This window comes from Enhydra lutris, unplaced genomic scaffold, assembly GCF_002288905.1.
Source record: "Enhydra lutris kenyoni isolate GAN:26980312 unplaced genomic scaffold, ASM228890v2 scaffoldscaffold46, whole genome shotgun sequence".
NCBI classification, from domain to species: domain Eukaryota; kingdom Metazoa; phylum Chordata; class Mammalia; order Carnivora; family Mustelidae; genus Enhydra; species Enhydra lutris.
Window position 1 is genome coordinate 4,551,350 of NW_019154130.1, and position 140,447 is coordinate 4,691,796.

At 46.1% G+C, this 140,447-nt stretch overlaps 6 protein-coding genes and 1 pseudogene across 16 annotated transcripts; 1 reads left to right on the top strand and 6 right to left on the bottom strand.

Annotated features, from left to right (window-relative positions):
- Positions 1-312: 312 nt before the first annotated feature.
- Positions 313-35,946, bottom strand: LOC111156406 (ATPase H+ transporting V0 subunit a2). Of its 2 annotated transcripts, XR_002641202.1 has the most exons (21): positions 35,684-35,946; positions 30,448-30,526; positions 28,323-28,420; positions 26,774-26,911; positions 26,020-26,108; positions 24,259-24,385; positions 19,662-19,744; positions 18,117-18,210; positions 17,202-17,414; positions 13,595-13,745; positions 13,228-13,364; positions 12,847-13,034; positions 12,649-12,739; positions 10,238-10,356; positions 8,955-9,165; positions 7,627-7,746; positions 6,000-6,119; positions 3,964-4,081; positions 3,344-3,515; positions 1,082-2,693; positions 313-957 (listed from the first exon to the last, which is right to left on the bottom strand). XR_002641202.1 is itself a non-coding variant. In XM_022517274.1 (20 exons), the coding sequence occupies exons 1-20, from the start codon at positions 35,798-35,800 to the stop codon at positions 2,594-2,596; spliced, it is 2,565 nt and encodes an 854-aa protein (XP_022372982.1). In that variant the 5' UTR covers positions 35,801-35,946; the 3' UTR covers positions 313-2,593. The 2 variants fall into 2 exon arrangements, 1 of the variants encoding a protein (XP_022372982.1); XM_022517274.1 differs by having other exon boundaries at positions 313-2,693.
- Positions 35,947-38,598: 2,652 nt separating this feature from the next.
- LOC111156539 (tectonic family member 2) lies at positions 38,599-64,380 on the bottom strand. 6 transcript variants are annotated; one of them, XM_022517501.1, is made up of 18 exons: positions 64,218-64,380; positions 63,982-64,089; positions 63,430-63,503; positions 62,386-62,581; positions 59,316-59,416; positions 56,514-56,710; positions 55,884-56,010; positions 54,753-54,897; positions 52,792-52,857; positions 51,490-51,624; positions 51,162-51,239; positions 47,565-47,645; positions 46,633-46,744; positions 43,537-43,643; positions 40,584-40,737; positions 39,303-39,428; positions 39,063-39,151; positions 38,599-38,823 (listed from the first exon to the last, which is right to left on the bottom strand). In XM_022517501.1, the coding sequence occupies exons 1-18, from the start codon at positions 64,297-64,299 to the stop codon at positions 38,720-38,722; spliced, it is 2,082 nt and encodes a 693-aa protein (XP_022373209.1). In that variant the 5' UTR covers positions 64,300-64,380; the 3' UTR covers positions 38,599-38,719. The 6 variants fall into 6 exon arrangements, with proteins under 6 accessions (XP_022373209.1, XP_022373208.1, XP_022373211.1 ...); XM_022517500.1 differs by having other exon boundaries at positions 63,427-63,503; XM_022517502.1 differs by having other exon boundaries at positions 38,612-38,763; positions 63,427-63,503.
- Positions 64,381-68,313: 3,933 nt separating this feature from the next.
- LOC111156484 (general transcription factor IIH subunit 3) lies at positions 68,314-93,477 on the bottom strand. Of its 3 annotated transcripts, XM_022517413.1 has the most exons (13): positions 93,422-93,477; positions 90,619-90,698; positions 83,003-83,109; positions 81,196-81,362; positions 78,362-78,424; positions 77,441-77,470; positions 77,272-77,300; positions 75,080-75,154; positions 73,957-74,010; positions 70,818-70,886; positions 70,077-70,212; positions 69,921-69,957; positions 68,314-69,828 (listed from the first exon to the last, which is right to left on the bottom strand). In XM_022517413.1, the coding sequence occupies exons 1-13, from the start codon at positions 93,432-93,434 to the stop codon at positions 69,759-69,761; spliced, it is 930 nt and encodes a 309-aa protein (XP_022373121.1). In that variant the 5' UTR covers positions 93,435-93,477; the 3' UTR covers positions 68,314-69,758. The 3 variants fall into 3 exon arrangements, with proteins under 3 accessions (XP_022373121.1, XP_022373122.1, XP_022373123.1); XM_022517414.1 differs by lacking the exons at positions 90,619-90,698; positions 93,422-93,477 and adding an exon at positions 86,317-86,347; XM_022517415.1 differs by lacking the exons at positions 73,957-74,010; positions 75,080-75,154 and having other exon boundaries at positions 69,498-69,828.
- Positions 93,478-93,581: 104 nt separating this feature from the next.
- Positions 93,582-102,360, top strand: LOC111156356 (eukaryotic translation initiation factor 2B subunit alpha). The gene is made up of 9 exons (XM_022517149.1): positions 93,582-93,713; positions 94,763-94,864; positions 96,051-96,187; positions 96,281-96,397; positions 98,170-98,286; positions 98,800-98,864; positions 100,058-100,133; positions 101,193-101,318; positions 102,086-102,360. Exons 1-9 carry the CDS (start codon positions 93,701-93,703, stop codon positions 102,248-102,250), a joined length of 918 nt encoding a protein of 305 aa, XP_022372857.1. The 5' UTR covers positions 93,582-93,700; the 3' UTR covers positions 102,251-102,360.
- A 916-nt stretch (positions 102,361-103,276) lies between these two features.
- LOC111156355 (DEAD-box helicase 55) lies at positions 103,277-118,235 on the bottom strand. 2 transcript variants are annotated; one of them, XM_022517147.1, is made up of 15 exons: positions 118,099-118,235; positions 115,341-115,391; positions 115,161-115,247; positions 114,222-114,313; positions 114,081-114,143; positions 111,317-111,466; positions 110,497-110,686; positions 108,952-109,034; positions 108,521-108,529; positions 108,069-108,200; positions 107,071-107,163; positions 105,891-106,005; positions 105,261-105,429; positions 104,242-104,534; positions 103,277-104,024 (listed from the first exon to the last, which is right to left on the bottom strand). In XM_022517147.1, the coding sequence occupies exons 1-15, from the start codon at positions 118,204-118,206 to the stop codon at positions 103,848-103,850; spliced, it is 1,812 nt and encodes a 603-aa protein (XP_022372855.1). In that variant the 5' UTR covers positions 118,207-118,235; the 3' UTR covers positions 103,277-103,847. The 2 variants fall into 2 exon arrangements, with proteins under 2 accessions (XP_022372855.1, XP_022372856.1); XM_022517148.1 differs by lacking the exon at positions 108,521-108,529.
- Positions 118,236-119,855: 1,620 nt separating this feature from the next.
- Positions 119,856-130,116, bottom strand: LOC111156526 (transmembrane p24 trafficking protein 2). Of its 2 annotated transcripts, XM_022517479.1 has the most exons (5): positions 129,845-130,113; positions 127,825-128,017; positions 127,392-127,412; positions 124,889-124,996; positions 119,856-121,377 (listed from the first exon to the last, which is right to left on the bottom strand). In XM_022517479.1, the coding sequence occupies exons 1-5, from the start codon at positions 130,022-130,024 to the stop codon at positions 121,253-121,255; spliced, it is 627 nt and encodes a 208-aa protein (XP_022373187.1). In that variant the 5' UTR covers positions 130,025-130,113; the 3' UTR covers positions 119,856-121,252. The 2 variants fall into 2 exon arrangements, with proteins under 2 accessions (XP_022373187.1, XP_022373188.1); XM_022517480.1 differs by lacking the exon at positions 127,392-127,412 and having other exon boundaries at positions 120,794-121,377; positions 129,845-130,116.
- A 3,921-nt stretch (positions 130,117-134,037) lies between these two features.
- On the bottom strand, positions 134,038-134,852 carry LOC111156512 (annotated as a pseudogene).
- Between the last annotated feature and the right edge of the window lie 5,595 nt (positions 134,853-140,447).

Consider the following 140,447-nt stretch of genomic DNA (forward strand, 5'->3'; position numbering starts at 1 on the left):
CTATTTCTAGAGACTTCTCTCACAGAAGTTATACTACTGTGTTTTTTCATAGAATAAGGTAGCTTACATTAACTACTACATAGGTTTCAACTTAAATGACTCTGCCGGGGCGCCTGGGTGGCTCAGTGGTTTAGAGCCCCTGCCTTTGGCTCAGATCATGATCCCGGAATCCTGGGATCGAGCCCCGCATCGGGCTCTCTGCTCAGCGGGGAGCCTGCTTCCTCCTCTCTCTCTGCCTGCCTCTCTGCCTGCTCGTGATCTCTGCCTGTCAAATAAATAAATTAAAATTTAAAAATAAAAAAGAAATGACTCTGCCCTCTCTGTTCTATATCCCAATAAGAGCTGTTCCTTAAGAATGACCAACTGGCCCCTAACAAGTTACCAGAGGGGGCCCTAAAAGATTCCAGCAGACGCCGCATGTCCCTTGTTTACAGATCAGTTAATGGCGCCCTGAAATCGGGGGTTTCCCAGGGATGAATTAGTTACCATTTTCTTACCACAGTTCCTTGGAGTAAGGAGTAATCAAGATGCCAGCTGGGAGGGACAAGTCTGCGACCTGAGCAGCGTTACTGAGATTTTGCGTCCCCCCCACGCCCAAAGAAGCGTCCAACCAACATTACCCCTTGCCGGGGAAACTGAACTCTGGGAGCAGAACCAATTCCCAGAGCCTCATCAGCACCGTTTTAGGTCTGACACTGTGACAGGAAGGACAAAACGCAGCCCTTCCAAACCGGCTTTGGGAAACCGCTCGCTTAGAAGCAGCCCGGCGCGTTTCATGGCGGAGTCACAGGTCAGCGCGCTCAGTCCGTGCCTCTCAGCAAACCGGTCTTGACGTTCCCTGATAAGATACGCTTAGACTCCGGGTTCCCGGAAGCTCGGCTCGGGATGAAAATTCCAAGCTCCGCCACCAGCCAGGGGAAGCAGCGCGGTGACAAACCCGCCTTCTCGTGCGCCTTCCTAAGAACGTGATGGAAGTGAGAACGCTGCAGATTTCTTTTTGAAAATAATTATCTAAAATCAACTACAGTAAAATACGAAAAATGAACATAATTTACAAGAAAATAAATCTTCCTTGACTTACGATGGGGTCTCAGCATAAGTTGAAAATCTGCTAAGTTGAAAACGCATCCAGCACAGCCAACCTCCAGCCCACCTTCCGCGCGCGCAGGGCACGACACGAGCCTCCCGCTGCACAAAATCACCCACCACGAAGCCTGTTCTATAAGGAAGTGTCGACTCCCTCGTGTCATTTCTTGACTCCCGCGCTGACAGCAACAGACGGCTCCGCCGTGAGGGTGTGGGGGCGTCTGGGACCCTCGTGATCGCAGGGCTGACGAGGAGCAGTGGCCGTGACCCCGCATCACAAGAGAGCACAGGACCGTGGATCGTGAGCCCGCGACAAGGTCTAGATTCGAAATTCCAAGAATGCGTATGGCTTTCGCACCATCATTCAATCAAAATTCACTGAATCGAACGATTGTTAAGTCAGGGACTGTCTGGACAGGTTAAAATGTTCAGTAGGACTGACCCACATTCGTTCAAAACTGAATGTCACGTGAACAGACGAATTTAAACTGCAGATAGTAAGAATTCATTTTCAATTGATCCCAACAGTGTTTGAAAGTTTAAATTAACTCTAAATTCCTTTATCAGACCTTTATTTAGAATTAGTCTGAAAGTAAAAAATTATAATCATACTGTTCTCGAGGTGCAATCTCTTCATGGTAAAATATCTTAATTTATATTTTGTTATAAAAATATACAAAACACTACTTTTTGCTCTTCCCTTCACTCATTATAAACCCCTTTTGGTTCAGTAACATCAGTAACATCAGCTAAGCTGGTCTCTAAGTTCAAATCACATCCACATTGTATCTTCTACAGTCACGCTGGGTTTTAAGGCTCAGGATACAGTTTTATCTTTCAAACATACAATTATCATAATTGGCTTTACATAAGGATAAGAGGATTAGAATATTTTTAAAAATATACAAGTGGGATAACCATCTGTTGTTTGTTATTTTATCCCATTTTCCCCAATTATTAAAACAGGACAAAATTGTAGAAACAGTCCCCTACTTGCAGGCCTAGACAGCATACAGTAAAAAAATGTTTACATACTTGTAATCAGGCAGAACGTGAATCTTTTGATTATCCGTCATTAAATTTTTTTAAAAAACTATACTTAACCTCAGCTGTTGGAAAATATTATCTGACAACGTCAAGCAACAGAATGACTTTTTTTTTTTTAATAGGGTGAAAAGGAATTGAGTATCTAAAACCATTTTCAATGAGCCGTTCAAAACTGCTTCTCTCCCCCAAGCCTGTATTTTTAAAAATAACTTAAACGTAACTTTGGGCCTTGACTTATATTTGCTCATTGTAAAAACTGAAAGAAATTTAGAGATCTGAAGTTGATAAACTTTACAAAATATTTAACAGAGGAAGAGGTATATCTTACAGAATTATTTGGCTATATCATAAGGCAATCAATGAAGACGGAATTTTTCCTATCGTAAATCTGACGTAAATGAAATTCTGTAACATGATAATTCTCCATAAATCTGACAGCTTGTTAGGTACGGCAACGCGATCATGCCACGTCGTCACTGAATTTCGACGAAAGCAGTCTGAATGAGAAAGGAACAAATTTGGTGCCTGCACCAACGTAGAACTTGTTCTGAAATTCTACCCTAAAAAAAAAAAAAAAAAAATTCAGCGTATCAATGAAAGATTGTGAATAACACTTCCAACATCTCTTAAAACAACATGTGTAAGTTAAAAAACAAATAAAAACAAAAAAACAAATTTCCTGTGCTGAAGCTGCTTCCCTTCTGTATGTGCTCTCATGGCACAAATGTTTTGACTTAAATAAAATACACACACACACAATGTTGCATGTGCCCCATGTTGCCTTTCTCCGTGTGTAAACCCATCACGCCACCTCATGCACTCCACACAGACGCGCCTCTCTCTGCACTCTGGTACTTTCACACACACAAGTAAGCCTATGTATGCTAGAAACCGTTAAGAAATACGTAAGAATTTTTACTTTATTTTACAATAAGATAAAGGAATTTTTCAGACCCCCCAAATGAATTAAAAGCATTAAACACACAGAGGTATTCAGCAAGCATAAACTTGCTTTTAGTTGTCAGTGATAATCTTTCAGAAACAAAATATCATTTTAACTCACGGGATCTGAATCCAGATCACAGGGTCGGGAAGGCAAGCACCAGCCTCCATGAAGTGGCCAGATCTGTGCGGGGTTATGTATATCTACAGGCGGGGAGGGGGTTCCTTTTTTTTAAATAACAGTCTCAAAGCTAAATTTCGAACTCACCAGTGGAGGCGTATGGCGTGAAGAAATGCAGAAAGGCCTTCCATGATCAAAAGGATGAAAATTGTCAAAACTGCAAAGAGCGCGATAACCGGAAGCAGCAGCAGGACTCCGTACGTGGTGTCCACTCGGAGGCCCACGCGCACCAGCATGGTCCACAGGACGTCAGACAACTCTGCGGGGGGAGGGAGTTGGCAGAGCTCACTTCCGTTCACACGTGCCGAGGCACCGCCATTAGCTCATGGGACCAGGTTTCCTTCTGACAATTTTGACTCATTACCCACAAAATAATACACACACACCCACTCCAGATGTGATCTGCTTCTCGTGTCAAAGTGAACCAGCCCCTGAGGCTAACCAGCCCCTGATCATCTCAAACCCTGAGGAAGACGGGGCATGCCAGAAAAATCCGAGGCCTCCCTCCCAGAGAGAGGACTTGACCCAGACTGGAGTCGGGCTGGCTCTGTCCCCACACAACACTAGTTCACACAGCATCTGAAAGATGGGACTGTGCTTCCTTGGATACGTGAGATGGCCCACGGCGCCTCCCTGGGGGTTCCCTGGGGCATGGTGGGGTGTCTCAGCACAGAGTTTGGGAACCACGGGTCTGAGCGAAGACTTACGTGCGTGAGCCAAACTGAGAGCCCAGAGCCTCAGGTAGGAAGCGGTGTTGGAGATGCATCCCAGGCAGTACTCGATGGAATGAATCACTTGGGTCATTAATATTTCTCCAAAATTAAACTGGGAGAGATCACACATGTGTTAGGTCCAGTGTACTGCCCGCGCGCTCCCACAAGTCACCCTGTGTTCCACTTCCGCCCCCTCGCTCTCGGTGACAGAAGTGGCGTCTGCAATGTTGGGGACAACACCCAGAGCATGAGGAACAGTGAAGCAAAGATCCGAGCTCCACTCACAGCTCTACCACAGACCACTCTGTGACCTACACAGCGGCTCTCCCGGCCTCAGTTTCCCCTATGGCACCCTCACAGCCCAGCGTGACTCAGGAGCTAGACTCTGGCTACCGTGCATGTCTGAGAGGTAAACGCAAGCCTCACAAATAGAAACTGTGAAGAGGGGCCCCAGACGGTGAAAAGGCTGCGTGACCCTGGGAAGGAGGCCCCCGACACTCTCCCGGCTCTGCTTCTTGGTCTTTTTTATGATCTTGTGAATCATTAATTGTCCCAAATCAAAACACTGAATTACGTAATAATTATAAAATGTTGATTATAAGAAATTTTGTTCAGTCTTTATCGATGACCAAAGGAAGCTTCCACGAACATGGAGTAGCAAAACGGCTTAGCTGTGTGTGGCCAGGACTGTGCCTCCCTTCTCTGGGGGAATCTGCTTCTCCCATCACTGATTCCAAACCCCCAGCCCCAGCTCTTCACGGGCTGAGCTGTGTCCCCCTCCAAATTCCTGTGTTACAGCCCTGATCCCCATTGTGACTGTGTCTCGTGACAAGGCCTTGAAGGGGGTCATTAAGATGAAGAGAGATCGGGGTGCCTGGGTGGCTCAGTGGGTTGGGCCTCTGTCTTCAGCTCGGGTCATGATCTCGGGGTCCTGGGATCGAGCCCCACATCGGGCTCTTTGCTCAGTGGGGAGCCTGCTTCCCACCCCCCTCTGCCTGCCTCTCTGGCTACTTGTGATCTCTCTGTGTGTCAAATAAATAAATAAAATCTTTAAAGAAAAAAAAAAAAGATGAAGAGAGATCATAAGGGTGAGTGTCCTTACAAGAAGAGACACATGCCCATGGAGGACAACGCCCCATGAGGACACACTGGGAAGGCAGCCGTCCACAAGCCAAGGAAGAGAAACCAGCGCCGCCAACATCTTGAACCTGGACTTCTGGCAGTCGGTTTCTGTGCTACAGCGGCCCGTGCAGACTACCCGAGCAGCTGTTGGTCTGGGGATGGCGAGGGGCCCCAGACAGATCGTCACAGTACGTCCTGGGGATTCTTCCTAATGTAACAATCAGCCAAGAGCGCTTTTCTCTCCTACTGAAAGACTGAAGAAAATCAGTCAGCACCAGCTGTGGCCAAGGTTCCAGAATCGTGGGGCCAAGTGGCTTCAGAACGGAAAACAAACTTGCAAAGAAGCAAGAAGTTCCCAGACTTCTTGGAGTTGGAGACCCAGAAACCAGTAAGCCTGGAGCTCACACGGCTGCTGTGCCGACGGGAGCCGGTCAGCAGGCTGCGCTGAAAGCTGCCGTCAAGCAGGCCTCCTCCTCCTCGCAACTAGGACAAAGCTCTGAGACAAGAATCTTCCAAAAGCAGTGCTCGGGACACCTGAAGTCGCTTCACATGACAGCACGTGATAGTAACACTACAAATCCCACCGCAAAGTTGAAAAAGCAAAATGAGAAGAACCCTTCTGACGAACGGATGACCAAAGCAGCGTCTGGGAAGCTTGTGTGACAGTGTCTCGAGTTCATTCTCTCTTTGTTTTTTAAGATGATTTTTATCATCATTCTCATGTGATTACCTCCATGAAAGCTTAGTTGCTTTTTCTTCTCTCTCACTCGCTCTTTTTTTTTTTTATGCAAACTCTATGCCAACGTGGGGCTCGAACTCACCACCCTGAGATCGACCGACTGAGCCAGCCAGGCACCGGAGAGCTTGGCTTCCAGTGTAGTGTTTTCGACAGTAACGGAGAAGATTACCTCTTCGCATGTCATTTCTCTGCATCCATCTTCCATCTGGTTATTTCCTTCTTCTATGTCTTGGCTTCCCAGCAGAGAAACCTCCTCCTCGCTGTCTTTTCTTATAAGCGTGTAACCACTCTGACAACAACCAAAAGAAGGCGGAGTCATTGCCTTTGAAATCGTAAGGACGGGACAAATCCAACATCAGAGGCCCTTCCTTTCTCTTAAGGACTCAGTTCTTTGAGAATAAAAAAGTCGTTAAGAGAGGCTTAACGACAAAGAACAAACCGAGGACAAACCAACGGTTGGTAGGGGACGGGCCTGAAGGGGGGCATTTGTTGCGGGGAGCGCTGGGTGTTGTGTGTACGTGAGGAATCACTCAATTCTACTCCTGAAACCAACTGTACCGTATGTGTTAACTAACCAGAACTTACATAAAAACTTGCAATCAGAAAGATTAAATTAAATTAAATTAAAAAGTTGTTTGCAAGGCCACGAGCACTGCCGCCCCCATGAAGATGGCTGTTATTCAAAGACCAGTAAGTCTCCATGCGGCGCGGAGGAACCGGCTCTCCGCTCCCCGCCGGCAGGAATGAGAAGCGCGCACCCGCCGTGGAGAACAGCGATGGGGCCTCGGAAAATTAAAGCCCCTCTACGCAATCCCACAGCTCCGTTTCCGGATACGTACCCAAGAGCACCGACGGCAAGGGCTGGAACAGTTTCACGCGCCCGCGCCCCCAGCAGCATTAGCCACAAACGCTAAATGGCAGCAACAGCACAAGCAGCCGCCGACGGACGGACAGACCGACAAGCAGAATGAGGTCCCCCACGCAACGGAACGTGACTGAGCCTTAGAAGGGGTGGGGTTGTGACACCCGCTGTGACATGGGTAAAGCTGGAGCCATGGTGCTCAGTGACACAGGCAGGCACAGAAGGACAGACGCGGTGTGGTCCCCGCACACAGGGAGGACTCGAACCCCAGCAACAGCAGGCAGAAGGGCCGGGGAGGAGAGTGGGGAGTCGGCATCCCGGGGCCAGGGTCCCCACTGGGGAGGATGACAGAGCTCTGGAGTCGGGCGGGGGCAGAGGCCGCACAGCCCTGGGAACGTGCTTGGTGCCACGGGCTGCACACTCACAGAAAGTTACAATGGAAACGTCTGTTGTGTCTGTTCTATCACAGTAGATTTTAAAGAAGTAAAATGAGAAAGCAGACACACAGGAAAACAGTCTAGAAAGAAATCTAGCGAAAGGGTGACCCTGGCTATAACGGAGGGACAAAAGAGGGCCCCGCTTTCTCTACGTTCCATGTTTTCTATAATTTAGTTACATTATTTACATTAAAACAAAAACCACTTTAAAGGAAAAAAAAAATCAAGAATCCAGATCAAGGCACAGAAGCGCTTTAACGACAGTAACCGAGCTGAAGGACTTGGCTCCAACTCCCCACAGGCCCGCTGCTCGCTGGGGCGGGGGCAATGCGCTGCAGAAGCTTCCAGAGCACGGGCCACAGCAGGCCAAAGGAACGAGGCTCTGGCCCGAAGTCAGGACTCTGAGACCCTCCGAAAGGGTCCCTTGGGCTCCTCCTCATGCACCTGAAAGCGGACTCGGCTCACCGCCCGCGCACACGCTCCCGACTCGCGCTTACCCTGCTCACTCCAAAGCAGCTGCGCCCATTGTGCAACCACAACAAGAAGAGCGGTTTTCCCAGGAAGAGGACGGGGACAGACAGCGCGGTGACGGCCAGCAGCAGTCTCTGCACGTGCTCCTGCGGGCGCGGAAGGGGAGGAAGCCCATTAGGATGCAAGGACGGTGCGAACCTGGTCCCCGCTCCACCTGGTGAGCGAAGACCAAGGATGGCGTCTCCTTCTTCGCAGTAACAAGGAACAGAGGGTAAACACAAGCCAAATCCTGTCTGCAGCTTCATCTCTTCTAGACTCCTGGCTGAATTCTAGAACCGAAGAGTAACACTGCCGACAGAGTGGGACAGTATCATTCTGTTCCGATCCATAAGGAATGAGTAAGAAAATTCTAGACAGATTCAAACTCCAGCTAATTAATTTTCTGAAAATACCATAAGAGGGCGAATACCAACATAAGCTGTTCATTTCTTTATATTCCTATTGTGGATTTTTTCATTATCATTCCAAAGAGGACGTGAGGAACATGAGCACATCATAAGCTGATGAAACATGAGAAAAATACTTTTACATGAGAAAAATACTAAAAGAGGATTCAGAACAAAACTAACTTTTTTCTTTAAAAAGTAGGGATACTGGGGCACCTGGGTGGCTCAGTGGGTTGGGCCTCTGCCTTCGGCTCGGGTCGTGATCTCGGGATCCTGGGATCGAGCCCCACATCGGGGCTCTCTGCTCAGCAGGGAGCCTGCTTCCCTCTCTCTCTCTGCCTGCATCTCTGCCTACTTGTGATCTCTCTCTGTCAAATAAATAAATAAAATCTATTAAAAAAAAAAAAAAGTAGGGATATTGGGCGCCTGGGTGGCTCTGCGGGTTGGGGCCTCTGCCTTTGGCTCAGGTTGTGATCCTGGGGTCCTGGGATTGAGACCAGCATCAGGCTCCCTGCTAGGCAGGGAACTTCCTTCCTCCTCTCTCTCTGCCTACTTGTGATCTCTGTCAAATAAATAAATAAAAATCTTTAAAAAAATAAAAAAATAAAGTAACTAGAAAAACAGGGGGATTCGCCAGCACTCAGAAACCCTCCAGAAATACACTTTCTTCCCAGTCCTTCAGACGGCTACGAGTGGCAGCGAGTTCACACGACACTGCTCTACCAGATCCCCCAGCCCAGCATCCAGGGCAGGGTGGCAGCTCATGTGATCACGTCCAGAGAAATAGAAAGCCCCTACGTGCCCAGGAAGCCTGTGGAAAGCACCTTCCATCACCCACTAATCGACACAAAAAGGCTCTCGGGAGGATTTCCTTTAAGTTCCTAAGAGTGGAAAAGAGCATTACCTACCTGCCCTGCGTACAGGCCGTTTGTTTCACTAGCCGGGAATAAAAACATGTTGATAAATTCAATCAGAATGCTCGGGGCAACTCTGGAGGTTTCGGCCGAGTACACCAGCCACTTATAGACGATCATGAAGATGAGGTACCCGAAGATGCAGAGCATGAAGAGAAGTTCCGGGACGGAAACCAAATAAATATTGAACTTCTTCCGGAAATGCCTAGGGAAAAAGGAATCAATCAAACCCTGAGCCAGTCTGGACTGAGATAGAGAATAAAGAGTAAAGTATCTTCCATTCCCTGTGACAAGGCCTAGCTCGGTGGAACATCTTTTGTCTTCTGACAACTCGTACAGGATTCAGGTACGTCCATGAAGAAAACAAGTTTAAGCACAGTGAAAATGCTGGTGTTTCATCGTAAGACCCAGTTAGAGTCAGAAAATACAGAGGCGCCTGAGTGGCTCAGTGGGTTAAGCCTCTGCCTTCAGCTCAGGTCATGATCTCAGGGTCCTGGGATCGAGCCCCGCATCAGGCTCTCTGCTTAGCAGGGAGCCTGCTTCCCCCTCTCTCTGCCTAACTCTCTGCCTACTTGTGATCTCTCTCTGTGTCAAATAAATAAATCAAATCTAAAAAAAAAATTAAATTAAGGGGCCCCTGGGTGGCTCAGAGGGTTAAAGTCTCTGCCTTCGGCTCAGGTCATGATCCCAGGGTCCTGGGATCGAGCTGCGCATCGGGGTCTCTCCTTGGCGGGGAGCCTGCTTCCTCCTCTCTCTCTCTGCCTGCCTCTCTGCCTACTTGTGATCTCTGTTGAAAAAATGAATAAAATTTAAAAAAAATTTAATTTAATTAAAAAAAAATACAACATCTTCCTCTTTACACACTAGTGCTGATAAACAAACAGTTTGCTAATTTATAAAATGAAAAAAGAACATAACAAAAATCAGTTCCAGAAATAAATCGGAACGTATGTGTTGCATGCCTCCCTCCCTCGAATGTCGGACTCCATGGGGGCAAAGCCTGTATTCTCTGTCTTCAGCACCACTCGATGCGCAGAGCGTAGACCAGTACCCTACGCAGTATAGTGCCCCCGTGTGCTATACACTCAATACATAGCTGCTAAATAAACCCATCACTGAACAAACACCTGTATTGTCACCACCGAATGACAGAAACAACACACCACCGCACCAGCCGCCTTTAACACCCGGACAGTCTACCCTCAAGAAGCAAAGTTTAAGAAATACCAAGCTTGGCTTATAAATACTGCTTAAAAAGAAAAAAAATCTGTACTTACAAGTGGTTAAATATTCCCAGAATGACTCCAAAAGTCATGTGAATAATTCCTAAAATCACAGACATTTTCATTTTGAAAGAGTTTAGAAAAGTGAGACGGTTTGTGGCCAAGTTCCAAATCTGAAGACAAAACAAAACAAGACAAGACATCTTTAACTTCCTTCAACTGCTTGAGGGCACACAGGTGACACTGGGCAAATTTTCCTACCTTAAATCAAAAAGCAGCTAGAGATTTAAAAAGAAGGCAATATTCAGACTTTCTTCTTGACGCCTCTGAGCTGAGAACCGCTGATTTTCTTAAACCAGGGCCACAGACTATTACAAACAATTCTATCTTTAACATAAAGTTCAAAGGACACCAAATGAAACAATACTGTGTTTAGGGATCCATGCCTCGGCGGCGATACTAAAAGGCAGTGCAAGAGAAAGAGTAACACAGAGTCCGGGGCGGGTGGGAAGTTCCCTCTGGGGACAGCTGGGGAGAGCGGGGTCTGTTCCAGGTCCCCGGGTCCCTTACCCTGGGCCATACATATATGCATGTTGTAACTTTACATACATGTTTTATACATTCTGTGTATGTGCATTTTATAATAAAGTTTAACAGAAAACAAGGAAGCGGGGAGAGGGGGAGAGAGAGAGAAGAGGAGGGGGAGGGAGAGAGGAAGGAAGGAAGCAGAAGCGCAGAACAGCCAAACCACGCTGCTGATAAGGGAGCTCCAGCGGGACTCCCCGCAGCTCCCTGTCCCAGCCCCTTCAGAGCCCACTGTGACTGCTTCTCTCACTCTCTGAAAAAATCATTCTGAGAGTCCCTCACTTGAGGGGATTAGGAAAAGGGAAATAGGACCTCTTAGGACAGAAAGACTTGTTCTTTTTAAGTGCAAGTAAGACTTTACAAAGAGGACTTTCGGCTGACTTCAGCCTGACTCTTTGGACCCGTGGGAAGAGCCTGCTGCCAGCGGCCACTGTGAGACCCAGAGGGCTGGAGGGGGCAGGACAGCAGGAAAACTAGCAACAGTGCGACACAGCAACGGCGACATGAAGTCTCTGTCCGACGACTAAGCTAAACGCAACTGGGCACAGAACGATCTTTCAGGCAAAGAAGGGGGGAGAGAAAGGTGCATCTGTATGTTCACAAAGACACCTGCGAGGAAACACGAGAGACTAACCCCAGCGGTTTCCGTGCTGGAGGTGGGGGGCTGAGGGGATAAGGACGGGGTGGGGGAGACCTTTCAGGAAAGCTGGACCTTGTACATACATGAGGTACACACAAGGCTCTATTTTTGAACTGTATCAGAGTAATGTTGATTTTTAAAATTAAACCAAAGCAAAAGGAAGCAGTACCATGCCTCGGTCTCCTCCTCCCCCTCAAAACACCCACTTGAACTTTCTTTCTTGGGGCCTTTATTCAGAAACGTTTCTTTCCTTCAAGTTAGGCCACACGTTATTAGGACTTTGCCTCCAAAACCAAAGGGAATTATAATAAAAGTTTTTTCACGCTTCCAATTATATGAAGACAGAAGGCAAAAACGCTGAATTATACAAATTATGTGTAGAGGTGAGAATGAACAGAACAATTCGGAGGCTTAGACAGCTCGGATGAAGGCAGGCTGGACCTGTGTCATTCTGTTTCCTCATTCCTGTATGCAGTTACAGCAGGTGCCCCCAGACCAATTTTGAGCTGGTCTCTAAGCTCCCCTTTCCAGGGTGAGATTCCTCCAGAAGATGCCCAATAGTCCCGGAAAACAGTGCCTCAGCCTGGAGGAGGCCTGGTAGGAGCCTGATGAAGGCCTGGTGGTTGCAGTGGGGGGGTGGGAACTGGCTCACTGAGTGCTATTGGTGTGGCGGGGCGGGGGGCGGGGGGACAACCTTGCGGGGGACAGCAGTCCTTCCTGGCCCCCTGCAGCTACATCTTCCTTTCCAACACTTCCCATTTCAAAAACTACTTCCACAAGCACCCTGAGAACGCTGAGCTCCCTTTCAGGCTCTAAAACTCCATATTATTTCTTTCTAGAGCAAAGGATAAAAAATAATAATAATCCCCACATACAAAGAAGAAACATAGGGAGCAGCCTGCATTGAATGGCTCCCGAAGGGCTGGCTCTCCCTAGAGTAAAAACAGGTCAGGAACCATGACAGAGTGTAGCTCCCCCTCTGCACTGACCCGCTTTCCCAAAGGGACAGCTCAGCTTCATCTCTAAACCGAGTTCATTGGCACATGGTTCACTGGCACATAAACCAAGTTCATGACGCACATGGGCCACCGCCGCCAACGCAGAAAGCCCCCAGGGCATCTTCCCCACCGTGAGCAACGGCGTGAGCCGTGCCCAAGAGCCCGAGGGAGCCCCGTGACGATGACAACCAGGCGGCGCCCCAGAGGAAGCCGCGATCATGACGAGGAAAAAGTACACTCACGGGATCGATGCCAAGAGGATAAGGGCCTTGGAACACTCCAGGAACACTCGGGTCCAACTGCAAAACCCTGCTGCGCCTGACGACGGAGTCACTGTAACAGAGAGCGGAGTGAGCGGCCGCGCGGCCGGGGGGACGGAGCAGCCTCGGGGAAACGCTCTCCCCCGAACACCGCGCAGGTGACCCGGGCCGCGCGCTTACTTCCAGAGCACCATCCTCCTGCGCTCCGCCGGGGCGTGGCTGGAGCTGTACATGGCGGACACGTTCCAGCCGGAGCCGAACAGGTTGACCGACTTGGAGAAGCAGTCGTTGTAGATGAGGCCCGTGTACACCGAGAACAGCCCCATCAGCAGCAGGATGTAGCGGCCGTTGAAAAACATGCGCATGATCTGCGGGCAAAGCGGGTGCCGTGAGTAGAGGACGCCCAGCGCTGCCCACAGGCCCACGCCCCCTCCAGCCCAGTCAGGGACGCTTACTGCCAAACACCCACGTTTGAGAAACGTCCCCTGTTTAGTCAAAAAGAGGGGAAGGACTACTAATCACCCACCCAAGTATAACAAGCGGGAGTGTCTATGCTCTTACCTCCTGTGACTGCTTTAGTCTGGGATGGTTTTCATTCAACACCAGCAAGAGGGCAAATAAGAACATCACAAAGCCATGTCCAAAGTCTCCGAACATCACGGCGAACAAGAAGGGGAAAGTGATGATGGTGAAGAGAGCTGCAGGGAGAGCAAAGCAAGAGACTCGGTTCGCCAGAGGCAGAAAATTCTAGTTAATGCCAACACTCGACCTTCTCCAGAACTCCCGAAAGAGAATGGACAGGCGGACACGAGTGCTCTACGCGAAGCAAGACAACACGACGGGAGCCCTGAGCCTGCTTTCGCAAGCGCCAGCCGCATCCTTGCAGGCAGATGCGGCGGATCAGACAAAAACTCCTCAGGCTTCCGACCTGGGTTCACTTCTCTGTAGCTCCCAACTCCGTAGGCGTCCACGATGTTCTGAAACCCCTCGGTGAACTTGTTGGTGCGGATGAGAGTTGGGGGTGTTTCTTTTGTTGGGATTGTGTTCATAAATGAGGGGATCGTAGCACCACTCTCTCTCTTTCACATAAAAAGAAAGAAAGAAAAAATTACCATCCAAGAGTTCATTCAGCAAACAATGGCTCCGTGCCAGCCCAGACAGGTAAGGCTCTGCGTGGCCCACGGGGACGTGCGAACCACCACTGGGGCGGCGGGGCTGAGTCAAGGGCAGCTGAGTGGCCACAGGAGTCAGGAAGTCTTGGGGGGCAGGACTTGGGGGTTCGATCTTACAGAAGGAAGCATGTAGCCAGGCTGCAAGGGCGGGAAGCAGACAGCAGGGCCGGGAATGACAGGGAATATACATAAGGCAGTCTCAGAATCACTAACGTAAAACTGAAATTTAATCTTTTATCTCTAAAAATGTTCAAGAGGAATCTGGAGACAACTATACAATATTAGCTAATAAAACCAAAAAATAGATGAGGATGAATCAAAATGTCAACATTAGTACAGCAAAGTCCTGTACATAGCTTGTTCCTTCAGTGTTCACAATTCTTCAGAAATGTGTTTATTTATAATGGGAGGGAAAACCTTTTTATTTTATTTTATTTTTTTAAAGATTTTATTTATTTATTTGACAGACAAGAGATCACAAGTAGGCAGAGAGGCAGGCAGAGAGAGAGGAGGAAGCAGGCTCCCCGCTGAGCAGAGAGCCCGATGTGGTACTTGATCCCAGGACCCTGAGATCATGACCTGAGCCGAAGGCAGAGGTTTAACCCACTAAGCCACCCAGGAGCCCTGGTAAAACCTTTTTAAATAAAGTAAAACAGGTTATTAGAAGAGGAGTCGATTTTCCAGTCAAATTCTATTTAAGATACTTGCTGGTAAGGGGATTCTGGGGAATCCCAGAATCCCAGATTGGGGGATTCCCAAATGGCACATAGTTCTGAACCTCCCCGAATCCCTTCAAGAGCAGACAGGGCAACCAGAGAGCAAAACCAAAATCCCACAGACAACACTTCTCACAAAAGCATGTCCCCACAAGCCACCACACGCAAATGGGGACAGACTGCTCAACACAACGACACCTGCACGGTAAGAGTCTCCAGACCAGAGGAAGCGAGGGAAGCAATGTGGCATTAGAGAGACCCAAGGAAGAAACATCCCAAGAGAGTCAAAGGCATTCCCTGGAAAGCACAGAAGGCTGACCCAAGAAAAGCAGCTGGAACTGGGAAGGGTTCTGTCTACTTCCAGAGCATATGAGTGCAAGGGGTCCATGGGAAGTGAGGTCTGCGGGGACACAGCAGTCCAGCCCCCCAAACTCACAGAACACCGGCCGGGACATCCTCCCGCCACAGGGGCGCCCCACAGATGAGAGACCCAGGAATGAAACTGAAACTGAGCAGGACAGGAACAAAAGAGATAAGGAAAGAGAAGGCCCAGGTAAAAGAGGGAGAGAGGAAGCCTCAGGTCCAGGGGCTTACAGATTTTTGATCCCTGCTCAGAAGTAGTAAAGAAAATTCTGTGAAGTTAGGAAAGTGATCCTGAAGTACCTTTAAAAGTTCCTTAAGTACTTTGAACATGTTCCATAAAGCCAAGATAAAAACAGACGATGTATTTAAATTATATGTAATGCATGGTTCCCTTTGGTATCTTAAAAATATTTTCAAATGCATAAATATATATTATGTCTAATACAGAATTTCCTTGAGTTTTAAACATGCTTTCAGAAAACTCATTACATTTTAGAGTGATCAAACGAAGGATGGAGGTCAAAACTTACATAAAGTTATAGTAAAAGAAGACTGAGCAGAACAATATCCTTCTGGACAAGGAAACCACGCCAGAAGGACATGTCCACAAAATAGACAAAAATTTACCTTACTCATTTCAAGATGAGCAAAAAAAATTACGAAAATAATGCATGATATGAAAAAGCACTAGGAAACAGAATTAGGTATTAGAAATACCTATTAGATAGGTATTTATTTATTAGATAAATACCATTATAAATGAGGTTAGAACTCAGAAAGCAATCAGAAATAAAAGAAAAAATATTCAGCAACGAGACAACACTAGATGGAACTCCCAAGGTGAAGAAACCTTCCTGGTTAACAAAGCCATAAGAGAAATAGGCAAAAGAATGGCAATTTTTAAAAAATCAAAAAGAAGTAAAGAAAGATAAAAAGGACTCAAGAGGGGGGAAAAAAAAGACTCAAGAAAAAGTGACAAACACTGAAGAAAAACAAAGAAGGTTCAACTGAAACCTGACAGCGGGTCCTGAAGGAGGAAACCAGAGCAAGAGAACAGAACCAATACCAAAAAGCATAATTCGGGAGAACTCTTCTGAAACTTGCTTTAAACTATGTATTAAAAGAATCACTGACCTCTAAACTAACAATACATTATATGTTAATTAACTCAATTTAAATTAAAAATTTTTAATTAAAAAATGAAACTATAGGGGCATCTGGGTGGTTCAGTCATTAAGCATCTGCCTTTGGCTCAGGTCATGATCCTGGGGTTCTGGGATCGAGCCCCACACCGGGCTCCCTGCTCTGCGGGAAGCCTGTTCTCCCTGTCCCACTGCCCCTGCTTGGGTTCCTTCTCTTGTTGTCTCTCTGTCAAATAAATAAAAATCTTAAAAAAAAAAAAAAAAAAAAAAAGGAATATTCAAGTGGCTCCTGAACAGAAAAGATTTTCAACTTCACTCAGAATAAGAGCAGGGCAGCGGCTGGTATCATCAAACCGACGCAGCCAGGCAGTATCTGGGACTTTCTCCTGCAGACGGGTCAGGTGTTAGTCACTGCGGTGGCATTCGAGACACCACAGACCACCTGAACAAGCAGGGGACCCATGCAACTAGCAATAGTACATCTGCACAGTGGAATATTACATAGTTATAGAAAGTAGGAAAGTCTGATTAAGTGAAAAGAACAGTATGAATGAATAGCAGGCACGTCTTTGCGAAGAAAACTATCATTGGGGCGCCTGGGTGGTTCAGTGGGTTAAGCCTCTGCTTTTGGCTCAGGTCATGATCTCAGGGTCCTGGGATGGAGCCCCACAACAGGCTCTCTGCTCAGCAGGGAACCTGCTCCGCCCCCCACCGCCCTGCCCGTCTCTTTGCCTACTTGTGATCTCTCTCTCTCTCTCTGTCAAATAAATAAATAAAATCTTTTAAAAAAAGAAAGAAAACCACCCATTCATACCTGCTTACCTACGACTACGAAACTCAAAGAGGTTAACACGGAGCAACAGTTATCTCTGAGACAACAGGGGTAGGAGGAGGCCACTCCACTGTGTCCTTTACTTTATATACATCTTACTTTCAGCCACGAGACCCTATTCCGTACTCCAAGCACAAACGACACATGCACGGCACAGCTCTGGCTCTCCAGACACCAGCCCGCTCAGCAGCCTCTCACCACTCAGGACTGTCCCGCTTCCCCTGTGCGGGGCAGTCGGCTCCCCCGCGCCCCCAGAGCAGCCCCATCCCGGCGTCTGGTCCCGGCGGGGGCGGGCCCCAGGCCGCCTTACCGAGCCGTCCTCGAGCGCCCGGCGCAGGTCGTGCAGGTCGGCCTCGGGACACCAGACCTCGGCGATGAGGCACTTGTTGGTCACGTCGAAGCTGCACATGTTCAGCATGTGGTAAATGGCCTTCATCTTCTTCACCTGGATGACGTGGCTGTAGACGGATTCGGCGGCTTTACACAGCACTTGCCTTAAATAGTCCTCAGTTTTGTGAAGCACCTGGGTGGGAACAAACACAGGCTTCCAGCACTGGGGACACTTGTCGGTCTCCATCCGTCAGGCACCTGCCTCTCCTGGGGGCAGGCACGGGAGCGGCTCGTTCCTCCTCGTCCTGACCCCAGCACCACTGGGAAGCGGGCGGAAACCTAAGCCCAGGCGACCTGAGGCTCCCTCTAGGGAGCTGCCCCTCCAGGACACCACCCCAAGGGGACAGGAAACGGTTAGATGTCACCATCTGGGTGGCAACGCATTGGCCGGGCTGGGCCCATGGAGCTCCCCACTCTTGCCACTCCCAGCCTCAGCTCAGCAACCTGTCAACCCTGACAGCCACTACCTCCACCCCACATGTGGCCTGAAACCCCTTTTGCTGGAGTGGGTCAGAGTCTACTTCTTGCCCCAAGAGCTCTCACCGGTATTAGCAGAAACATCAGTTAACGTGGTGAAAGCAAATAACGGGCACCACTTTAAACACACTGATGACCAGAGCATCTTCTCCAAAGTCCCTTCGACACCACCTGGGTCTCTAACAGGCCGCTAAAAGAAAACTTGCATGAAGAGGAGGGAGGTAAGTAACGGCCCAATCTCCCTGAAACACTTTGATTTGTCTGCACCAAAATTTTCCGTATCAAAAAAGAAAGCAAACGGATTTATAAATGTTTTACACGCCTCAGAGAAGGAGGCGACCATTTCCCGTTCACTCACAGTGTAAAGATCCTGAATCCGGGTGTTCAGTCCCTCCTGGATCTCCTTCCGCTCCTCAGCAGTGTTCGGGTAGGGGTAAACGTGACAGTGGTAACTAGAAGACAGAATTTAATAGTCGCGCATCCGTCGGGACCAGGAGAGGCTACACCAAACACCAGAACTAAATTCAGTGTTCCAGGCGAGCACATCTCCCTCCAAATGGGATAAAAGCAGCCCCTTGGGAGAAAAAGGCGCAGACACGCACCGGCCCACAGTGCGCAGACCCGCACAGAGACACTCAACAAATGTGCACAGGAAGGAGGAACAAATCGAGCAAACTCTCTCGGTTCCATGTTCCATTCCTGCCCTCAATCATCCCCGGAGAGCTCGCTCCCAATTCCTACTTTCTGAAATTCACCACCATCCTTGGGCTGGGAATCATTAAACAAGTTTGAAACACAAAAGCAAGAACACACAACAGTGATTACCTTAAAAGAAAGAGAAAATAAAGGGCGATGGGAGGGAAAAAAAGCTCTGGTTTCCTAGCAACTGCCTTGGACACGTGGTGCAGTAAACCTCTCCCTCATCTCCCAGGGCCCATCTCCTGGGGGCCACACAGCACCCCAACACATGGGGAGAGGAGGCTGTCCCTCCCCGCCTGCGATCTCCCATCCACCTTGACATTTTTATGCCACACTTAACATTTTAAGTTGTGACTATTAAAATTACTTAACTCTAGCCTTATCCCAAGCAACAATATCTATGAAATCATGAGTTTGCGTGCTGGTTAGTTTTTCTACTGTATGTTAAAATAAATATATATTTATAAGAGTAACACCAGATTTGTCCATATAAAACCTGAAATGGCTTTCCAGGCCACCCGTGACTGAGAATCAGCCTCTAGGAAACACTTTGCAAAGGAAATACCCAAGCCCATCCTCACTCCCAAAGAAACAAGACCATCTAAAAACAAAGGGCGTTCTTTGACATTTTTGTTTGGCTTTTGCTTATTTTTCCACTGTTGACGAGAATATACGTCACAGTGAGATTCTCGCTGAGGCACTCCTCGCCTGTGTCGCCTCAGTCCCAAAGCCCAATGAGGCCTGGCCATGGGGGCTCGCCGAGCTCACCCAGCGAGTGGGTGGCAACGCCAGGCTCCGGACCCGGGCCTCCTCCCCCGCGGCGCACAGAGAAACCTGCCGAATGTTCGGCCTAAAATGAACCAGATGCTCCCTGATGACAGACAGGCCTCTGTGGAGCTCAGCGCAACAGGGAGGCACAAAATAATTCAAATTTGGTTCCTTCTCCAATTATTCTTAAGCCCTGATGCCCAGGGAGGAAATAAAACCTGAGAATGTTATTAAAAACAGTCTCTACTTCTAAAGCATCTTATGTACAACGCTGGCAAGAGAGAGGGCTAATTAAGCGTTAAAAACAAAGACACAGAACTAAGCACAGCAATCTTTGCACCCACTGCATTTCCCCTCGAACACAGGGCTATTTAGGAAGAACCAGAAGCCACTGTATATGAGCACAGAGATGAAATGAAACATTTCTTGTTCTTACCAATCACATATCTTCTTAACTTTGTGGCCAATCTGCTCTCCCCAAAAGGATATTAAAAACACATACCATTTTATAACTTCTCCCTAAAAGAAGAAATCAGGGTCATTGTTACTCCTGTGTCCAGAATGAGGACTCTGGCAGCTCAAATTCTGTCACAAGTTGGCCCCTTCACACCCTCAACAGATGCAGACGCCCTCGGGCCCCCAGGCTCCGTAACCGCACCTCGCCCACCCTGGCCACATGTTCTTCCCCCTAACATCAGCCCTGGCAGTGGCGTGGGGTCATTTACAGACATGCAGAGTGGCCCAAAGTCCGAGTCCCCGGATGTGCCTAGTCCAGTGGAGGTCACACAGGGCGGTTCTCTGCCTTCTGGGTCCATCTCAAACGGTAAAGGAGCCTTGTCACGGTTTAGTTATGTTTTTCACACTTCTGGGCTCTTTGTTGGTGGTTTCACTATTTAAAATGGTCCTCGGGCGTAATGCTGAAGTGCTAGCTAGTGTTCCTGGGCCCAAGAAGGCAGAGATGCGCCTCACACACAACATGCCATGTGTCAGATAAGCTTCCTGCAGGCGTGAGTCATAGCGCTATTGGCAAGAGTTCCGTGTTAATGAATCCACAATACATATTAAATAGAAACACACATAAAACAAGGTTAGTATTGATCGGTGGACAAAAATGTGAGCAGAGGCTCACAGAAACTAACCCTGTGTTTCCCTAGGACAGTGAGTGGTTCAGTATCAATAATTCACGTGTCCATGGAGGCCCTACAGAACTACCATAAATATTGAGAAATACTCTCTAAATAAAACTGAGTACGTTTTTAGCCTATTTGCCAGGCCCTGTTCTAGGTGCTAGGAATACGGAACTGAACAAAAGAGACAAAAATCCCTGACCTGGAAGGGGTGGGGAGGTATCCAATTTCCCAGCAAGAGACACAAAGAAAACACAGAGTCCACCACATGGGGAGAAGTGGTAACTGCTCCAAAGGAAACAGAGCTGGAGGAGGTGAAGGGGGGCATGGGGTTGGGGGCTGTGACTTTAAATAGGGTGACCAGAGAAGGCCTCTCTGAGAAGGGGACATCGGAGCTTAAAGCCTAAAGGAAGGAAGGGAGCCATGTGGCCACTGCGGGAAGGGCCTTCTGAGCCACAGAGAGCTCGTGAGGAAGCAGGTACAGGGACAGCAAGGAAGCCACACACTGATGGGGGGTGGACAGGGCAGATGTGTGTTGAAGCCACAAGAGGGGACGCTATAAGGCTCTGGGCGTTTTGCCAAGTGAGACAGGAAGCCCGTGGTGGGTTTTAAGAGGGGAAGTGAAGTGAAGGCTTACAGGGATGGTTCTCGATGCTGGGAGGACAGAGCACGGTAGGGCAGCGGCCGGGGCAGGAACTGAGGACAGAGGCTGCTGCAGAAGGGAAGAACTTGAGGTGTGGCCGCTCGTGTCCTGGATCAGGGGGCGGGACCAGGAGACCAGAGTCTCTTCCTAGTTAGAACACATCTCCAGTCACCCTGCCATAGGATTAACACAAGGTCTGAGAGAAAAGAGAAGAATCAGGAGGACCCCCAGGATGTAGGACCTGAGCAGTCAAAAGGACAGAGCTGCCACTTACCGAGCCGGACAAGCGGGGCAGGGCAGGTTTGCTAGGAAAGATCCGGAGTCCAGCTTTAGGCATCGGGTAGAAATGTCTTCCAAGGATTTAAAAGAAGACCTAGAGTAGCCAGTTACATACAAAAGTCTGCTTTTGTGGGGAGAGATCCAAGCTAAGCAGTTGGGAGGCAGTATTTAAAGCTGTGAAATTATATAGGATCCCTGAGGGCACACAGAAGAGAGAGGCGGTCCAAGAATCCAGCTCCAGACCACAAAAGATGGGGAACAGGTCAGGGAGCCTCAAGGAAGCACAGGCAGGTGGGTCCCCACAGCAAGGACAAAGGGCAGCGGGGGCAGAGGAGATGGCCTATGTGGCTGGGAGATTGGTCACGTTGAATAAGTGAGTACACTGACCACACAATTCATGAAACGTACTGAGGATAACGGGAGCCAGATTTCTCACTGGCAGGAAAGAGATTGCCAACACAGGGAAAAAGGTTCCACCTAGAAAGAACCAGTCAGGATTTTGAGTTATAGTTTTAGCACATGGTTTCATAATCTCGAAGCGCAGGGAGCCACAGAAGTGCATACGGCTGCGTGTGAGTGCACGCACGTGTGTGTACACATACGCTCCGACTGCTCAGAGGGCCCAGGGGCAGCGGCACTCTGGGACCCAGATCTTTGAGAACATCGTCCTCTGCTAAAAGGCACCAGCGGTCCTTGGAGAAATGGCCAATTTCAGGCTGAGGCAGGGAAAGCACAGGACGAAGCTGGGGCATCTTACTGTGCCACAAAGGAAGGGAAGGCTCGGCGGAAGCTGCCAGAGGCCAAAGGACACAGGACCATGAGGGAAGGGACCCTCAGCAGCCAAATCATCAGGGACAATTTGAGTGTCCAAATAAATACGGACTGTAACAGATTACGAGTCATCGAACACAATGGAAATGCACGAGTCCACAGATGCGAGGCGGGGAAGCCGGCCTTCTGTGCGATCACTCGTAAGCAGAGCAGGAATGAGGACCGCATGGCAACCATGACCGAGGGGACCGGTTCACGAGAGTCGTCCACGGATGCTAGTGTGGTGGACGGGCTGGTGAGAAAAGGGACATGAGCACAGCTTGGAAATTACTAAACCACCACAAAGGGCAACGTGGTAATGAGACGGTGGAGAAACCCGGCAGACACCGACGTGACCAGGTGACATCACGTGTCACGTGGTGGGTGCTGAGGTGGCCAGAGAGACTTCCAAGGTTGTCCCTGCCTAGAACGTGGCCCGAGTCTGGCTGTGAAGAAATCTCAGGGGGCCCGAGGGAGGGGTCGGCCCACAGGATGGGGTGCATGTTCCCGACGCCACTGCAGGCCCAGGGAGGGAGCTGGAGCCAGGAAGGAAGGAGAACCGCTGGGAGGCGGGAATGGCATGTTTGACTGGACAAAAGTGCTGCACCTGCACTGGTTTCTCTCATGGGGGGCAGGTGGTTTGGAAGAGCATCCTTGCCTGGGGGCACACACACGGGAGTAACTCCGGGGTGATGGAGCCATATCTGCGGCCTCCTCTCCCCAGGCATGCAAAGAACCTAGTGAAAATGGGGACAGAGTCGCCGAGAGAGCACGTGACTGATGGAGCAAATGTGGGAATGTGGGAACAACTGGGAAATCCGGGTGAAGGGATACAAGTCTCTGTTCTCTCCTGGCAAGTTTTCTAGAAACTGAAATTATTCCAAAATAAGTTACAGAAGAAACTAAACTGGGGGGAAGAAAGAAAACAGCATTTATAGCAAACCTGAGTTTGAAGATGCCCCAATTTTAAAACTACTACTGGGTCAAGGAGAGTAACCACCTCGGGTTGGAAGATGGGACAGGGACAGCACACAACACAGAATATAGGTCATCGAACCAAGGGAAATCACCAGAGTCTAGCTCCGACACAGAGTGGTCAGCACCTAGAAACAAGACCGACAGAGGGGAAATAGCTAGAAATACGCTCTGGTGTCTGCAACGACGTGAAGGGATGAGATGGTCAACCCAAAAGGCCCTAAACCTGACACAATAACCAGATCCTCGACCCCGAGCGCCAGCTGTCAAATCAAACACCCCATCTCCTACAGAACAAACACCAGAAGAATGCACACTGAAAGCCAGCACGGGCTCTCCCTAAGCAGGATCGTGAAGATTAATTTTCTCGTTCATCTTTCCCATTTTGTTCCCAATTTCCTGCCACAAGCACGTATTTCCTTTGTAACTACAGGGGAGTTGTCTTTTCAGGATAATACATCTCTGCAGTCCACTTCTCTGTATGTCTCCCCACCTCTAATCCCACCGCTCACACTTTAGGAAGGAAGGGAGGGAGGGGAGGAGGGAGGATGGAAAAGGAAATCTGATAAGGAATGACGTAGTTACATAGTTACAGTTTCAAAGCGTGTCCCCCGAAACATGTATTAATTACAAAGGAAAAAGATGACTTCGTACTGGAGAAGCCTAAGCATCACCACCTCGACCAAGCGATCAAAGTAAACGTTACCAGCCACGGGACAAGCCAAATCACGCGCTCGGTGGGACGCAGTGAGGAGGACATAGCATCACTTCTGCCAAAGACCCATGCCCCGGATCTAATCATGAGGAAAGATCAGACAAACCCAAATGCAGGGACATTCTACCTAAGAATTTTCAAATATCAAGGTTCTGTAAGTCCAGGAAAGACTGAGAAATTGTCCCAGAATGAAGAAGACCAAAGAGATGGGACAGTTAGATCCAAACTGATTCTGCACTAGACCTTCGCTACAAAAGGTGGTACCGGTTGGGGTCTGAGGCCTGGAGGGCAGCGACGTGTCTCCCTTCATTTCTGGGAGGCATTTCAAGAAAGAGCCCTTGACTTTAAGAGCCACACCCGAATGCCCTGGGGGATGATAAGGCCTCAGGTGAACAACTCACTCTCAAGGGGCTCCGTGCGCACCGTGCATCCAACGCCACTGTCAGTCTGTCATCAATAAAAGGTGATCGTGACGTTGACTCACCGTTTCAGGGTCCTCGAGGGGCTCATCCAGCTCTGCATAGGTCACAATGGTGTACCCTTTGCAGACCCTCCACAGCATTTTCTCAAATGCTTCCACTTTTCCTTGGTTAATTAGGCCAGATACAAATCTATGAGACAACAGAGACAAGTTGAAAGCAAGGAATTCTCTGATTGCATGAAAAGGAGAAATGAATCATTTCAGGCAAAATGGTGAAGATGTTCTAAAAGCCCTCCAAATGCAAAATATCTAAAATGCTAGATAAAAAATTGGGGGGGGGGGCATCTGGGTGGCTCTGTTAGTGGCCCATCCAAGTCCTGATTTGGCTCAGGTAGTGATCGCAGAGTTGTGGGATCGAGCCATGGGTCAGGCTCCACACTCAGCTGGGAGTCTGCCTGAAGGTGCTCTCTCCCTCTGCCCCTCCCCCTCCTCACACACACACATACTCTCCCACTCTCTCTATGAGTAAATAAATCTTTTACAAAAACTTATTTTTGAAACATCCCTTCAAGGGTATAGCTGCGCCCATAATTAAGAGAAATTCTTGGGATCCAAAAATAAACCAGGATCTCAGCTACCTTGATGTATTCCACTAACCCAGTATCTTAAAGCCTTCAGTTTCAAGGTCAGCACGGGAGACAGGAGACAGGCACTAGGTCTATGTAAGCTAAGAAGATGAAACTGAATCTTTCCCAATGCCTGCTAAGGTTGGGACTCCCACCCCCCTCACCCCCAAAGACCTACACCCTTAGTGAATGGGTGGACTAGAAAAAAAAAACTTCATCTTACAAATGAACCCTCAAATAAACTTATTTATCTCAGTTTGGGTTCTAGATAGAAGAGGGAAAGTCTTCCTTGAGAATTTATTTATTTATTTATTTTTTGAAGATTTTTATTTATTTATTTGAGAGAGAGAGGGAGAGGGAGAGAGCACTAGTGGGGTGAGGGGCAGAGAGAGAGGGGGAAGCAGACTCCCCACTGAGCAGAGCCCAACTCAGGCCTCGATCCCAGGACCCTGAGATCATGACCTGAGTCAAAGGCAGACGCTTCACCAGCTGAGCCACCCAGGCACCCCTGCCTTGAGAATTTATAACCACAGGTTAGAATGCACTCAATTTCGTGGCTGAAATTCACATTACTTGCATAGCAAGAAAAGGAAAAACAAAAAAATCCAAGCTGAGAAATTAATGTAAAATGATTCCAGGCTGGTGGAATGCTCCCCATTATCTGACAGATGTAAAAACAAATTCTCGTTGAAGGAATACATCCTCAAACTAAATCGTCATCGGATTCCTACAGACAAGGAACAGAGGAACAGATGTTCGTAATAAAAAGAACTCACAAATCACATGAGGAAACAAGTTACCATTGGCTGGAGTAAACAGAAAGGATTAATAGCAGAAAAAGATCCTTAAAATACAATTAATGAGTTAACCAACTCAGTTTAGCCCCTATGTTTCCACCAAACAAAACAGGAGCTGACGCTTCACTGAGCAATTATCTTAGCCTTACTGGAATGGCACTGAATGGCATAAACGTTCCTTCTTTCCAGCTCATTATACCAAGAGAAGAAGTTCCCATGGTATTTATCTAAAAAGTCAATACAGCTGAATAACTCCTCTCGGCAAACACAGAAGTACAGTGTTTTCTCAAACAGATATTCACTTTCTCTCACTCCACCACAGGCTTTCGAATGGTCGCATTCATCCCCCTGCGGACGACAAGGACAGCGGGACGCCCAGCCCCCCGGCGGTTGTCACCTACCCCAGTTTTGCTCCCAGCCTCTGCATACAGCTGTAGTCCAACAAGGAATCATTCTCTAAGGGAGGGAATTCTTCATAAGTGGGTTCAAACTACAAAGAAATATGAAACCAAGCGTGTCTCATTACAAGTGACACTTTATTTCCCAAGTCACGTTTCCGAACGAGTTTACGGAGCATCCTAACCGGCTGCCCGACCTGGTACTGACGCCCCAGGGTAACTCGGATGTGGAACACAGCTCTGGTAAATTAAAAAGATCCCATCCCTTGTGTAAAGAACTCCTCGAAGTCAGGTTGCTAGAGATAAGGGTGTTGTAACTTATGTCACTGCCTCACTAGGAGGCAGAGCGCTCGGTCAGACACAGCCACCGAGTGAGACAGCGACCTTGTCCCCTCTGCATCCCGCTGTGGGCGGGGCTATTACACAGACTCCACTCATGAACTAGACACTCGTTGTGAATTCCTTTATTCTTAGCAATTTGGCAGGAAAAGAAGAAACAATTTTGGAGTTCAAACTCCACTTTCCCATTTCTTTCATTTTTCGGCTACAAACTGAAGCAATTTTATGGATAGGAAGTATCGTTATTGCTAAAACCAACCAATGCAGGATAAGGCTTGACTCTTTAATGTCCTATAACCTGACTGAAAAATAAAGGTCAGATCAAGATCTCTGAGAACAGATAACCCAACCGGAAGCCTTGCAGGAGCGAGATTCGTACAAAAGGAATGTGTCTCGGCGCAGGGGCGGCGGTCAGTACCTCCACATTCCGTTTAACGAAGGTTTTTGTCACCCTGAGCATGTGAGTGTACTCGATCAGCTCCAGCAAGTTTTTCCTCAGCTTCTCCTTGTTCTTGGTGACTTCTCTCAGCTCAACCTCCAGCTTCTGCAGCTGCTCCTAAGACAAGAGGGCGGTTGGTTACTTAAGAGGACAGGTCTGCTCTGAGTCTGGCCACCCCCATTTCCTTACAACACGTTACTGTCCAGGGAGGGCTTACAAGCCCAAATCCGACAGAGATGTTCAAGGTCCACCGTTCATGGTCTCCCATGGACTCGGGGAACTCCCACACAGCTCATGCTGCCCACAACAGATGTTCTGGAAGGTGAGTCGAGGCACCGCAGGTGGCCCTGGCCCAACCCCGCTCCCCCACTGTTCCGGGCTTCCCTCCGTCCACTTCTCCACTGTCGCACAGCAAAGAGTCTTCCTCTTTCGAGGCTACACTGCCTTTTATTTGCAACGCAGAAAATACTTGGGTAATCTTTGCTAAGCATGTACACCCGAGCCTCTAGCTTAAGAGTCTGCTTACGGTTGCGCGTACACTATTAACTGGGCTGAAGAATGCTTGAGGTCAAGTCTTCCTTAATAAGCAGTTGGACAGCGAGCGCCTTTAACAATACTAAAGTACAACACAGCAGCGACGGAGGTGTGTCAAACACACCACTGACTCCACGAAAACCTGTATGCAAGCAGGTCCCCTGACACTTCACCTGCGCTCCACCTCATAAAAGCCACACACGCCCAGTCACCCCTGAAGTCGTCATTACATCACCACCAACCCGAACAGGCCAAACCAGATGGCCGCGTTCTGCCCATCGGATGCCACAACTTCTTCTGGAGTCCACTCACACGGTAAATGTTAAGTGGCTTCCTCCCCGATAAACCCCCAGAGCGGCCGGCCACGGAACGGTGCTGGCTACACACCGCGGGCTGCGTCAGTGGTCAGGAGCGCCGGTCTATTTCCCAGGGCAGTGCATGAGCCAAGGATCAGACCCAAACCTCAGCGGATCATTCGCAGGGGCGGTAACGAGCAAGACAAGCCGGGGTCCTCACAGCAGGGACGTCGTATCCCCAACACACCAGATGCTGAAATCGGGGACAAGGAACTGCATTTGCTACCCACCTACAACACCCTACGGCCTTCCCACTAGCTCTTCAGCATCAGAGCGGAGGCCAGTGGGTCTGGGAGAATGCGAAAGGCACTGGCCTGCAGCCTCCCTTACTTGCACCAGGAGAGGCATATGCTAAGGCATGGATAAGTCCAGAAAGAACGATCAGAATACTACATGACAAAGCACCAGATTTCCCAAACTGATTTTCATTAGCCTCAGTTCACCACCACTTAGAAAAGGAACATTCATCTTACATCACAGATAATCTGTTACTGAAGGCTGGCGATCGCATTGTTCTTCAACTGTCATTGCGGGGCTTTGAGAAGAAAACCCGACAAGCCCTAGACAACATGAAGTCAGTCAACAAGCAGCATCTGAGCTCAGGGACAGCTTTGACGGCTTCGTCAGAAACAAGTTACCTGCATCTCCAGCACTTGTTTAAGAGGTGGTGCAGGAGGACTGGTCTCTCCCTCCGGAAGGGGAATGTCAGCTCTATTAATTTCCTGCACCAAATACGCTGTGGGAATAAAAGGTAAACCAATTAGATGCAAAAACTCACTCTAGGACATCTCTGTCGGAACATTTTCCATCCCAACCATCCCTGGGTCGCCTAAAAATTAATGTCTGAATGCACAAAAGTCTTGCGTTCCAATCAACTTAGAAAAAGCCTTTTGCAACCTCGTTTCCAAAGATCTGCAAAGTAGCTGCACCTAAGAGAGAGGCCGGCATGCAGTGACCCTATAAACAACAACTGATGAACGCTTTCTGGAATTCCCCGAGTGTGCGGTGTTTCTGAAACACTCGTGACGGAACTGTGGAGTCACAGGTGTCTCCGCACCTGTAAGTGAATCAGGTAAAGGACACATTTGCAAATGCAGGAATAACCCAACGACAGACCATCTCCACCAAAGACGGCAGCGTGACTTCCTTGCAGATGCCCTTATGAGGAAGGAGAAGTACTACCTCTATCAGCCCATGGAGCCCAGAGAGATCGAGGGCAGAGAGCCAGGCTCTCCTGAGCGGTCCCAGTCAGCCAGGCTGTTCGGACTTCCAACAACCAGATCTCACGTCCTAGACCAGGTTCAGAAAACTGGTAACGAGCCAGGCCAGATGAACTCCATTTCTTTCATTTACATTTTCAATGCCATGAAGCACCCTTGTCCTTAGGATGAAACTCACAATGAATGGTAAACTCATTACTAGATACCACATTCTGGAGAAGTGTTCCCAGTTATTTTATTAAGAAAGAAAAAGAAAGAGAAAAGTGAGGATGTCTTAGCAACAGGATAGCAAAGGAAGCACGGTGCTAAAGAGGTTTCTGGAAATGGGATAAAATCGTTTCACCAATGAAACCTCATTTACTTAGGAGTTTGGTTTTTTTTTTTTAAGTCTGTATGCCTTTTGAAACAGTCTAAGCTACAGGAAGTCCTGTACCTGTCTGAAGTGTTGTCACTGAATTTAAAAACCTCATTCCTGATACATGACATGCTCGATGACTCACTACGTTACAAAGACAGGAATATGATGTCACTCTATTACACGCTGTCCACACTAGTAACTGGGACTTCAAACAATATGCGAAGGAACAGATGATTAAAAGGGTTCTTTTGTCTTAAAAATCTCTGGGGCACCTGGGTGGCTCAGTGGGTTAATGCCTCTGCCTTCAGCTCAGGTCGTGATCTCAGGGTCCTGGGATCAAACCCCACATTGGGCTCTCTGCTCAGCGGGGAGCCTGCTTCCCCCCTCTCTGCCTGCCTCTCTGTGTACTTGTGATCTCTGTATGTCAAATAAATAAATAAAATCTTTTAAAAAAAAAATCTCCAACTAAAAATGTAAAATCCACAATAAATCTTAGCTATTAGAAATCATTCCCAAAGTCCTATTCTGGCCCCCACTTGACACTCTCATGCCCATGTTTCTCCGTTCATCCTAAATTCTGTACTTCAGTCAGTCCTCTGAGATCCACCCCCCTCTCCCCTATTTTGGTCAGAACTTCCAGGCTTGAAGTGAAAATGGTGACTATCCCAAGCTAAAGAAGTTGAAGATTTTACAGATAAAGGAAGTAGCCTAGAGCTACTGAGTTTTGAAGGTAAACAAGTGATCTGAGAACAAAGCCAATCTATCTTCCATTTCCTACCTTCCTCTTCTTAGAGATAATCTGAAGTAACATTAACATGTACATAATGTGTTTAAGTCACGATAAACTACAAGGGATTAGTTAAGTAAATTATAGCACTTTTATTTCATGAAATACTAGGCAGCCATTAAAAATGACCCCAGGTGCACCTGTTTATTGACGTGAGACAATGTTGCAGAAAATACCAAAGTGAGAAACAGAGCTGACAACGGAATAACATGGTCGCTATGTAGGGGAATCCTTACTTTTATAGAGGACTAGGAAAAAATAAGGAATGGTGAGTTCTTTTTTTTCTCTTTTCTAATTTTTCTAAAGCAAACAAGGTTTGCTTATATAAAAATCTGTTACTGAATTAAACTTATCCCCCCACAAACTAGCAAAACAAAACAAAATAAAACAAAACTTACCTAATATCCGTTCTAGTTCTTCACACCTCTTCACCTCACCGACAAATTTTCTTTGGAAGGAACTTACATTCTGGTTGAGCTGAGAAAAGGATGAAAAATTCGTTTTTGAAATTTCTGAAATTTAAATGTAAACATGATTTAAAAAATAAAAATATTATTGGCAAGGGTTTAGGGAAAGCACACCCTCACACACTACTGGATGGGAAAAAAACTGACAAAACTTTTCTGGAGAGCAACGTGGCAGCTGTTATCAAAAAAGCCTGAAAAATATCCTTTGGCCCAGAACTAACCCAGGAAGAAACTTAACCTAGGGAAAAAACTGGATACAGACAAAAACCTACCCAGAAGAACATCAACCTCGGGGACAGAGGAAAAAGTGATCGACAGTGGGAAACCGGTTTAAGAACAGTCTCCATCCATACTACAGAACACCCCCCAGCAATACAGAACAAATTCCTGACCCACTCAACACCACTGTGACTCTGAGAAACACCATTCAAGCGTTGTCTTTCAAGAAGATAAAAAAGGCCGCATACTGTGTGATTCCATTACCATGAAATGCCCAGAAAAGGAGAATCTAGGGGAAGGAAGTAGCGATTGCCTGGAGCTGGAGGCAGGTAAGGGGATGAACCGGAAGGGTAAGGGATCTTACTAGGGGGATATGATGTTCTAATACTGCACTGTGGGGATGGACGCGTCACTCAGTAAGTTTTCTAAAAATCAATGAACTGTACACTTGAAATGGGTGCATTTTACGATACAGATCAATGAAGTTGTATAAAAATTACGGTTCAGGGCGCCTGGGTGGCTCAGCGGGTTGAAGCCTCTGCCTTCGGCTCGGGTCGTGGTCCCGGAGTCCTGGGATCGAGGCCCGCATTGGGCTCTCTGCTCAGCAGGGAGCCTGCTTCCTCCTCTCTCTCTGACTGCCTCTCTGCCTACTTGTGATCTATCTCTCTGTCAAATAAATAAATAAAATCTTTAAAAAAAAAATTACGGTTCAGTCATTTAACTGATTATGTCCTTAGTAAAAATTATGTTTTAAATGACTAAGGTACTGGATTCTATTAAGAAGTTGTCATTAAAAATTTTAGGTATGACAATGATATTGTGGTTATGATTTTTTTTTTTAAAGATTTTATTTATTTATTTGACAGAGAGCACAAGCAGGCAGAGAGGCAGGCAGAAAGAGAGGAGGAAGCAGGCTCCCCGCTGAGCAGAGAGCCCGATGCGGGGCTCGATCCCAGGACCCTGATATCACCACCCGAGCCGAAGGCAGCGGCTTAACCCACTGAGCCACCCAGGCGCCCCTGTGGTTATGATTTTTGAGCATTCTTCTTTTTAGAGATACTTGTTGAAATATTTATGGACACAATTAGATATCTGGAATTTGTTTCAGAATCATCTTGTCCGAGAGAGGAGAGGGACAGATTTTGTCTGGAGGTGGAAGGCTGTAATGAGGGGCCACGAATTTATATTATGGGTACACGGGAGTTCACTGTTCCCATATACTCCTCTCTCTACTTAACTTCTAATACAAAGCTTAAAACAATAAAAAAATTATAAAAGAACATTTAATAAAATGAGGAAATGAGTTAAGATTTCTGTCTGGGGGCGCCTGGGTGGCTCAGTGGGTTAAAGCCTCTGCCTTAGGCTCAGGTCATGATCCCAGAGTCCTGGGATCGAGCCCCGCATCGGGCTCTCTGGTCAGCAGGGAGCCTGCTTCCTCCTCTCTCTCTGCCTGCCTCTCTGCCTACTTGTAATCTCTGTCTGTCAAATAAATAAAATAAAATCTTTAAAAAAAAAAAAAAAAGATTTCTCTCTGGAAAAAATTAAAGATACTTTCAGTGTCGTTCCAATTATATGAAAATACACATATATGTACATTTTAAAACATTATTAGGAAAAAAATGTTAGAACAATATTAACCAAGAAATTAGAGCCTTTATTTCTAGGTAAAGGGATCCTAGAAGTTTTAATCTTATTCTTACATTTTACAATTTCCCCACAATGGACATATATTATAACAAAAAAAGATTACAGTAATCACTCGTGTTGAAAGGCATTTAAGGCAAGACTGTTATCTTTCCTCCAGCCCATCAACCCTCCGGGGCGCTCTCAGAAACGCGATTAGGATAGGCAGCTTTGCATGAAACCGCTGGGTCAGAAGCATCCACCCCAAGGGCTCATTTCTTGTTCAGTTTTTCTAACATTTTTAAAAGGATTAACCAGGAAGAAGACAAAAATTCAAATTTCACTTTTGTTTGTCACATTTGCATTCATTTCTGAGATCAAACTAATCTCAAGTAATCACTTTCAAGTTCTCAAGGAGTCAGGCACGATGCACAGAACTAAGAGCGAGAAGGAAGCGAGGCGGCACCAGCAGTGCACAAACCACACTCCTGCCCGTTGCACGGTCCATTCAACACTCAGCACTGCTGAGCGCACCATGGACAGGAGGGTTCTCCCTGCGGCAGGGGCTTTATGAAGACGCCCATTTCGGCGGCCGGGATACAAACGTACTTGGGTTGACCCTATCCACCATCGCTGCCTCACAGCTATTAGCTGCTTTTTTCTGTTATGTGGTTTCTTTTACAAAGTTTTGTTTCTGTTTTCTTTCTCGGGAGGCTAGGTCACCCGATTTCTTGGCTGATGATAGGAAAACACAGTCGTAGTGCCCCCTGGCCCCAGTTTCAGGCACCCGCGGTCCACCGAGGTCAGGAAGCAGACAAGCCGTGTCTTCTGGCACGGCCCCAGGTCAAACAGTGCCTATGTCATCCTCACTTCATCCCACATCAACCAGAGAGGAAGGGTGAGTAGAGGACAATACGATACATTGAGACTAGGAACCCACATATACCCTCCCAAACACATTCATGTAATTTTTATTAGAGTATCTCGTTATAGTTATTGCATTGTTGTTCATCTCTTAATGTGCCTAACTTGTCGACGACACGCTACCGCAGGGGCACCCGTACAGGAAAGCGTGTCATACCTACAGGGTTCAGTACTCTCCAGGGCACCCAGCATCGACTGAGGGTCTCCGAACGCATACCCACAGATACGGGGCGACCACACTGCATTTTATTGCAAACTCATTTTAACACTAACCTTGAACCAAGAAAAGCCAGCAGAGGCTCCGTGGTGCTGGCTTTACTGATACCCAAACCAGCCATCCTCCCACTAGAGCCGCCGAAGGGAGAACGGTGAAATTGTTCTTAGACTGCAGACCATCTCAACAGTGAGATGAACCTGCCCTTCTCTGAGCCCCACCGGTTAGGTTAGCTGAACGACCTTCTCTTCTATGTCTTCTCCTTGGCTGTCACTACAGAAACCCTGGGTCTGCCTGCTTCCCCTCAGGAGGAGGACTAAAAGGGAGAAATCACCCAGCGTATGCAAGCCGGAAAAGACTAATGTTAGTAAGCCCAGCCAGTGAATGCAAAGTCAGTGAGAACTCCAGAAAAAAGTGTTGGGTGCTGCGAAGCTTTCTGCACTAGCACACTGGCTGCTTGAGTGTCAACCCAAACACACACACACACACACACACACACACACACACACACACACACGGACAGGCACAGCTGAGATCTTTATCTGCACTTTCTTTTTCTTTCACTGGTTTTCAGCCTAGAAGGATCCCAAGTATTCTCCACTACCTCCTGTAATGGCAGTCAGGGAAACGGGAATGTGGTCATCAGGGTCTTTGTTCAAACCTCCACAGCTGAAGCTTGTTAAGTCTCTCGGCTTGAACACTAACAGGATGATCAAATCCACCAGTTACAAAGAAGGGAGGCTGTTTCTCTCCTGCTTCCTGAACCTTTCGGGTGCCCCCCACAGCTGATCACAGCACCTACCAGGGAACTGGGACCAGGAGCTGAAGCCCAAGTGACTGCAGGAAACAGGAAGGGAGCTGGGCCTTCTCTGCAGCCTTGGCTGTCGCTCAGGAGTTACTCCCTGACCTTGCAATCCCTTTGGAGTCAACCCAAGGGTCACGGACATCAGATCTTGGGGAGGGGTGTTCCCTTTTGAAATTAAGGGCCCCTCAGAGAGATGAAGGGAAATAACCAGGAGATCAAAGTTGGGGCCCAGGAGGAAATAAAATGTTCCCTTGAAGTAACTTTCAGTTCAGTCACTCAGTATCAGATCCTGCTTAACACTCCCCTCTCCCCTTCTACACTTTGTTCTCTCCCTTTACTGCACTTCACAATTTCACAGAGCGTGTCTGTCTCCTTCCAGCTGTAAGCAGCAAGAACCTAAGGACCTTGTCCACCCAGCTTACCACTGAGGCGCCAGCACTAAAAACACGATCTGGAACAGAGCAGGCGCTCAATAAAGGCTTGTTCCTTCATTCAACAAACGCCTGCTACTGCCCACAAACGCCAGGGACAGGCTAAGTCTTGGGGAATCAGGAGTGAGTAAGTCAGAAAGGGCCCCTTGCCCTCGGGGCTGACACCCCATGGTGTGAACAAATAATAAACAAGTATGCAGATACATAAACAAGTGTTTATCCTTACTTGTTGGGAAGACCGTTCCCCTTCCTTACCAGGCAGTGGTATGCACCTCATACATCAGTGAACAAAACCGACGAAAACCCCTTCCCCTCAAGGCGCTTACACCGAGCTCATTCCCAATTCAGGTTCTGGGCTCCTTCTGTTCCCTCCATCCGGGACCCTGTCCCCCCCCCCCCCCATCAGATCTTCCAGGGCCACCTCTTTCCCATTCAGGCCTCATCGGAGCTCAAACGTCACCTCCTCAGGAGGGCCTTCCTTGACCACCCCGACTCGAGTCACCATCCCATCACCCCGCTTCATTACCCTCACAGCAAACATTATGATTACGCATTTACGTGCTTGGTATTTGTCCCCGCCACCCCCATAAGTCCCAAAGGGTCTCCAAATGGGCCTCATCAGACTCGTTCTCCCCACCGCTAGCCCAGTGCCCGGCATGGAGCCGGCGCTCCGGAGCATCTGATGGCACTCCCCTAAGTTGATGAAGACAACACAGAGCGTTCCTAACTAACCCTGCCAAAGCCGCCGCCGACCAGACGCCCGGCGAACCGGGGCTCGGGCCCCGCTCTGCGGAAGCTCTGGCCGGTAAGCCGGGCCCCAGTTTCCCTGCCTGCGAAATGGGGACAGCGGCGCGCCCCTGCCCAGGAGCCCGCGGAAGGGAGGCCCGAGCGAAACGCGGGATGCGGCGCTGGGCGGGCAGGTGCGGCCCGCGTCTCCCGGGCGACACTCACGTCTCGGAACTGGACCAGGCCCTTCTCGCCCAAGGCGCTGAGGCACTCGTAGGCCGTGCCGGACTGCAGGAACAGCTGCGCCAGGCACATGGTCTCGCTCCGGAATAGGGACCCCATGGCGGGCCAGCCCGCGCCCCAGCGGGGCCGGACGGATGGCGGCGGCTCCGGGCCGCTCGGGTCCGCGCGGTCAGCCTGGGAGGCCGGGGCCTCGGGCTCCTCCTGCGGCCTGGCCGCCGCCGCGCACCATGGGGGGTCCGGGCTGCAGCGGCCGCCCCCGGTCCTGCCACCGCTGGCCCCCTCCAGCCGCTGCCGCCACAGCGCGCGCGAGACCCCGCCCCCCCGGCTACAGCCGGTTCCGGTTCCGCCCCCCCGCGTGTGCCCGCCCGCCCCGCGCCGGCCGACCAATGGGCGCCCAGAGTTGCGGCCGGCCGCAGCGCCTGCGCCGGCGAGGCCAACCGGCACAAACCCGGTGGACGAAGGCTGAGGCTCCCGGCGGGAGACAGCCGCTCGCTCGGCTCTTTAGACATTTTGGAAAATGAATTTTATTGAGGTTGTGCCATAAAGTTCACCCGTTTAGGGTACACAATTCTGTGATTTTTAGTAAAGGTACGGAGTGGTTGTGCGGCCGACATCACGATCCACTTTTAGAAAATTTCCGTGAACCCGAAAACGATTCCACCTGCTCAGCGCCGTCAGTCTCCAGCTCCGCGCAACCACGAACAACTTCGTCCCGTAGATCTGCCTATCAGAACGTTTCACAGCGACAGCATGACACCGCATCATGCGTTTGCGGCTGACTCCTGCCGCTGGCTCTTCTCTCGGGTCCTGCCCCGGTGCAGACCAGACGGGCACTGTCGCCCCGCTGGCCACGTCTGCCTCTGCAGATCCTCCGCCCAGCAGCTACCGTCATCTCCGACGCAGGACGAAAATCTCACGTAGCCCACTTTAAATCCTCTGGTTTCTCCCACTGCTTTCTCAATAAAATCCAAACTTCTTACCACGGCCCGCAGGACCCCACAGGACCCCACAGGACCTGACCCCCTTCTTCCCCCAAGCCCTCAACATCTCCATCGCCTGCTTTGGACTCCTTTGCTCCAGCCACACCTGCCTACTTTATCTTCCCTGGCCCGTGCGCTTGAACTTGGCGATTCCTCCCTCTGCCCAGTACACCCCTCTCCTAGACCTTCTCAAAGCTGGCTCCTTTGGTCCTCAGCTCCAATGTGCCTGCCTCTAAGGCTGTCCCAGACCCCTAGCTAAAGTAATCTCCCATCCCACCCGTTTTATTTTCATCACACCTACCGATGACTGAAATTATCTTGTCTGTATTTATTGCCCATTTCCCCCCACTAGAATGTAAGCTCCACTAAACAAACGACATTGACTTGGTTATCGCCAGGGCCTGGCATGCAGAAACCACTCAATAAATATTTCTCAAATGCATACATGAATGTATAAACTTACAAAAGTTAAAACCACATGGCAGGTCCCTCGGATCCCATTCTTCTGCCAAAGTGAGCTTTTCCCCTCTTAACTGCAAAAGGCATCCTAACAAAGCCCACCAAATCAGGCTCAATTACCTGTCACTTGAAAATTTCAAACTAATTTTCCAGAGCTAGTTATATTAACTGTCATAGAAAAACTTTCTGAATCACTACAATTAATTGACCAGTGGATATTTCCTTTTCTTTGACAAAAGACAATTTCTTTTACTCTTTCTACAGGGTGTAATCACTTCCACCACAGAGATCCAGATCAAAGAAAAAGAGAAGCAGAAGGGGAGGAATCGGTATTTCTCAGTGCAGTACACAGAGTGGTACTTGAGGGAGAAAACTTCTTTATGTCATTAGTTACATGTTTAATAGGAATCAGTAAAAAACAGAACTAGGCTTACAGATTACACTGGAAAATGCAACAACATATCTGATGTGTCCGGGAAGTCAGAAGGCACCACGAATTCCATCAGAGTGCAAAAGGGAAGACAGTCACATCTCAAAATTAGGTTTACTGACCCTGTACAAAGTCCATCTGATACATGACTAAAATTTGTCTAGTCCACAAAGAAGATGCAGAGATTTGCCATGTGGCCCTGTGGGCTGTGGTTGAAGACATCCATCCCCCCACCCCCACCCTACATCATGCTGTCTGTCCCCTCGTAGGGAGCCACAGGAGGAATTTCTCTCAAGCATCAACTAGGAAAAACTATCCTTCACTGAAAACCAGCTTATTTTACATGGGTCTATGATTCCTGTACCTGATCATACTTGTGCTGACCTCTCCTCCTGGTTTTGTTTTACTCTCCTCCCAATATTACTTTCCCTCCTTCAGCCTCCACATCTTCCCTCCTCAATTTATTTGTGTATATTTACAAAATAATACATACATTTTATGGTACATACATTTTTAAGGCTTTATGAATTTTTAATTCTTTCTTTGAAATAGAGGAAATTAACCAACCAATTCATTGGAAATATATAAGAATTTGAAGAAAATACTTTCTAAAGTAAGAAGAACATGTGGACCAAAAAAAACTCCCGTGACTGTGGGAACTTGTGATATACACAAAAGCGTCTGATAACATTTATTTACACAGTTGACCCTCTTATGCATTTTGCTTGGTCTGGTCCAGCAATGAGAGTGTCTGCTCTGCATCACTCCGCACACCTGGATAGTTACGTATGTGAATTAAATCCGCAGTGCACTTAACTTTTAAAAAATCTCAAAAATAAAGCACTGCGGGGTGCCTGGGTGGCTCAGTGGGTTAAATCCTCTGCCTTCGGCTCAGGCCATGTTCCCAGGGTCCTGGGATCGAGCCCCGCATTGGGCTCTCTGCTCAGCAGGAAGCCTGCTTCCCCTTCTCTCTCTGCCTGCCTCTCTGCCTACTTGTGATCTCTGTCTGTCAAACAAATAATAAAATCTTTAAAAAAATAAATAAATAAAGCACTACATTTATTACAACTTTACAAAGGCACAGAGGAGTACGACAAGTCACTGAAGCAAAAGTCTGTGGTCTGTAAGAAGTCAGGTGGTAGTTGCATTTCAAGCTTTGCATGTTCTGGTCCAGGGGTTACTGAGGAACGCAGCTAATACGAAGAAGGATAACAAGAGTAAGCCCTTGGCTACGCACTGTGAATAAGGTTCCCCTGCAAGAAAATGAACCAAATGAAGCACAATTCTTATTTCTTAACTTTTTTGGGGAATTACTTAGTAGAAATAAACCAAAACAATAATAGTGATCATTTCTAAGTGGAAACCTTATCAGTAAATTGTTTAAAACTCTATGTGTTTTTTTAAGTTTTCTGTGATACATACATATTTTTTAAAAATATTTTAATTGGCAAAACATTAGTGATAACCCTTCCAGAAACCTGCTTTACCCTACCTTGATAATAACGGGTCAGTGGATATAGAAGTTGTGGCCAACACACCTCATTTCTGTTACAGTCATACTCTGTAAAATTGATCTGGAACCTAGGAAACATTTTAGAAGATTACAATGGGCACAAAAAAGCACACTTCTGATGAAATATATCTAAACTTGAATAAAGAAAGAAACTTCTTATTTTTAAGTATATATTTTTCTGCTTCCTAATAATGTCAGCTAGGTCGTGAACTGGATTACCTTGTCAGTGGCCGGGGTAACTGGGCAGGTATCTTAATGAACTGGACAGAGGCACTGACAGGGAAAAGGTCGGCCTTATCCTCACAGGTAAGCCCACACTGGAACTGCCAGTTCACTGTAGAGAGCCTGGAAGGAAAAGATCACGCAGGTAACACACCCACCACTCGCTTCTGATCTGTTAAGAGTATCAGGGAACCGATACTCTTAACAATATAAATTGGGATTCTCCTAAAGAAGGTTCAAATTCGGGCACCTGGGTGGCTCATTTGGTTAAGCAACTGTCTTCAGCTCAGGTCACAGTCCCGGAGTCCCGGGATCAAGTCCCACATCGGGCTCCCAGCTCCATGGGAAGTCTGCTTCTCCCTCTGACCTTCTCGCCTCTCATGCTCTCTCTCACTGTCTCTCTCTCAAATAAATAAAATCTTTTTTTTTAAGATTTTATTTATTTATTTGACAGACAGAGATCACAAGTAGGCAGAGAAGCAGGCAGAGAGAGAGAGGGAAGCAGGCTTCCTGCTGAGCAGAGAGCCCAATGCGGGGCTCGATCCCAGGACCCTGGGATCATGACCTGAGCCGAAGGCAGAGGCTTTAACCCACTGAGCCACCCAGGTGCCCCAATAAATAAAATCTTTAAAAAAAAAAAAAAGAAGAAGAAGAAGAAGAAGAAGGTTCAAATTCTACTAGTGCTTTTCCCCCCATTGGACGATGTAAACGTTCCAACATATGCGCAATGAGAGAGATCAGTGCAGCGAACCACCCAGCTACAATAATAAACAATTTAATACAAACAACGACAGCAGCTAGTCATCTTGGAGGGGTGTCCAGGTGCTGGGAGGAGTACGAAGGTGTTTTCTACACACCACGTACACGCACAGCACATCACTCTTAGAAGACTGCTACCAGCTGTGTTTGGTGGTTAACATCTGTCGGTTCTGCCCATCCGACATCCCATCCCCTTCCTTCTGGCGGCTGCCCCCCAGCATCCCCTTGGGGAGACCCCCTCCCCACAGTATTCCCTACTCAGTATGCACGGATTATTATATTCCCGGATCTCCCATTTGTGCCCCCTGAGAGAGCGCACAGAATCCCTTACACACAGCTTTATAAACACCTGGGAGAACAAGTTACCATTACACACGCAGATGATAACATGTTTCATTTATACACATAATCACGTCCCGAATAATTGCAATTCATAAATAAACACTCCGACTGCAGGTTAGCATTTCCCAGCTCTGGAGCACCTGCCATTTTACTGACTTATCCAAGATGCGATCACACCTTGTCTCTACGCCAACGATCTCGTGCTGAGTCATCCCTTCTACTGCGCCAGCATCTGAGACGAGGATGCGGATGTGCAGCCGGGCGGGAACGTCGGCGCAGAGGCCCCGGACGCTGACCGGCGGGGCTGCACCTGGGTCGGCGGCATCTGCGCCTGGAGCAAAATATCAAGTTGTGCGTTTTGGAAAGAATAACCATGGTTTTTGTACAGTGCCATGATACGGAGGCAAAATTGGGAAACGTTATGGGATAGGAATCACATTTACGCATCTCTCATCTCTAACAGGCTCTTGGTATCGTCACTCTGTGACCAGGCGAGCCCTTGTGTTCAAAACGTTTCCTCGTCTGTTAAGTCAGTCACCAGAACTTTTAAAATCCCAGACCCACGTGATAAAAGCAGACATCCGGATCCAGGTCCCAAGCTCAAGCTCCCCAGAGCTTTAGCAGAAATACCATCTAGTTGCAGTAAAACATCGTGAGACTGACACTGGCCAGGCTGACACTGTTCCCACACAAGGCGTCTGAGACATTTACAATCCATGCTAACAACTCCAGTTAGTAGGGATTAAAGAGTGAAGAAGCAATTTCCTATTGTGTTGCCATAGAGTAACACAATGAAGAGAATGAAACCGACTGAGAAGTTAGTAACTGCGGGAGGCGGGTAGCAAATCATGAGGGGACACTGGGGGGACTTGAAAGTCATGACAATTTATGACTTCCAACTTCCTCCTCCTCGATGTGTGTGTTCAACATCTCTCTTTTTTTTTTTTTTTTAAGATTTATTTATTTATTTATTTGACAGATCACAAGCAGGCAGAGAGGCAGGCAGAGATAGAAAGAGAAACAGGCTCCCTGCTGAGCGGAGAGCCCAATGTGGGGCTCGATCCCAGGACCCTGGGATCACAACCTGAGCTGAAGGCAGAGGCTTAACCCACTGAGCCCCCCAGGTGCCCCTCGCCATCTCTTCTGTTTATCAACCAGGATCAGGGCTGATTTGGGCTTAGACAGCCATAGAAACCAACAGCTTTCACCCTGAAGGCAACGAAATGTCACCACCTCAGTCCTTCTTATGTAACCTTGGGGCTACTCTATCTCGAAACCTCCCAGTCTTTCTACTTCTCAGGTGCTTTACCAACTCCTTCCCTTCATCCCTCGGGCATGTCACAGCCCACCCAGCTGGTCTCAGCGGCAAACCCCAGGGGCTGACAAGCCCCAACCTCTGGATTCTGTTTCCAAATGAGGTTCTAACCCTGGGCCTAGTGACTCAAGCACAAGGCACAGAAGGATCGGTGCGTCACAGCCTGTGTACCCCATGGCCCCCAGGACCCGTCCCAAAGTCAGAGAGTGATTTGGGGCACTTCTGGCCCACAGACATATTACATGATCCCTCGCTGGCACAAAGAGGGCAGGGGACCCGGGATCCTAATGATCCAAACGAAATCACAAGGGGTGAGGAGAACGCAGGCACGAGTCTGGATGGGCCACTGTGTGAATTCCAGGCTGCTGAGCGGAGGCGACCTAAGGGGGCACAGAGAACAGGAGCCAAAAAGCTGCTTACCACCATCCAGGCCAAGGGAAGGGACACAGCAGAATCCTCAGTGACAGGAGGGGACTTAGGACAGCAGATGATGCACAGCCAATTTCCTCTTTCTGGCCCCAAAAGGCAATGCCATTAATTAGAGCACTAGAAGAAGCCTTCCTTCTGTGGACATTTCCATATTCAAGACTCCCCCGACTTGCCCACCGGGAAGCCAGCAAAGAGGCTGGAAGCCTGGGTCTGGGGTCCAGCTCCGCCATGACCAGCTGAGCCCTCCAGCTTCTGCCCTGACAAGCTGAGTGAGCGGCAGCTCAGGGGCGGCTCAGGGGCGGCCGTTTTAGATCGGAAGGTGAAGGTGAACCCCGCTACTGCCTGGGCCACACGCACTCCGCCTCCTGGCGCTCTGTCCTCAGCGGGCCAGACGCTGCAAATTCTTCTGCCCAAAGGCACAGGACTGCAGCCTTTCCACGGAGCCTGGGTGGGGCCTACTCTCTTACCCACTACGCCTTCACTTCTTTCCGCTGTAACAGCTGTCCTGCGAGACATTTCACACCAGACAGTTCACCCAGTTAAATGTATGATTCAGAGGTTTCTGGTATATTCACAGAGTTCTGCAGCCATCACCAAATTCCATTTTTATTGCCCCAGAAAGAAACCCTGTATCCATTAGCAGTCCCTCCTCACTCGCTCCCATCCGCGCCAGCCCCCAGCGACCAGCTGCTCTCTGTGGCGGCAGATCGGCCCATTCTGGGCATCTCGTACACATGGCACCGAAAGGTTCAGGGTCACGTCTGTCTGGCTTCTTTCACTCAGCATCATCATTTCAATCACCTTGTTTTAAATTAGCAACATTGCTTGTATAAACTGTAACGTCTGCTCTCAACTGCCCATATTCCTGGCAGTCGAAAATACAATGCAAACTGAAATGGACTGAAAATCTTCAATCTTCATTTAGACTTTCTTTTACGAAGGCCGTTAGCTCATAAAACAACGGGGCACTGAACTTCATGCGGATTTCCTCTTAATAGCGGGGGGGCGCAACTGGGTTGCTCAGTTGTTAAGCATCTACCTTCAGCTCAGGTCATGATCTCGGGGTCCTAGGATCGAGCCCCGCATCGAGCTCCCTACTCAGCAGGAAGCTTGCTTCTCCCTCTCCCACTCCCCCGGCTGTGTTCCTGCTCTTGCTCTCTGTCAAATAAACAAATGAAATATTAAAAAAAAAAAAAAAAAGTCCTCATGGGTAAGAGGTAAAGAATGTGAAAAGCCTGATACCCGGACAGCTAACCTCTAAACAGACCTCAGCCAAGCTACAGTGCAGGCAGAAGACTCATCCCACAGGCTCCCCCGCACAGCCCACATGACGCACTCCTAGCGACAAGCTACCCGCCGCCGCACATCTCTGCAGCTCTGACTTACGGATTATTTCCAGCCAGTCGTCACTAGGATCGTTGTAATCGGAGTTGCCTCTCATTGCAACATGAGTTGCTCGTACTAACGAGTCAAGTAGTTCGGCAGCATTCTCCCTGCAAGAGAGGAAGACATTTCTCAGCGCACGGCCAGTGGGGCTCATCCTGAGGTCCTTTCCAGGGAGTGTCCAGGTTGTGCTTGCTGGGGGCCCAAATAAAAACTTGCCAGAGGAAGTGGCATTAAAAGCTGGCTGGGCGTCTGCATTCTCTTCGATGGCCTGCCCAGGAGGGACCTAAGCCACTAGGGGAAGACATGCAGAAGCAACCGTTTACTCTGGGTTTTAAATGTTGGTGACTCATGTTGCTATCATGTAGTTTACAGACTCCGCTGAGTGTCATAAAACTTGGGAGGTACGCAGAGATCACGTACCAAGTTACCAGGCTAAATTTACAGGCCAGAGGGATCCGAGAGCAAAAGGAACCTAAATATTTAGCTAGAACTTTGAGCCATAAGATTAAGTAAAGATTAACAACTGGAACTTAGGGGGGCCGCCAGGGTGGCTCAGTTGGTTAAGCACCTGAGTCTTGATTTTGGCTCAGGTCATGATCTCAGAGTTGTGGGATCAAGCCCTCCATTGTGCCCCACGCTAGGCATGGAGTCTGCTTGGAATTCTCTCTCTCCTTCTCTCTTTTAAAAAAACAGAAAAAGAAGAAGAAGAAAAGGAATTGGAATTTCACATCCCTCCTTTCCAGTGATGTCACTGGCAGGTACAAACCTTATGAACAGCAAGGCAGAGACCGCCGACTCCAGCCTTACTCCCCACGGTCAAGAGCCTTGCCGGAAACTCAGACCTCCTGTCTACTTCCCTGCTTAGTGCCTCCCCATCTTCTCCCAGCTCCCCAGAGAACATGCTACTCAGGATATGTTGCAGATGAAATGGGGTTAGAATGCACGCACTTATAAACTCCAACGAGATACTCCTTTACACCTACTGGGACGACAACTATCAAAACAACAGAAATTAACCAGTGTTGGGAGGATGTGGACAAACTGGAACCATCTCACATTCCTGGTAGGAACATAAAATAGTGCAGCCACTGAAAGCGATGCGGTGGTTCCTCCAAAAATTAAGCATCTAATTCCTGTATGACCCAGCAATTCCTCTCCTGGGTATACACCCACGATCACTAAAGGCAGGGACTCCAATCAAAACTGGTGCATGAACCTTCACAGCAGCACTGTTCAACAGCCAAAGGCGGAAACAACTCAGGTGCCCATGGACGGATGAGAAGATAAACGAGCTGGAGTAGAGCCAGGCGTGGAACAGGATTGGGATTCAGCCACCAAAGGGAACAGAGCCCTGACACCTGCCACAGAGTGAATAAACCTCGAAAACTTGAAGCTGAGTGGAAGGGGCCAGACATGAAAAGCCACCAACTGTAGGATTCCATTTATGGGAAAGGTCTGGAACAGGTCAGTCCCTAGAGACAGAACACAGATCAGTGGTTGTCGGGGCTGAGGGAGGGGAGAACAGGGGTGGATAGTTAATCGGTACAGGTTTTCTTCTGCAGAGATGGAACAAAATAAGGATAGTGATTGTACAACATCATGAATGCACTCAATGTCACCGAACTATTTACTTTTTTTTTTTAATATTTTATTTTATTTATTTGAGAGAGAGAGAGAGAGCACGAGAGGAGAGAGGTCAGTGGGAGAAGCAGACACCCTGCCGAACAGGGAGCCCTATGTGGGACTCAATCCCGGGACTCCAGGATCATGACCAGAGCCGAAGGCAGTTCTCCAGCCAACTGAGCCACCCAGGTGCCCCCGAACTATTTACTTTAAAATGATTAATTGGGGCGCCTGGGTGGCTCAGTGGGTTAAAGCCTCTGCCTTCAGCTCAGGTCATGATCCTGGGGTCCTGGGATGGAGCCCCGCATCGGGCTCTCTGCTCAGCAGGGAGCCTGCTTCCCTTCCTCTCTCTCTGCCTGCCTCTGCCTACTTGTGATCTCTGTCTGTCAAATAAATAAATAAAATCTTTAAAAAAAAATAAAAATAAAAATAAAAAATAAAATGATTAATTATGGGGCACCTGGGTGGCTCAGTCGTTAAGCATCTGCCTTTGGCTCAGATCATCATCTCAGGATCCTAGGATCAAGCCCCGCATCGGGCTCCCTGCTCAGCGGGAAGCCTGTTTCCTCCACTCTCTCTCTCTGCCTGCCTCTCTGCCTCTCTGTGATCTCTGTCAAATAAATAAATAAATAATCTTTAAAAAAAAATAAAAAATAAAATGATTATGTTTCATGAATTTTACCTCAATTTAAAAAAAAAAAAGAATGCATAAGCGTATCCATAAACACACCTTCCAAATGCCACCCAAATAAGTACAAAGTTCCTTATATACCATGTAACAAGGCTTATGTATTCTTTTTTTTTTAAGATTATAGTCATTAATTTAAGAGAGAGAAATCCAAGAGCACGAGCAGGGGAAGGGGTAGAGAGAGAAGCAGACTCCTGGCTGAGCAGGGAGCCTGACACAGGACTGGATTCCAGAACCCCGAGATCATGACCCGAGCAGATGGCAGATGCTTAACCGACTGAGCCACCCAGGTGCCCCAAGGCTTATGTATTCTTTCAGTGTTAATCACACCAATTACATCTGCCCCCTGTCCTTTTAATGCTTCGAGGAGTGCTGGGTTCCAACAATGGACAGACTTTAGCAGAGCAACTGCATAAATATGGATGAAAGGGTTCTAGTGCCAACAAAGAACTCCATTTTCCCTTTTACCAATGTTCCAATCAATTCTCTTTTTTTTTTTTTTTTTGGAAGTAGGGCTCCACACCCAGTATGGACCCCAATGCTGGGCTCGAACTTACCACCTCAAGATGAACAGCTGAGCTGAGATCAAGGGTCTGACGCTTAACCAACTGAGCCACCCAGGGGCCCCGAATCAGTTCTAAAGAAACTACTATCTACTCCTACTTTCCACAAGTGTGTTCTACAGACTGCAATTTTTCACATTCATGTTGTCTGCCATCTCATGGAGTGAATTCATTTTAAGCAAACCACTCAAAAGGCAGGTAGATTCACCATGACACACTCACCTGAGCCGAGTACAGTTTTCATGGATCCCGACTTCTAGAAGACATCCAGACAGTGTATCTTCTCCAAACAAAACGGGTTTGAAAGTTGCTGATGTACACAAACCCCTTCCAGCTAGAAAATAAAAAGATGATCCTCTGACTATTTTTGCTAAAACAAAAATAAAGATTTACTTCAAAGTTTTTCTTGGAAAACCGAAAGCCATCAGCAGAAATAAAGTTTCCAAGTTCCTCAAGAACTGAAGTCATGGTTACTCTAAACTTTTCAAAGCTGAACAAAGGGGCCTTTCTGTATCTGAATACTTGGCCCAGGATCAATGGTCTATTCTGAACATGAAAGTTAATGCCTCTGGCACCAACGCAAAGATTTCCCATTGTTTGGAACAAAGTTATGATCATATCTCCAATTACCACCATCTGGGGCTACAGGCAACAATGACGAGAGACTCTCCAGCCAGGCCCATATTTAAAGATTTTATTTATTTATTTGTTTATTTATTTGAGAGAGAGAGAGAGAGAGAGAGCATGTACTATGAGCAAGAGGAGGGCACAGAGAGAGGGAGAGAATCTCCAGCAGACACCCTGCTGATCACGGAGCTGGACTCAGGGCTCCATCTCATGACCCTGAGATATGACCTTGAGATTATGACCTAAGCTGAAATCAAGAGTCTGTCACTCAGTCAAGCTACCTAGACACCCCAGCCAACCCCCATTTAAATCTCCCTTATGAATAACCAGTATTTCAGGAGCAAACAAAGTTAAATTTAAAACCAAACAAAAGAAAGCTATAGAAGCCTGATCTCCTCCACCCTCCCCATGAGCTAAATAAACCAACAGGAATTTAAAGTGATTAACTACTTGATTAGATTCAAAATAAGGCCCTATTTCCAATTCTAGTTTGTCAAAGAGCAAATCAGATTACCAAACCAGATTACCCGATTGCCAAAGGTGTAAGGTCGTCTCATTATTCATCCTGTTGATATCCAGAGCTCGAACTGGCTTGCCAAGTTGGTAACCTAGACAAACGCGATAATGGGAAGTAGCTAAAGTTAACCCAACACAGCAAACCCTCATCAAATAGTATAAAAGAGGAATAACACAGCGAAAGGAAACCTACAGGCAAAGTTTGATCAGAATACACTTGAGAAAAGAAACGATCTTCACACATTTTCTTTTGGGTTTTTTTTTTCTTTAACAAAGATATTTGTGTGACTTTTTTTTTTTTTAAGATTTTATTTATTTATTTGACAGAGAGAGAGAGACATCACAAGTAGGCAGAGAGGCAGGCAGAGAGAGGGGGAAGCAGGCTCCCCGCCAAGCTGAGAGCCTGATGCGGGGCTCGATCCCAGGACCCTGAGACTGATGAGGGAGCAGGAAGCTGGCTGAGGACAAAGCAAAAGCTGGCACCTGGCACCCCCTCTCCACCCGCTCCCCTCATAATATGTGTGACATTCCTCAGGCAACTCTGGCTGCCCTAAAAGAAAAACAGATAGTTAACTTGCAGAGATCACAGTCCTGCAAGACAGGAGTCTCCCTTGGTTTACCAATGTCCTAGAGATTTACAACAAAGAAGCTATCTAACAATAGCACAATTTCCAGAGGCAAATAACTCAGTTCCTCAAGCCCTAAATAAAGTTAAATTTCTTCTAAACCCAAATCTCACTAACAAGGACACTTGATAGGAGAAATGTGACACTTTATCTCTAGATCTCCAAGACAGTGTCGAGAATCCTTCCCAAGCATATGGCCCAGTGATATACATCTAAAGGGTCTCACAAGAAGATTTTTACTACTAGTAATGAATAACCTTTCTCCCAACAATAGCTAGCCCCTCAAGGTCCTGGAGACCTTGCTTCCAAAATTCCTTAGAGACTAACATCACCCCCTTTGTCCTTACCTACCCAACTCCTGTGTATATAATCAGCCACTCTTCAGGATAACTGCACAGCATCTCCGTCTGCCCACGGGTCCTGTCCCCGTGTTCTAATAAACCATCTTTTTGCACCAAAGACGTCTTAAGAATTCTTTCTTAGCCGTGGGCTCCAAACTTCACCCCACCGAACCTCACCTAGGTTCAAGAACTTCATCAAGACCATGACGTGAGCTGAAGGCAGCAGCTTAACCCTCTGAGCCATCCAGGCACCCCTGTATGACTTTTTAAATAAATTTTAAAAATAAAATCTGAGGGACGCCTGAGTGGCTCCATCGGTTGAGCCACTGCCTTCTGCTCAGGTCAAGATCCCAGGGTCCTGGTATCGAGTCCCACATCCAGCTCCTTGCTGATCCTGCTTCTTCCTCTACCTCTGCCTGCCACTCCCCTGCTTGTGCTCTCTTTAACAAGTAAATAAATAAAATCTTAAAAATAAAAAAAATAATAAAATCAAATCTGAAAAGGCACGAGCAGGCAAGAGTCAGTCCCTGCCCCGTCACACCTGAGTACTTGTGGAGTGGTCACTACTGCTGGTCCCAGGCGCTTTATAAGGAGTCTTAAACCAAAGCAGCCTTTCCATGGAACTCTCCGGTAAATCAACCCCACCCCCAGTGATTCAGGTCCTATTCCCAGTCTCTCCTATTAGCCCGCCTTACTGCTTCTGCTTTTTTATTATGAAACGTTCACATGCACACAGAAATGAAGGGAATACCACCCAAAATCAACAACCATGGATAATTAGCCAGCCTGGTCTTCTTGGGATTACATGAGTGCACACATAGATTATTTCTGGCAAGACCTTTTGAAAGTACGCTGTAGACTTAACACTTCACCTCTAAGAGCTCTAACATACATCTCCCAGAATGAAGGATATTCTTCTACATAACCATGATACCAATATTCCTCCTGAGAAAATTAATAATTTCTAATAATCAAAATGTATCATACTTCTACTTCCTCGTATGTCCCCAAAAACATGTTTTAGAGCTGTTTTTACAAACCGAGACGCAGTCAGGGTTCACACCTAGTGCGTGTTTCCCACCTTACCTCTGAGCATTCCTGAACCAGCAAGAATTGAACCCAGGTTCCTTCCCGAGCCCTGGGGCCACTGGTCGGTCCCTGCCCATCTCCACCTCCCAGTGGTCCCGTTGCTGCCTCCCTGGCAGCCCCTGGGTTATTCCTGTCCCCAACCCACACTATCTCCTCTCCCAGGTACAATCTCCTCCACACAGCCCAGAATAGAAACTTGCCAGAGTGCAGAACTCTGACTCACTCTGCTTTTCTTCCAGCACTGAGATCAGAACCTCCACAAACTAGATACTTGACACAGGTCCTTTGTGATGGGCAGTGGAGGTGGACGGTCAACATTCCACTGCTCTCAAGTTCTAGGCCTATCCGTGAATCCAGCCCACATGTATTAATTATCTTCTATTGTTCTCTGTTGTGTCTACGACCTGGTGCCATCTTTCCAAGTAAGAGAGTTAATTCCTTGAGAATCGGACCCGTGTAGTGTACTCCTCCCAAAACTGTTCCTGCCTCAGAAAGTGCTAGAGAATGAATGGCCATCCGTACGCAACCTATCTCACAGACTGACTGGTTTTGGGTCACAATCAATTAATTCTTTTTTAACAAGAGTGTCAACACTTTTCACATATTCTAATGGTGTTTCTCAGAAATCCTGTTAAATTAGATCATTAACTGAAAACCCTTAAATTTCAGAAGCCTGCTTTGAAATCCAACTATAAAGTCCAAAACTCCACATTAACAAGTACACTAAAATCTCATTTAAAACAAAGTAAAATTGGGGCACCTGGGTGGCTCAGTGGGTTAAAGCCTCTGCCTTCCGCTCAGGTCATGATCCCAGGGTCCCGGGATCGAGCCCCGAATCAGGCTCTCTCCTCAGCAGGAAGCCTGCTTCCCACTCCCCCACCTGCCTCTCTGTCTACTTGTGATCTCTCTGTCAAATGAATAAATAAAATCTTTTAAAAAAAAGGGGGGGGGGGAAGTGCCTGGATGGCTCAGCGGGTTAAGCCTCTGCCTTCAGCTCAGGTCATGATCTCAAGGTCCTGGGATCAAGCCCCACATCAGGCTCTCTGCTCAGCGGGGAGCCTGCTTCTCCCTCTTTCCCTGCCTGCCTCTCTGCCTACTTGTGATCCCTCTCTCTGTCAAATAAATAAATAAAATCTTTAAAAAATTTTTTTAATTAAATTAATTAATTAAATAAAGTAAAATCAGGTGATGCTATATTTGTACATAATCACAAAATGCACAACGTGACCGGAAGTTCCCAGTCCCCGTAATATATAGCTTCTTAGTTCTATAAAAGCTAATTTTACCAACGTTATTGGGCATTATCTTTTTTTCAAAAGACTAGTAGCTAAAGAGACAAAATGTTTTGCATTTACAACAACTTGTTACTATCTAGGACACTTCACGTAAAAAAAAAAGTTGTTATCAGAAAAAGAATACAGTGTCACAAAAGAGAAGAGAAAGGTTAGAGTCACAAACTAAAATTGGAGAGAGTGCCTTACAATTATTGTAGTATAAGAGTACCAAATTAAAATATGTTTGTAGGGTCAGCAGTTGACATACACTGTCTTACCTGGATTTCCAGAAAATTCCTTTTCATCACCACTATTATAGCTTAAAAATTTTACTGTAAATCTCTGTGTCATGATCCCTAGAAATAAAACAAAATGAAAATACAACATGCACCATTTCACTAGGAAAAGGAATTATCCCCCATAGTGTTTTTTTCTTTACCTTATAATTACATTTTGCCATACAAAAGAAAAGTTTTCTGTTAAATCACAAATACAAGTAAGAAACAAGCCTGACTTAATTTTACATGTAATAATTATAAGAATCTTAAAGAAAGAAAAATAAATGTTTTACACTGAAAACATTCTCACTGCCCTCAACAAACTTACCTTTCTGGTGGGCATTAATTTCTGCCCGGATAATTTTGACATTTATTTCACTGATTGTATTATTATTCCATCTGAAAATGTAATGTTCTTCCACATTCACGTTTCTGGAGGCTGATTCATTGCTTAAAAGTGTTCCTGCGAATAAAAAATACTTTCATAAATCAACGAACCTCCTGGGGGCTCAGGTCGATCACTGGCCCCACCGAGTCAGCACGGGACCCTCCCCTACAGCATTACAGTGTCCGGGGGGAGGTCTGCCCTTCCGCTCCATTGCCAGACCCCCAGAATGCGGCTCATGGCTCAACACACACACACCCGCTCCAGTGTTTGGCAAGGACGAAGGACAGAATGTCAGCCCCCTGGGAGCCGAGGCCTGCCGTCTAGCTCACTACCGTATTATAGGTACTTTGCTAAGATCTGAGAAATGAATAAAGTTGAGAATTTCGAGACATTGTAAGGAAACACAAATATCCTTCGTGAACAACAAAAATCCTGGTGCTATTAGCAGAATTCTGAATGTCTTGTTTGGCTGCATCAAGACGGCAAAGTTTAGTCATTTTAAAAAAACAAAAAAAAAGGGGCGCCTGGGTGGCTCAGTGGGTTAAGCCGCTGCCTTCGGCTCAGGTCATGATCTCAGAGTCCTGGGATCGAGCCCCGCATCGGGCTCTCTGCTCGGCGGGGAGCCTGCTTCCTCTTCTCTCTCTGCCTGCCTCTCTGCCTACTTGTGATCTCTCTGTCAAATAAATAAATAAAATCTTTAAAATAAAAATATAAAAAAAAAAAAAAAAAAAGGAGAAGAGAGAGGAAGAAGCCTACATACAGGCTCCCTGAAGACCAGCAGGGTCCCTGGCGCCCACAGAGCTCAGGGCTGTGAGGAATGGCTCCGGGCGGCGGACAGTGCCATGCAGCGAGGCAAGACGGAGTCGGGAACAAACCAAATGTGGGCCAGACAAACTTCTAACTGTGAGGAAGCTCCTTAAATTCTTTGTAAAAATTGGGGCACCTGGGTGGCTCAGTGGGTTAAGCCTCTGCCTTTGTCAGGTCATGATCCCAGGGTCCTGGGATAGAGCCCTGCACGGGGCTCTCTGCTCAGCAGGGAGCCTGCTTCCCCCGCCCTCCGCCCTGCCTCTCTGCCTACTTGTGATCTCTCTCTCTCTGTTAAATAAATAAAATCTTAAAAAAAAAAAAAAAACTTAAAAAGAATTCTTTGTAAAAATCTATTTCCCTCCAGGACTACGTATCCCTTCTCAGAAAGGACCTACATGTCTCTGCAGAGGTGACAGGGAGCATGAATTCAAATACCTGTCCTGGTGATGAATGCGTCTGGGTCGGCGGCTTCCTCATAGGTTACTCTCGGTGTAACGACGCCTGAGAAGATACCGGGGTCCGTTAGCCTCCCCAGCACGACATGGCCCAGTACCAGCATGCTGACCTGGTCAAGGGCAAGCTTACCAGGCAACTATGGTGACCTCGCCTGACCTGTTTGCCAGCTGCTAACCCTCCCCCAGCTCCCCAGACGCCGCCCGGGGGATCCCAATGGCCTTGGCATCTGGTGATAACTGGGGAGGAGACTGGCAGTCAGGGACAGTGTGACCTGAGAGCTTCTCCCCTGCAGGAGTGAACACGCAGGCCGCTGCCAGGGCGAGCAGAAGATGGTGCACTTGCTCTAGAAGCAGTTTGGCGCTGCCTCAGAAAGTCAAATCATGGGACACCTGGGTGGCTCGGTTAAGCATCTGCCATGGGCTCAGATCATGATCCCAGAGTCCTGGGATCGAGTCCCACGTCAGGCTCCTTGCTCAGCCAGGAGCCTGCTTCTCCCTCTGCCTGCTACTACCCCCTGCTTGAGCTCTCTCGTTCTCTGACAAATAAATAAAATCTTAAAAAGAAAAAGAAGGGGGAGCCTGGCTGGCTCAGTGGGTTAAAGCCTCTGCCTTCGGCTCAGGTCAGGATCTCAGGGTCCTGGGATCAAGCCCCGCATTGGGCTCTCTGCTCAGCGGGGAGCCTGCTTCCCTTCCTCTCTCTCTGTCAGCCTCTCTCTGCCTACTTGTGTCTCTGTCTGTCAAATAAATAAATAAAATCTTAAAAAAAAAAAAAAAAAGAAGAAGAGTTGGTATTTTAAAAAAGAAAGAAAGAAAGAAGGGCGCCTGAATGGCTCAGTGGGTTAAGCATCTGCCTTCGGCTCAGGTCATGATCTCAGGGTCCTGGGATCGAGTCCCGCATCAGGCTCTCTGCTCAGCGGGGAGCCTGCTCCTCCCTCTCTCTCTGCCTGCCTCCCTGCCTACTTGTGATCTCTCTGTGTCAAATAAATAAAATCTTTAAAAAAAAGAAAGAAAGAAAGTCAAATCACAATGTGACTTGGCCATCCCGCAACTGGGTGCAGGGCCAGAGAGACGCGAACGTGTGCCCACACAGACAGTCTCACACAAGCGTTCCCAGCAGCAGGACCACAGCTGCCAACAATGTGCCGAACAACCCAAACCCCCAAAGGATGAGCGGGTAACATATGTGGCTCGATCATTCGTGGGCTGGAACAGAACACGGCCACAAAAAGGAGTGGAGCTCTGGTCGGTGCGGCGGCCGGGGAGCCCTGCGAACATGAAGCTAAGTGGAAGCAGCCGGACACGGAGACCACTCCCGCAGGATCCCTCGTGTATGGGAAGTGCGGACCACGCAGATCCACAAGGACAGAAAGGGGAGGAGTGGTCGCTAGGGGTCAGGGTATAGTGTCTCCTTTGGGGGCAGGAAAATGTTCTGGAACTAAACGGAGGGGGTGGTGGCACAGCTCTGTGAAAGAACGAAATGTCCCCGAACGGTACACCTCGACACAGTTAATTCTCCGTTATATGAGTTCTACCTCCATTTGTAGAGAAGAACGAATACGGGACGTGCTGCCCTATGGAACTGGGCTTTCTCTGAGGAAAACCTTTCCTTCAGTTGGCAGTTGAAGTATTTTAAGTTGATCCAGTGGAAGTGATTTACATCCTCATGGGATGGCAGTTTATGTAGACACTCAGGTCTGTGTTCTTTTCTTTTTTTTTTTCTTAAGATTTGTTTATTCATTTGAGAGAGAGAGAGCACACGCAGGAAGGGGCAGAGGGAGAGGCTGAGAAGCAGACTCCCCCACTGGGCGCACAGCCTGACGACACAGGGCTCGAACCCACGACCCTGAGATCACGACCTGAGCCGAAATCAAGAGTTGGGTTGCTTCTCCGAATGAGCCACCCAGGAGCCCCACGATCTTTTCTCAGACCAACATGACATACCTCCCACCGCACCATTCTTGATCTTCATGTGGATGACGCCACCATCTTGCTCTTGGTAGGCTTCCAAATTAGTAGCGCACCGAACATCAAAATTGTGAAGGAACGCCACGGGTGCGTTCTGCATGCACTGCCCAGCCAGGGACACCTGAGGGTAAGGGAAATCCCAACAAGGCTATGAGCTCTGTCAAATCAAAACACACAGGTCAGTGGCCCATACAGGCATTCTTCCCGCAGCCTGTGCCTACTGCTGGGCTAGTCTTCAAATAATGTCAAGTTCACTGACTAGATGAGCCCCAAATCAACTCTCCAGTTCATTCGCTGATCACATGTGGAAGCAGCTGGTTGAGGAGTAGAAGTACGTAACATAAAATAAGAAAACTCCTGGGCACCTGGGTGGCTCAGTGGGTTAAGCTGTTGCCTTCGGCTCAGGTCAGGATCTCAGGGTCCTGGGATCGAGCCCCACATCGGGCTCTCTGCTCAGCAGGGAGCCTGCTTCCCCCTATCTCTCTGCCTGCCTCTCTGCCTACTTGTGATCTCTGTCAAATAAATAAATAAAATCCTTAAAAAAAGGAAAAAAGAAAACTCCTTGCTGTATTTGCTTTGCAGAGACATGATTATATTCAACTTAATTTTCTCTCCCTCAGGACAAAGAGATTTTTGTTAAAACCATTAAAATGGATTCCTTGAACAGCGAAGAGAGATGGTTTAGACTCCACGTTTTCTTCCCACAAATATCTTTTCCTCATGATTTTGGACTTAAAAAAAAAATAAAGGTTTTACATAAAACTCTACAGCCTTGAGATGTTTTTCAAAGTTCTGGACTATTACATTAAACTGCCTACTGTCTACTTATAGCTTATTAGAAATTGGCTGTTAAACTAACAGAAGCTCAGAATGGTAGTTAGTTCCATGGAAATTGAGGGAATGTCTTTTGGTTGGGAAGTTCACTCTGACATTTAGCAAAAACAGTGGCTAATTTAAGAGGGACTATTAAAATCCACACCATAAAGAGCTGCACACCTGGGAAGTCCACAGGAGAAAAGTAACTTAGGATAAGATTTTTTTTAAGTTAAATTAACAAGATGGCAAAAATGTTAAAGGCCCCAAGCACATGGCAATTAAAATTCTTACCTGCGGAATGGTGAAATATGTCTTGTCTACAGTCATGATCGGATCTCCTTGCTTGTAACCGAAGTCTGAGAGGTCTCTTAGATCAGCACGCAGAGGCACTCCAAAGGAAGCACGCCGCTGAGAGGAGCTGTAGATCAATGACAAGGATGACCACTATTCCTCGCGGCTATATCTCCTTTAAATTTTTGTTTTACTTTTTTAATTACAAAAATAACACATGGACTAAAAGCCAGAGAGGTGCACATTTGAAAGTGGTTAGTGGCTAATTTTATGTTATGAGAATTCTAGAAGGAGGAAGGGGAGGGGGAGGAGGAGGAAAGAGAGGAGTGGGGGGGGGAGGGGGAGGAGGGGGAGGAAGAAGAAGGAGGAGGAGGAGAAGAAGAAAAAGAAGAAAGCTGTCAAATTTCAACATCAGGAAAAGGTTCAAGAAAGAAACTCAAGCCCCCAGGGAGCCCAGCCCTCCTTCCCCAAACCCAGATCATCACTGTTAACTGTTTGCGGCATCAACAATTTCTCTCCGATGAGGCCCAATTCTTTCAAAACCTTGGTGCAAAATAAACTTTCTAACAGAAGTCTAGAACCGATTGGCGACTAGAGGCGGTGAGGTCGGGGCCGCGAGAGGACACGCACACGGAGCCATGGTAGAAGTAGCCCAGGAAGGGCGAGTTGGCCGGCGAGGACTGCACACACAGGAATGGGAACCAGCCGGGCACCCCGCGGCTCTCCTGCACAGAGCACAGGTGGTCAGAGTCGGGACTGACGTCGCCTCCGAAAATGCCGGTGAAACAGGCCTCTCTGAACAGCTCCGTTAGATTGGACGAGCATTCCTGGACAGGAAACAGAGGGGCAGTGAGCAGACAGAAGCTGCCATGGGGCGCCCCCCTCTCCAACCCCCAGACACTCTCAGGTGAGCAGGACGCTGCTGAGGAAGCCTGGAACGGAGTCTCCTGTCCAGGCTCCTGTGCTCTGAGCTCACAGGAAGTAAAATCCTGCTGGAATTCCTCTCATCAATTCCCTAATAAGCCTCTAGGTCAGGAATTTCAAACCGTTCAGGGAATCCCGTCCTTACTGGGGACGTGAGATGTGCCCACAAAGAAAGAGAGAGAGAGAGAGAGAGAGAGAAACCAGTATGAAGAGAAGATAATACGGATTAGACTCCAAATGGGGAATAAAACAGAGTAAACGTCTTTCTTTTTAATCGCCATCACCATCCAAATCCCGAGCCCGGAGAAACCTAAGACATTTAGAGTCAGGGCAAACAGTCCGAACTCCTAAGAATCCTTACGGTCCGCACGAGAACACGACCCAGTTAATGTCATCAAGAAGTGACTTCATTCCTGTATTCGGCCATTCGTCCATTTTCTTCCCTGATTCACAGAGCGTTGAGAGCTCAAAGTTATGTCCTGAATGCCTTGTTTACTGACAGTAGAAGAATGCACTTTAAACAAGAACAGTTCAAATTAAAGAACAGATCATGACTAAAGTGGTGAGTAGCAGCTCCCAGAAGACATCATTGACCCAGAAGGCCAGTGGCTGGCACTGCATACATCGATACCAAGTATGACAAACACAAAAGTCAGAAACCGGAAAAAAAAAAAAAAAAAAGTCAGGAACCGGGCACAGGACTGCAGTCTGGAAGACAGAAGACAGAGGACAAGAATACCATCTTGACACTTCCACTGATACTGATTTACGATGTGTTGTATTTTTTGATTAAATATAATTGTTATTGTAAGTACAATTGTTAGCGTGAGATCTACCCTAAACTTCCCTTTTCTGCTTTTCCCTTTTCTGTTTTGTGAAACCAACCACAACATAATTGTGCTCAACCACAATCAGGAATGACTGGGGTCCCAGGAAATGTGCCACATCCCTAATTCCTCTTAAATCGCAAAGAAGGATTATAAATACGGATGGTACCTGGATCCAGCAACAGATTCCTAACTATGATGCCAAAGCACATGCAAAAAAAGAAAAAACTGATGAACCAGACTTCAAATTACGAAACTTTTGGGCCTCAAATGATACCTACAAGAAAGTAGACGACCTACACAATGGGGACACTTGTTACAAATCACATACCTGATTTGAGACTAGTCTCCAGAAGGGTATAATAAACTCTTATAGTTTAACAACAATAAAATAAATAAAAACAATAAAAATATGGGCAAAGGGCCTAGGAAGACATGTCTTCAAAGATACACAAATGTCCAGTAAACGCATGAAAAGATGTTCAACATCATTTGCTACTACAGAAATGCAAATGAAAATCAGAGCAGGGGCGCCTGGGTGGCTCAGTGGGTTAAGCCTCTGCCTTGGGCTCAGGTCATGGTCTCAGGGTTCTGGATCGAGCCCCGCATCGGGCTCTCTGCTCAGCGGGGAGCCTGCTTCCTCCTCTATCTCTGCCTGCCTCTCTGCCTACTTGTGATCTCTGTCTGTCAAATAAATAAATAAAAGTATTAAAAAAAAAAAAAGAAAATCAGAGCAAACTACCACTTCACACCCACGAGGACGGCTAAAATCCAAGAGATCACTGTAACAAGTGTAGGTGAGGACAAGGGGAAAATCGCCACCCTTCCCCGCCGATGGGAATGTAAAACGGTGCGGCCACTTTGGAAAACAGTTCCTCCGAAGGTTAAACCTACAGTTGCCAATAAGCCAGAGCAGTTCCGCTCCTAGGTACTCTACCCAAGAGAATCGGAAACCAACATCCAAACAAACACTTGCCTACAAATGTTCACAGAAGCTTTATTCATCACAGCCAAAAAGCAAAAGTAACCCCAATGTCCATCATCTGATAAACGGATTGGCAATCTGTGGTTTATCCCTGCACCGGAACGTGACTTGGCCATAAAAAGGAACGCAGCACCTGACACCTGCCACAACGTGGAACCCTTGAAAGCAAGATGCCGAGCGAGAGAAGCCAGACATAGAAGGCCACAGGCTGTCGGAATCCGCTTACACGCAACGTCCAGAACAGGCCAATCCAGAGAGCCAGAGCACAGAGAAGAGGGGCCCGGGATGGGCAATGGGCAGGGGATAGAGTGCAAAGGGGCACAAAGGTTTCTTTTTGGGGTGACGAAAACGTTCTCAAGTGGGGTCATTGTGAGGGTTGTGTACCTCTATCCATTTACCAAAAAAATTACCTTTCCGTAGAGGTTTCTCAGTAAGATAGTAACACCATCCCCTCAGTATAATCATCTGAATCCTGACTTTATTGGAAGAGATCCATTTTTTTTCTTCCCTAAACTAGACCGACCAACAGAACTAAACAAGAAAATACTCAATTTGAAAACAAGTTGCAACACAAAACTCAATCTTGGTTTTCAAAGCCCGTCCCTCAAAAAGCTGTCGATGGGGACTGGCTGGTCTTCCTCACGTGCCCTCAGGCGGCAGAACCTCTGCACCTGGAAACGGAAAGGACGTACCCACCTGGTCACAGCAGCAGCGAACATCGCAGGCCCCGGCTGTCAGATTGCAGGGACAAGGACCCAGGGGCTGATACACCTGATTGGGAATAACAGTCACATTCTCTGAAAAGTACAAAGAACAGAGAAGTCCAGCTATGAAACACGCAGACAAAGCACTGCCACGGTTTTTTGGACGCTCCAAAGAAAGCTGCACGATTGTTTTACAAATCACCAGGACCAAATAGGACACGTTAAGGAATCCCTGAGCTGTGCGTAAACCCTCCCCCCAGGCCTGTTATCTACCACGCCTACAAAACCCCAAATATAGGAAAATGTGTGAGTCATAATAAACTGAAACTTGTGGTTGATCTTAAAAATAATCGAGGGACTAAAATTGACAAGCTGGGATAACTGTAAGGCACTGATTCTATTTTTCTATACGCTGAACAATGCCTTTCATAACACAGGCTCACATTAAGCACTGACTCCTTCCATTTCATTACCTCCTCCAGCAGATAAAACCAAAACCACCGTGACAGTTCAGATGGCTTATCTGGCGCCTATCTGGCTGCAAGATTCTATCTAATGATGCTACCTGCTCAACCTCATATCCTATCACACTGCAGACCCAACTCGTCACATCCTGATTCTGGTTCCACGGTGAAAGTGGGCGGGGAAATGAATAGTTTTTACATGGACTGGAAAAGGAATATGTTGTAGGAATATGGTGTATTACATTTCAACCTCCTAACTCAGAATCCAGACAGCAGTGTTCTCAGTTTCTCTGCAATAATTTATTGGGTAAAACTTTCAGTCTGCTGAATTTTACTTTTTTTTTTTTTTTTTTTTTTAAAGTAGGTTTGATACCCAGCATGGAGCCTGACGCAGGGCTCAAACTCATGACTGTGAGATCAAGACCTGAGCCAAGATCAAGACTCGGACGCTTAGCCAACTGAGCCACCCAAGCGCCCCCTGAATTTTACCTTTGCCCTAGGATTTGGTACCTCTTGAAAAACTAGGTAACGAGGATTTCTTTAAACTCTATGTAACATTTAATTTCAAGGACACGACAGCTGCAGCATGTGAAGCACCGCTAATTACGTAGTCTACGCTATCATATAGTAGAACCCCAGTATGTCAATGGCATCAGGAATGAATGAGGAGAAGGTCTGAGTAACAGACTATGTCACTCAGACCAGACAAGGTTCTGACGATCAGTATAATTAAACCTGTCGGACGGAAGCAAGGCATTTTAGAATAGGGTTTTACTATACAATATATAGATAGATGTTTGTGTATCTATCTATACGTCTCCTCTGCTGTTTGCTAGCTTCATTGTTACTAGGCATACCACGTACCTCCTGTCTGTCCTTCCATCCTTTTTCTTGTTCTGAGCTCTGTCTGACTGGGTGCAAAATGTTTCATACCTTCATGGGGTCAGACTGGACATCGCATAATTATCAATATACAGACACTCTAATTTTTCAAAGTTTGGCTAATTGCACAAAGATGCTTTGAAATATTACCTAAATGGAGTCAATATCTTTTAAAAGAAATTTTATTTATTTTTATTTATTTATTTATTTATTTTTATTTTATTTATATATTTATTACCTAAATGTAGTCAAGTCAAGATTTTTTAAAAGGAAAAAGCTACTACTTTAAATGTTACAGCTACCATTCATCCCTCTGGTAGTTTTTTTGAGCACACCCCAGATATTATTTTGTTGGTTTGTTTCCAATTTTAAACATTAGAGAATGTTTTTTCTTCTAAAAACAAAACTTGAAACCTTTAAATAGGTCACTGCTTCACGTGTTCAAAGAACTCACAAGGATCTAAGAAAAAGGTTCACAGTGAAGTCTTCATAGCCCGCCCCTTCCTGTTCCCACATCACTCCTCCAAAGGGTCCCCCATGGTCAGCGTCTCAGACAGCCTTCCAGAACTTCTTTGTGCAAACATAAATATATATTCTCATTCCGTGCTGTAGGCACCCAGCTGCATCTGCTTTCCGCAGCTGGAGATCTGTCTTGGAGAACCTTCCATGCCAGCACGCTGAGGGCAGAGGGGCCCGCTGAACGGCCCTATCTTCGCTTATCCAATCCCCTCCACTTCCGAAATCACATGGAGGATCACAGTGGGGGAAAGTGATGAGGGAAGTGATGCTGTGGAGTCTCAAAGTGACAGACCTTTGCTACAAAGGAGCAACGTGGCTCCCTTCATCCCAGATGATCATAAAGGCAAGAGATGCTGGAGGTGGTTGCGGGAGGCGGGGCACGTGGCAGTGGCACCTATCAAACCGGACCCCTCACCACAGGCACACCTACATTCTCTCGTCTGAGAACACTGCCGTGGGAAAGGGAGAATAACACAATACCACTTTCAAGTCCAAACAGGCGTGTGCACAGCGCTATCTGTTGTAGCGCTGGTTACACATCACAAGCCGGGACTGCCTGAAATTCCATCAGTAAGAGACGAGTCAAACAAGGGCAGCTCCACAGGATGGAGTACTAGGAGCTATTAAAAAGAATGAGGAGCACTTTTCCATTTATATGGCATTTATTTTTAAAAGGTAGAGAATAGTAAATTGTGTGTTATTAGTGTGTGTGTGCGTGCTGTTTTTAAACACAAGAATACCACACACTTCCATAAGTGTAAATTAAGAGCCTGCCTCAGGAAAAGGAAGCTGGTTATCCAAAGCTTTCACTGAAAATCTATTGCGGGGGGGGGGGGGTTGTTTGTTTGGTAAACTCCTTCATTAATCTTTCCCTTGCTTTTTTGTTTTGTTTTGGTTTTGGTTTGGTTTGGTTTCAAGATGGAGTCACAAGAATCCAATGCACATAAACAAACTTCACTCTCTCCCTTGAAGGCAGTCCACAAGGGTACAAACAGTAGAGCAAAATAAAACAGATCCGAATTAAGTCAAAGAGGACAAAGTGGGAATTTCTAAACCAAGAAAATTAAACAAAAGGGAAATAGGTTTAGGAAGGCAAGACGGACTCAAGAGCAGAGCGTACAGATTATGTGACAAAGGCCTATAATCCAACAGATAATGTCAACAGTGAATGTTTTGATTGTCAAAGACTTTACTTGCCTGATGCATTATGGGCCAAAGAAGAGTTGGCATAAATTTCCACTCGGATGAGCAGATGAGCTAAACAGGATGAATTGCGAGATGCTGAAACCAGAAGAGCCTGGACCATACACGGGGACTCTGAGGAGGACTCCGTCTCATTAGAGGAACACCTTTGCCGACCCCTCTTCAACCTCACTGTCACCTCCAGCGCATTCTGAAAGGAAAGTATGCTGTCCCTTTTAAAGCGACTGAACACAGCATGAATCATTCTAAGAACATACAATGGGAAACACGATAAAATCACCCATCAGCCTCAGCCCACTTTACAAAAGGAGAACTGTATACAAAAACGACATTATTCTGTTCAGTCTCACCCGGTAAGCCTAGGGCACTAGGCAAGCCCCGATTCCTAATCCTCAGTTCAACAGAAAAGCAAGCAACGTCTGGATATTAGAGAAGACTAAACACGGGTCTGTCTGATAAATCAACTCAGTGTGTCCAGCTCGATTTTAGTTTATCATCCTACCAGTGTATCAGCAAAACATCAAATACACACATTAAAAAGTCAATGAAAACAGTCCCCAGTTCCTGGGATGCAAGCAAAGTCTGCCTCTCCCATCCTTTACCTCCAGAGCTGATGTCTTGAGCATACTAGGCACTCAATAAAACATTTATTAAATGGAAGATATTTCATCTCTCCCGGCTTGAGTATCCTTACACGTAAGCTCAGAGCTGGGTGAGGCCAGTGATTCCTGAAGATTTTTGAGTCACAGACCCAGCTGATAATCCGATGGAAGCTGCTAACCCTCTCTCATCAGAAAAACGCACACAGAATGTTACAATTTCAGAGGGTTCACAAGCTTCTTGAAGCTCGTCCAAGGACCCCTGACCCGAGCATCAGCACCTCTGGGCTGGGCAGGTGTCTACCCGATGTGATAACCCACGGGGTCATGGTAGTTCCAAGGACAGAGAAATCTGTACCATGTCCAACCAAGAGAGCTGGGCAGATAACTGTGGGTCTCCACTGGTGGCACTGAGAACATTTTACCTCTGGCTTACCACAGTGGGGGTCACAGTCAAGCTCCAGTCTCCCGTCTCATTGGTCAGCACTCCACAAGCTGGAACCGGCAATAATCCTATAGGAGAGATTAGGACGCAGACACCATTGCCCAGCAGTTAAGGGTGTGCAGACTGCAGTCAGGCTCCCTGGGAGGGAATCCTTTTCCCACCCAAGGACTGGGCCTGTTACAAGCTGTACGGCTGTGGACAAGTGACAAGTGACAGCCTCTCTGTAGTGTCTTCATTTGTTAAATGGCATGAAAGGATATTACTGTTCTTGCTGGGAAAACGCGGGGGTGCACATGAAGCAAAGGGGACAGTGAATGCTAGCCATTATTGGCCCAAGCTCTCTTTCCCCGAGCCCGTCCGTCGGTCCTCTTTGGTCCACAGCAGCCTCCCAGCCCTGCTCCCATGGTGACTTTGTGGGGGTGGCGTCTGAGGTCCCCGGGGATGCCACATCCTGCGATGCCACCTCCCCGGGCTCCTTGGGCGGACTGGCCCCGGCCCACCCCACCCCCCCAACGCCACCCCCACAGGAAGGGCCGGAGGTTTTACCTTCCTTGTCCTGCAGCAGGGTCAGGGACACGGTCACATCTTCGGTGCCTCCCACCAGGGACGCAGTGACCGCGGGACCGGTCATGCGGATGAAAGCAGGAATGAAAACTAGGCGGGAAGGAAGGGGAAGGGCGGACTTACTGGTTGCAAGGACACCGGGAGGAGTCCCAAGTCTGGCCCCTTAAACGCCTCATCCCCAACCCGCAGCCTGCAGGCCTCTGCCCTGCGGTACACACCCAGGTCCCCCCACAGCAGCCTCAGGATGCCCAGCAGAAGGAGGAGCCCCAAGAGCAGAGGGGCCGGAGGCGGCAAGCCCATGCCTGGGGCCTGGCGGGCTAGCTTCACAGAACCGCGCCCGCCTTAGAAGCTGGGAAGCACAGGGCCAGAAGACCCGGCCCGCGCCGCCTCGCCGCCGCCATCTTGTCAAACCAACCGGAGCTATGGCAACCACCAATCGGCCGGGGACCTGCGGAGCGGCGGGCGGTGATTGGACGGAGAGCAGGAGAGAGCCCGCCCACAGGCCGTGAGCTGTTGAATCTCGACCCAAGGAATCACGAAAAAGTTGTCTGCGTCGTTAAGAGTTCCCCGAACCTAGAGTTAATTCAGTCACTCAGCAAGAGCGAGCCCATGGACCCCGGCTTCTTAAACACGGTCCTCCAAATAAACTCGATTTTTATGAGGACTTTGGGATGCGGCCAGTAAGCGGTAAGGCTGCAGTGCTGTAATTGTGGAGCGCGGCTGAATTGTTTTCAGGATCCTTCTCCTGGTTTTTTGAAGAGTTTTGTGTGGTTTGTTTTTACCGCACAGCGCTGTCAGCACTCCGAAAGCAGATCTTAACACAAAACGTTTTGTCCGGCATGAGGGCAGATGCCAAAGTATCTTAATTCTGATGTCAGTAGCCTCAAAGCATTCCACGCCTTATTACAGTTCCGTGACCAGGCGTGCAGGCTCTGAGGTCGCTGTGGGATTTCTCCCTCCTTCTGCGCTTAGATGACCTGCGGCAGCTCCCCTAGCCTCTCCAAACTTGAGTTTCCTTATCCATAGAAGGGAGAGAATAGTCCCTTCCCCCATAGGATTGTGTGAGGATTCAATGAAGTACCATATTAATGAGTCTAGATCAATGCCTGGCATATAGTAAGGATTCAATAAATGTTCACTCATTGTTAGCTCTCGGAGGGGTGGCGTGACGGTTAGCTGAAAAGATCCATGTCTGGGGCCCCTGGGTGGCTCAGGTCATGATCTCAGTGTCCTGGGATTGAGCCCCACATTGGGCTCTCTGCTCAACGGGGAGCCTGCATCCCCCTCTCCCTCTGCCTGCCTCTCTGCCTACTTGTGATCTCTGTCAAATAAATAAATAAATAAAATCTTAAAAAAAAAAAAAAGATCCATGTCTACACCATGCCTGACAAATAGCAAATACCAAATAAATGTTTGCTGTGTTAGTTGATGAGCAAAACTAACATTCTGAAAGCAATCTCAACGTTGAGGGTCTACAAATGCCTTGCACTGAGCTTCACTTTCTTCTTCCACTCTCGCAAAATCATGGATTTGTGCAGTTTTAGCACTGGCATGAAATCCCCGCCACCACTCCGCCCATCAGCTCTAGGGGAACTGCAGTGTGTTTGCAGCTCTTGGTACCTGGGTACAAAGCCTGGGAGAGCGATATGAGCAGGAGGGTTGTCAAACACACATTGCTATTTACTATTCTTTAACAAGACAGTAAAAAGCATTTTCGCAAGGAAAATTGTTGTCTTGAATTACTTGTAATCCCTGGGTCAAAATGCTTCTACATCTAGGGGAAACATGAGAAAGTAATTTAGGCAAACACGAGTGTTCGTGGGGGTGTTCTCGATGTACTACAAATCTTCGTCTTCGCTGAGTTCTACTTCACTAAGACCTTAACACTGCCATGTTATCACATACTGCAGGGAGGCACCCTTAGTACCCCAGTTCCCTGTATTGGCAAATATCGTTCATCAGACATTCAAAGTAAGAACATTTTTGTTTTAGGTCTATTGAAATCCGACCTTTGCTTACCAAACAACAGATAACCTTGTCAATACTTCCAGATGCAACATCCTGCCATGGTCAAGAAATGCACCAGGGGTGCTTGCGTGGCTCTGTCACTCAGGAGTTCAACTCTTGGTTCCAGCTCAGGCCATGCTTTTAGGGTCATGGGATGAAGCCCCCTGCTGGTCTCCTAGCTGGTCTCCTTGCTCAGCAGGGAGTCTGCTTGAGATTCTGTCTCCCTCTCCCATTCCCCCCACCCCTGCACTCTCTAAAATAAATAAATCTGGGGTGCCTGGTTGCCTCAGTGGGTAAAGCCTCTGCCTTCAATTCAGGTCATGATCTAAGGGTCCTGGGATTGAGCCCCGCATCGGGCTCTCTGCTCAGTGGGGAGCCTGCTGTTCTGCCTACTTGTGATCTCTCTCTGTCAAATAAGTAAATAAAATCTTTTTTTAAAAATATGTATTTAAAAAATAAAATAAAATAAATAAATCTAAAGAGAGAAAGAGAAAGAAATGCACCAGATAGTAATTCACAGGGATTCTCTAACCCTCCCAGTTCTGGGTGGGTTCTGGACGGAGGAATGATTAAAGCAATATTTCTCTTTTCTCCCCCTAGTTTTACGTACTTTTTCTTCCTTAAAAAGCATGTAATCATTTTCTGTTCTAATCAGAAAAAAATAATAGTACTTATTAAAAGTATGCTTTTATTTTCTTTTGGTTGCATTAAGCTATTTAGCCAGTAGTATAATGAACGGTGGAATTCTGGAGCATTACAGTTTAAAAAAAAAAAAAAAAGCTTCAGAAGTAAAAAAGCAAAAAATGTCATTTGTGAGGTACAATGACATTATTAAAAATTAGAAATATTTTCTTAAACTGACGTGCAACCAATTCTATTAATATAAATGTAGGCATAAACTCTCAATTCAACTATTAATGAAAAGCCCTGATTTTTAAATACTGTACTTCTCAAATAAAAATGTCACTGGTAGATCTACTCTCCTCTCCATTACTGCTGGAAGCATTCCATGCACTCTTTCAGGAATTCCTAACAGTCTTACAAATCATGCTTGGATTATCTAAAAAACAAAATAATTGCTTTTTAAAAAAGCAAGGGAGGGACGCCTGGGTGGCTCAGTCAGTTGAGTCAGGGTTAGGGTTAAGTCCCGCAGTGGACTCCTTGCTGAGCAGGGAGCCTGCTTCTCTTTCTGCCTACCTACCACTCCCCCTGCTCATGCTCTTTCTCTCTGACAAATAAGTAAATAAAATCTTTTTAAAAAATAAAAATAAAAAATAAAAAAGCAAGGCAGCAGGAATCTTTTTGTAAACTGACCTACAAAAGGTAGCCCAAGGGGCCGCCTTTAGAACAACAGCAAATTGGATAGTTACAACTATGTATTTATAAGATAATAATTTCGTGGTTTTAAAATTAACTCCTACTTTTATGACATCAAAACATACATTATACTAGCTTTGCTTTATCAACAAAAATACCAAATATTTAAAATTTTGCTAACTTTGCTCCCACTATAAAATCACAAACATCATATCTTTCTTCTTATAGTTTCACAGTGAGAAACTTTGCTTTAAATACTTTATACCCATCTATTATCATGCAGTTTGTAACAATATTTTCATATATAGTTTCAGCAAGATTCAAAATTAAAGTTCTTCAGGGGCAGCTGGCTGGCTCATTGAGTAGAGCATGTGACTCCTGATCTTGCAGGAGTCAAGCCCCACACTGGGCATAGAGCTTACTTAAAAGAATAAAAGTTCCTCAGAGTTGAATAAAAAATTGACTGACATTTGGGGTGCCTGGGTGGCTCAAAGGGTTAAAGCCTCTGCCTTTGGCTCGGGTCATGATCTCAGGGTCCTAAGATCGAGCCACCCACATTGGGCTCCCTGCTTAGCAGGGAGCCTGCTTCCCCCCGCCCCGCTTCTCTCTCTGCCTGCCTCTGACTACTTGTGAGCTCTGTCTGTCAAAAAATAAATAAAATCTTTTTTTTTTAAGATTTTATTTATTTGACAGAGAGAGCTCACAAGTAGGCAGAGAGGCAGGCAGAGAGAGAGAGGAGGGAAGCAGGCTCCCTGCCAAGCAGGGAGCCCAATGTGGGGTTTGATCCCAGGACCCTGGGATCATGACCTGAGCCAAAAGCAGAGGCTTTAACCCACTGAATAGGTGCCCCAAAAAATAAATAAAATCTTTAAAAAAAAAATTGACTGACATTTGACCAAATCCAGTTAGTTAAAATACAAACCTGAAAGTAAGTTGAATTAGCATAAAATAAACAGTAAGAGAAAAGAAGTTAAGCAAATGCAAAAATTTAAATTATTTTATTATAAAAATTTATGTAAACCATAAACACAACAGTTAAAAATAAAACCGAAACAGAATTAAGCCAGTACACAAAACATCTCAAACAAAAAAGTAGTAATGAGAACCTGACCAGCTTCTTTGAAATTGTCTTTTAGATATCTGATGACTTCCTAGACTTAAAACAGTGATTTCCATTATAGTTACGCTGTGAAATATTAAATATTATTTCTAAAAGACAAATAAGATTCTCAAACTCAAGGACTAACAAATATTGGCCAAGTGATCACCAAAGCCTATGTGTATTTAACAAAACTATAAATCCAAAGTACAAAATCTACCTGAAATCATCTAGCCAAATACCAGATTACTTAAACGAGACTCAGCTTCTGAGATGGCATAAAGGGAAAATTAACATCTTACTTACATACAAAGTTGTGTACACAAATCGGTTTTTGTCAGTTTATGATTGTTTGTTTTTGTCAATATACGTAAAACAAACCAAACCAGCCACCATTCCTGAAAATCCTTCTTACACTGCGCTGGAATTTGAAAAGATTTCTAATAACTTCAAAGTTCCATAGAAAAATAAGTTTTTTCTTGTTGAAATTACATATAATTTTTCTTTTGAACCTATCGCACTTATTTTAGAGAACAGTTCTCCAACATTAATGCTTCTTTTTTTTCTCATTCCACCTGGGGGACAATACTGAGCCATAAAGGATCCATTCTCCAGCAGGCCCCTCTCTGAACCCAGACAGCGGCTCTCACGCAGAAGCTCTTCACCCAACTATCTCTGAAGGGAAGGTCACTGCCAGAGTACCACACCCCCTTCTCCACATTCACTTAAGATCAGACTTTGTTTTTATTCAGCGACAGTTATTACATGGATGACTATGTCCAGACACACAGTGATGTCAGGCAAAAGCAAATCTGCAGTTTCTGGAGCTAAATCTTAACTTAGAAAAGAAGGATTTTATTTACATGACTATCGTCCAAGTCAGCTGTTGATTCAAGGAAGATGGTCTATCTTGATTAATGCCATTAGTGGATGATCGCTAAAACTTTGCTCAAATTTCACTGGTTGTGCATTTCACAGGCAGAACCCAGACGAGGTAACAGAGTCTAAAGCCTGGAATCAGGCCAGGCTGACGGACAAATGATCACCCCATTTAAAAAAAAAAAAAAAAAAAAGTCACTAATTTATGCTTTCTTCTCCCTCTGTGGACAAAAAGCCATCAGAAAAGATTGCACAGAATGACTCCCTCAAATAAAGCAGGCCCCCCAAAAGCACAGCATGAGGATAATGGTCTAGAAATCTTTCCTGTAAGAAACTTCATTCAAAATTATCCCATACAACGCTGTATTTTTTTCAGGGCTTCCTAACACAGCTTTTGCCATACAATTTCTCTTAATAAGCTCTAAGAGATTAGCTGGGGGCATGGGGGATCTTCTGATCACACAGACACTTTCAGTTTCTTTTTCTTGGCTTTCAGCACAGGAGGCAGAGAAATCTTAAAGGCTGTCCTGTAACGACAGAGAGGAAGACCCTCTTCAGGGCTCTGAATCCCTCCCCCCTACCCCTCGTGGGCCAGACACACCAGCCCAGGGATACTTACTCGCAGGTGGTGCAGATAGGACTGAAATTGCAGAATACTGTAAATTTGAAACACAAAACAAACAGGATGTTGGAAAAAAACAAACGCACAGCTGACTTATTTTCTGTGCCCCCTCACCCCCCCGCAAACACAGAAAAAAACAGTACTTGAACTTACTTGACAAGCACACAGAACAGACATAGCCAATTTCAATGAGATTTCGATGACAGAAGCAAGCTGCCCGGTAGTCCACATGGACTGGGGGAGGGAGGATTAACTGAGATCTTTGATCTTGATCAGGGAGAAAAACCCACTGTGGGGGGGTGGGGGGGAAGAGGCAAAGAAATGTTATTGAAAACATGGGGGAATATAACCGGAAGTTAGAACACAAGTATCAGATATTAGGTAGTGAACACCAAAGAGAATAATAAATTGGGATTTTCCTTAAAAGTCTACCAAGAGGGGCACCTGGGTGGCTCGGTGGGTTAAGCCTCTGCCTTCAGCTCAGGTTATGATCTCAGGGTCCTAGGATTGAGCCCCGCATAGGGCTCTCTGTTCAGCAGGGAGCCTGTTTCCCCCGCCCCCGTCTCTGCCTGCCTCTCTGCCTGCTTGTGATCTCTGTCAAATAAATAAATAAAATCTTTTTAAAAAATAAATTAAAAAAAAAAAGTCTACCAAGAAATGCTTCTTTATTCAGTCGGCAGATACAGAGCACCTCCCCAAAGCAGCCACTGTTGTCTGCTTATATAAGCTGCCTTCAGACGACCCAAGTTGTCCCCTTCTAGTTTCAAAGCCCCTGGGCCACCCATCTACTCTTTCTCCCACTTACTAGCATCACCATCGTGCTCCCCTTTATTCCCCAGAAGACAGGGGCTCACCCAGACGCAAGGTGTTAGGGCCCTGCTGACAGTCCCTTACCAGCAGATACTGCAGAAGGGAAGGCATCTGAGGCACCTTCAGGTACAGTCCCCCCGTGATGTCACAAGCCTGTAAGACATCCAAAGGGCTCTCTGCCAAACTGGCACTCGCTTAGCTTTTCCAGACGGATGTCAATCTCACCAGCCATTCTTCGGGTCTCCGGAGGAGAGGGGGATATGACAGAGCCCATCAAAAGGGCATGCTTTCCCAAAGGTATGTGAGGACCAGAAACTTCCCGCCACCTCTCAAGGTGTTCAGCTACTTTTCCCGGAGGCATCACACTCTTTCCCCCTTTGAAGAGCTTAGTGGAGGACAGTACATGCCCTTGGTCCTGTGTTTTCTACTGATGAAATTTTTATTCTAGCCACGTTTACTCATTTTCATTCTATTTTTAACAACAGTTCTGAGATCACCCTGAAGCCATAAAATTCACCCTTTAAAATGTGTGCTTCACTATTTTTCACTGTCTTCAGAGCTGTGCCACCACAATCTTGTTCCAGAACATTTCCTCACCCCAAAAGGAAACCCCACACCTATTAGCCGTTACTCTCAACCTCCTACCCCGAGGCTATCAGCGACCTACTTTCTCTCTCTGGATTTGCCTATTCTGGGTATTTCATACAAATGGACTCATACAATTTTCCCTCAGCATCATGTTTTCAAGATTTATCCACACTGTGGCAAGATCAGTACTTCATCCCTTTTTATGGCCAAACAATATTCTATCTTATGGTTATACCCCAATTTAACTCCTTTCATCGACTGATTGACACTTGGGTGCAAATGGAGGGAAGACGGAGAGTCAATCAGTCGAGTAAATGCAGAAATACTGTCACAGGCTATGATCATGTCCATAAAGAAAAATGAAGTTGGGTAAGGGGACATGGAGTGACCCTAGATGCTCAGGGAAGGCTTCTCTGAGAAAAGCAGAAGCAGAGGCCCAAACAAGGGCAGGGAGTAGACCATACACATACCTACGGAGAAGCCTTAGAAGCAGAGGGAACAGCTTGGTGCACACATCCTCAGCGGCAGCGGGCCTGTAGTTTTAAAGCAATAGCGAAGAGCCCGTATGGCCGGAGTAAAGAGATTCCATGGGAAAAGGAGATACCCAGAAACCGTATCATGGCGGGAGTACAGACAGCCATGGCAGAACTCTGGGGTTCAGTCTGTGTGTGAGGGGATGCCATGGGAGGGTTTTAAGCAGGTGAGTGACAAGATCTGATTTCCATTTTGAAAACTTCGTTCTGCCGGCCTTGTTGAGAACGGACTTTGGTGTGAGGGGTAAGCGTAGAAACAGACCAGTTAACAGATCCGACAATCCACCACTTGAGTGGTAGCAAGGAAGGAGAAGACATATGGTGGGATTCAGGCGCGATTTCAAAGACTGAATCAAAAGGATTTGCTAATGGGATGGAAAGGAGAGGAAGAGAAGAAACAAGGCAGCGTCAGGATTTTGGCTTGGGGGCTGGTGAACTGAGCTGCCACTGCTGAGATGGGGAGGCCCCCGGAGGGCAGCGTGGCGAAAACCAGGAGTTCTGTTTCCGACAAGTTCAAGTTGAGACGCTGCTGGATGTCCAAGGGGAGATGCTGCCTGAGCAGCTGGCTGTGCAAGTCTGGAACGCAGAGAGCCTGCGTCTGGCCCAGACATAGCGACGTGAGCGTCAGGCAGGCAAAGCTGGCATTTAAACTCAGGGCATAGGAAAGATCTTCTAGGAGTTAACAGACGCTGTATAGAGTAAAATGTGCAGTTAAAAAATGGATTCAACCTTTTCGATTTTTTAATTCTGAAATAAAACCATATGTGCAAGAGCATATACACATAACATGTAAGTATGGTTTATGTAGATTTAAATAAAACGAACACCATGTATCTACCATCAAGCTTAAGAAATAGGACAATTTGGAACCTCTGATGCTAGTATACTTTCTAATCATATCTCCCCTTCCCACTCTGTGTCCTCGGCAGGACCCTAAACTCAGCATTTTCCAGTTTTGTGCTTTTAACTGATCTTTTAGCAAAGAATATTTCTTGTGGTCGAAAAAACATTTATCAAAAGTTCGGCAATTTCTTCAGTCTTATTTGGGTATTTTTTTCCCCTTTTTAGTTAAATTAAATTTCCGTCTCATATATTTGACTGAAAAGCAACATCTAACAATGCTGTCCGACAGAAATATAATGTGGGCAATATGTGAAACTTAAAATTTTCTAGCCGCATAAAAAAAGGGAAAAAAAACAGATAAAATTAATTTTAATAACATTTTATTTAACTCCGTATATTCAAAGTATTATCATCTTAACAGGTAATCCTATAAAATCTTTATTTTACATTCTGTTCTTCATACTAAGTCCTTGAAATTCAGTGTGTATTTTACACTTAACAGCACAGCTCAATCCAGACCAGACTCCTTGCAAGAGCTCAACAACCATATAACTATCACACAGGACAGCACAGATCTGCAGTACAACCCCATCTTTATAAGATTCTCTGCTTATGGGGCGCCTGGGTGACTCAGTGGATTAAAGCCTCTGCCTTTGGCTCAGGGCATGGTCCCAGGGTTTTGGGATTGAGCCCCGCATCAGGCTCTCTGCTCAGCGGGGAGTCTGCTTCCCCTCCTCTCTCTCTGCCTGCCTCTCTGTCTACTTGTGATCACTGTCAAATGAATAAATAAAATCTTTAAAAAAAAAAAAGATTCTCTGCTTAGCGATCCATGCTTCCATCTATACCTACACAGAGAGATGTGTCATGCTGTTCACCTAATATTAGCAACAGTAACTGTAGGAGGATAGGATTTGAAGGTTGTTTTTTTTTTTACCCCTTTAAAAAAATACTTTCCTATATTGCCTGAATTCATTTCAATATGTGACTCACTTTTACAGAATCAATCATTACATAAAATGTAAATAAAAATGTTGAAGGATCCCGAGAGTTGTACACCTGAAACTAATGTGACACTGTGTGTCGAATGTACTTCAATGAAAAAATAAAATAAGGACCAGAGAGATGTTAGTGCTCTAAGCGACAGCATCTCACAGCCTAATTCCTAAAACTGTGCGAAGGCTGGTGACAGGCACTTAACAACGAAGAGAACACACCAGGCTCCCCTGACCACCAACACCACACTTCCACGGAACACGTACCTGTTGGAGGAGTCCTGAATCCGAGTCTAAAACACAGGCATCGATCAAAATATTCTGAAATGAACATTCCAAAAACATAATAGAATAATAAAAATATAGAATAATAAAAATAAAAATTACACTGGGAACCTACTAAGTGCTAGACTTTTTTAGACTATTCTTAAAACAGTGGAATAACTCTGCAAGGCAGGTATTTGATCGTATTTTGCAGCTGAAACACCTAGGCCTTGGCCAGGCTGTGGTCACAGAGCTTGGGGGACGGGGGGAGCAGAGCTGTCACCCCAATCTGCCTGTCCCCAAAGCCCACGGTCTTTTCACATCACGCTGCTGCTACAACATGGAGAATATCAGGCATGGATATGGGGATATGGCAGCATTTTGGGTTAAAACTGAAGTTTTAAGAAAGTTTTTTCTTAAAAACATACCAAAGAAAATACATTAGTGATAATTCATTTGAATTAGTGTAGATTCATTCAATTATTTGCAAAGTAAAACTATCAAATCTTGGTAAGACCTCCCCAAAGCAAAGAAAGGAATGGAGGGAAGGTACGCAGCGAACTGTAAATCTGGGATTCTTAGCCTGAGGTCCAAGGATGGGCTAAACAGGGTTACATGAATACCATGAAACTATATGCAAAACTGTGTTTCAGGGTACTTTTTTCTGGGGACCCATAAGATTCATGGGGTCCAGCACCCAAAATAGAGCAATGACTAGTACGATATATGAATTCCATATTCTTTATCCACTGATAAGGCCATTTAGTCAAAATATTTGTGTAGGTCATTCAAAAAATAAAACTCATTATGAAATAAATATTTCCTAAAAAGAATGCTCCCAAGGGACAGGGGGAAGAAGAGAGAGGCGACCCAAGAAACAGACTCTTAACTACAGAGAACACACTGATGGTCACCAGAGGAGGGGGCGGTGGAGGACACAGGTGATGGGGATTAAGGATTGCACCTGTCACAAGGAGCATTGGGTGACAACTGGAGTGCTAAATCACGATATGGCACACAAGACACTAACAGAACACTGTGTGTTAAATATGCTGGAATTTAAATCAAAACTAAAAAATAAATAAATAATTAATTAATTAATTAAAAAAAGATGCTCCCAATTCACCTGCTTCTGTGCTGCGAAGATGACATTCATGAAGTTCATATACTGCAGCGCGCTGTCTTCTGCAGCCTTAATCACCTAAAAATCACATCCCTGTGAATACCTCGTGGGCATATCCGAGTTCTCACTGCAAACACAACCAATGCAGCTTGTCTAATCTGCCTGCCTAGTTACTATGGTTAAATAAATAGGTGCATAGGTGCAGTGTAAAATGACCTACCCTCCAAGAGATAGACAGTCCCTGGTTAACAGTTCCACACAGCACCTACATGGTCACATGTGTGCCCACACACACACACACAGAGGCAGCACGCACACGTGCCCTAGGATAATTATCTAGTGCTGTGCAAACTTTTTTTAATTTTTTTTTTTTTAAATAAACTCTGCACCCAACATGGGGCTCGAACTCACAACCCTGAGATCAAGAGTCATATGCTTTACCCACTGAGCCAGCCAGACAGCCCTGCAATCTGCTTCTTGGTCCCACAGGGGCGCAGGGCGGGGGGTCAATCTTGTATCAGTGAACTTGGATGTACGTCATCCTTTGTGCTAACTTCATAGACTCCACTGCTAAACCAGTTCTCTATAGAGGACACTGAAGAAGCTTCCAGTCCTGTTTTAGACAATGCTCTGGGGAACGCTCTCATATATGCTGTACACAACTCTCTGAATAGCTCCTAAAATAATCAGGGGGATTGCTAAAATACACACACCTTTCATCCTGCTACAGGCTACCAAACACGCCTCAAAAAAATGTTGTACCGATTTACCCTCCCACTGGCAATGCAAGTGAAAAACCCACCCCCAAGCCTGCCACCAACGCGGAGAAGTGCCCATTTGGGCTGAGCAAGAAGCAGACAATGCAAACCTTGTTACCGGATGCTCCTAGTTCTTTGCTCACTGGTAAGGCTCCACGTATTTTCAAATGCTAACTGGCCACTTGCATTTCTTCTTTTGCAGGCTGCTTGTTTTCTACATATTTTAGAGTAAACCTTAACTTTTAAAATTTAATTGATAAGGTCGGGGTGCCTGGATGGCTCAGTCAAGTGTCAGACTCTTGGTCTCAGCTCAGGTCTTGATTTCAGGGTCGTGAGTTAAAGCCCCAAGTTGGGCTCCAGGCCGAGTGTGAAGCCCACTTAAAAAAAATAAATGAATAAGATAAAAAACATTTTAGAACTATTATATTAATCCTCTGTCAGGTAGCTATGCTGAAAATACTTTTCCTAATAGCTTTTCTTTCATCCTTGTTTTGGGGTTTGATTTTCTTGAGGTCTTAAGCTTCACATCACGCTCAGCAAGGTCCTTCCCAACCTGAGCTTTTAAACAGGTACTTTCTTCCAGCACTTTTATGACTGGAACTTTCACAGTGACATGTCTGACCTTTACTAGAATTATTTAGGTGTGAGCAATGAGATCTAACTTTGTCTTCCCCCAAAAGGTCAACCAATTGGCCCAGCCCCTTTAACTGAATAATCCATTTTCTTCCCACTAACTTAAGTGCTTCCTTTCGACAAGCCAAACTCCTCTGTGGACCTGATTTTATTTCTGGAGCCTAGCCTTTCCCATTTACTCTGGGCCTCCTACTGCGCCAGAACCACACTGTTCCTACAACTTTGCAATGTGTTTTAAGATCTAACAGCAAGTTCCTGCTTATTATTCTCTTTCAGAAAGCACCTGGCTATTCTCCTTGATTTATTCTTCCAGATAAACCGATTTTTTTTTAAAGATTTTAAGTAATCTCCACACCCAACATGAGGCTCAAACTTATTACCCCGAGATCAAGAATCACACACTCTACCGACTGAGCCAGCCAGGTGCCCCTTACTGTTAAATTTCTTAAAGCACTTGGTGAGGAGTTGGCTTCAGATTCCCTCTTCCTCTGCACCCCCTGACCCGTGACATGCACTCTCTAAATAAAATCTTAAAAAAAAAAAAAAAATTCCGAGATTGAATTTATAGTTTAACTTTGGAAAAACTGATATCCAAGAATAAAACAGGCCTTTCCATTCCTTCAATTCTTTTATGTCTCTCAGAATTTTAGTCTTTCATCATAATCTATTGTATTTATACATTGCTTGTTAATTTATTCTGGATACTCATATTTATTATAAATGGGTCTAGCACTTTTATGGCATTATGCTTTCTAATTCGATATAGGTGGTCTATAAACATAGTACTGATTTTTTTAATCTTACCAAAATCCTTGATTTCATTTCCTGATTATCTATAAAGAGATAAAGACAGATTAAAATTTAACTGGATCTTAGTAAACATAAGGTTTTATAACCAACATTTTTAAAGAGTCCACCAAAATTATAACAGTAAAATAAGGATTCCAGATCTCACAAAAAACCACACTCCTACCTTTCACCTCCTTGTTCATTCTATGAATGTCTGAATTTTTTAGCATTAAGGAATTTTGAAATATTTAATTTCATAAATACTTATAGTAAACAGAAAAATAACCTCAAATTTTAAATTAATCCATCCACCTAGCTGAAAAAAGAAAGGCTCTATTTCCCATGATAAACACACAAGACTACTTGGGGGTTTCCACTTACCAACTGCAATCAACTGAGCTTTGTAACCAAAACCTGATCTCTGTCCCAGAACATTAAAATCACCATGATTTACCCTGCGATCATCCACTACATCCTCGAATACTGTGATGACTCGTAAGTACACAAGCCAGATAACAAACATCGGGCTCTTTGCTCAGCAGGGAGCCTGCTTCTCCCTGTCTGTCTCTCTCTTTCTCTGCTCTCTTCCAAGTAAATAAATCTTTTTTTTTCTTTTTTTTTTTTTTTTTTTTAATTTAAAGACTGGGAGAACATCACACCAACAGACATCAACATGCTTGGGACAGTGTTGTTTACTCTATGTTAAGTGCAAATAACCTGTGGGCCTCAGGAGAAACCACTCATTTATTAACCCTCAGGAGCAGCGAACGACTTTTGTAAATACCAAACACATGCTCCTAACTTAAGGAAGGTAGAAAAGACACACACACCCTCCCCAATTTGTCAAAGCAAGTTACAAGCATCCTGAAGAATGTTTTGTGAGCAGAAGGACATACTAGAGAAAACAGTTTTCTTTCTTTTACATTTCAAGTTTTTACAGATTATCTTAAAAATATTCCAAAGCCAAATTAAATTGTTTTTTTGATTACCCACCACTTTAGAATACTCATGCCTTTCCTTAATATGGATACCCAAGGTTCTAAACATTATCACAAGTTAAGATATTCAGAAGACACCCTCTGAATGACTAGAACACCAAGGATACAGCAAAGAGCTTTGGCGAGGGATCCTGCCAGCAGAGTTTCTGTATGTTGACCCTTTATGTCACCTGCAAATAATTAAAAAAAAGAAAATTAAAGAGAATGTTTAGGTTTTCTTGAACTAAAACCATTTTCAAACCAAAGCATTCTTCTTCCAGAATGAAATCAGCTGATACTTTAAAACATAGAGAGCAATCTGTTCTCAGTAATGCTTAAATAAGCAATTTTTAACATTGTCTCAATTTAAAATATCCTGTGGTCAGGGACTGAGAGAGTACAAAGTTTCAGTTTGGGGTAATCTGGAAATGGACAGCTGTGATGTTTATACCCAGTGTGAATGTACTTATTGCCACTGCACTGCACATTTTAAAATGGCTGAATGGTTGGGACGCCTGGGTGGCTCACTTGGTTAAGCGGCTGCCTTCGGCTCAGGTCATGATCCCGGTGTCCCAGGATCGAGTCCCGCATCGGGCTCCATGCTCAGCGGGGAGCCTGCTTCTCCCTCTGCCTGCAACTCTGTCTGCCTTGCTTGCTCTCTCTCTCTCTCTCTCTCTCTGACAAATAAATAAAAATAAATTTAAAAAATCTAAAAAAAAAAAATTAAAATTAAAAAATGGCTGAACGGTAAATTTTATGTTATGTATATTCTCTTTTCAAAAAAGATTTTATTTTTTTTTTTAAAGATTTTATTTATCTATTTGACACACAGAGAGAGATCACAAGTAGGCAGAGAGGCGGGCAGAGAGAGGAAGAAGCAGGCTCCCTGCTGAGCAGAGAGCCCGATGTGGGGCTCGATCCCAGGACCCTGGGATCATGACCTGAGCCGAAGGCAGAGGCTTTAACCCACTGAGCCACCCAGGCGCCCCAAGATTTTATTTTTAAGTAGCCGCTATACCCAATGTGAGGCTCGAACTCACAACCCCGAGATCAAGAGTCATATGCTCCACTGACTGAGCCAGCCAGGTGCCCCCTATAGTATGTATATTCTACCACAAGAAAAAATATCCTGGTGTTTTCTGGAAAGGTTCAGGTTTGTTAACGATCTAAGTGGAGCAAAAGGTCATGTGCAACTGCCTGCTCTGAGCCTATCTGCCCTCCTTCCCACCACCCCTCTGTCTCATGCCCCTCAGAGAGCTGCTCCGCTAGTAGAAAGGGGGCAGGATGTTCCCCCTTGGCTGTGGCAAGCAGAGACAAAGCTGGAAACTTGTTTGAAGCCTTGAGTGAAAAAAGTCAAGCCTCTCAAGAGGGTGGAGAGCTCAGACTGACATCTGGCGTGAAGGGCCTGCAGCGGGTCCAGGAGCACGGACACCTCCACCCATGGGTAAGGTCAGACCCGGAAAGGTCTTGAGCACCACACTGAGAAGTTGGGACTTTACCCTGGAGACCCATGGTTCTCAAAGTATGATTCTAGAACCAGGTATAAGAGCATCACCTGGAAACTTACCAGAAACCCAGATTCTTGGGACCACTCTAGACCTGCTGCATCAGAAACTGCAGGGTAGGACCCAGCATTTTGTTTTAACAAGCCCTCCAGGGGATTCTTACCAGCTTTACTGGGGTGTAATTGACAGATCATAAAATTCACTCCTTTTAAGTAAACACTTCAATGTTTTTTTTAAGCAAATTTAGAGAGCTGTAAACGATTACCACAACCCAGTTTTAGAGCATTTCCTTTACCCCAAAAGATCACTTGGGCCCATTCCAGTCACTCCTCCCCCACCCTCGGAAACCACTAACCTACTTTCTGTCTGTAAAGAGTGGCCTTTCCCTTCCAGGTAACTCTGACACCAGCTACAAGTTAAGAACCACAGGCTGCAGACAACAGGGGACCCGTAACAGCCTTTAAGCCATGAAACAGCCGCTCTGGCTTTTAGGAGGATTAACTGTAAAAGACCTGAAGGGACAGAGACAGGAGCCAGCAGGCGGAAGCTGTTAGAATGACCCAGAGTGACAGCTCTCCACCTGGGCACCTGTGCCCTACAGGAGATATGTGCCGAAGTCTGAGATATATTTGGGGGCCACAATGGAGGGATGTTATGACATCTACCGGGTCTAGGCCAGGGATGCTGCTAAGTGTCCTCCAAAGCACCACACAGAGGCCACAACAAAGAATGTTCCAGCCCAAAATTCCAACAGGGCTGGGCCTGAGCTAGATGCGATAAAAGGGGGCAGATTTTGAAGGTACTAGCTAAAAGGGTATCACAGCTGATTAGATGTTGAATGTGAGCAGAGAGGGGGCTCAAAAATGAAAGCGTTGAATTTGAAAAAGTATGTGGAAGGGCGTGGCAGAAACTGGGAGCGTAGACAGTGGTGCAGGTGGGAGGGAAAGGTAAGGAAACTGGTCTGGGGCGAGTCAACCACACTGTGCAACACCTACATGGAGATGTTTGCTGAAAGAAAGGCTGGATTAGAGATCATAAAGACTGGGAAGTGTTCACAGAGAATTGATAACTAAAGACAAGAGTGGTTGGAAACATACAGAGAAAGAGAAAATAAGAAAATAATGTGCAGAATTAACAAACCTATTTTTTAAGGGACAAGATGAAGGAAAAAATAAAAAATGGAAGAATGGTCCAAAAAGAGAGGAAAAACAAGTCAAAAGAATAGCCTTAGAGGCTAAGAGTAGGTTTCAAGAAGTAGAGGCTGGTGGACAGTGTGAGACGCTGGCGAGGTCAGGAGGTCACACAAACAAGGCACAGGCTTTGAGGAAAAGGATTTTACAAAAGAAAATAGAGAACACAAGTAAATACTCCCAAGAAACCCAACTCTCAGGACTTAAAGCCTCAGGACCTCCAGGTTCAACTGCAATTGTAAGATAACAAGAACGGAGAACCATTACTCTTGGTCATGAGATCCTTAATCTCTTCAGCAATAACTTCATTCGCTGCTGTGAACAACTCATACTTCCCGTCCTTGCTCCCTGTCGGGCTGAACTCAGAAGAAGGGTTGCCGGGGTCTCCAAAAAAGTCTCCAAGTCTGCCATTCTTTCCAGGATACAAGAATCGACTGAAACAGTGGGGAAAAAAACACCAAGTTATACTAGGACACTGTCCTCACTCGACATCCAGATGAAATTCAGTAAACAAACAACCACAGCAATTCTGACACAAGATTCTGTAATAAGTTTCATTTTTAAGAAATGTATAAGATGGGCAAACTGGCAAACACGAGGTCTACCCCAAGAGAATGTTTTAATGATCCCCCTATTTTCTCACAAATGAGAGGAAATAACGCATGTGTGCTGGGTCCCAGCCTCTTGAAATGCTTCGGGGTGGTTCTCATTCTACTTTCTCAGACGCCAACTGGGAAGAGAGTCATAACCAAATTCTCACTTGCAACTAGTTTATTATTTGAGGTACATTTATCTACCAGTAATAAAAATCTGCCCCAAGGGTCCCTAAAAGATTCTCCTAGTGCTTCACGATTTTTATAGTAATCCTGTAAAAACCCGTATTTGATTCTTCTAAACACTGGAGAACTTTGCTTCTCATAGTTTTTCTTTTGATATCTTAATCAAATCAGAGTCATCGTTTTTCATTCAACTCTGAGAAAAATGCATGGTGATCATGGGAGCGGGAGCACTTACTGGGAGGCCCACAGGCTCCTTCAACACACCAAAGAGAACAGCCCTAAGAAATAAGAAATTTGAGAACTATCCACTGACCTTATATGAAATACGCGGGTACACAAGAGTCACTTCTACCAGGATGTAACATTTAATCAAGACACAGAAGAGCCGTGTCTTACACGGGAAGTATGATTCTATAGTCAGCGTATGCATGAAAAGTAAATGCGGTGAAAATATGTAGCCTATACCTGGTCCCTTTTGAGCTGCACTCCTACGCACCCGCCCCTAAGAGACTCTACCCCATGCCCCAGCCAGTGTTTATACCCGTCTTAGAAAAGGTCAGGGCTTCCTCGGCTGAGCACCAGATGGAGTAGTTCGCTTGGGTTTAAACCCAATTAACAAGAAAAACCCTTATCTGTAAACACCAGAATCACACCGAGAGCAGTGAAACATTACAACCAGAGAAGCAGGCAGAGCCCACAACTCGAGAAAAGAAAGCAGAATCACACCTCCCGTTTCATCTGCCCCCACCCGGGGCAGACTCGAGCAAAGAACAGTAACAGAAGTTACCACCCTTGCTGGATAATTCTCCCTGGTGTTTGCCTAGAAAGGATGGGTGAACCCGGGTAAGTTAAATGCGCACATGAGGGGCGCCTGGGTGGCTCAGTGGGTTAAAGCCTCTGCCTTCGGCTCAGGTCATGGTCCCAGTGTCCTGGGATCGAGCCCCACATCGGGCTCTCTGCTCAACAGGGAACCTCCTCCTCTCTCTCTCTGCCTGCCTCTCTGCCTACTTGTGATCTCTATCTGTCAAATAAATAAACAAAATCTTTAAAAAAAATAAAAATAAAAAAAAAAATAAATGCGCACATGATGCAAGTCTATTAGGTACCAGCTAATGAGTCTTCCAATTTTCATCTCTGTCAAAATCTACATGTACTGACTCCTCATGCTGCGAGTCTTGTTCAACGCTACATTAAAAAAAATTCTGCAACACAGAAAAGGAAGAGTAGTACATGCTGACTGGCACAAAAACCTCACCAATGTTAAACACCAAATAGAGGAATCACTATGGTCGTACCTTTCTTGAATGTGACTCGCTATCACAGCAAGTTTGTTGGAACGATTCATGAATAAATGAGAATTTCCCAGCACCATCACAGCATCTATGCATTTTGATAAAGTAAACTGTTGAAAAACAGAAAACATGAGAAAAGGTAAAGTAGCTATCCAAATAACTAGGTTGGGTCTTGATAAAGATTTCACTTAAATTTTATTCACTGCTAAAAATTTGCTGAGGAGCTCCCTCCTCCAAAGCCATAAGCAAACCACCTGAAAACTAATTTTCTACTTTTCCTTATGTGAGATGATTTCTACATCAGTGCATTATTCCACAACTATTTTCTGCAAACATTCAAGGAAAGCAAACATGTCACATATTCTGTGATAAAATTACTAACAAACTATTAGTATGTACGAAGTAGACGATTAACACATACTGATTAAACTGATGATTTCTGTAAGTTTTCAATTCATTCACTAAGTATGCTAAGCTCCTGCTATGTGTCAGTCAAAGATCCCTTCTTTTGTGGAGCTTACATTCTCACAAGTACTAATACTATTAAAAGATGTAGGTGGGGGGCGCCTGGGTGGCTCAGTGGGTTAAAGCCTCTGCTTTCGGCTCAGGTCATGATCTCAGGGTCCTGGGATCGAGCCCCACGTCGGGCTCTCTGCTCAGCAGGGAGCCTGCTTCCCCCTCTCTCTCTGCCTGCCTCTCTGCCTACTTGTGATCTCTGTCAAATAAATAAATAAAATCTAAAAAAAAAAAAAAAAAAAAGACCCTTTAAAAAAAAATAAAAGATGTAGGTGGATATTCTTATAATCATGGAATAAAGCATGTTTCTCTTAAAGAAAAGAATACTTCCGGCAACAAATAAAACACTGATAAATCCCACTTTATTAAAAAAAAAAAAAAGTAGGGGGCGCCTGGGTGGCTCAGTGTTAAAGCCTCTGCTTTCGGCCCAGGTCATGATCCCAGGGTCCTGGGATTGAGCCCCATGTCAGGCTCTCTGCTCAGTGGGAAGCCTGCTTCCCCACACCTCCCGCCCCCGCCTGCCTCTCTGCCTACTTGTGATCTCTGTCTGTCAAATAAATAAATAAAATCTTAAAAAAAAAAAAAGTAAAGCAAATCTATTAAAATTTCTGTATGGCAAAAAAATGACTGTAAACAAAAGTGAAAGCCAAATTACAAACTGGGAAAATATCAACATATGACACAAAAGGTTAGCCTTCTCATATAAAGAGTGTCCACAAATCAGTAAAAAAAAACAACAAAAAAACAAAACCAGAAGAGGAAAATGGGCAATGCCCCAAGGGAAAAATACAAAGGGCCAGAGAATACACTAAAAGCGAATTGAGATAGCTTTTATGGTACATGATATTGGCAAAAGATAAAATAAGGAAAGAGAACGTCCTGTGTGGTTTCAAAAAAAAAAAATAGCCTTCTCATATACCACTGATGAGAGTTCAAAATAAAACAGTATTTTTGGAGAGTAACAGGGTAATATGCAGCAATGTGCTATTCTTTCTATAAGATGGAATACTATTCACCAATAAAAGGAATGAATTACTGTAACAAAATAGACAAATCTCAAAATAATTATGCTAAGTAAAGAAACCAGACCAAAAGTAATCCTACTACGTACTGTTTGATTCCATTTATATAAAATTCCAGAAAATGTAAACTGATCTAAAATCAGTGGTTGCCTGGGGGTGGGGACAAGCAGAGAGAAGGGGGGTAGGATAAATTATAAAGAAATATGAAACTTCTGGGGGTGACAGATTTATACATTCATAATTTTGATTATGGTGATAATTTCACGAATGTATACATATACGAAAACATATCAAACCAAATACTTCAAATATATGCTGAGCACTGCATGTCAATTTTCTCTTGATAAAGCTAATTTTAACTTTGACTTTTCTTTTGTATTTTTAAGATTTTATATATTTATTTGATAGAGATCACAAGTAGGCAGAGAGAGAGAGAGACGAAGCAGGCTCCCTGCTGAGCAGACAGCCGAATGCGGGGCTTGATCCCAGGACCCTGGGATCATGACCTGAGCCAAAGGCAGAGGCTTTAACCCACTGAGCCACCCAGGTACCCCATCTTTTGTATTTTTTTTTAAAGATTTTATTTATTTATTTGACAGACAGAGATCACAAGTAGACAGAGAGGCAGGCAAAGAGAGAAAGGAGGAAGCAGGCTCCCCGCTGAGCAGAGAGCCCGATGTGGGGCTTGATCCCAGGACCCTGAGATCATGACCTGAGCCGATGGCAGAGGCTTTAACCTGCTGAGCCACCCAGGTGCTCCTATATATATTTTTTTTTTTTAATTTTTATTTTTTTTTTTTAAAGTAGGATCCACACCTAATGTGTGGCTTGTACTCACGATCCCAAGATCAAGAGTTGCATGCTCTACTGACTGAGCTGGCCAGGCACCCCTTGATTTTAAGAAAGACACCATTAAGAAATTGAAGAGACAAGCCACAAAGTCACAGACCAGGAGAAAATATTTGTAAATCATATATTTGAAAAAAGACTTGTATCCAGACTATATAAAGAGTTCTTACAACTCAGTAATAAGAAAACAACCCAATTTTAAGTTGGGTGTAATAACTGAATATGCATTTCAACTAAGAAAATACAAGGACAGCTTATAAACATGTATTATATACACATATATATGTATATAATCTATATCTATATATATAATAGTCCTCAAAGAAATGCAAATTAAAACCCCAAGGAGATGCCACTACCTGCTTACTAGAATGACTCTAACAAAACAGACAGGTGTTGGCAAGGAAGTGAAGGTGCTGGAACTCTGACACACGCTCAAGGGAAAGGAAGACGGCGTCCCCACTTGTTAAGTCTGGCAGGTCTTCAAGTTAAATCTAAACCTACCATGTGACCGGGCAGTTCAACTCACAGGCATCTACTCGAGAGAAATGCAAACATACGTCCACACAAAGACTTGTTTGAGAATAATCAGCAGAAACAATCCAGATGTCCATGAATATGTAAGAAGTATATCCATACAATAAAATACTACTCAGTAATAAAGAGGAATCACCAATACACGCCACAACCTGGATAAACCTCAAAAATGTTACACGAAGTAGAAAAAACATCATCAAAATACTACCTATAACTAAACTTGTCCAATATGAAAAATATCAAGGAGTTTAATAACTATTAAAAAAATTAATTCATAGTTTCAAACTTCCCCAAAACGCAAACTCCAGGCCCAGATGATTTCTCTGGAGAACTGTACCACCCAAGCGTCCCTGTACAAGCCTTTTCTGATAAAAAGTATAAAACATGGGGCACCTGGGTGGCTCAGTGGGTTAACCGTCTGCCTTCGGCTCAAGTCTTTATCTCAGGGTCCTGGGATCAAGCCCCACATCGGGCTCTCTGCTCAGCAGGGAGCCTGCTTCCTCCTTTCTCTCTCTGCCTGCCTCTCTGCTACTTGTGATCTCTCTCCCTCTGTCAAATAAAAAATAAAAAAATAAAAAATAAATTTTAAAAGTATTTTTTAAATATATAAAACACTAATGAAAGAAATCAAGATTAAAAAAAAAAAGAATGAAAGAAATCAAGATCTAAGTAAATGGAGAGATGTACTGTATTTGTAGACTGGAAGACCCAACATAATTGAGACCTAGCAGGCCTATGTAGAATACATCCTCAAACTGATAAACAGGTTTAACATAATTCCTATCAAGATTCCAACAAGAGGGGCGCCTGGGTGGCTCACCCATTAAGCAATCTGCCTTCGGCTCAGGTCATGATCTCAGGGTCCTGGGATCGACCCCCACATCGGGCTCCCTGCTCAGCAGGAAGCCTGCTTCTCCCCCTCCCACTCCCCCTGCTTGTGTTCCCTCTCTTGCTGTGTGTCTGTCAAACAAATAAAATCTTTAAAAAAAAAAAAGATTCCAAGAAGATCTTTTATAGACATAGACAAGCTCATTCTAAAATTTATATGGAAAAGGAAAGGAACCAGAATAGTTAAAAAAAACAGTTTTGAGGAAGAAGAATAAAGTGGGAAGAAATAGCCTGCTGGAGCCCAAGACTTACTATCTTGCTACAGTAATCAATACTCTGTGGTATTGGTTGAGGAAGAGACACACAAATAGGTCAAAGGAAGAGAAACAGCACCCAGAAATAAACCCACACATCTATACCCAAGTGGTTTTTGACAAGGCTGCAAAAGCCATTCGGTGGAGAAAGAGTAATTTTTCCAAAAATGGTGCCAGAGCAATTAGATTATTCATAGACAAGATAATAAACCTCAATCTAAGTGTCACAGCCTATTAAAAAGTTAACTCAAAATGGGGGCACCTGGGTGGTACAGTCGGATGAGCCGCAGACTCTTGGTCATGATCTCCGGGTCATGAAATCAAGCCCCACGTCAGGCACCGCACTCAGCACAGAGTCTGCTTAAGACTCTCTCTCTCCGGGGGGCGCCTGGGTGGCTCAGTGGGTTCAAGCCTCTGCCTTCAGCTCAGGTCATGATCTCAGGGTCCTGGGATCGAGCCCCGCATCGGGCTCTCTGCTCAGCGGGGAGCCTGCTTCCCCCCTCTCTCTGCCTCCTCTCTGCCTACTTGTGATCTCTCTCTGTCAAATAAATAAATAAAATCTTAAAAAAAAAGAAGACTCTCTCCCTCTCTCCCTACCCTTGCATGTGATCTCTCTTTCTCTCTAAAAATAAACAAAATCTTTGGGACGCCTGGGTGGCTCAGTTGGTTAAGCGGCTGCCTTCGGCTCAGGTCATGATCCCAGCATCCTGGGATCGAGTCCCACATCGGGCTCCTTGCTCATCAGGGAGCCTGCTTCTCCCTCTGCCTCTGCCTGCCATTCTGTCTGCCTGTGCTTGCTCTCTCTCCCTCTCTCTCTCTCTGACAAATAAATAAATAAATAAATCTTAAAAAAAAAAAAAAATAAACAAAATCTTTTTTAAAAATTAACTCAAAATAGATTGTGGAATTTTTTTACGATTTTATTTTTAAGTAATCTCTACACCCAACATGGGGCTCGAATTCACAACCCTGAGATCAAGAGTCACAGGCTCTAACGACTGTGTCAGCCAGGCATCCATCCCTTGATTGTGGATTTAAATGTACAACTTTTCAGATGACACTGGTGAAAATCTCTGTGACCTACACAACGTTGAGAGCTCTTACCAAAAGCACCAAAAGCACAGGCTATATTTTTTAAATTTCGAGTAACTGGACTTGATCAAAATTAAAAAGACTTCCTGCTCTGTGAAAGATCGCCACAAGAGGATGAAAAGACAAGCTAAAGATTGGGAGAAAATACTGATATTTTCTCAGCATCTGATATCTGAAAAAAGGGCTTATCTCTTGAATACATAAAGGAATCTAAAAACTCAATAGTTAAACATAACCCAACAATCCAACCAAACAATGGATACATGACATGCAAACACATCTCAGGAGGCTTATCTGTATGGCCAATAAGCCTGCGAGAAGCCGTGCGACACTGCCAGCTACTGAGGAAATGCAATAGAGATTCACCGTAAGGGGGGCGCCTGGTGGCTCAGTGGGTTAAAGCCTCAGCTTTCGGCTCAGGTCATGATCCCAGGGTCCTGGGATCGAGCCCCGCATCGGGCTCTCTGCTCAGCAGAGAGTCTGCTTCCTCCTCTCTCTCTGCCTGCCTCTCTGCCTAATTGTGATCTCTGCTTGTCAAATAAATAAATAAAATCTTTAAAAAAAAAAAAAAAAAAGATTCACCGTAAGGAATCATTACCCAGCTATGAAAACAGTACAAAAACATGTCAGCATCGAATGCTGGAGGGAGAGACTGCATCTCTCACACTTTGCTGGTGGGAATGTAAATCCATTCTAGAAAACAGTGTAGCAGTTTCTTATAAAACCAAACACACGATTACCCTACGTTCTAGCAGGATCTTGCGATCCTGGACTCTTATCCCACAGAAATGAAAACGTCTACCCACACAACAACCTCTATACAAATTCTCAGAGCAGCTTTTGATGTACTAGCCAAGAACTGAAAAGAATTACCCAAATGGAGAGCTTTCCCAGGTAAGTGACGGGACAAACTGTGTTACCTCATGCCACGAAACACCATCCCACAACAGAAAGGACAAACTTTGCTAAATGGACCGGCCTAAAATGATCAAGGGCATTCTGTTGAGGGGGAAAAAAAAAAATCTCGAAAACACTTTATGACCTATTTACAGAACTAAGGTGCTGGACAAGAGTAGGAGATCAGTATCTACCGTGGCTCAGGACCAGGGACTGACTACAAAGGGACAGCATCTATAAAGGGAGCACTAGAGAGCTCCTGGGTATGTTAGAATGGTTCTGTTTTGACTGTGGTGGTGGTTTGGTGGTTACACAAATCTATACTCATGATAAGACAGCGCAGAACCACACGTACACACGAGTGCAGGTGAAACTGCTGTGATCAGAGTAAGGTCTCAAGAGTGTACTGACGTCAATTTCCTTGTTTTGTTACTGTCCTCTAGGTACCCGAGATGCTACCACTGGGAGAAGCTGCAGCAAGGGTACACGGGACCCCTGTTACCTTTTTTTTTTTTTTAAACAATTTCCTAGGAGTCTGTAATTATTTCATAATAAAACATTTCAAAATAACTTTTTTTTTTTAAAGATTTTATTTATTTATTTGACAGACAGAGATCACAAGTAGGCAGAGAGGCAGGCAGTGAGAGAGAGGGGGAAGCAGGCTCCCAGCTGAGCAGAGAGCCCGATGCGGGGCTCGATCCCAGGACCCTGGGATCATGATCTGAGCTGAAGGCAGAGGCTTTAACCCACTGAGCCACCCAGGTGCCCCTCAAAATAACTTTTTTTAAAGGACTACATATTGGGGGCGGCTGGGTGGCTCAGTGGGTTAAAGCCTCTGCCTTCAGCTCAGTTTATGATCCCAGGGTCCGGAGACCGAGCCCCGCATCGGGTTCTCTGCTCAGCAGGGAGCCTGCTTCCCTTCCTCTCTCTCTGCCTGCCTTTCTGCCTACTTGTGATCTCTGTCTGTCCGATAAAAATCTTTTTAAAAAAATTAAAAAATAAAGGACTACGTATTGCACGGACTATATTAAATGTCCTGAAAAGACACTATAGAGGCAGAAAGCAGATCAGTGGTTGCCTGCAACCAGAGGGTAGAAGCACTTGATTGAACAGGCATGAGGGAACTTTCTAGGATGACAGAAATGTTCTAAAATGAAACTGCAGTGGTAGTTACATTCTTTTTCTGATTTTTCACTAAAAAAGAATTGAATTGTACATTACAATGGATGGACTTCATGATATGTAAAATATGCCTTAATAAAGCTGATTTTTTGGGACACCTGGGTGGCTCAGTCGGTTAAGCGGCTGCCTTCAGCTCAGGTCATGATCTCAGGGTCCTGGGATCGAGCCCCACACTGGGCTCCCTGCTCCACGGGGAGCCTGCTTCGCCCTCTCCCTCCGCCTGCCACTTTCCCGGCTTGTGCTCGCTCTCTCTCCATCAAATAGATAAATAAAATCTTTTTTTTTAAAAGTTGATTTTTTTTTTAATGAAGCTGATTTCCAAAAAAGCAATACAAATACACTTAAACCAGAATTATCCATAGGCCTCCTCAAGCAGTCTTACCTGAGATTCCTTTAATGCTTGCTTTCCCCACCAAATTGGGTTGGCATCAACTACGATAACTAGAAGATTCAATTCATCTTCTGAAAGTATTAACAAAGGATAAACACATTAGCCTCATGAAAGCGTATCCAAGCCAACAATCCCAATTTGTAAAGACCCTCCCCAGGTCTTCCAACAGGTCCTGGCTCCCTACTTGAGGAGAACACGAATGTCAGCCATCTCTGCATCAGCCAGTGGCATATGTAATCCTATAACCCAATATACTGGACTATATATATTACTGCCACCTTCCATCAATTATGACATGGCCACTCTCCTTTTTTTTTTTCTTTTTAACATTTAGCAGTTGCTAAAATCAGGATGGTATCTTACAGCTAAGACTGGCAGCACATCTCTCTTAGTGGTATACTAAACAAAAACGTATCTCATAACCCACATTGTCTCAGACAATTAGGCTATACCGCACTCCTATTTTGCAGATGAAAGGAGCTTGCTCGAAGTCACACGGCGTGCTAGCAAGCAGCAAAACTCCCTGCTGTAAAGACAGATCCGCTTGACCGTAAAGAGTGTGGCCTTTCAATACCCCACTGTCCACTTCTGACCCTTTTTTAATGCCACTTAGTACTCATTATCTCATTTTACAGTTGGTTGTTTCTGATCTCTCTCGCCAGTTCTGCTAAAGCTAGTCCACTAGACTGTGGACTCCTTACAGAATGAGGATTTTTGCTGGGATGAAATGATATGTGCAAATCACACACACAAAAAAGCCTCGCACAGAAGCACTTAACTGTCTTTCGCAGGCCCTCACTCCTCTACTCACAAGCCTACAATCCTTTGGCCTTATTTTCCATGAGGTCCCATCCCACACCTCTCAGGGCCAGCCAGTCCTTGCTACTACCCAGAGGCCTGGAAAAAAACAGTGTCGCCTCACAGGAGAGATGAGTATCTATACCCATGCACTGCCCGGTGAATTCTTTGGGTCTCTACCCCACAATTTGTAGACATGGGCCATGCCAGGCCTGCCTCGCTCACAGAATGGTGGTATAGATTGAAAAAGATAAGCATGGACAGTTAGACTCCCTATTTCCACTCTTGCTCCCTTTTCCACACAGCAGCCAAAGTGACCTTTTAAAATTATAAGTCATGGGGCGCCTGGGTGTCTCAGTCATTAAGTGTCTGCCTTCGGCTCAGGTCATAATCCCGGATGCTGGGATCGAGCCCCACATCAGGCTCCCTGCTCAGCGGGGAGCCTGCATCTCCCTCTCCCACTCCCTGTGCTTGTATTCCCTCTCTCGCTGTGTCTCTGTCAAATAAATAAATAAAGTCTTAAAAATAAATTAAATAAATAAATAAACAGAATTATAAACCAGGGGTGCTTGGGTGGCTCAGTCGGTTAAGCATCTGCCTTAGACTCAGGTCATGATCCCAGAGTCCTAGGATCAAGCCCGGCATTGGGCTCTCTGCTCAGCGGGGAGCCTGCTCCTCTCTCTGCCTGCACCCCTCCTCCCTGCTCATGCTCTCTCTCTCAAATAAATAAATTAAATTAAATTAAAATTATAAATTAGACTGTAGAAATTATTTGCTTATTCCTCCCTACCATGGTTTCATATTACACTTAAAAACAAAGTTCAACCTCTTTATCATGGCCCACAAGAGCCACGCATCTACTTAAGCTTCCTGCTCTCATCCCTCTAGCTCACTTCACTCCCACCACCTGGGTCTCTTTTTTCTTAAGACATCAGACTCAGGGCGCCTGGGCGGCTCAGTTGGTTAAGCATCTGCCTTTAGTTCAGGTCATGATCTCAGGGTCATGGGATGGAGCCTGGAGTCAGGCTCCTTCCTCAGCGGGGTGTCTGTTTCTCCCTCTCCCCCGCCCCCCACCCCACTCCTGTGCAAGCACTCTCTCAAATAAATATAATCTTAAAAAAAAAAGGCATCAGACTCTATAACTGGTAGTTTAACGTATGAATGGAAGTCTCTCCACCTTCCTTTACCCTCCAGTCCCCCATTCTGTTTTAGTGTAATGTAGTGGCTCAATGTGCCACACAGCCTTTGCAGAGTCATTCAAGACTCCCTTTCAGTACCTGGACTCTTCTCTAAGTAGCTCTTCCATGATCATCCCCTAATCACAACGAACTGCAGCATCCCAGTATATTGTCTTCACAACTCGTCACCCTCCGAAATTTTTTTTAAATATTTATATTAACATATGATGTATTATTTGCCCCAGGGGTACAGGTCTGTGAATCGTCAGGCTTACACACTTCACAGCGCTCACCATATCACATACCCTTCCCAATGTCCATAACCCAACCACCCTCTACCTACCCCCCTGCCCCCGGCAACCCTCAGTTTGTTTTGTGAGATTAAGAGTCTCCTATGGTTCGTCTCCCTCCCAATCCCATCTTGTTTCACTTTTTCCTTCCCTACCCGCCAAGTCCCCCGCCCTGCCTCTCAAATTCCTTCTATCAGGGAGATCATATGATAATTGTCTTTCTCTGATTGACTTATCCTCCGAAATTATTATTATTTGCTTGCCTACTGTCTGCCTCGCCCACTGGACTGTAACCTCCACGAAGGCCCCTGACTGCCATGTTCTCTGCTGTATTCCCAGCGCATAAAACAACGCCTGGCACACAGGAGGCCATTCAAAACTATTTACTGAGTAAATGAATGTATCTGCTACTCCTCTAAAGACTAAAAAGGCTGCCCAGCCCCCCAATAACGCTCCAGCTGGGTGGTCCTGGCCAAGCCCAAACCGCCCGGTCCCGCGGTCGGGGGTCCCTCCCCGCACACCCCTCACCATCTGACACCATGGCTGCCAGGATCCCCCAACGCACAGTCAGCCGTCAAGCGCGCCTCCCGGAGCCCGCGCGCCCCGACTTCCGGCGCGGCCAAGTGACCTACAGGCCTCTTGGCGCGCGTACGCACGGCCCCGCCCCAAGGCGCCGGAAGTGGAGTGTGGAGTCCCGCGGCGTGCTGTCTGTCAGTCTCTGTAGCTGAGAGCTCCTGCGGTCGTGGGACTCTACCAGGCAGCGCGGGCTTTCCCGGTCCCCTCGGGCTGCGCGATCCGGAGGGCACAATGGACAGCAATGGTGAGTCGGGACGGGACGTGGCCTGTTCGTGGCCTGTTGGGCCTAAAGCAGAGACGCACGGGGGTCCCTCCAGAAGTCACTTTCCAAGCTTGGGCTGATGGATTGGATGTGCCGCTTCCAGTAGCGACTCGGTCCCTTTCGCTGTCCCTGTAAGATGGGTCCCGAGGGTATTCCCAGACCTTCCTTCTCCCAGCGCTTTCGAGTGCCCATCTCCAAAAAAAGGGAGACTTAGACGAGGTGTGCAGATTTCGGCAGTCGTGATTTCCTCATATGTAAAGTATGAGTAAGATTCCCCGCCTTACTGGATCTGGTACTAGAATTTTTTTAAAAAGACGTATTTGATGTGCTCATCTAATATGGTTATCAGGGTGTTTTATTAAGTGAAACACAAGGGCAAACTGACATATGATGCGTATCATTTAAAAAATAGAGGGATGGACCTTTGCAAGTACATGTACATATGTAAGTAGGTGAACAGGCTAGAATTGGCACGGACTGTCTGGACAGGTGGAGGGAAAGTTGGTACAGTGGTTGACTCTGGGATTCTCCCAGGACTTGTAGTCAAGGATAAGAGGGAGGATGACCTACCACTGTCACGTGGTGGTGCTTAAATTTTATGCCTTTTGTGCACGGATAGCTTTTTCAAAAATGAGAAACACGTCTGGTAAATACTAAAGTCGGGTCATCTCTAGTCCCATCAGCATTTATAGTGCCTCTGAAGCCAAACACCCTCAAAAGAAAGTATTTTTAAAATTAGTTTGCTTCTGGGGCACCTGGGTGGCTCAGTCTGTTAAGCATCTGCGTTTGGCTCAGGTCATAATCTCAGGGTCCTGGGATCAAGTCCTGCGTCAGGCTCCCCACTCAGCAGGAGTCTGCTTCTTCCTCTGCCTCCTCCCTTCGTGTGTATGTGTGCCCTCTCTATCTCTCCCTCTCAAAAAAATAAATAAAATCTTAAATAAAATTAGTTTATTTCTTAAGTCACTGAAAAGCTCTCCGGTCTTACAACCTGCTAAATGAATTTGATGAATCACTTTTTTCTCCCTCCCCAGAGTTAATTGACTACTTTAAGTCTCAGATGAAAGAAGATCCTGACATGGCCTCAGCAGTAGCTGCCATCCGGACTTTGCTGGAGTTCTTGAAGAGAGATCAAGGTGAAGAGGGTCATATTCAAACACTCCTCTAGGAACTGGCAGAAGTGTAGAAAGTTGGGGCGCCTGAGTGGCTCAGTCAGTTAAGTGTCCACCTTCCGCTCAGGTCATGATCCCAGGATCCTAGGAGTCTGTGTCACCCTCTCCCTCTGCCCCTTCCCACTGCTTGTGCACTTGTGCACGCTCGATTTTTCTCTGTCAAATAAATAAATAAAATCTTTAAAAAAAAAAAAGTGTAGAAAGTGAAACTGCGTGGGGGCCTATGTAAGGTAATGCAGCTCTGTTTCAACTTCTTCATTTCAGTCTTCATTTTGACTTGGAAAGAGCCCATCAGTCATCATTAAATGGGTCCCCTTTCATAAGTGAGCTACACTTTGAATCAAGAGTGACTATGTTATATCAAGTTAACCATGAATCTTAAATTATAGCAACAGTTCAGCTTTGTAAGTGTTCACGGAGCTTCTGTCTTGTGCCAGAATTTGTGCACTTGCCACAGAGTATTCCAGAATTCTAGTATTAGCGTCATTCATTGTGATCGCCTACCCTTTCAGGCATCCTAAATATAAGTTTCTTGGTAAAGCATATGTCTTTCACAAGCAAAATAACAATAATAGTATTGATAATGCCTTCTTTAATCCAGAGGGCTGGCCTAAAGACATGTGTCTCTAAGACAACCTGCAGTGTCTTCCCATTGTACCTACAATAACACATACACACTGAGCCTTTTCTACACCGCCTCTCAGACCTCTTCTGCCACTTCTGCTTATTTCCTTCCATGCCGTCCCTCACTAAACTGCTTCAGTCTGGTGGCCTCTCTGTCACATCAAGTTCATTCCCATCTCAGGTCTCTGATTTGTTATAGTGTGCACCTGTACCTTTCCCACTGGACCTTTACGGGGCTGGATCCTTTCTTACTCGGGTTTCAGTTTAAATGGCCTCCACTCCAGAGGCCATCCCTGTTAGCCCCACGTTTCTCATCATTCTGCTGCTTTCTGTCCTCATTCAGTCTGTAACTTGTGTATTTCTTTGCTTGTTTACTGTCTGCCTCTTCCTCGAGAAGGGGAGTCCCATCAGAGCAGTGACCCTGTCTGCTCACTGGTGTCTCTGGTTGCATAATATATCAATCACAGATCTGTCAAGGGGCTGTGATACTAACCTGAACACCGCATTCCTCACGTGACCCATGCAGGGGAGACGATCCAGGGCCTGCGAGCGAATCTCACCTGTGCCATAGAAACCCTGTGTGGCGTGGACTCCTCCGTGGCCGTGTCCTCTGGTGGGAAGCTCTTCCTGCGCTTCATCAGCCTGACTTCTCTAGAATATTCAGTAAGCCCCGCCCTCCTCGGGCCACCTGTCTGCTCCTGTGTGTGGCTGCAGGTATCCTCGGCTCTACCTCTCATTTTGCTCTTTTCTTCCTAGGATTACTCTAAATGTAAAAAGATCATGATTGAGCGGGGAGAAATTTTTCTCAGGAGAACATCTCTATCAAGAAATAAAATTGCAGATCTGTGCCATACTTTCATCAAAGATGGGGCGGTGAGTAGATTTCCTCACATGTGGTAATTGGGAGCAAGGACTTTGGACTTAGACTCTTGGGGGAAAATCCCTCCTCTGCCACTTATTCGCTGTGTCGCCTTGGACCAGTTACTTAACCACTCTGCGCTGGTTTTCTCATCCGCTAAATCAAGGTAACAGCAGCACCTGCCTCATCAGGTTGCTCTGGGAGGAGGTACTGAGACGATCTAAGGACTCTGTACTATGCCTGGCACATAAGCCCTGTACAAACGCGTAGATGCTACTACAGAGGCTGGCACATCAAACAGGCTGAGAGGGCGCCGGGCTGGCTTGGTCAGAAGAGCGTACAGCTCTTGATCTCCGGATTCTGAGTTTGAGCCCCACATTTGGTGTAGAGATTACTAAAAAACAGTAAATAAAACTTTAAATAAAATAAACCAGAAGAGAGAAAACCAGTGGGACAGCATGGATGATTCTTGGTTTAATAAGATGTCGTTATCAAAGAAGTGTTTTCATTATCGGGTATGTACTAAATCAAAATTAAATCAACACCTAACAGCTGTTGGCACTGGTTCATACTGAGTGTCTTCTCGGTGAAGGTCAGGGCTGGCCTGGGATGCTGTCTTTCATTTCATTTCTGGCGCTACTGCTGAGACGCGGAGCTGCCAAGGGATTCTAGGTGAAGTGAGGACGGGAACTGCAGGTTAAGCCAGTCCCCCAGCAAAGGGGCAGTAAAACTTTTATGATGTCTCTCCAGTGGCGTCCCTCTCCTGCCATCCAAGCCTCCACGGACCATAAAATTCTTTACTTGTGTTTGACTCTGAAATCTCGTCCTGTTTTATTACCCCCTTCCCAACCTTTGAAGTGTGTTCTTCACGAAATGACGTAATAGATGTGAGCGGAACTTGTACAAAAGCCAGTTGCAAACAAAGCTGCCTTGGGCCACATGGAGGCAGGACTGTGACCGCCTCCTGCGCCCTGGTGTGTGTGAATGTATTAATACCACCTGCATCAGCGCTGACTTCAGACTAAATTCAGAGCAGAGCTGCCCACGTTGAAACCTGCAGACGAACCACCTGGGGATCTTGTTCAGTGCCAGTTCTGATTCAGCAGGTCTGGGTCGGGGAGCTGAGAATCTGCATCGCTGACAGGCTCCCGGACGATGCCCAGAAAGGAGCGAGGGCGCGCTCTGTCAGTTTTGCATTATACAGAACCGCGTAGTCCGTTCATTAGAACAGAGCCGAAGTGAGTGTCTGCCCATTGTATCTGGCCCACAGATGGGTTGTTTACCTGAAATGGTGTTTATAAATTTAAAAAGAAGTTAGTTAGCCAACACTTCTGTCTTGGATTCTCAAGAAAAAAATCAGATGATGTGGCAATAGTAAGGACCGTGTGACAACAGCTGGGGCTCCGTCTCTCCTCTTTGCTGCTGGCCTTACCCGAGCCCCTGCATTTCTTCCTGCAACCTGCCTCGTGCCTGCGGGCCTTGTCTTAGAACCATGTCTTTGAACTAGGAAGGCGCCCCCAAAGGAACCGAGCAAGAGCCTTCAGATAGAAAGGCTTTTGTATCTCATGAGCAACACCACATGGAGATTCCACTCCTGCATTTGGTATGGGAAGAGGTGACCCACCCCCCACAGACGGGCCATCAAGAATCTCACTTGATTCCAGTTGATTTGTGAGACAGCATAGAGAGAAGCCTGGGGGTACTGGGAACAGGCATGCTCAGGGCAGAGAGTATGGGGTGATCACTGTGAAGTTTGCCCTTTTGACAGAACTTTCTTGGTCCGCAGAGAATATTAACTCATGCCTACTCCAGAGTGGTCCTGAGAGTTTTGGAGGCAGCAGTGGCGGCCAAGAAGCGTTTCAGTGTGTACATCACAGAGTCACAGCCCGACTTATCGGGGCAAGTATCATTCCGTTTGGTTCTGGGCCCAGCGGTCATTTTAGAGAGCAAGGGAAGGATTAGAACCTGTGTAGGAAGCCCCAGACCATGCCCCCGCACTGACCAGTGACTCAGCCTCGCCATTGTGCCTTTTCCTGTCCCCAAAGAAAAATCTCTGTGTATTGGTAGTAGGCCACTGTGCAGGACCTAGATATGCCAATGGAAAAATTTTTATCAAGGAGTAGATAATTCCCATCTCCATCCAGAAGATCATGAAAGAAAAAACTGTCTCCTTTTTTGCTGTATTTGCATCTCTTACCCAGAGTCCCCAAGAATATAGTTTTCCTGAAACATGTTTTCTCCTAAAGAACCCAAATTCTTGTTTCCTTAGTCCAGAGTCTTAGAACATGCCCCTTAGTCCCTGAATATGAACTGAGTTTCAAGCTATTGTGATTTACCATTGTCCAAATTAAGTGACTCCTCATCTGCCACTATGGGACTTTAGCTCATGTTCTCAAAAATGTCATTTTCCAGTAAGAAAATGGCCAGAGCTCTCTGCCACCTCAACGTCCCTGTCACTGTGGTCCTGGATGCTGCTGTTGGGTAAGTTCCCATCTCCCCTGAGCACTGTTCCTCTTCCTCACCCACTCCTGGGGTCAGATTGGAGCAGGGTTTCCGGTTGGAGTCCCATTCATAGAACTGCATTGGCTCATGTTCTGCCTCCGAATCGATGGCTGCATTAAACCAGCAAGCTTGTGAAAAGGTCTCGATGGTGTATGCAGGAGACGAGCTGTAGCGTGTTTCAGAGAATGGGAGTCATTTATGTGGCCTTAAGGTGCATTTTATTTTATTCTTTTAAAGATTTTACTTATTTGTCAAAGAGAGAGAGCCCAAGCAGGGGGAGGGGCAGAGGGAGAGGAAGAAGCAGGTTCCCTGCTGAGCAGGGAGCCCAATGCAGGACTCAATCCCAGGACCCTGGAACCATGACCTGAGCCAAAGGCCGACACTTAACCTACTGAGCCACCCAGGGTCCCTTATGATGCATCTTAAGAGCAAGGTGCGAAAGTCAGGCTCGAGTCAGTACATATAATCAGGACTCCCTCCTCAGCGGAAGGCATGGGCTGTCCTCAGTGGCACACTGGAATTCTTTGACTTACCCGTATGACTTCACTTCCAAAACTGAGGACACACGTTCTGAGAATTGCCAATGTACCTCGCAAAAGAAAACAGGACTGAAAGTCTCTCAGGAAAAGAAAAGGAAAAAAAGACATAAGGCAGATAATTAAGGAAATTAGGAAAGCGTTCAAAAGGAAGCATTTTGAAGAATTCTACTTCATTGTTCATTTTCAAAGGCAAATTGGCCTTCACTGTAGCTCAAAGATTCTTGAATTACATAACACTTTCTTCCAACTCCGGATCACGATAGGTTTTTAAATTTCTGTTTTGTTTGAAGTCGATCAGAAAAGAGAGTGTCGCACAGGTAGTGAGGATAAAGAGCGGGTCACGGGATTCTCACGTTCGTCACTGTACCCGTGCGTGTACATGTGCCGGGCAGCCGTGGGGAGGGCACACATACGGCGGGGTCGGGGGTGGGGTTGTGGTCACAGCGCGTTTTCATGCTCGTGGTTGCAGAACCGCCAGCGGTGCCCAGGTTGTCTCGGGTTTAGTGCTCTTTTGAAGGAAGGAAGTGATGAGAGGAACTTACATTGGTGAAAATGGAATACCGGTCTTTGCAGGTGATACTGCTGCTCGTAAGAGCCAAGAAAAGGGTGTAATTTTGTTAAAAATTCCTCTAGGTATATCATGGAGAAAGTGGATCTTGTCATAGTTGGTGCTGAAGGAGTTGTTGAAAACGGAGGGATTATCAACAAGGTAAGAATGTCAGTTCCCCACAGTCCTTGCTCCGGGCAGGGAGGGGTCGCTGACCCACTTCCTGGCGACGTTACCGTTCGCTCCCCCAGCACCCTCTTAGCCTCCAGATGACACCATCCCGGCGAATTGTCTCTCAGTCCCCAGATGCCACTGCAGTGGCCAAATTTTGGTCCCATTTCTTTGATCTATGTGAATTACGAGACTGCAGTTTATCTTCCTCAAAACATGTTTTAACTAGAATTGGGTTTGATTGTTGTTGTTTTTTTAAAATTGGGCATATTTGACATCAATATAGTGTGTTAAAATTTCTCCATCCATTGCTTAACATGGAAAGATCTCATGATCCTTTGCTGCGTGGTGAAATGGATACCGCATAGGGTTTTCACATGTACAGTTCAGGGCCGCGGTCTCACACAGCATGGCGCTCTCGAAGCCCATCTTCGTCGTAGCGGGAGTCAGCACACCATCCCTGTTTATGGCCAAGTCACGTTCCTTCGCGTGCAGAGAGCACGTTTGTTTGCCCACTGACTCCTGTCCACCTGAGTCATTTCTACGTTTCGGCTCTTGTAAATAAGGCTACTACAAACACGGGTGTAGTCGCCTATTTGAGTTCTGGTTTGCAGTTCCTGCGGGTGCGAACCTGGGTGGAATTTCTGGGTCATGTGGTAATTCCATGTCTAGCATCCCGAGGACCCACCAGATTTTTCCATAGTAGCCGCGCCACTGTCCATTCTCCTCAGCACTGCACAAGCATTCCAGTCTCTCTGCATTCCTGCCGACACTCGTTATTTTGGTTTTTCAATTATAGCCATGCTGGTAGGTGTGAAGTAGTACCTCCTTGTGGGTTGACTTGTGTTTGCCGAATAACGACAATCTTGAGCATCTTTTGAGAATGTGTGTATTGGCCATTTGTTTATCTTGAGAGAAATGTCGATTCTGTCGTCTTTTTAAAAAGATCGTCTTTGATTCCAAAGCCAGATTTACATATTTTATGTTCATTCACACGTTTTCGAATATGCTATAAGATCTCATCCTTCTACTTTTTCTCTGACTCTCCAGATTGGAACCAACCAGATGGCCGTGTGTGCCAAAGCCCAGAACAAGCCTTTTTATGTTGTTGCAGAAAGTTTCAAGTTTGTACGACTCTTCCCACTAAACCAACAGGATGTCCCAGATAAGTTTAAGGCAAGACTTTCTTTTTTACATATTTGAAGGGGTATTTGAGTCTCAACTGAGGCCTTTGGGAAGAAGCAGTGTAGGAATATTTCAGTGAGTTACTCCCCTCCCATCACTAGTTGCTCCCACACTTGCCATGCAAAGATCAGTGGTTGGCTGAGCTCAGACTCAGAGTCCCATTTGTCCCCAGAACGTCCATTCTCAGTCTCTCTTAGGCATGAGAGGGAGCTGCAAGGACATAGGGAAAGCTGATGGTTCAGTCCAAGCTTTGGAGTCAACTCTCCAGGCTCAGCCCCCATCTCCACCGCTCACTAACCACACGGCCCGGGGCAGATGCGCTCGCTCTGTGCTCTGAATGTCCGTTATCTGTCAGATGAGCTGTAAGTGCATTCTGAGCCATACGACAGTTCTGAGAAAATCCAGGAGAAAAGCTTGGCACGTACCAGGCACATAGTAAAGCTCTCTGTAAAGACCTGAAATTGTTATCTCGAGAGGTTTGGAGCCGTGAATCTAGCATGCCAGTGAGGGGAGACACAGTTTGGGTTTTTCATTAAATTGAAACCTTTGGCCGGGAGGCCGCCAGGCCGCCATCCTGACGTCCCAACTGCGCTCTGCCCTCCTCGCCAGCGTGCCACTCAGCTGGCTTTCCCCACGTGCAGGGAACACTTTCAGGTTGTAGCTAGCTACGCACTGCACTGATGGCTCAGGCCAAACCCACACCACCTCTGAGCCCTGGTTGTGTGGGGAAAACCAACACGTGCTTCCTGTCTCCTCAGTATAAGGCAGATACTCTGAAGACGATGCAGACCAAACAAGATCTCAAAGAGGAGCACCCATGGGTCGACTACACGTCCCCTTCCTTAATAACACTGCTGTTTACAGACCTGGGGGTGCTGACGCCCTCAGCAGTCAGCGACGAGCTCATCAAGCTGTATCTGTAACCACCGCGTCCCTTCCTGCTGCCGCACAGCTGATATACCTGGGGCGGGGTGAGTAGCTTCCTGACCCCTCCATGGGACAGGCCATACTGAATTTTTTTTTTTTTTTTAAAGATTTTATCTTTAATCTCTGCCCTCAACGTGGGGCTCGAACTTAACAACCCCGAGATCAAGAGTCATATGCTCCACTGACTGAGCCAGCCAGATGCCCCCAAAACTGATTTTTTTTTTTTTAACAAAGACTTAAGGACTAAGGACCTAAAACCATAAGACTTATGATTTCTTACGACCATAAGAAAATTTCTTACCCATTTCAGCCCCATCTAAAATGTGTTCATGGTTTCCCTAAAACCCAACCTGAATTGTGTTTATGGTGTCTAGATACTTTCCAGTTTCCAGAAATACAAGTTATATTATTGGCTATTTAACCAATGAAAGACATACCCAAGCCCACCTCCCTTCTAACCTGCACTCCAGACTGATTTGCCAAAAGCATCGATTAAAGAGAAGCAGGCCTGAAAAAGCAGGTGTTCCTACAGGCAACCAGGCGCCCCTGTGGAAACCAACAGCCACCCAGGACACATTATAAATGGTGCCTTATGAGAAAGGCTGGAAACCCAGACTGAAGTCACATCAGACTTCCAGTGGTGACCTCAAGCCTGGGGCTGCCATCCTAACATCGGTATTGGGACAGACGGGAAGGAAACCACCAAGAGAACCCAAGGAAGGTAGAAACAACATTTAGCAAGAGCAGCCTCCGTGGCTCAGCACATACGAAGACCTTCCAGAACATCTGTGAACCAAAAGTCTGTACCTGTGGAAGATGTGAATTACCTTTAAAACATGTTTGCTCCTGAACAGCTTTTTAAAAATTGTACCTGGGGACAAATTCAGCATCTTCTCAAATAAACTACACGCAAGATTTTTCTATGGTGTCGTATTGGTACTGAGTGCTACCCCAGGCCCAGAGGTACTGGCCATCTTGGTGAAGACAATGTAACCACATTCACACACTCAAGACATTCAAAATAGAAGGCAATAGTTTATTCGACACAAAGCATAATTTTTTTCCCTAGAATGACTTGCTTCCTTCCCCTAAAACTGTGGTGGAGACAATTCTTCAAAGAGAAGAAAACCCCGGCAACAGCAGCCCCTCCACGTGGGTGTTCTGTGCAGTTCCTCAGAGAGAGAACTCAAGTTCAGGGCAAGGACACCCACAAAGGTCAGGTGCAAAGACACCCACAAATAGTAAGGAAACTTAAAAGGCCAAAAATCAAGTATACTTCAGTATCTTTATGTTAGAAAGTAAGTATAAAATAGGCACAGAAAAATGAGCTTTAATTTAGAGGGGACCCATCAAAATAAATACATCTATTATTTACACTCAGTCTTACCCTCTTCTGTTGGCCTTAAAGGCTGCTGTGGTTTCCATAAAGCAGTCATGAGTGTGAAGCGCGCCCTCTGTTCCCAGTGTGAACACGACTTTCCTGGATGCCAGCTGTGGGTCCAGCACACGGGGAAAGTGTGTGGGCACTGTGTGGAGCGCTGTGCAGGGCCTACTCGCCATTCTCCCTGCGCTCAAGTATGCCCTGGGGCCGGATCAGCAGTCCTCTTCCGAATCAGGGATCTCCATATCTGCTCTCGGGACTGTTCTCTTGCCACTTGAAAACAACCCCTTCTCAAATTCTTCTTCAGTAATTTTGCCTTTCTTAAACTTTTTCAAGAGCCTCGTGTCGTTGAGAAGTTCCTCCATGTCCTCGTCTTCAATATCGGAACCCTAAATGCACAAAGTGACAAACCACTGAACTCTTTAGGGACATGCTCTCACAGCAACGGACACGCTCTCAGATCAGCTTCCACAAACATGTCACACTCCCAACCAAGTCCCAACAGAATACAGAAATATGAGAGCCCCACGCAATCCCTACTCCAAGACACTTTGATAAAATTCATTCAGAATTCTCCGCTGAGTATTCAAGTAATGAAAATTGTACCTCTTCCCTCTTCCTTTTTTCATTCATTTTTTTCTTCTTCTCCTTTTTGGCCTTCTGCTTTGACCAAGCTTTATTTTTTATGAATTTTCTTCTCCCTTCATTTTCTCTTTTCTCTTTTCTTTGTTGCTCCAGTAGTTTCTGCCTCTGCTTCTCTCTAACTTTATCTTTAAATGGAATGGTGTCTGTGTTAACATCCGCAGGCACGAAATCTGGAAACTGCCTTCCTCTGAGTTCTGGCATCTTGGGCATCCTCAGCAGGGCAAATCCTCGAGCAAGACTAGCAAAATCAAGATCTAATTAAACCAAAACGTCAGAGTTAGCACACCCAGAATAGAATCATAAGCACCAGGGGCGCCTGGGTGGCTCAGTGGATTAAGCCGCTGCCTTCGGCTCGGGTCATGATCTCAGGGTCCTGGGATCGAGCCCCGCATCGGGCTCTCTGCTCAGCAGGGAGCCTGCTTCCTCCTCTCTCTCTACCTGCCTCTCTGCCTGCTTGTGATCTCTCTCTGTCAAATAAATAAATAAAAATCTTAAAAAAAAGAATCATAAGCACCAACCCAAAGAAAACGGCTCTTTTCTAACCGAATGATTGAATGGGTTCGCTTTAATTAGAATTAAAATAATTATTTTTTACCAAAAAGGAATACTGGGCAGCAAATTTGTTCTGTCTACACAAACCCTAAGAACGCTTCTTTTAAATATTTAGAAAATACTAACCCTGACATGCGCCTAACATTTTTTTTTAAGATTTTATTTATTTATTTGACAGAGATCACAAGTAGGCAGAGAGGCAGACAGAGAGAGAGAGGGAAGCAGGCTCCCTGCTGAGCAGAGAGCCCGATGCGGGGCTCGATCCCAGGACACTGAGATCATGACCTGAGCCGAAGGCAGAGGCTTTAACCCTCTGAGCCACCCAGGCGCCCCACACCTAACATTTTCATAAGACAAAGAAGTTTCACACCTGCACTACTTGTAAGGCCATAGGTGTTTAAGGAGACAATTACATGAAATCACCTTACCCTTTATTCTGAAGATGAGGTTGCATTCATGCTTCGCATAAGCCTGGACATAGGACACAAAGGCTTTCATGCCCTTTTCAAACACCGCTCTGTCAGCCAAGGCCATGGACTTGAGCTTTGGAAGGAGGTCTCCTGTGTTCTTCTGGAGTTTCATCTCCTGCAGGGGGCACTGCACACAGACCACATGCTCACCTCTTCTGGCTGGGATGCCCTCACCCCCCAAAACCCCATCAGAGCCAGTGCAAAACCAAAGGCAAAACAATTCATTGTAATCTAATCAGAGACACTGAAGCCCAAATTCCCAAGTACGTTACTTAGTCTGACATTTTTTAAAGGAAAATTTTAAAATCAATTTTACATAAAAATCCTGATTTCTAGTTGGGGAATACCCAACACTAGGTCTGTGTTCCCAAGTACTGACACTCAGCTGGAGCTGAGCATGGCTGCCACCCTGAATGGGCCTGGAGCCTCTCCACTGCCTTCAGGCCAGCCAGCTCCTGCCCTTGCATCACCACCTGGGCCCCCAGAGTGTGCAGACCCCTCCTCCAAGTTCCGGGCCACTTGCTGGAAAAGGACTCTACCAAGTACCCTATCACTGGGCATGCTATATGAAAAAAGGAGACCACTTACTTTTTGGTTAATTTCAAGGAAACTGACGTAGGACTCTTCCATGGGAAGGAGGAACACGAGTGCGCTGCCACCGTGGCCAATGCGGGCTGTACGGCCACAGCGATGAACAAAGGCACTGTGAATGGGGGACGGGACGGCAATCACCATGCGAGAGTGGGCAAACAGGGACCCAGACTCCATGGCTCAGCCCAACCCTGCCTCTCACTAGGGTCACAGATACAAATGCTGGCAGTTATATATAGACCGCAAACCAGACAGGATTCAGCAAGACACTTAATGTGAACTAGGAAAGTTCACATGTATGCCTATCTGATGATACAGGTAAAACAGGTCCTAGTAGAAAACTGGAAGACAAACTTAAGAGAAAAGTGGCCTGTAAGCCCTCCAACAAAAAGTAATGATCGTTACCACTCAGGAGGTCTATTTCCCCACATTTTCCTGTTTGGAAGGATCTATAAGGAAATTAAGTTTGTTCTGGGAGAGTAAGACTTTCGTATACGGAGTCATGTATTGATTTCCTTTAAGCATCTATCAGATGCTTCTGTGCAAGAACTTTAATAAGCACAGGGAGGGGCGCCTGGGTGGCTCAGTCAGTTAAGCATCTGCCTTCAGCTCAGGTCATGATCCCAGGGTCCTGGGATCGGGCTCCCATTCAGTGGGGAGTCCGCTTCTCCCTCTGCCTCTGCCTGCCGCTCCCCTTGCTTATGCTATCTCTGTCTCCCGCTCTCTCTCTTGTGTCATATAAATCAATAAAATATTTTAAGAAAATTGTCACTGTTTAAAAAAAAAAGAAGAAAAAGAAAGCATGTGAAAATAACAAATCGTATACTATGGCATCACTATTTTCACACGTCAAGGATGGTTCACCTGTTCATCCATTTTTGCTAAGTAATTTTTTTTTTTTAAGATTTTATTTATTTGAGAGAGAGAGATCACAGGCAGGCAGAACAGCAGGCAGAGAGAGGCTGGTAAGCAGGCTCCCTGCTGAGCAGAGAGCCCCATGTGGGGCTCGATCCCAGGACCCCGAGGTCATGACCTGAGCTAAAGGCAGAAGCTTAACCCACTAAGCCACCCAGGTGCCCCAAAAGTAATGTTCTGATGAACATCATTATGTGTATCTTCGTCAGGATTCATGGGGCTGGATTCCTGACAGAGAGGGTCACATTCCGTCATGCCGTACCTTGCGCTGCTGGGAGGGTCGTACTGCAAAACCCAGTTTACTTCAGGAATGTCTATTCCTCGGGCCATGACATCCGTGCACACTAAAATCCCTCTAGAAAATGAGAAAACATCATTCTGAGCAAGGAGGCAATCAACGTCCTCACCATCAGTCTTTCCCAGCCTCAATGAGGAGGACAACAGTACTGCAAAGGTTCCGGAATCTCTCACAGATGCAAGCAGTTAGGAATCCCATTTTGACTTTTTTTTCCTCCTAAGGATATCTAGGACTTCACAAATTCCCAACGAAAACAGGTAGGGAAGAGACTGGGAAAGGACTTTTTAAATCAGCATACTTTTCTTTAAAACAAACCAAAAACTGCAGTGCATCTAATCCTAGGTGTACAGTCCGTTCTATCACTCTGTCTAGGAGAATGCTTTTTTTTTTTTAAAAGATTTCATTTATTTATTTGACAGAGAGAGAGATCACAAGTAGGCAGAGAGGCAGGCGGGGGGTGGGGCGGGGGAGAGCAGAGAGCCCTATGTGGGGCTCGATCGCAAGACCCTGAGATCATGACCTGAGCCAAGGGCAGAGGCACTCCTAGAAGAGTGTTTTTAACAACACAGCCAGGAGGCTCTTAGAAAAGCAGAAAAATGTTATTTCTACATGCTGAATTAATTATGGCCACTGAGAGATGCAAGGTCCCAACCATGCAGTGACCCAGTGAGAACTTATGAGACTTCAATGAATTGCTCCTACCCAAATGCCCTTCACCCATTCAACAAATAGGTATCAAAACCCCTGGGCCAGGGGCTGGGCCAGATTCTCAGAGCTTACAATCTTGCAGGGAAGTCAGTGCAGCGCAGCACGACGGGGTCAGGCTGGGGATGGGGTGCCCCGGGGCCACACAGAGCAGGTGTGATAACTGGGCAGAGGAGAAAGAGGGTTCCAGGCAGAGAACACAGCCCACATGAGGGACCTGCGGAAGCACACAGTGAGCTGCAGGGCAGCTAACGCACCTCTGCAATCTGCGGAACCCCATGAAGATCTTATCGCGCTTGTGTTTCATCTTCCCGTGAATGCACATGATCTGCACACCCTTCACCAGGGCCTCCAGAGCCTTTCCGTAGTATTCCACACAGGCACAGGTGCTGCGAGAGCGGACAGAGGGCTCAGAGTCACTGGCCACCTGGGTCCCCTACTGCTGGGGACGGAGGCGGCGAGCACCAGCTGCAGTAGAGAGGACCCCATCCTCTCTGGGACAATGACTACCAACATCAGCCACCCTAAACTCTCGATCTGAAGCCCTCCTGGAGTTCTGACAGCAGGACAGAACAGTGGCTGCCACTGGGCTGGCTGCTTCAGGGCCATTCCCAGCCACTCCCTCCCTCACCTCTGCGACAGAGGCTGGGACAGCTGCACACTCGTTTCCTCTGCCTCTCTGGAGGTGAGCGGCTGCCCAGTGACTCACCTTTGGCCCCTGAAATGAAAGCCTGAGTCAGCTGGGGAAGAGGGGCTTCTGAGAAAGCTTTCTGCTCTTCTGGTGTGAAGAATTCCCTTCCCCCTCCCTTTTCTGTTTTTAGTGCAGATGGAGCAGCAAGCATGACAGTGGCCATCTTCAAACCATGAAGGAACAGACATGAATAAAAGGCCAATGACAGTCACAGAAGTACTGACCTGGACATGGGGGAGACACAACCCAATGTCAGGACCTGCCTAACCTCTGGCCTTCTTCCTACAGGAGAAAAATAACTCCTCCTGCTTAAGTCACAAAAGCTGGGTTCTCAGTTACTTGAAGCAAAAACACTCCTGAGAGAATTCCAAACCTTAGGGCTACATGCATCTGTACGTTCTGGAGGTGACTGAACCAGATTCTCCCACCACAGCATCCAGAAGAATTACCTGAAGAAGACCAGGTGTTTTTCCTGCTTATGATTTCGAAGAAAATGTACCAACTGGTTAAATTTCTCATCTGCCTTACATACCTGCAAAGTAAAAAAGGAAATCAATTTAAAAAAAATTATAATAATCTCTTCAGCTATTTTCAGTTTCAGCCTTAAACGTTAAGGAATCCGATTTCCTCCACTGATAGAACACACTTCCGTCAGTGAATTAATCGGTCCACCTAGCTCTGAATGGGTATCGGCTTGTGGTGCTGACACAAGTCAGAGTCATGTCACGGAGACACACACGGTCATCTAAAGCAATCGTCCCCAAATCCCAGAATACAGACAGGGACACCAGCTATATCCAGGGTAGGTTTTTGTTTTGTTTTGTTTTGTTTTAAGTAAGTTCTATACCCAACATGGGGCTTGAACTCATGACCCCAAGATCAGGAGTTGCACGCTCTCCGGACCGAGTCAGCCAGGTATCCCTCCAGGGTAGATAGAGTAGATTTTAAATGCAGATTCTTGGGCACAGCACACAAACTCAGTAGGTCTAGGATTCAACCCAAGTATCCATACTATTTAAGAGCCCCCAGGAGATTCTGATACATCTCCATGTTCAGAAATCGCTGCTCTAAGATGAACCCAGGCTTCCAGAAAAGAATGTACAAAATTTGAAAGACCACCATGGAGACAGACTCCAGTCCCTCCTAATTCACTCAATGGCTGCATTCAGGCCCCTGCATGAGAGACATTTAAACCCATCTGCACGCACTCCCCCTATTTTTACCAAAACCAAATTCTCAATTTGGAATTTCTTCTCACACACTCAGATCTCTCTAAATACAATCAGTGAGGGGCGCCTGGGTGGCTCAGTGGTTAAGCCTCTGCCTTCGGCTCAGGTCATGATCTCAGGGTCCTGGGATCCAGCCCCACATCAGGCTCTCTGCTCAGCAGGGAGCCTGCTTCCTCCTCTCTCTCTGCCTGCCTCTCTGCCTACTTGTGATCTCTGTCTGTCAAATAAATAAATAAAAAATCTTTTTAATAAATAAATAAATAAATACAATCAGTGAAATGAATACAAAACAGCAGAAAGCCACAAGAGCCGCAGTCAGTGTCCAGAGCTAATAGTTACTGGTACTTACTATGTACTACACACTAGCCTAATCTGTATTAATCCATCAATCCTCACCACAACCCATGAAGTGGGTAGTAGTGGAGCCCCTTTGTACAGTAAGTGCATCTAGTTCAATTAGTAAGGGACAAAGCCAAGATGTGTCCCTGGGCTTTGTCCGGGGCCGTCGCATTCTGGCACCTACTCAGCCAGGCATGATGCTACCTACGGACCCTTCCCTCTGCCCAGGAAAGGCGGGGGGCTCCTGACTTTTCCAGCCCAGCCTGGAAACACCAGCAATGAAGAAGCCCCCCCAAATCCGGAAGCCTATGGATGTCAACACCGCCCTCCAGGCGGTTGCCCTAGAGGCAGTGCCACATCGCCCATGAGACCCCAGTCAGCATTCTGACCGAGCTGCGGGAATCGACAAAGAGATCCAGTGCGCACCATGTAGTAGTTCTCCAGGCGGGAAGGAGTTTTCTGAGTGCTGCTGGCCGCGACGCCCTTCTCCTTCACCGAAATCCGGACGGGGTTCCGTAGCCCTGCTCGCACCAGGCTCTCCACTTCCTGCGTCTGAGTGGCAGAGAAAAGGCCTGTTCTCCTCTGCTTTGGCAAAAACTCCAGGATGGTGTTTATGCTAAAAAAAAGAGGGCTCGAGCTTAGCCTCTCGTTTATCGGCATCATCAACAAATACCACCTTAGGACACTAAACAGGTATTTAGAGACCAGGGGAAAAGCCATCACAGTATTCACAGTAGACATGAACCAGGGGATGAGATGATGAGCAATTTTTCTTCTCTACACTTTCTTTTCACTTCGTACTCTTTACACTTTACTTTATAGTCTCTTTATACTTTTCTTCTTTATACTCTAAATTTTTCCAAGTTTTCTCCAACATGAATACATAATTGTACTTTTATCACGTGGGGCAATTAAAAGAGAATGAAGATAAGACAAAAACTTTTTGGAACTAAAAACCATTGACCTATACATTTTAAGTAAGTGAATTATACGATAGATGAATTATATCCCAATAGCTATTCAAAACACACACACACAAACTTTAAAAGAAATTATGAAAGAAAATACATCTTAAGAAGTAGAACTGGAACTTAAACTGTGTGGTAGTATTTGAAAAATCAAACAACCTAATGATCTGAAATTCAAATGAGCCCAATAAAGGCAGTCATAAAGTGGTAAAGGAATTTCACTTTGCTCTCCTTTCTGCCAGTAACACCCAAAGCCAAAGAAGCCCATAGTCCAGTACCTTGCCTCAAACCCCATGTCCAGAAGTCTGTCTGCTTCATCCAACACCAGGACGTCGAGGGACCTCACACAGCTGGCCAGATCCAAGCCTTCTGCCTTCCTCCGGAACATGTCCTCCAGGCGGCCTGGCGTGGCCACAATGATGTTCCCACTTTGAAAACACAATAAACATTTACCACACTCTCTGGATCTTGGGAATATCTGTGATTCCAGATACTAAGTTCTGTAGTGCCCCGTGGTCACCCAGGTCATCTAAGTTCCCACTAAAGGGAAATACAGCCATGAGTGAGGGGACAGGGCTCAGGGCAGAAAAGTGAGGCCCATGAGGAAGGCAGACAGGTTCCAGGCCAAGACCCAGGGTGGTGTCGGCACACGCGGGGCCCACTGGCCACATCTGGCCTGCCCCTGCTTCTGTGCCGTCTTACTGACCATGCCCATCCACGCATGTATCGTCTCTGGCAGCTTTCACGCCCCAACAGTGGAGCTGAATACCTGTGACAAACCACGTGGTCCACCTAATATATTTATCATCTGTTCCGTTACAGAAAAGGTTGGCTGACCCCTGACCTAGAACAAGTTATTCAACCACGTTAGGCCCCAAGTAACTCATCTACAAAATGAAAGTGTGAACAGAATTAGAGAGAATTTTATGTTAAAGATCACAGCTGTAGACGAAACGACAAATACGGCCCCTCCACACTGGCTGACCCACAAGAAGTTGGTTTTTTGTTTCGGGGTTTTTTTTTTTTAGAAGAAACTTTTGTTAAAGATTTTATTTATTTGACAGAGCAGAGTGAGCAAGAGAGAAAGAGCAAAAACGGGGAGCAGTAGGCGAGAGAGAAGCAGACTCCCCACTGAGCAGGGAGCCCGATGGTGGGGCTTGATCCCAGAACCGTGGGATCATGACCTGAACTGAAGGCAGATGCTTAACTGACTGAGCCACCCAGATGCCCCTTCAATTTTAAGCAAGCTCTACACCCAATGTGGGGTTCAAACACGCAACCCCCACCCAAGTCAAGAGTTGTATGCTCCACTGACTGAGCCAGCCATATCTTCCAAGTTTTTTGTTTTTGTTTTTTAATGTGAATTACATGCCAATGGTTTAAAAAGTGTAGAGCTCACACATAAAAATTTGGAATTCCATGTTCTTTTTAAAAAATTCAATATCTGGGGACGCCTGGGTGGCTCAGTTGGTTAAGCAGCTGCCTTCGGCTCAGGTCATGATCCCGGCGTCCTGGGATCGAGTCCCGCATCGGGCTCCTTGCTCATCGGGGAGCCTGCTTCTTCCTCTGCCTCTGCCTGCCATTCTGTCTGCCTGTGCTTGCTCTGTCTCCCTCTCTCTCTCTGACAAATAAATAAATAAAATCTTTAAAAAAAAAAAAAATTCAATATCTGGCAATACTGAGCCCAGAATCCTCACGGCAGCCTACCAGCTAGAGAGGAGTGTTTGACCGCGTACTGAGCAGTTCCTACCCAACCCCACCCCAGCCCTTTCACACACTCATGTTCTCCTCTCACCCCTACACAACTTTGTGACCCCGGCTGAAAGGCACTGCGTAGGATAGCTAGAACATGGCAAATGCTAATAGAAGCAGTTATCTTTATTAAGTTTCTCTAACAAACTAGCCACAAAACCCATCACTATTCGTAATAAACCTTATTCATGGTGCAACTGAAAAAATTCCAAAGGGCTGATGGCCAGCATGCGGTCAAACATCCATCTGTTTTTTAAACACCTGTGTGTGCTCAGCACCGTGCAAGGCCCTGAAGATGCAACGCTGTGGGACAGACAGCACACTGACCGCTGAGCCTGCCTAGAGACACAGGGAACCTGACCCACACAGTGCTCTAGAGGAAAGCTGGGTCTGTGCAGCAGCAGAGGCGCTGAGAAGGCAGCAGCAGTGGAGAATGGTGGCCTGGCAAGCCCTGTACGAACATTAGGATCCTTCCTAAGGGCCACAAGAAGCCAGTAAAGAGTTCTCAATGAGTGATATGATCAGGCTGGCACTCTGAAAAGGCCACCTGGGTTGCTCTTTGGGGAGTAGACTGTAAGAAGGCGAAGCAGAAACACACAGGAGAGAACGCTACCGCAGGAGCCCAGGAGAGACAGGGTGGTCCAGATCAGAGCGGGAGAGGGGGTGAAGGGAAAAAAATCAAAGGGCTAGAGATGTGTGCTCTGGAGAGAAAATGTGAATGATCCGGTGATGGTTAATGAGGGGCGGGGACAGAAGAGACAGTGGAGCATCAGGGCCAAGTCCCCGACATCAGGAGAAGCACATGGGTAGACAGGTGAATGCGAAACCCCAGACGACACGAAGATATGGGAATAAAAAGCACCCGTCCCAGACATGTCTGCAACAGCAGGGAGAGGCCCGGGAAGTGCCAGGCAGACCAGCAGCTACCTGCAGCACTGGGACTCAGCGTGAGGTCAGGACCACAGGAGTGAGATGAGACCACTTAGATAGCCCCAAGTGAGAAAAGCAAGGGCCCTAAATTCTGTATAGTCAGCCTGGCGAGAGGCAGGGCCACCCCGACTCCCTTTTCCTCTGCAGGGTGAGACTCACTGAAGGCGAAATGCTCGTCAGGCCGTATTCCCCAGGAAAGAGCCAGCAGGCAAAATGGGAAGGTGGCCTGGAGAAGACAACTTTTTGGGGAGAGGGCACTGCCGAAGGGAATGCTCCCCATGAGGCCTAGACCAGGTATCGCTTCCTCTTGGGTTCAGTACCAAAGACAAGCAAGGGAAGAGCAGAAGCAAGCAAACTTACCCTTGTTCCTTAAACCTTGCAACATCTTCTCCAGGATTCCTGCCTCCGATCCAGAGAGTCTGGCTAAAACAAGCAACAGGTCTTGAGCAGGTCAGGCAAAGTACCAGCGCGCGGCTACCAGGGGGACCGTGTCCGACTCACCCAAACTGCGGGAAGTGCTTCGTGAAATGCGCCAGGACTTCATCTATCTGAATAGCCAGCTCCCGCGTGGGTGTGATGATGAGCGCCCCAACCTGCCCGAGTGTGGGGAAAGGAAACAGTGAGCAGAGCGGGCTCACGGAGCTGAACACCTGCGCCAGAACTGTGCAGTTCACAAAGCCGAGTGCCCCGGGGAACAGGATTCTGAGCTTCCACTGCTTCCTCTGTCCCAGGGCTTCTCAGTGACTGCTCTAGATCCCGGCCAGTTCTCATTATTGACAAACACGGGCTTCACAAACACCGAAATGCATCCCCCCCTGGGGGAAATGCAGGGTCAGGTTCCGGGGAGCCTCTGGTCATGTTCTATCAATCAATCAATCCAGAAGCTGGTTTTTATGTGTGCTTCTGTTTAAAGACACCTTGAATAATACAGAGTTGATTTATCAATACTGACTTCGCTGCGGGTCGCACTATAGCTCATGCCTGGATGGAGCGCATCTCGCACGCTTATGTTTTCCGAAAGGGCCATCCTAGCCTTCTGGTGCTCAGCAACACTAGCCACTGCTTCAGCTCTACTCCTGAGGCCGTTTTAAATGCTGAAGTCCCCAGCAAGAATCACAGCGGTAAACAGAAGGACGCCTGTTTATTATAGTCTGAGAGCTACGCAGGAAGGCAGAGCGTTGCCCTGTTCAGACTCGGCTGGGAACGAGCACAGCAGGTGACCCCGAGTCTTTGCTGCTCTGCACAAAGCCATGAATGACGGAGGAAACATAGAATTATTGATCTGGGGACCACAGGTAACTATCAACAGGCAGGCAGATTCAGAAACAGGGTATCTGCAGGTAATGAGGACAGATTTTTTTTTTCAATCTTTTGACCAGCTTCTTTGAACTGTGACCTCTACAATGACTAAGTGAAAACACACCCCGTAGCGATCCTCACCTGATTCTTTTTTAGCTTCTCTTCCCTTCTCAGAAGAATTTCCAGGACGGGGATGACAAAAGCGAGCGTTTTGCCGCTACCTGTGACCTGCCAAGATGGAGAGAATTTGGTTTGCTTTTCCTCACAGTTCATTCTGGAGGGAAAACAGGAGGACAAGCTGCATTTCAATGAGGTACTCACCGCCTCTGCAGCGACATCTTTGTTTTTCATGAACAGAGGGATGGTTGCAGACTAGAGAAAGAGATGCAAAGGCCCCGTTAGAGAATGCCCAAAGCCCACGGAACACAGTGGGTGGCCTGGGTCACAATGGGTCCCCCCTACACACACACACACACAATACAAACCCCGAGTAGAGTCACCACAAAGCACCCCAGGGGGGTGGCTCAGAGGCAACACAGCAGAACACAGCTGTGGTGTCTGTACAGACAGTGTGGAGGGAACAGTGAGCTAAGCTGGGATTCCAGAGTCCTAAATACTAGCCCTGCCTCACGTCCTTTTCCTCTCTGGACCAGGAAGGGTTTGAAGACACTGAGTTTTGGAGTCCCTTCCAGCTCTCGTATCAAAAAATAATGATTCCAGGGGCGCCTGGGTAGCTCAGTTGGTTAAGCCTCTGCCTTCAGCTCAGGTCATGATCCCGGGGTCCTGAGATCAAGCCCCCTGCTCAACGGGGAGCCTGCTTCTCCCTCTCCTTCTACACGGCTCCCCCTGCTTGTACTCTCCTGCTCTCTGTCAAATAAATAAATAAATGAAATCTTAAAAAAAAAAAAAAAAGACACAATGATTCCAATAAACCGTCTCATTTTAAACACCACAGGATACCTCCAGGTCTTGCAGAAAGCAGACTCAGGTCTCAGCTTTGAGGTCATCCCCTCCAAGACCCCACTCCTGGTCCTCAGAGCCTGAGCTCCCCCATCAAAGCACATGCAGCACTTTTTTTTTTTTTTGAAGATTTTATTTATTTGGGGCGCCTGGGTGGCTCAGTGGGTTAAAGCCTCTGCCTTTGGCTCAGGTCATGATCCCGGGATCCTGGGATCGAGCCCCGCATCAGGCTCCCTGCAGAGCAGAGAGCCTGTTTCCTCCTCTCTCTCTGCCTGCCTCTCTGCCTACTTGTGATCTCTCTTCCTCTGTCAAGTAAATAAATAAAATCTTGAAAAAAAAAAAAAAAAGTAAAAAGAAAAACGTAAAATGAATTTTACTACTGTGTTTTATTTAACCCAGGAGACCCAGACTAACGTCACTTTTAACAGGTAATGAGTATTTTAAAAATTAATTAATGAGATATGTTCCACTCCTTTTTTTAATCCTATGTCTCCAAACTCCATCGCACCTTCTACAGGTAGAGCACATCTCAATTTGGACTCACCATATTTCAAGTGTTCAAGAGCTTCATGTGTCTACAGACTCCCACAGTGGACGGCATAGCCCCTGATTACGAACAACTGACGTCAGTGACTGGGTCTCCCTGCACTACAGTCCCAAGGCAGGGTTCGAAGTACCCCCAGCTGTCATCTCCTGCTTCCTCCACCTCTTTCCTGAGGATCTCATGGACATCTCAACTCAGTAATTCTTGAATTTCCCTCGGAAACGTGCTACCTCTCCCTGCCTTACTCATCTCAGTAATTGGTACCGCCATCTACCCAGCTGCTGAAGACAAAAACCTGACTCCCTCTAGATTCCCCTCTTTGGTAACCCCTACATCTGGCCCCCCAACAACCTGAACACTCCTCAGAATCCACTCTACTCCAAGTCACCACCACCTCTCACTTGACACTGACCCCCTGACCTCCTGCTTCTCGAAGCCCCTGAAGTCCATTCTCCACACAGCAGTCACCTCCCTTCCCTTCATATGTTGCTTCCCATTAAGATGGCTTCCCGTTGCATTTAAATGGAATCCAAACTCCTCCAAGACCCTGCACAACATGGACCCTACTTTGCTCATCTCTTATACTACGCCTGATGGCTCCCACCAAAGGCCTTCTTTCTGTTCCTCCCAGGTCACCTCTAGCCCCAAACATCCGCACTGGCACTTCTCTCTGCTGAGATACCCTGCCCCAATCACCCCCCAGTCAGCTCCTCAATCATTCCGGTATCAGCTCAACGGCACCTTCGGAGGGGCCTTCCCTAACACACCACCTTAACCTCCTGTCCTGGACCTCAGTGACACTTAGCACCAACTGAAATTACCATTTTCTACTCCTTTCTCCCTCCTTTCTCCCTGCAGCAGAAAATAAGGGGCGCCTGGGTGGCTCAGTGGGTTAAAGCCTCTGTCTTCGCTCAGGCCATGATCCCAGAGTCCTGCTCTCTGCTCGGTGGGGAGTCTGCTTTTCCCCCTCTCTCTCTGCCTGCCTCTCTGCCTACTTGTGATCTCTGTCAAATAAATAAATAAAATATTTTAAAAAAGAAAAAAAATAAGGTCCATGCCTGGGGACCAACACTGCGAAGTCCCCAGAGCCTAGAAAACCTGATACACAGTATATCCTCAACAAATATTTCTTGAATAAACAAATAAATGGGGCCAGAAGGCTTCACTTGGCCCGCATAGTAAAACGGCAGGTATTATTTTCTGAGCTCCCATAATGTGTCCAACACTGTCTTAGGGACGTCCCACAGTAACCCTACGAAACAGGTAAGAAGGAAACGGCGCGGAGACGTTAAGTCACCTGCTAGAGGGGCAGCGCTGGGACGCAGCCGGCACTTGGGCCCCAGCACTCACAGGCGCCGGGGGCGGGGGGTGATGGTCGCGGGGGAGGTCAGGGCCCTGGCGCAGGGGCGCCACCGCCCCCCACCCGCCGGCGTCATTAACCAGGGTAGGTAGACTGAAGACACGGCAGAAGTCCCGGGGGGGGGGGGGGCGGCCCGCTCGGAGCCTCCCTGCCCCGCCTGCCACCCCCTTCTCCCGAGCACGGAGGACCCTTCCCCGCCCGGCCGCGCCAGGTACCTGCACCGGCGTCATGTACGGGAAGCCCAGCTCCCGCAGCGCGCCCAGCACCCGCGGGTGCAGCCGCATGGGCAGCGACTCCCAGGAGCCCTCCGTCACGTGCTCCATAGCGCGCTAGGCCTCGGCCGCCACGGCCGCCACCCGGCCGCCACCCGGGCGGCGCCGGCGAGCACTTCCGCTTCCGGCCGACCGCGGGACCGCCGGCAACCGCGCTCTAGCAGCAGAGTTCCAGAGCTCGGGGAAAGGGTCCTGCGCGAGCGGGAAAAGCTGACCGCGGGGCAGTGAAAGTGGACGGTGGGGACGGGGCTAGACCGGAGTCGTACCGTCCCTCCCACGCAGCCGCCTTGGCTCGGGCGCATTCCCACCGAGAACAGGCATTTCGGCGGAGGGATTCTGCTCCGGCTCGCTGGCTTCCTGCGCTCATCAGAGGCAGGTGGCAGCACAAGACCGCGTCCTGGCCTAGGGACAGTTTGGTCTGGAGTGGATAGAAATGTACCCCGCTCCCGGAGCCCCGGTCAACACATATGCGAAATCGGGGATGGTGGGGACCCAGCGCTCGGTACACACTAAATGGTGGTTTACTTCCGACAAGGTTAGAGTCCCAAGTGAGAACATGATCTTCCTGTTCCTCGGTTCGCCGTCGCCTGGGGCGGGCTCATTTGTCCACGCACACATTCGTTCAGCAAGCTTTCATTCATGGCCTGCTACGTGCCGGACTCCGGCTCCGTGCGCGGCTTGCTGCCGTACTTAACAAATGTCATCTCAGTGAGGCATTCCTTTCCTAACACGAAAACCGCTCAGCCTGCCTCCCCTCCCCTCCATTGCTGATCAATTTACTTAATAGGTTCTTCTTCCTCCACTAAAAGGAAGTCCCACGACAATGGGGAATTTTCTTTAATTTCTTTAACCCAGGAGCTACAGCTGGCAGCACACAGCAGTCACTCAGATATTCTGGGGATGGGTAAATGGGAATAGTACTCATATAGACTCCAGTCATCACAAACTAAATGAAGTGAAAAAAAAAAAAAAAAAAGTCTGAGGCAACGTTTCCAGTGAAACAGGATCACACCTCAAAATACCCCTGACAACTGTTGTAAAATGGGACTTCCACCGCTCTGAAAATAAAGGCAGAGGGAAAGAGCATACTAGCATTTGCATTTGGGTATCTACTTACTAGTTTTCGGACCCTTGGATGCTTTCCAAGCCTGTTTCCCTATTTCCAAAAGGAGGATTATAATAGCACCCAAGGTTAAGGGCTGTTTTGAGGAATAAATTAAACAGACTGCATATAGCACTTAGCATAGTGCCAGGACATTCCACAGTGTCCAACAAATGGTAGTTTATTACTAACAGGCCCTTAGTGTAACGGAGGAAGAGCAACAATTTCTAAAAGCGGAGATCTAGTTTCTGATTCCACCAGGCTTCATCTGAGGGCCTTGCACGAATCACTGAATCCCTCCTAAATCTGTTTCCCACATCCAATAAACCAGGCAGCTGAGTTAAAATAACTCAACTTTTCTTCCAAATGAAAAAAAATACTTAAGATATTAACAATGAATCATCAAAAGAAACCACACAAGGAAAACTAATATTGGGTTCCTACTCACTAACCTCAAGTTTACAGATGTACAAAGCGACAGACATCTATAACAGGCATAGTAACTCAGAAAACATGGACATGTCTCATTTCAAATATGAATAGAAAGTTGATATTTAACAAAAGTAAATTAATCATTAATATGAAACACAAAATACTGTTTTTAAAAAGAATTGTTTATTTACTGAACTTGGGGCAGATTAGATACACAACCAATTTTAAATGTACATCTTTTAATTCAGTTTTGAAGTGTTTTCACACACACCCAAAAAAAAAAAAAAAAAAAATTGGCACTGCAACTGTTGTCTTAAGGTAAAATACAGTCACCTTAAACTGTTGCAAGTATTTTCACCAAAGGTTGAAAAATTGTTTATCCTGAACATGAAAACCTGTAACAAATTTAAATTAATTATATAAAACTCGTTACTTGTAGCTTTCCCCTGCAAAGATCCAAAAAAAATGTACAAGTAACTAATATACATCAGTCACAACATAATCCTGGATCACCCCCACACCACGACCAGATGCTCCTTTAATTTTAAACCCATCATCAGAGACCAAAAGAAAGTCATTTCATTTTATACAAAACAAAATTCACATGTGCCAAAAAAGACCCAAGAAAAACAAAAACAAAATCCTAGTACTGACAGTGATGTCCAGTACCCTAATTAAACAGTGGCAAAAATGCCACTGATCAAAAATAAAATAGTGGCTGTATATCATTGCAGTGAAATCCAAGAGGCTTTAACCCTTTGGCATCAGAAATCCAGATGTTTCCAATTGTATGAATGCACACTTCCTACATGCCAAGAGCGGAGAAAGTGGATGTGCCAGCACAGAAAGAAAAGAGCTACCATTGGCCGCAACATCCCGAGAACCGGCTTTAGTAGAGACCGCTTGCAAAGCTAGGCAGAAACCAAAAAATGGTTATTAGCTGCTTGTGTCATCAATTTAATTGGATGTGATTGAGTCCTAAGGTTCAAAACACAAATTTAGGGGGGAAATGTGGTTAAGTCTAATCTTTAAAGCAAAAACAAGATAGACAAGTATCAAAGTACCAACCTGGTCACACTCCAGTCAGAGCTCTGCCAGTAGGCTGGGTAGAAAATGTCAAGATTCAGACAGTTGTTTCTCATAAGGATTCAACAAAAAGAATCTTTAATGACTTGAACTGCAGGATAAGAGACCCAAAGAATGCAGTCATTTAAGTGAAGTACTATCCATGAAGTACTTTTCTGAACTGTACTTCATGAAAACACATGGAAAGAAGATATAATCAGGACTATATGCCTGTGTTTCATTTATAGTGTTGGAGAGTTCTGACAGACCTGGATAATGGAGGCAGAATTCAAATAAGAAATTATGCCAATCAAGTGTCAAATTTTCACTCTAACTTTCCTAAAAAGTTGTTTTCCCCCAATATCTATTAATCACAAAGAAACATAAGCTGTGATGTACAGTTTCAAAAATAAAAATGTAGAAACTAATGACATTATTATCACCAAGATGTTTGGTAAACAGTGAATTATGATTTTGAAATCATCAGGAAAAGGCTTTTTAAACAACCCTCCGGACTTCAAAAAATCTCTTCAGGTAGTAGATCTGTCCCAATGTCATGGCAACTAGAACAAGAGCTTCAAAGAAGGACCAAAGGACCACTCTGCTGTTTGTGTTGTCGTTGACTGTGAGGACAGACAAAAAGACAAAATTTAACCAAAAAAAAAAAAAAAAAAAGGCATAAGCATCATGAGTCATCCTAGTCTTTACTCTAAGAAAGTAGTATTTTCACACCATTCACAATACTCTACTTTTTGTCTTTTGTCCCCAAGCAACTCAACAAACTCAGCAGCAGAAAATTTTAGCTTTTAATGGGACCTTAAAGATTCAAGGGATATGGTCAAGTCTGCTCTGCTTGTGTATGGAGAGCAGAGAGGAAAAGTGACTTGCCCAAGTGACTTCAACCTCTAGAGTTAAAACCCAATATGACCTCCTTTCTCCTTCACATTAAAATATTCCTACATTATAATCTTTTTCGCTGAATCAGAAAACAGACTTGGAAAAAAAAATACAGATTATTTCAAGATCACATAGTTACCCTAAAGCACTACCTACCTAGTCAAAATGTGTGAATCTAAGTGGCTCTTTCCTTAAACATGTATTCAACAAATACTGAGCACCTACTATGAATCTGACAGCTGCTCTAGCTGAAGGTTTCTCAGTTTCATGAACCAATACTGGCAATTACGACAAACTGGAACCAGTCCATGATCTATCCCACTCTTAAGCTAAGGGTCTGATCCTTAAAACAAGAGCCAAGACCACTCTTTATTAATTTATTCTGCTCAATCTATGTCACATTCTTTCAAATTTCTGATCAAATCTACAGCCTTTACTTGTTAAAATTACTAGGCAGTTTCTGATTTTTCTACAAATGGCCAATTTTAAGGGGTGCCTGGGTGGCTAAGTGGGTTAAGCTGCTGCCTTCGGCTCAGGTCATGATCTCAGGGTCCTGGGATCAAGTCCCACATCAGGCTCTCTGCTCGGCGGGGGAGCCTGCTTCCTCTCTCTCTCTGCCTGCCTCTGTCTACTGTGATCTCTCTCTGTCAAATAAATAAATAAAAATCTTAAAAAAAAAAAAAAAAACACAAATGGCCAATTTTAAGAATAATTATAAATCAGCAATATAGTAACAATATTAATCAGATGAATAAGTGAGTGCCATATTTTTAGATATATATCATTTGTAGAACATTAACTAGATTATAATGGCTACTAGATTAATAATCACTCAAAAAGACGTGAAAAGCAATTAACCCCCCAAAAATAAAACTTACAGTTAACAAAAAATGGGGCTTTTTTCCCAGAATACGAAGAGATACATGCCCAAGAATATTACTAATTAGAACCCTCAAAAACACCAAAGCTGAAATTTTTAGTACTAATTCCATGGCATGAAGTTTACTTCTGCTGAAAACTTAGTAACCAATATCTAGCATTAACTGTGAAGGACCAGCACTTAAGATTTGTGTCTGGAGGGGAATGGTAGAGTAAATACTTCAAAATATTAAGCCACCATGTAAAAAGAAGTATTTATCTCTCTCTTCACTTTACCTGGAAAAGTGTGTGTATAAGACACTGTCCTCACACTATTTACACGTTAGCCACATCTAAAAGTAACAAAGTGGGGTGCCTGGGTGGCTCAGTGGGTTAAAGCCTCTGCCTTCGGCTCAGGTCATGATCCCAGGGTCCTGGGATCGAGCCCCGCATCGGGCTCTCTGCTCAGCAGTGAGCCTGCTCCTCCCCCCTTCTCTGCCTGCCTCTCTGCCTACTTGTGATCTCTGTCAAATAAATAAAATCTTTAAAAAACAAACAAACAAACAAATAAATAAATAAATAAAATAAAAGTAACAAAGTATAGTACAACACTGGAGATAAAGGAAGAAAAAAATGTCTCATTATGTTCAACCCTAAGGGGTAAGTGCTGTAGGAAGATGTTACAAAAAACATTGTGAGAACTATCTGATTTGCAAAAATAAACAGAAAGCCTAAAATTCTATTTGTGAAACAAATCAGAGCATCTCCACTTAAATTAAGTGCAAAAGAGTAAGGCTGGATGCCCCCACAGACCGGAAGACAGGTCTTCCTCTGACTGCTGTGTTCCCAAGAACCTCCTATACCTTTAAAGCCATCTGGTCTGAACTGGTTAAAACGAAAAGCAGAAGCTTTCAGCCTTCAGACTCTGCTCGGTGTCCTTCTCACCCCGGAATGGGCTGGGCCCAGTGGAGAGCAAGGTAATCAACAGATGGGTTTCCGCCAGGTGAGGGAGAGGAGGTGTCGATCCCAGAGGGTAAACAGAGTACCAGTGGGGGCAAAGAGGAGAAAGAACCATAGCGGAAGAGGCGGGAGCCCATGTATACAAGCAGTGGTCCCCCTCACACCCCACTGCCCCCCAGAAAGTGAGGACAGGGGCTCTTACTTCTCCAGTCTGTTGTGTTTACTCATTACTATCCCACCGAAAGGCTAGGTGCGTGTTCTAGGTCCTCAAGGTTCATTTCCATCCATGGCAAGAGATGTAAGAGAGTAGGGAGTACACGAACCTCATCTTGAAGAGGTTCAGCCTGTGCCTCTCTCTCTCTCTGGAGTCACTCTTCTCTCGCTCTACCCCAAACTCGGAACAAAGACTCCTGACTTCAATCACTTTGCGCTCGCGGACAAGCTTGCTCCCATGAGATCTAGCCCCAAGAACTATTTGGAGGATGAAAAACACTGAACCACAGGTGCGGACCTGGATCTAAAATATGGTATCTGGTCCAGGCATCAATACGGTACCTCTCAATTTTACGTGCAAAGGTATAATACTTACGGCTGTATCATGGGCCAGACAGGCTTTTGCAACCTAACATGGGATTCTAGTCACCACTGTTTCCACAGATAAATACATTCCATGTTCCCCCTTTACAAACCAGGAACCCAAGTTGAGCTTCACCTGGTGACTGCTTGGATTCATGTTTTCATGCTATTTTAACTAGCCTAAACCTTCCACTTTAGTAAAAAAAGCTAATTTCAGCATATAATATTACACATTGGCACAGAAATGTCAACTACGTGATTAAAAACCAACCACTTTCTATTTTTCCTTTCTGCTTTGGGAAAACTATTAGTTTTACTCCTCAGCGGACCAGAGATCTTTTTAAAAACTCCTAAAACCTAGGGACGCCTGGGTGGCTCAGTTGGTTGGACGACTGCTTTCGGCTCAGGTCATGATCCCGGAGTCCCGGGATCGAGTCCCGCATCGGGCTCCCAGCTCCACGGGGAGTCTGCTTCTCCTTCTGACCTTCTCCTCACTCATGCTCTTTCTCACTGCCTCTCTCTCTCACTCAAATAAATAAATAAAATCTTTAAAAAAAAAAAAAAAAAAACAAAAAAAAAAAAACTCCTAAAACCTCATACTAAATCTTAACAGCATTTTTCAGTTTAGAATGAATATCCCAATAAAAAACCAGTCTGGTACAAAGCTCTACAAACACGTACTCAAAAAATATCTTTGCATAGTTGCTTTTTCAAGTCAATGCTTTACTATGATAATATTTATAAAATACCCAAATGAGGAAAATTCCAGCAAGCTGTTGGGTAATACGCCTTCAGGACTTTCTGGCCACCAGACACCGTCATGAAGTTCCAGCATTAACTTACTTGCTCTGTGTATTCTCTCCCGAACTTCCATGTACTCCTGTTCATGCTTTACAGCTGTCATCGCCACTGCCAGCTCATTAATCATTTCTTCTAGCTTGTTCTGGTGAGCTACGGAAAAATATAAAACCAGATTAGCACACATTTGGCAATCTCCTTTTGAAAAAATATGCATAAGGCAATATTCCTCAAAATACTCCTCAGAGAAGGCATACTCTGTTTAGAAGCTGTTTCGAAATGGCTCAGATGTCATGTTGGACTACTGATGACAATAAATTCTCAATGCATTTTTTTAAATGTCCGTTCCCAGAACAGAAAGCTCTTTCAGGGTGGGAAACATACTATATAATGCTTACTAACAAAAGGAAAACAATTCACCCTAAGAAATTTCCTCCAATGAATCACTGTTAAGTTCACTATATTAACTGGAAAAGAAAAAAAGAACTGAGGAGGGGGAAAAAAAGAACACAAACTATAAAACAAAATTCCTAATAATAATTCTATAAATAACAATATTTAACTAAAATCAAAACCTATGCTTTAGAATCATATAACTCTAATGTTAATATAAATGCAGCCTCAAAACAGACTTTTAATCTCAATGAAGCTAACCAGACAAAAACCCAAGACATTCTTGAAAAAATCCACACCAAAATTCAAACATTCCTCTATGGAAATCATGGCAATAATTTCACTACACTGGGGAATGGCAGGCATCATAAGTGAAAAGACAAGCTCTCGGTTGCACAAGGTTTAAAATCAGGTATTCTTTTTTGCCAAAAATGAATACAAGGTGGACTAAGGGTTCTGAAGGTAAGTGTAGGCTTCTAGACAGGGCTATGTTATGACAACGAACACGGAGTTAGGAAAAAAATATCTACCAATAGGGAAGAATCCCAACAGAGGACCCCTACCCATGTTAAGGTAGTTAGGTAGAATCTCAAATCTCAAATCATCCCTCACTAGCTTCATCTGGAAAACCCCAAGCACGACATGGAACCTTGGGAGCAGGGTTTCTCAGGAACAGCGTTGTTGACATTTTCAACCAGATAATTCTTCGTTGTTGGGGGCCGGCCAGTACATTTTAGGATCTTCCACCCGGCCATGAGAATAAAAAATGTCTCCTGATAGGGATGCCTGGATGGATTAGTCAGTAGAGAATGCAGCTCTTGATCTCAAGGTCGTGAGTTCAAGCCCCACAACGGGCATGGAGCCTACTTTAAAAAAAAAAAGTCTCCAGATACTGTCAAATGTCCTCTTGGGGGCAAACAACTGTCCTCACTTGAGGACCATTGCTTTAGAACAGGGTTTGAATTCAAAACTTCCATTCACTGACCTTAGCAAACAAGAGCAAGAATTTTAGATATTAAAGGTTTAAGAATAACTCAAGAGTCACATTCATCAGCCAACATTTTCTAACTATTTAGAAAGGACTAATTTCCAGAAAATAAACAAGCACAAACCCCTTGAAAACTCCGAATTCTCCTTAAGTTAGCCAAGTCCTACACCGTAAATGGCCCCAAAAAACAAGCACAGGAATTACTAAATAGTAGGATTCTCTGAATTCTACAGATTTCAAACCTAACAAATACTTCTTTATGATGTAAGTACTCTATTAACTGCTTAATATTTAGGACAAATGTCAATACTAGGAAATGTGTTGAACTGCTAGTTTCCACAAATCCTGACGTACACTGTACAACCCCTGCCTTCCGCCCACCGCCCCAATCCAAATGTGCTGGTTCTTGGTAAACAATTTAACCAGAAGACTCGACTCAGGGTTTACTGCTGGTCAGTGAAGAAACAAAAATTAATTGAATTATAACATATGGTTGAAAGAGCTTCTGTCACCATCTCCAGACATAGCTTCTAGAACCGCATTTCACATCCTACCAAGTTTCAAGTTACAAAACTTCAATAACGGTAAAAAGCCACCAAAATACTTCGTACAAAGTGAACACTATTTGCTATTAGCTATGTTCAAGACTTTTACTCCTCCAATTACAGTTCAATCTTTTCACCCTCAGCATTCATTTTAAAGAAACAAAGTATGATGTTACTAAGAAGCCAATCACTGTATTTCTAGGGCCATTAATTTAAAATGACCTAACTACACTTCCCATCAGCCAAATAAAAACAACCGCTCTAGTGGCGCCTGGGTGGCTCAGTGGGTTAAGCCTCTGCCTTCGGCTCAGGTCATGATCTCAGGGTTCTGGGATCGAGCCCCGCGTCGGGCTCTCTGCTCCTCCGGGAGCCTGCTTCCTCCTCTCTCTGTACCTGCCTCTCTGCCTACTTGTGATCTCTGTCTGTCAAATGGATGAATAAAATCTTAAAAAAAAAAAAAAAAAGGCTCTAAAACTCTAGTTAGTTGTAGGGGTCTTTTTTTTAATTAAGAGAAAAAACACTCTCATGCTAATAAACTGAGGTTAGAAAGGAAAGCAAAGCAGAAATTAGAGGCAAAGAAAAATATGCAAGACAGGATGCTGTCAAAAAGCAATCCACCTACCATCCCAGGTATCTCCACCACCTAAAGAAAAGTGTAGGATATAAACACACAAAAATAAAACAACTAGGTTTAATCCAACTAGTCATGTATAAATGAGCAAACGATGATGTGTATACCAGGATTAGCAAATCAACACAACAAACCACCTAAAACACACATAACCTACATGCTTACAAAAGCACAGACTGACTATGAAAAGTTGCCAGAAGAGGCAATTCTAAAGAACCAAAATAAATACAAATTCCCAGAAACTTATTTTTGTTAATTTGGAGTCCTGGAGAAATAAAATGTATCACAAAAGTTTTTGGTTTTAAACACAGTTAATGAACTTAGAATAAGAAATCAAAAAATATAAATACTCCATTCAAGATGAGTAACAATGTACAGAACATTAATTCCTGGAATGGGATATAAATCTGAATGTTCATCTCACCTTCTGTTTCCATGTCTTGTCCTTTGGGAGCCTCCCCGATATCAATGGTGAACATCACTATCTTTGGAGTCATGGTAGACATCCTATTGCTAAAACAAAACTTGTACGTTCCATCCATGTGAGCAGCAAATGTGTATTTCCCACTGGACTCTCGGTCTCCTTTATAAATTCCTTTATTATCGGGCCCTGTAATCTGGAGGCAGGAAAGAAATACACATCACAGAAGATTTTAAACCGTACTGTTCGTAGGTACTGTCTATTGGCTGTAGAATATTTGCTAAGAAAATGTAGTTGTCACTTAATGACAGTAAGCTCTTTGGGCTGCAGTTCTCCTGCTTACGAAACAAGGCTGCACAAGATGACTCTCCAGGACCTGCTTCAATCCTGACACGCTTCCTTTGTCCCACTGAAACACGAACCCCTCAGAAACAGAAACAGTACCTTACACCTGTCTCCAACTGGCCTTCTATCACCAACACACATGCACGCTATTAATATCAAAACATAAAAAAAAGGGGCGCCTGGGTGGCTCAGTGGGTTAAAGCCTCTGCTTTCGACTCAGGTCATGATCTCAGGGTCCTGGGATAGAGACCCACATCGGGCTCTCTGCTCGGCGGGGAGCCTGCTTTCCCTCCTCCTCTGCCCATAAATAAATAAAATCTTTAAAAAAAAATAAAACTAAGAAATTTGAGCAAGTTACACTTTTGGGTTTTCCTAATTGATTGCTGCAAACCAGTGAAGGAATCTGAGATGACAGAAGGCTTGAGAAAAAAGACCAGACTGAAAACTAAGAGACCCATGTTCTCAGCCATCTGCTAAAAATCAGCTGTTAGGCCCTGGTTAACTAACTTAGCGCCTCTTACAAAGCCTGTCACCTGCAGAACTTGGGAGACTGGCAGAGCTGATCTCTGCAGTCTTAACTAATTTCAGCAGTCCCTCCTTCCATTATCCCCTTATCTCTGGGTGTAATTGGTGCCCAACTCTGCTGTCCACTGTCAAAAGGAAAACCCCTGAACTCAATTAATCATGTTAACAGTGAATTTAAGTATTAATTACATCCAGTTTCCTAAAGGAAAGAAAAATAAAAGCGAGTCACTCTTTTGGCTTAAAAAAAAAAAGGTAAGAGGAGGAAATTTAGGGACTGCAGCTTTCTTTGAACAATGTCCTGTTTTCTCCAGATACTTCATCTGCAATCATTATCCCTAAACTGAATGACCCTAGTCCACCTTTTCCCTAGTCAGAGATGGCTCCAGGAGGTATCTGGAGGTTTGCATAAAATAGATTACACGTGGGGCGCCTGGGTGGCTCAGTGGGTTAGAGCCTCTGCCTTCGGCTCAGGTCATGATCCCAGGATCCTGGGATCAAGCCCTGCATGGGGCTCTCTGCTCAGCGGGGAGCCTGCTTCCTCCTCTCTCTCTCTCTCTCTGCCTGCCTCTCTGCCTCCTTGTGATCTCTGCCTGTCAAATAAATAAATAAAATCTTAAAAAAAAAAATAGGTTACACGCTCAGGCTCGCTCTCTGAAAAATAAAGAACAGCACAACACAAATGCCCGTCTAGCCTTCAACAGCTTTCGCTTTACTTTTTCTAAAGTTCTCACGTCAGGCCCCAACATTAATCCGTCACGCGACGAAATGCAGCTGCAGACCCAATACAGACCTGCCCTCGACTAACCTCAACACTTAAGTGCCTTCTGCGCCCCGAGCTGACACGCGGCGCCTGGCCGACAAAGCTTGGAGACAGGGTCCACGGGGAGCCCGCCGTTCAAGCCAAGAACCCAAGGCGGCTAAGCAACGGCTCCGTATCCGACCGGGTCCCGGGGTATGGAACCCGGGCGGACCGCGGGGGAAAAGGCCGTTAGGGGGTCGCCCAGGCGGGGGCCAGACGGCGGCCCGGGCCCCTCCCAGCACTCGGACAGCGGCCTCCACGCCCCGCGCCCCCGCAGGCCCCGCGCGCGCCCCAGCGCCGCCAACCCCGCACGGCCCCGCGACCCCGTCTGGGCCCCGGGCAGCGTGCCCGCACCTCCACGTCGATGTCCAGGAAGCCGCCCTCGGCCACCTCGAAGATGAGGCCCATCTTGGTGCCCGAGGTGACCCGCTCGAAGAAGCACTCCTCGGCATGCGCGTCGATGCTGACGAAGTAACCCGAGGCCGTGGCCAGAAGAGCGGCCAAGAGCACCAGCAGCTCAGCGAGCGTCACCATGGTGGGGCTGGGGCCAAAGCCAGGACCAGGACCGCGGCCTCCAGAGCCGCCGCCGCCGCCGCCGCCACCGCTGCCTCCTCAGCCGCCGCCGCCTCAGCTCCGCCCCTTCCGGCTGCGCCACCCGAGGGGGCTGATGCGGGCGCCGTGGATTGGCGGGCTCCGGCAGCTGCCACGTAACGGACGCACGGCGGCCGCCGAGGGACATGGCGGCTCCGCCCAACCTGAGCCTCGACGGTGGCTCTGAAGGGCCAAACGTCGTTGTCCCCACCTCCCTCCCCTTTCCCGGGCAACGTAAATTTCACGTGGACCGGAGGAGAAAGCGGCGGTATCAAAAAACCTCCCGCGCCCAATGCAACTCCCTAAGACTGTGCAAAGAGATGGTGAAAGATCTGGAGGCAGCAATAGGAGTAAGAAGGAGGAGAGGCGCGCCTGGGTGGCTCAGTCATTTAGGTGTGGGACTCCTGATTTCCGCTCAGGTCGCGATCTTAGGGTCTTGAGTTCGAGAGTCGGGTGGGGCTCCACGCTCAGCAGGAAGTCTGCTTGAGATTTTCTTTCTCTGTTTCCCCCAGCTCGTTGTCGCGCTCTCAGATAAATAAAATAAAAACTCTTAAAAAAAAAGACATAAAAGGAAACAGGGGTCTCACCCCAAGAGCGTTGAGATTTTCGCTAACAAACTCCAAACTTGTCTCCACTTTTTCAGTTTTCGACCAGTTTGATCCAATTCAGATGCTTGTTAACCCTCCAGAAGACCTCGGGATCATTACCATCTAATTGTTTTGTTGTAGTTGTTGTTGTTTTAAAGATTTTTTAAAATTTATTTATTTATTTGTGAGAGAGGAGACGGAGAGAGAGAAAAAAGACTCACTACTGAGCAGTGAGCTCGATGGGGGACTGGAACCTACAATCCTGCGATCATGACCTGAACCGAAGGCAGCCGCTCAACCGACTGAGCCACCCACGTGCCCCTTAAGATTTTATTTTTTAAACAAACTCTACCTACCCAAGGTGGGGCTGGAACTCATAACTGTGAGATCAAGTGTCCCATGCTCCATGGACTGAGCCAGCCAGGCGCCCCACTTCTGGTATTAAAAAACCCACCTACCAGCTTGCTAGCACATCCCACTTAAGGGAAGAAATTATATCCTCTGATTCAAAGAAGCCTCCTACCCTTCCAGGAAAAACCCTCAAGTCAACTTCCATGCCAGCCCCTTCCATCCTAACCCCGGAAATCCTGACCATCAGTCCTAGTGGCAGAAGATGCCTTCAGACCATGAGCTCACCTCCATTCTCTGGCAATCGGATGAATTACCTGCCTGTCATCCGACAGTGTTTGGTTACTTGACAAGCTGTACTGAGCAGGGAAAGCACTTACCCCTTGGGAAACACCCTCATCCCCCCAGAAACCTCCAGAGAAGGATGGAAGTGGATATAGACTGGGAAGGGGCACAAGGGAACCTCCCAGGATGTTCAGAAAGTTTAACATCTTCCCATGTTTACATATTATTTTTTAACTCAAAAAAATATACATAAGACTGATGCACTTTATTTTGCTGTATGTGTATAATACTTGTACTACAAAAACATTTTTCTACCTTGTTCAAATCCTCCAAAACTAGAATTCTATGAGCTCCCCCAAAGCACTGCTGTCTCATCAGGCCCCCTTAGCTCTTGCCAGATGCTAGGACTGTTTTCTGCATTTTGCTTCCAGACGTACTTCTACTCATCCCTCAAAACCCAACTCAAATGTCACCTCTTTTCTTCTCGAGAATGTCCCTAGACATACCTCTGCCACGTACAGGCCCCATGCACTGTGCTTTTGATGCAGATAACGGTGATTTGCCAGTCCACGACACTCATGAGCCACCAGCCTTGATATCTGTATGCTGTGCTCTCAGAGCCTACCACAGGGCCACAAAAGACCTCACTCGTGACATGTGAGTTGAGTTCATTGCCCTGGCCCGGGGATGAAGAGACCTGGGTGGTTACTCCAGTTTTTTTTTTAAAGATTTTATTTATTTATTTGACAGAGAGAGATCACAAGCAGGCAGAGAGGCAGGCAGAGAGAGAGGAGGAAGCAGGCTCCCTGCCGAGCAGAGAGCCCGACGCGGGGCTCGATCCCAGGACCCTGAGATCACGACCCGAGCCGAAGGCAGCGGCTCAACCCACTGAGCCACCCAGGTGCCCCTGGTTACTCCAGTTTTGCACAAAGCCGTGTAACCTTACGTTCCATCAACTTTGAGCCTCAGTCTCCTCACCTGTAAAGAGGGGATGATGACCCCATGTGCCTTGCTTGTTATCATGAGGACCAGATGACACGGTATATCTGAAGGTGCTTTGCAAATTTGAGAGGTTTTTTGGGGTGTGTGTGTGTGTGTGGTTTTTGTTTTTTTTTTTTTGTTTGTTTTGTTTTGGTTTTTTGGGCATTATTTCTTGAAAGACCAACAGGCAATAGGGGGCAGTAGTGGCCCAAAATCCAGTTTCCTGCTTCAGGTGTCCAGAAACAGGTGCGCAGCTCCAACGATGGAAACTGCCTTGCCATGACCCTGCATTACTGAATTCAAGTGTTCTTGTAATAGTCCCCTGATTCCCCACTGTCCATACTGTGGCAAAGGCCCTGGTTCTCCTGGCAGGTCAGTTCTGTAGTGTCACTCTAGAAGCCTAGATCCTGTCTCTCCAGCCTCACTAACTCACTTATGTGCTTCCGTTTCACTGTACTAAATTTCTTTCTGATTATAATACCTACAGAGCTTCCTATTAAGCTGAAGTAATCTGATAGAAACAGCCCTTTGGACTCCCAAGCAACTGAACTCCATAGGAAAGTGCCAAGAACAATTCTGGTTTTACCTAGAAATTAAATATGTTAACTTCCCTTTTCAGACTGATTCAATATTCTAAATCCACTTATCGGGGACTTAAAACTTGGACATTTATCATCTCGGTGGACCACAGTGAATCGTATATTGTAGGGATTTTATTATATAAATCGGGGGACCCAAATTCAAATGCCTTCAGGGATCAGGCAGTTTATGTGAATGAGAGAAGGCACCAGCTGAAGGCAATAAGGAGAGGGGAGGTCTGTGGCAAACTGGAGCACAGATGCTGTATCTAAATACAGTTAACTGGGCACCTGGGTGGCTCAGATGGTTAGGCGTCAGCCTTCAGCTCTAGGTCTATGAGCCCAGGGTCCTGGGATCGAGCCCCACATCAGGCTCCCTGCTCAGCAGTGAACATGCTTCTCCCTCTCCTTCTGTTGTTCCCCTGCTTGTGCGTTCTTTCTCTCTGTGTCAAATAAATAAATAAAAATCTTTTTTAAATAAATAAATACAATTAACTCCAATGTTGGAAAACACAGTGATGGCCAAACAAAAAACGCAACCAGACATCCTTTGGAAATTTTTTATATTATATAATTAACTGTGCTATCCAAAAATTGGAAAAGTAACTGTAATCACAGAACCATCAAATAATCACTGTCAACTGCCTGGCATAGTTCCTTTCTCACGCAGGTTTTCTTTACAGCGTCACTCTCCTAAATTACTCATGAAGCATCTTCTGACCTTATTTCAATATCTGAAGACGGGTTCTTGGGACTTGCCAGGGCACCCACAGGAAATGTGCACATCCTGGGTCCTCGGCACAGACTGGCATATGCCCGGGAGCCTCGCTGTGCATGAATACATTCGACACAGCCAGCGGTTGGCACACAGTGGGTACTTAGTAATTCTATGACGAATGATGAATGAATCTCTCAACTGGGGTCTGGCCCAGAACCTACCAGCTGGTTATCGGTAGTCAGTGAGATGCAGCAAAAAACAGGTCTTCCCTCCCTCCCTTCCTTCTTTCCTTTTTTCCAGCTTTATTGGTCTATCATTCACATACCATGAAATCACCCCCCCCTTTTTTTTTTACAGAGAAGTTCTTAGGTTATTATGCCTCTCATGAAAAATCTGTACAATTATCCCAGATCAAGTCACTACAGCATCTTGAACACCTTCTGTCGTCCAGTCTCCAGCTCACTGTTTGCCCACACCAACCCCGGCCTTTGCGTTCCCCCGACTTTCTTCATGCTGTTCTCATGTTCCTTTCACTGTTTTCTTGACGTCTCTTTCTTCTCATACAGGCCACGTCTTGAAAGCCTATGTTGAGGTTCATTTTTCTTTGCACAATCCAAGGAATCCTAAATTTTCATGCCAAAGCCAGTTGTCATGCCCCCGATAAGGGACAGAGGCAGGAAAAAAGTTCACCTTCCGCCCAGGAGGCTGACCTATAGCCTGCATAGTTTTGACAAGGATCAAATATGTGTTGGTTGCTACATTCCTACACGGTCTCATGACTGCCTGAACCTCTCAGGGACAATTCATAGCAAACTGAATGATAAGCACCAGAGAAATCTTGCCAAAGTAGTTTTATGAGTAGAAATTCAAAGAAGACATGTATGATCTAATACTCCCTGCACATCCCGTCCCCCTTGAGCACAAAGCATATAACCACCACCTTCCTATAGCAAAAGTGCAGCTTTTTCTGCGCACGGGTCCTGTCCTCCTGCTGCTCAAATAAACTTGCTAAGCGGTGCCGTAAAATGTCTTAAGAACTCTTTCTTGACCGTCCCTCTCAATGATCCTGCAACACCATCGCCAAAATTGCCTCTGCATCCAAATACAAAGATGACATCAGATGTGGTCTTATGCATTTTGGCTAGTTTTTCCCGAATTTCTGTCTTAGGTACCGTTGTCTTTCCAGGGTAATGAACACCAGTGACCATTTATTTCCATTGAAGTAGTTGGTTGGTCATGAACTTCTTGGTCTGGATAGTTACTGTGTCCTTCATGATGGCGGCCAAGCCACAACGAGTCATGGAGGAAAAGAGCAGACTCACCCTTTTAAAATGCACTGCCCAATGGTAATCAGTGCATTCACAGAGTTGTCCAACCCTCCCCTCCAGTCCTAACTGGAACAGTGTCTTTCTGCTATTGCTAATCTGTGGGTTGTCCCACTATTCCTTGCTTCTCCTGTTGTGATGCTTTCAAAATATACCCCCAAATTCTTTGACCCTTGTCCCTTCAAAAGGTGAAGCCTAATTCCCTTCTCCCGGACTGGGAGGCAGAAGTGACTTAAAGACTCACTTCTAAGATAATGTAGTAGGTGAGACAATGTGTGCCTTCTGAAACTATGTCATAAAAAGTATTATAACTTCTACCTTGTTCTCTCGACTCACTTCCTGTGGGGAAGCCAGCTATCATGTCATAAGGACACTCGAGCTGCTCTGGGAGAGACCTACATGGAGAGGAACTAACGCCTCCCACCAACAGCTATCAAGGGCGCCATCTTGGAAGTGGCTCCTCCAGCCCCAGTTAAGCCTTCAGATGACAGCAGCCTTTGCCAATATCTTGACTACAACTTCATGAGAGACCCTGTATCAGAACTGCTGGGCAAAGCTGCTCCCAAATTCCAGATCTGCAGAAACTGTGAAAGATAATGACAGTTGTCAGAAGCCACTAAATTTGGGGGTAACTTGAGGTGTGCCTGGGTTGCTCAGTCACTTAAGCATCTGCCTCTGGCTCAGGTCATGATCTCAGGGTGCTGGGATTGAGCCCCACACAGGGCTCCCTGCTCAGCGGGGAGTCTGCTTCTCCCTCTCCCTCTGCCTACCACTCCTCCTGCTTATGTACTCTCTCTCTCTCTCTGCCATATAAACAAAATATTTTTTCAAAAAGTTTTGGGGTAACTCATTACACAGCAATAGATAACTAATGCATGTGTTGAACCAGTTTCCAACATTGAAACCTTTCTGTGGAGGGGCACCTGACTGGCTTAGTTGGTAGAGCACTCAACTCTTGATCTCAGAATTGTGAGTTTGAGCCCCAAATATCGGGTGTAGAGATTACTTAAAGGTAAAAATCTCTTAAAATGAAACAAAACAAACATTCTGTTGGAAAGATCTAGAATGGGTTCTGTTTTCCAGCTGATACAAACTCCTGTCCTAAATTATAAACCAAATGTGAAATTAGTATCTGTTAATATGAAAAGTCTGGGGCACCTGGCTGGCTCAGTCAGTAGAGCATATGATAACTTGATCTCAGGGTCATGAGTTTGAGCCCCATGTTGGGCACAGAGATTATAAGAAAGAGAGAGAGAGAAGAAAAGTCAAGTCTAATTGTGAGGCTGCCAGTGAATGTAAAGGCTTGGCCACATGACCCTGCTCAACATCCATTCACCCCTCTGTAAGAGCACTTCACTAGGTCATTGAGGATTCCTTTCCCTCCTGTCTTATTCAACACCACTCTGATGGACTGTCTCCACCCTCTGGCTCTATGCTTGATTAATCAGCAATTTTCATGTCCACGTGTCCGTAAGTACAATGATTGTTCCAAGGGTAGCTATGTGTCCCAAACTGAGCCAATGAAATGCAATGAAAATTCATTGAATTTGCTGAAGTTATTGGCAGGATGTAGCCCTACAGGTTCTGGAGACCACCTTTGGCACCATGTGTGGATAGCCTGCATGAAAGTGATGTCAACATTATGCAAAGCCAAAGCTGAAGGGCAGAGAACAACAGAAGTCAGATGACATTGCTATCACTAAGCCCCTGGATCCAGCTGTGCCTGAAGTCCACAATCTGGATTTCCTATTTATGTAACTATTTGCATAAGTCAGTTTGAGTTGTGGAAGACTTTTTGACAGACTCTGGGGATTCTAAACAAGAGGCATTACAACTATAGAAACTTTACCCTGTCTGTTTGGAGATGCCCATAATAAGCAGGCTCAATGCTATAAATGCTTTAAAATAATTTAGGTCAATTATCGGCAGCATGGTTTAGACATTTTGAATAGTACCTAAGGAACGACTGTGTTTTCAAAGACTAAATAAGGGTCTAGAAATATAATTCTCTCTCTCTCTCTCTCTAAGATTTTATTTTTAAGTAATCTCTACACCCAACATGAGGCTCGAACTTAAGCCCTAAGATCAAGACTCACATGTTCTATGGACCAAGCCAGCCAGGCACCTCTAGAAATATAATTCTCAGCCCTGTCACTCAGTAAGAAGCTCATACTCAATTCCTTTCTGGGAGTGTCTTTGGTTCCTCACCTGTAAAATGGAGTAATATCACCTCAGGAAGGCTGCTTGCTCTCTGCTTTGTAAGCTCCCGTGTCTGAGCCCTGCTTTCCTTCTCTGGCCTTCTTCCTCAGGCTGGCTCTCCCCAGACAACCAAAGTATGGCCACCAGCAGCCCCAGGCTTCCGGCGTACTTTCTCAGCAACCTCATAGGGAAAACAACAGACCCCAAAAAAATTACCTTTTGTAAGAAATCCAGGAAAAGTGTCATGGAATCTCCCTGGACTGTCAGGCCAATGTCCATCCATGTGTCAACAACTAGACCCACAGGTTGGATAAAGCAGACTGGTCAGGCCTGGGTTTCTCCTTCCCAGGAACCAGGGAGCAAGGGAGGGGTGGTTCCCCTGAAGAAGACCAGAAAAAAATGGGCTGGATCCTGGTGGGGAGAAACAACATGTGTATTGTCTCCACTCACTGAGCTATGAGCTCGTTGAGGTCAGGGACTGCTGCCCTAATTTCTCTTTGCATTTCCAGAGTCCCTCCTGGCACAAAGCAGGTTCTCAAGGGCCATGAGCTAGCTTCCCGGCCTGGATGAAGACCTTTCCCCTTGCCCATCCCACTCTCTTCTGGAGCCTGGTTTCGCCTCCCAGAAACGTGGAGTTCTGTAAGGAGACAGAGGTTCCTACGAAGGGATCTAAGCTTTCAGAGGGAAGTAGGGTTTTTACCCCAGGCAAAACAACAAGAAGGAGGAAACTACTCAGAAGTTCCTCAGTTGTTGAAGGGACAAACAAAAGGTGGTCCGTCCACACAGCAGACTAAGATTCAGCCACCAAAAGGACCAAAGGGCTGATACCTGCTACAACTGCGGGCAGACCTTGAAGACAAGAGGCTCAAGCTGGTCACAAAAGACCAGATATTCTGTGAGTCCATGTACATGAAATGTCCAGCATACTCAAGTCCACGGACACCGAGACTAGATTCGTGGTTACCTCCGGCTCTGCTGTGGAGGAGGGAGGAAATAGAGAGTCACTGCTCATGGAATTTCCCTTTGGAGCAATGAAAATGTTCTGGAACTTGACAGCGGAGATGGTTGCTTGTATCTGTGAATATACTGAAAATCATGGAACTGTTCCCCTAAAACGGGTGGATTTTCATGACATGTGAACTGTCTCTCAATAAAGCTGTTTAAGGCAAACAAACGCACGGGAAGTTTTCATCCCTCAAGGTGTTGTCCAGAAGCCACCGAGAGAGAGGAGAAGAGGGCCCACCACCCAGGAGCCAGCCTGGAACGTCAGTGGGCCTCTGCGCTCTCCCGCTCTCCCGTAAATAAGTTTCACAGAACATCAACATCAGAAAAGGCCACCTTGTGACATGAGGAAATTAGTCTAAACTTGAGCATGGTTCAGGCCATGAAATACCAAACATCTCCCTCTGCCTGGCTCCAGTCTGTCCTCTGTCTAGGAAGATGTAAGAGCTCCAGTCCCAGAATGATCCCTGCCTCCTGAGAGCACTCACTCTACAGCAAAGCACCTCGATCCTGAATTTCTCCCCAGAATCACCCAACCAAAGCCCAAACCCTGCATACGGTTCTTTGTAGCCCCCTGGGGTTCTCTTACTGAGATGTCCCACAGATCCCCCGTGGCCTGCTCTCTCCCACACTGCAGGATTCAGTCCAACTGGCTCAACCACTGGTGTGTTCCCAGCGCTCTTTGGCTGGAGGACATTGACATTTTCCAAACATCTGCTTTTTATCCATTTATTTGACACCAAAGACAGCTTAAAGGGAGCACGGAGGTCAATAACACGGCTCTCTGGCTGTGGACAGACCTGGCCAGAAACTCAGTTCAGCCACTTACTGTGTGACCTGTGGCAAGTTAATTTACCTCTCTGAGCCTTGGTTTCCTCTGCTACAAAATCATGTCATGCTTCTGCTCAAAAACCCTACACTGGCTCCCCAGATCGTTCAGAATCAAGTCCATACCTCTTAGCCTTCCCTGAGGGTTCTGCCCTCCGCTCTGGCTGTCTATTAGGACAGTCTCCCGTGCAAAGCCAATCAAGCCTGCAGACCCCCTCGCCGGCCCTCCACTGTGTCAGACACACTCCTGAGTCAGAGGCTCTGCACTTCCCGTTCTCTCTGCCTGAAACCACCTCCCCCCAGTTTTCTCTTGGCTTCCTCCATCACTTTAGCCAGATCTCCGGTCCCATGTCGCCTCCTGAAATAAAGCACCCCCCCAATTCCATCGTCCTCTAAGCCAGTGGTTCTCAACTTGGGTGAGCAGCAGAATCGTCCGGGGATGTGGGTAAAAATCACAAAGGCCCAGCCTGTCCTACTTCATCCTGGCTGGTAGGAAGGGGAAATGGCACGATCATTTGGGAAAACAGTTAAGCATTTCTTAAAAAGTTAAACATACACTTAACCGTGTGCCTGGGTGGCTCAGTCAGTTAAGCGTCTGCCTTCAGCTCAGGTCATGATCCCAGCATCCCGGGATTGAGCCCCACATTGGGCTCCCTACTCAGTCTGCTTCTCCCTCTCCCTGATCTTATACTCTCTTGCTCTCTCTCTCTCCCTCTCAAATAAATAAAGTCTTTAAAATATATATATCAAAAAATAAAAAATATATATCTATATATAGCATTACCCAGACATTATTGCATTTCTAGGTGTTTACCTTAAAGAAAGAAACACTTGTGTCCAGAAAGACTTAACACATGAACATGCATATCTGAATGAGGCAAAAACTGGAAATGACCCAAATGTCCAACAACAGGTAAATAGAAAAATAAATGTGGTGTGTCTATAGAATGGAATTAGTTGTCAATAAAAAGAATGAGCCAGGGGCGCCTGGGTGGCTCAGTGGGTTAAAGCCTCTGCCTTCAGCTCAGGTCATGATCCCAGGGTCCTGGGATCGAGCCCAGCATCGGGCTCTCTGCTAAGCGGGGCGTCTACTTCCCCCCCCAACGCCACCCCTCTGCCTACCTCTCTGCTTACTTGTGATCTCTGTCTGTCAAATAAACAAATAAAATCTTAAAAAAAAAAAAAAAGAGCCCAAGCATTGGATGAGACCCTTGGAGTAGAGAAACACCACCACCAGGTCAATTTAACATGATGGAAAATCTACCCAGACTAGCATTTCCAGGCAACCTCCCTTCAGGTAGAAGCAGGCACTGAAATTCAGAGACGGTGCACAATGTACTTGAAAGAATCTCATTGCTAGGGTTTGATCATCCTGTTTTCCAAGATGGATCAGGGGAGCCTGAGTGGAAACTTCCATCCAATGCCCTTGGAGGGAGGCCGACTATCAAACAAAATCAAAGCAGAAGAGACCAGGAGTCTCATGTGACGTCACCAGGGTTTAGATACAATGATGAC

Excerpts from the sequence above, each read along its gene's own strand:
- LOC111156406 (XM_022517274.1), bottom strand. The coding sequence starts at position 35,800 with ATGGGGTCCCTATTCCGGAGCGAGACCATGTGCCTGGCGCAGCTGTTC. Across the intron at positions 18,211-19,661 it reads GTTAAGAAGATATGTGATTG|TTACCACTGTCACGTTTACC; the intron begins GTAAGAACAAGA and ends TCTGTCTTCTAG. Across the intron at positions 6,120-7,626 it reads GCTGCTTTGGAGTGAGCAGG|AGTGGTTACACGCTTATAAG; the intron begins GTAAGCGCGAGT and ends GGTTGTTGTCAG.
- LOC111156539 (XM_022517500.1), bottom strand. The coding sequence starts at position 64,299 with ATGGGCTTGCCGCCTCCGGCCCCTCTGCTCTTGGGGCTCCTCCTTCTG. Across the intron at positions 47,646-51,161 it reads GGAATTTTCTGGAAATCCAG|GTTACCAACTTGGCAAGCCA; the intron begins GTAAGACAGTGT and ends GCGTTTGTCTAG. Across the intron at positions 39,152-39,302 it reads TTACCCCGGCCACTGACAAG|GTTCCAGATCAATTTTACAG; the intron begins GTAATCCAGTTC and ends AATGTTTCCTAG.
- LOC111156484 (XM_022517413.1), bottom strand. Across the intron at positions 81,363-83,002 it reads GCGAGTCACATTCAAGAAAG|TCGATTCTTGTATCCTGGAA; the intron begins GTACGACCATAG and ends CCACTGTTTCAG. Across the intron at positions 70,887-73,956 it reads ATTCAGGACTCCTCCAACAG|GCTTGTGACATCACGGGGGG; the intron begins GTACGTGTTCCG and ends GATGTCTTACAG.
- LOC111156356 (XM_022517149.1), top strand. Across the intron at positions 98,287-98,799 it reads AGCCCGACTTATCGGGGCAA|AAAATGGCCAGAGCTCTCTG; the intron begins GTATCATTCCGT and ends TTTTCCAGTAAG. Across the intron at positions 101,319-102,085 it reads ATGTCCCAGATAAGTTTAAG|TATAAGGCAGATACTCTGAA; the intron begins GCAAGACTTTCT and ends CTGTCTCCTCAG.
- LOC111156355 (XM_022517147.1), bottom strand. The coding sequence starts at position 118,206 with ATGGAGCACGTGACGGAGGGCTCCTGGGAGTCGCTGCCCATGCGGCTG. Across the intron at positions 110,687-111,316 it reads GACATGGGGTTTGAGGCAAG|CATAAACACCATCCTGGAGT; the intron begins GTACTGGACTAT and ends TCTTTTTTTTAG. Across the intron at positions 107,164-108,068 it reads GGGTTCCGCAGATTGCAGAG|AGGGATTTTAGTGTGCACGG; the intron begins GTGCGTTAGCTG and ends CTCATTTTCTAG.
- LOC111156526 (XM_022517479.1), bottom strand. The coding sequence starts at position 130,024 with ATGGTGACGCTCGCTGAGCTGCTGGTGCTCTTGGCCGCTCTTCTGGCC. Across the intron at positions 128,018-129,844 it reads TCCTGGACATCGACGTGGAG|ATTACAGGGCCCGATAATAA; the intron begins GTGCGGGCACGC and ends TCCTGCCTCCAG. Across the intron at positions 121,378-124,888 it reads GGAGAGAATACACAGAGCAA|TCAACGACAACACAAACAGC; the intron begins GTAAGTTAATGC and ends CTGTCCTCACAG.